The sequence below is a fragment of the Vulpes vulpes genome, chromosome 1 (assembly GCF_048418805.1).
Source record: "Vulpes vulpes isolate BD-2025 chromosome 1, VulVul3, whole genome shotgun sequence".
Classification (NCBI taxonomy): domain Eukaryota; kingdom Metazoa; phylum Chordata; class Mammalia; order Carnivora; family Canidae; genus Vulpes; species Vulpes vulpes.
The window spans coordinates 122,787,488-122,928,397 of record NC_132780.1 but is presented as its reverse complement, the minus strand read 5'-3'; the positions used below and the strand labels follow the sequence as shown (position 1 = coordinate 122,928,397).

Genomic DNA, 140,910 nt, shown 5'->3' with positions numbered 1-140,910 from the left:
AATGTTAGTAAGGTTTAAGCAAAGATAGCTCCCAGCTTCTGAATGGAGCGGCCTGCTGAGGGTAATCCCTATAAAAGGGAAGAAGACTTAAGTTAGGTGAATTTGTGGATCTCTTGATGCATTAAGAAAGGACAGCAAATCCACTGAACTATAGTTGCAGTTGATGGAGTGGGTTTTCCATTCTAATTTTATTTTATTTATTTTTTTCTAATTTTAAAAATGTAGTCAAAATTTGACTCCTGCTTAAAATTCCTCAGTGGCTTCTGAAGGATAAGTACCGAGTTCTTAGAACTGTTTTTGAAATCCTTTGTGCTCTGGCTCCTGCTTACCTCCAACCTCACTCTGCAATGTACTCTATTCCCCACTAGTAGGAAACCATTCAGGTTTCCAGAAAAGACCCAGTGTTACCTCTGAACTTCAGCACATGTACTCTTCCCTGCTACCCTTGCTTCATGTCTCAGCTATCGTTTCCTTTAGCGAGCTTTTCCTGACTTCTCAAATACAAATTAGATGTCCTTACGTGTCCGCATGATAAACACCTCTCATGATCTTTATCATCCTGTTCAATTGGTGGTTTACCTCTAACCCACTAGGTTTTGAGGGCTGGCACTGTGGAGTCCTCAGTGCTTAGGATAGTTAAGCCTGAGATACTGCTAGTTTTCTACCCCATATCTGTTTTCCTCTTCCTGAACAATAGAATCCTGATTTTGTCTACAGTAGCATTGTGCCCAGCTTCCCTTGCAGCCCCAGATAGCAGTGAGGTAGTTTTTGACAATGAGATATAAACAGGAGACTTGGTGCATTTTGGGGAAACTTTCCTGATACAGGTATTGTCCTTCTTTCTCCCTGGAGTGTGGTTAGGATTGCTAGAACAAGAGTGAGAACTATTTGCTCACATGGTGGTGAACACGAAGATAAAAGCCACATGTTGATGGCTGAACAGAAAGAAGGAGACTGGATCCTTGATGGCATTGTGATTTGCCATACCAGCCCTGCGCTGTGTCCCCAAACTTGTTATTAAGTGAGGGCAGGGATTTTTAATTTATTCATTCAAGGATGTAATAGGAGTGGTTCATTTATTTGGGTAAACCTCTATGTCTAGGATTCTGTTACGTGGAGCTAAATGCAGCCCATAAGTGGTATGTTTAATGAACGAACAGTATACTAATAGCTCATTTGTTCATTGCTTACTACAAATTAGTTACCATTCTAAGTATTTTACATGATTGCTATATTTGGGAGATGAAGTTTGGGAGATTCTAATAGGCAAATGCTAGAAAAGACTAGGCCCTAAACCAGGTCAGAAGTGTATGAAAGAATCCGGGGGAAATTCATCCTCTTTCTCTAAAAGGAATGACTTGGCATTAAGAGCTAGTTCAACTAGGATCAGTTCATTACTTGGCTCCTAGGGACTTGGGTCAGATCTCATTCCAATATTGCAGCAAACAGGGTCCTGGGATTGAGCCCCACTACAGGCTCCCTGCTTAGTGGAGGAGTCTGCTTGTCCCTTTCCTCCGCCTGCCCCCACTCCTGCTCTTTTACTATCTCTGGAATACAATCATTAAAAAAATATATTGCAACAAATACAGAGGATTTTTTGTGTGTGTGTGTTTTTTTTTCTCAGTTGTTAAACCTGCATTAAATCCTCCTCCCCCCGCCCCCATCAACCTTGCCCCACTTCTCTAAGGATATAATATTCCTGTCTATCCGTCCAACCATCCACTCACCCATCCATCCCTCCATCCATATGTTCGTCATGTGGATCAGATACCAGCCACACCACAGCCCTTCCTAGGAAAGACTCTGGCCCAGAGCTCCTACTGAAAGAGCACCCCTTAGTAGCCCATATTACACTATGCTGGTTCAACCAGGGTTGGGCAACTGACCAGGAACTGCTAGATGTTGGTCCGTGTTTTAGGACATGTCCTGGGCCAAGAAGATGATCTAGATAATCTAATTCTTCAAGGCTTTGAACTGAGCAATACTGAGGAAATGATGTAGTTAGCAGTGGAAGGGGAAGCTTGAAGGGAAGTAAGTGGTGTTGAGGTGCAGTAGGGGCCATGGTGGTCCATTGTTCTGAGAAAGCAGGAGCCATGAGGACACACACCATGAGCAGAGAAAATACACAGAAGAAAAGTCAGTTGGAGCTGGCACAAAAGTGGACAGTGACAGAGATGCAGACCACACAGCTCCTTGGGGCATAGCTGAGCCCATTAATACAGCTCTAGAGTAAGAACCCACATCCATAGTTCCTCAGGTTCTTAGAGCCTTGGATTCTGATTCTTGGGTCTCCAGCTGCGAGACCCAGTTCTGTATGGGTCGGTCCCCCTTCACAAGGCTGGTTGTTTGACATTTCCTAGATTTCTAAGCAGATGCATCTTTATGATAAATCCGCATTACATAAAATAAACTCTCTTGAACCAAAGGAGTCCATCAAGCATGTTCCCACTGAGTCAGGTGACCAAGTGATATCTCCCTGTTTAAACTATCCATTGACATTAGGACATTTTTTCCTCATTCAGTACTTCCTCATATTGTCATTTAAAGTACTATGTATGTGCTTGGATAGTTCCTCGGGAGAAACTCCCCACTGGGTCTGAACCAAATTCTAGCAAGGGAAGACTCAGAAGCCTCCAGGGTCCAGGATGAGTCTTTAGTTCTTTCCTAAAATAAGAAACCAGGCAGAAAATGATAGATTTGCTCCCTCCGGTAAGTGAAGAAACTGGTTTCCCAAGCCAGAACAGAGAAGGCATTGCCTACAACCCTGACCAGAATCATTACCTCTGAGTCGTCACTCGGCCCAATACAGGTCGTTTAAAAACAGTCTGTGGCAGAGAATTTGGGAGGGCCTGACAGCTGGGGTTGAGTCTTTCACCCTTGTAAGACAAGTACATTCTCTCAGTTTCTCTCTTGGGAATTAGACAAAACCATTTTTGCAGTAGAGTACAAATTCTTGCTCCCGGGTTCCATTTCAGATTTGATGGGGCAGAAATGCAGTTAAGTCACTCCCTTTAAAAAATATCTTTCACATTAAAATCGTTTTTAAAAACAATAGTTTAATGTTTCAACATAGTGTAAATCTTCAGTAACAGTGTAATTTTTCAACAACTTTTAGTAAATGAAAAATTACCTTCACACTTTATTTTACCCAGACTAAACAGATTTGGGTCACATTTTCTGACATCTATTTTTTTGTTTTCATCATCTTGTTTTGGCTGGTCTCAGCCTGTCAATAACCAATGTGGCTGGACCAGCATTTGGGGTTCTTACAATGATTTCAAGACACCCTGCAGCCCTTCAGCAATTACTATCAGGAAACTTCCGCGGGGTGGGAGGGACATTATTACTGTCAGGGTTTACCCTACATATCTATTCTGTTTTTAATGTACTATCAAAATTTTTGTGATAAATTTTAAGCTTTGAAATATATTTCCAATTCTATTGGGGCAAATATTAAACCTTTTTCTTTTTTCCTTTATATCACCCTATTGCTCGACCCTGGCTGACATTAGAATCATCTGGACTTTATTTCAGATTCTTATTCAATTAGTCTGCATGGGGCCCGACTTGGGACTTTTATTTTAAAGATTTTATTCATTTATTTGAGAGAGAGTGAAAGAGAGGCTGACAGAGAGAGAGAGAGAGAGAGAACATAAGCAGAGGGAGGGGCAGAGAGAGGGAGAAGCAGACTCCCCACTAAGCAGGGAGCCAGACTCTGGGCTCCATTCCAAGAGTTCCATTCTGGGACTTTGGGATCATAGCCTGAACCAAAGGCAGACACTTAACCAACCAAACCACCCAGATGCCCCCCCGACTTGGTACTTTTAAAAATTTTATAAATTAAATGATTCTAATATGCAGGGACGATTGAGAATCACTGCACACATTACTTGGTCTTCTTTACTATTTATTCCTGTTTGTTACCATGTTCTTGCTAACATGAAGTCTACTTAACCAGTGACAGGTTATGTTGATCCATTTATTCAAGGCTTTTATTTCTGACAGTGAAGTGCTGTAATTGTCTTTGCGTATGTTCTATATGCCCCTTATTAGATTAGTTTTTTAAATCTGTGGTGTACTCAGACTTCTATACCAAAATCAGGATAATGTATAAATAAATCTAATCAATATGATTAAAGTTTTGTATATGCTTGACCAGCTGCTTTGAGTTTATAGCTATAGATGTTCGTGTGTCCATGTTTGCATTGTTCAGAAAAGGATTCTTATTAGGCCAAAGGGATCATTTCTGGTATTCTCTGTTACCTAAGAGCCCTATGGCATTAATACTAGTTCATTGATTGAACTTAATATCTATGTGCTAGGAGCTGAAGGCAGATGAACAGGACAGTTTCTTTATTATGAAGGATCTAGCAGTGGTTTCTCTCAGTTTCTCTCTTGGGGGTTAGACAAAACAATTTTTGCAATAGAGTACAAATTCTTGCTCCCAGATTCCATTTCAAACTTGATTGGGGGAAATGCAATAAGTCACTCCCTTTAAAAAAATTATCTTTCACGTTAAAATTTTTTTAAGAAGAATAGTTTAATTTTTCAGCATATATATATATATATATATATATATATATATATATATATATATATATATATTTCAAGCACTCCCTTACGTCCTACGGAGGACAGAATACATAAGCAAATGAATTCTGAGTGTAGGGATTAAGAGCATTGGTCCTGGAGGCAAATAGCCTGGGATTATATCTTCACTTTATTAACTAGCCATGAGGCTCTGGGCAGTAACTTAACCTCTCTACACTCAGTCTTCCGTAGAGAGAGGATAATAACAATATTTATCTCATGAGGTTGTTATGGGAATTAATGAGTTATATGTGTAAAGTCTTTAGAACACTATGTGGTATATAATAAGCACTTAATATATACTATTATTTGGGAACAGAGGGACGGATAAATGGCACTAGTAACATGATGAACAGAGTGCAGAACAGAGGGAGACATTATTTTGGGCATCTTTAAAACAAATTTCCTCTTTTCCCTTCTCTCCTTTCTCCTTCCTCTTTCTTGTACTTCTTCCTTACTTCTTCCTAACAATTCAGTCCAAAATCCATTAGGTAGGTCCAAGGAAGGAATACTATGAACAATTATATGCCAATAAATTAGATAATATAGATGAATAAATTTTTAGAAAGACAATACCAAAACCAACTCAAGAGGAAAGAGTCAATCTAAATACACCTATAACAAGTGAAGAGATTAAATCAGTAATCAAAAACTTCCTATAAAGAAAAGCCCAGGCCCAGATAGCTCCACTACTGAATTCTACCAAACATTTAAAAAAGAATTAATACCAATTCTACAAAAAACTCTTCCAAAAAGTAGAAGAGAGAAAACTTTTCAACTCATTCTTTGAGACCAGTATCACGTAAATACCAAAACCAAGACATCACAAGAAAACTATAGATCAATATCTCTCATGAGTATAGATACAAAAGTCTTCAACAAAATGCTAGCAAATCTAGCACATGAAAAAAAATTATACACCATGACCACATGAGATTAATTCTAGGAATGTGAAATTGGCTTAACATTCAAAAATCAATTAATGTTAAACTCTATAGTGAAAGAATAAAAGGCAAAACCACATGAACATCTTAAAAGATGCAGAAAAAAAAGCATTTGACAAAATATAATAGCTTTTCATAACTAAAAAAGAAAAACTAAAAGAAAATGTCATCAGCTTGATAAAGGACATCTACAAAAATCCCACAGCTAACATCATACTAGTGAATGACTGGATGCTTTCCCTCTAAGATCAGGAACAAGACAACAATATACACTCTCACCACTTCTACTTAACTTTATATCAGAGGTTCTAGACAGTAATTAAGGACAAAATAAAAGATATTCAGACTGGAAAGGAAGAAGTAAAACCATCTTTCTTTGCAGATGATATTATCTTGTTGTAAAGGAAAATCCTAAGAAATCCTACCAATAAACAATTTCAGCAAGATTGAAGAATACAAGACCAATATACTAAAATTGATTGCATTTCTAGACATGCAATTAATAAGCCAAAATAAAATTAAGGAAACAATTTCATTTACAATAGCATCCATAAGAATAAAATACTTAGAAATAAGTTTAACAAATAAGTGCAAAACTCATGCTCTGAAAACTATAAAACATTATCAAAAGAAATTACAGAAAATGTAAATATTTGAGGAAACATCCCATATTCATGGATTGGAAGATTTAATATTGTTAAAACGGCATTACTCCACAAATTGACCTACAGATTCAACATAATCCCTATTAGAATCCTAGCTGACTTCTTTGTAGAAATTTATTAGCTGATTCTACAATTCATACAGACTTTCAAAGGGTCCAGAAGAACCAAAAACATTCTTAAAAAAGAAGAAAGTTGGAGGATTCACACTTGCTGACTTCAAAACTTACTACAAAGCAACAGTCATCAAGAAAAGTGTGGTATTGGCATAAAGAAAGACATGTAGACTGATAGAATAGAATTGAGGATCCAGAAAATGAATTTATGTGCCTGTGATGTTTCTACAAGGATGCCAAGACCATTCAATATAGAAATGAATAGACTTTTCAACAAATGGTGGTGGAACAACTAGATAGCCACTTACAAAAGAATCAAGTTGGATCCTTACCTCATACTACTTATAAAAATTAACTAAGAAAAATTAACTCATTAATTAAAAATTAACTCAAAAGGAATCAAACACCTAAGGGTAAATATTAAAACTATACAATCCTTAGAAGAAAACAGAGGAGTAAATCATGTGCTTGGATTTGGTAAAGGATCCTTAGATCTGACACCAAAAGCACAATAACTTAAAAGGAAAAAAACATAATTTGCATTTCATTAAAATTAAAAACTTTGACACTTAAAGGACAGTATCAAAAAGTAAAAAAGAGCCACAGAATGGGAGAAAATATTTACAAAGCATATCTCTGAAAAGACTATATCCAGAATATGCAAAGAAATCTTACAACTCAAAAAAAAGAAAGAAAGAAAGAAAGAAATCTTACAACTCAATAATAAAGACAAATAGCCTGATTAAAAAATGGGCAAAGGATCTGAATAGACATTTCTCCAAGGAAGATATGCAAATAGATAATAAGATCATGAAGAGATACTTGACATCATTTGTCATCAGGGAAACGCACATCAGAACCATAACACGATACCACTTCATACCATTATGATGCCTAGACTCAAAAGGGCAGATAATAGCAAGTGTTGTAGGATGTGAATAAATCCAAACTCTCCTACACTGCTGGTGGGAATGTAAAATGATGCAGCTACTTTGGAAAACAGGCCGTAAGTTCCTTGAACAATTAAAAATATAGAGTTGCCATATGAAATAGCAAGTTAGTCTTAGGTATACACCCAAGAGACATGAAAACATATGTATGGACAAAACAAAGTGTGCAAATGTTTGTACATTGTCCATAATAGCCAAAAGGTAAAAGCAACTCAAATATCCATCAACTGATAAGTGGATGAACAAAATGTAGTATATCCATAAAAGTGAATATTATTTGACCACAAAATAAATAAAACATTGGCACATGGTACAACATAGATGAATCTCCAAAACATTTTATTAAGTGGAAGAAGCCAGTTACAGAAACCCACTTGTGATTTAAAACTTATGAAATGTCTAGAATAGGCAGGTCTATAGAAACAGACAGTAAATAAACTAGGGGTGAAGTTGAGGAGGATGGGGGGATGATAGCTAAAAGGTATGGGGTTTCTTTTTGAAGTGATGAAAATGTTCTAAAATTGTCTCTGTGATGGTTGCACACATTTTTAAATCTACTAAAAACTTTTTAATCGTATACTTTAATTGGATGAATTATATGGTATATAAATTATATCTTTTTTAATTTTAATTTTTATTTATGATAGTCACAGAATGAGAGAGAGAGAGAGAGAGAGGCAGAGACACAGGCAGAGGGAGAAGCAGGTTCCATGCACCGGGAGCCCGATGTGGGATTCCATCCCAGGTCTCCAGGATCACACCCTGGGCCAAAGGCAGGCGTTAAACCGCTGCGCCACCCAGGGATCCCTAAATTATATCTTAATAGAGGTTTTAGAAAAGAGAAAAACAGCAATTAAATGGAACACTTGGTTTTGGACTGGAACTTTTAGCAATAAAGGACATTTTGGGGATGACTGGGGAAACTGAATGTTGTCTGGGGATTAGATGTTAGCATATGTATCAGTGTTTCTTGATTTTGATAGTTGCATTTCAGTTATTCGGGAGAAAATGCTTGTTAGTAGGAAATGCAGACAAAAGTATTGATGGGTGATGGGGCATCACTGTAGGTAACTCATTCTCAAATGTCTGGAAAAAAGTATTTTTGCAACTTATTTGTGAGATTATTTTAAAACATAAATATATAATATATATGTATATATATTTCATAAAATAACTGATTTAATTTTAAAATCTGAGGCTAGGGATGGAATATTGTGCCCTGTGATTGCTAAGATTCTTAACCTGCCTATGGTGGGAATGGTGGTGGTGGTGGTGGTGGTGGTGGTGGTGGTGGTGGTAGTGGTCTTATTCTTCAGCAAGTTGCATTGGGCCTAACTAAGTTCTATAAGATTTCCAGCTGACATTGATTTGTATGGAATTTCTACTCTAAAGCAATAACATTGACTTTGAGAAAGAAAAGGTAAATACTATTTAACACAAAAGAGAAATAGTTGAAGAAATCAATTTATTTGAAAAGGAATGCTTTCTTGTTGTTACATTTATTAGCAGGGAACATTAATCAATAGCCAGTAGAAAATGTCAGACCACTTTTGGAACGTGCTGCTAAAAGCCTGTGAGCTCATCATCCTTGCTTTTGTCAGTCTGGTAACCAGTAAGTGTCAAAGTTGGATTTTGTCCAGGAAGGCCTTTGAATATTTTTAGGTGAATATAACTATTATCACCTACCCGCACCTAAAAGAGAAAAAAAAGAAAAAAACTAAAAAGAGATTCATTCAAATGCAACTTTGCCATGTAAAACTTTCTCAGACTTAAAGACTCACTGAAATAAGGTTTTCAAGAACAGTATTTCTTAGACTCTTGATTTTCATAAATCTATCACCTTATTTTATGATAAAGGGTAGGCTAAAGGCATGACAAGAGGCATAAGCCCTTTTTTTTTTCTTTTCTTTCTTTTCTTTTCTTTTCTTTTTTTTCTTTTTTTTCTTTTCTTTTCTTTTCTTTTCTTTTCTTTTCTTTTCTTTTCTTTTCTTTTCTTTTCTTCTTTTTTCTTATTATTTCCCACTTTGGGTACAAATGAAGGTGCATTTCATTTTCAAAGATGCACAATGCAAGAGAACAAAGGACAGTTTCTTTGTTGATTCTGTTTTCTGACTTCCAAATTGGAACACTTTATTTGCTACATGGTTTGAGAAGGGAGGAGGAAAATCAGAATTGTCCTAGAAAATTTGGGATGTTTGTTCCCATATCCCTATTAGAACCTACATTATAAATGCCCACTGATAGGACTGAGCAGGGACCAGAGGATGGACAGTCTAGTGTCCCTATAAAGTGAAGGGTTCTTGCTGGGAAGTCATTGGTATGAAAATTGAAATGGTAGTGTGGGCATGAATCTAGGACCTAGATAATCATGATAAGAATTTAAACTTTCATTTTTGGTTGGTACAATAAAAGTTTTGTCGTAGAATAATATTTGTTTACATTCTGATGTCCCTTCCTAGTTAACAAATACCATTTATCAAATGTTTACTACGATTTGTAGGCTATGATGAACATTTTATATACTTCTTACTATGGGCCTGAACAAAGGTAGAACCATGACAGTTTTACAGATGCAGAAAGCATCTGTGTAATTAGTAGAGATTAAGTAAATTTCCATAAGTCTCTCAGCTAATAGGTGACAGAATCAAAACCCACATCTAGACTCCAATATCAATGTTATTTTCACTCTATGGTGTAACCATTTTTTTTTCATGTAGGCTCCACACCCAGCATGGAGCCCAACGTGAGGCCTGAACTTATAACCTAAGATCAAGACCCAGGCTGAGATCAAGAGTTAGATGCTCCACCAACTGAGCCACTCAGATTCCCCTACTGTGTAAACTTTTAAAAGCATTTATTCTGTACTTAGAACAGGACATCAGCCTTTGCATACATTATTAGAAGCAGCACAGCCAGTAGTTCAGCATCAGATCACCTGGCTTCAAATCCTGCCTCTGCTCTTACAACTGTATGATATTTGTTAGTTGCTCCATCTCCCTGGGGCTCCATTTTCTCATCAGTAACACGAGGGAAATCATCACACTTAGCTCATAGATTTGTTGAGTGGATTCAAAGAGATAATACATGCCCAGCCCTAGGAACAGAGCCTGCCTGGCACGTTGAAAGTGCTCAGTAAATTTCTAGCTCATTTATTCCACACAACATCTGGCAAAGTAGGTTCTTATCTGCTTTGCACAGATAAGGGCCTTGAGGCTCAGAGAAGATGAAGGGCTGTGATCACACAGGCACTGACTAGTGACACAAATTGAACAGGGGATCAAACCCAGAACTACCTGACACCACAGGCTGCAGCCCTTCCATTCCACCACCTGCCTCTTGATAGATACTTGAGAAAGAGCACAGAAGGTCTCATCACCAGAAAGACCTTACATGTAGAGAACGGTTCAGAGCAGAGATCAACAGCTAGATGGCAGGAAGTAATGAGGGGACTGGAGTCCGCAGTTGTAATCCAGTATGAGAAAGTTAACCAGGCAAGTGGTCCTAAGGAATGAAATTTTCAAGTTTCTTGATGAGCTTTTTAGGAAATACGTGAGCTGGTTAATTTGTGAAATTTATGAACTTGGTCTAATTGTAAATTATTAAAACAATGATTCCAATTTTGATGCAATGTTTCTTGTCTTTGAACAAAATCATTTTTAAGTGGAAAACATTCTTTTTTAGCTGTGAAGAAAGCAGATTGAGAAAGGAGGAAACGATCGTGCCATTGCTTTCTGAGGATAAGGCGGGATCTCATTCATGTGCTCCACTTAATTTGTTGATGTAGCTATGAATTAAATTCTAAATTATCTTAAATGTTCCACTATTTTAAACTATACCTTCAGTGTCACAAATTGAATCCACTTACTTGAATTGCAAAAATTGTTTACATTGTGTTAATCAAAATGCTTATGTAAAAGACAAAAGTGGTTTCAACTATTTTCCCACCTTAAATGTATTTAAGTCATTCCTAAAATCCATCTAGTTTAGACACTTAGAATCATAAAGCTTTGAGTGGAGCATCTGGCTCAGCTCCAAGCCTGTGGGCAACTGAGATCTTCTCTCACTTTACACAAAAAGCGCTATGGCCACAAACTAAGCATGCTTGGAACTGTTATGAAATCTCTTTCTATACGATTTTTGACAAACGTAATTTGTAAATTGTAATTGTCATTTGGAAGGAGTCAACATAAGAGAGCTTTCTAAATTCATAGGAAACAGATGGTATAAATATACCATCATCTACCAAATTTGAGAGTCTACTATCACTCTCAATTTCATGCTAGGTAAGCACCTTCATTTAGGACAACTGGAAGGGACAAAAATGGTAGGGGCGACAGGAAGCATCACACCAAGTGAAAAATCCCATATCTTTCAGTGCCAAGGTGAACTCATCAAGGATGTTGAACTCTAACCTTAATGTAGTAATTTATTCCAGCCACCACTTGAGTTTTATACTCTACGGCTTCAAATTCTTGGTAAGTCTCATTTGTTTTTTCTTCAAGCTGAGGTTTAACCTTAAGAAGAGAAAAAGAGGAAACACGTTACCAAAGCTGTATGGGACTCCATTTGTGTGATTTACAAGTCCGGGAACCTTGTGTTTCTAAAGGTCCTTGAACATGGTAACGAGAGGTATTTTTGGTATTTCAAGGAAAAGAAACCATCTATCTTCAAAAAAATTACATGGGCTAATTAAAATGTTAAATTTTTCTGCTTTAGGCTGCATTTACATCAACTCAGCATGGTAATTTGGCAATATGGTAATGTTTTCACTAGTAAAGCTCTGATAATAAGTTTTAATAAAAATGGGAGGGAGAGCAATAATTACTACTTTGCTTCCACATTTTTTATTTGGAAATAATTTCAGACCCAAAGTTGCAAAAATAATATAGGGTACCTCAAGACCTTTGATTCAATCACATCTGCAATTTCCTTTGCCATGGGGGATAACACGTTTACAGGATTCAGAGATTGGGTTGTTGGCCACCAGTCTGTCTACCACAGAGGGATTATAAGCTTTGGTGCCAGCTTACCCGAACCAAGCATGACAAGGGACTGGAGAGTCTCAAATGCAGTCTATGAACTTTTACTAAATCTGCTGGTTTTCAGTATCAGTCCTTCATCCCTCCCTCGGCTGAGCCTGATATGCTAGTGTCCACTATGTTCTCTCTGACTCACTTTGTTAAGATAAGAGTACAGCTTGGAAGATAGCGAAAGGGAAGGATCTGGGGGCGGCCTCGTTGCTCCTCATACAGATCTGCCCTCGGTTCTCCTGGTGTTAGCCCTATGCCTCACTCTCATCTTCATATGTTTCTGGCATTGCTAGTGCTTGAGCCACTTCGAAATTCTGCACCATGAATCCATTTGCTGCTGGCTCATCTTTCCCTTCTGTGGCTGGGCTCCGTCTAGGTGGCCCAGTCATTTTCCATCATTCATTGGTTTTTCTGTCTTCCAAGGTTTGGTCAGTATCTCTGAGGTGGTGTTTGCCTATCTCCTGTTCTCTTCCTATTTGTGGTTTTGCGGCCTTTCTCTTCTAACCTTTTTCTGTCATCTAAAAGAAAGTAGATGTGTATGTTCGATATATCTTGTTTATTGGGAAATTGCCTCCCTTCCCTTAACTAAAGCATTTTTACGTGTTTCAGGTGGGCCTCTCGTGCATCTGGGTTCTCCCAAGGCCATTCAGTCCTTTCCATCAGTGGACAGATATACTGAATCCTTTTCTATTGGTGCTTTGGTTGGTGTACCAGAGCTGGTTTTCAAAGATGTAAACATTTTTCAACTCTTTGAGTTCTCAGACCATTTTAGAGGATGTAGCACCTCATGGACCACTATCCATTTCTCCTGTGACCTTCAGAATGGATGAGAAGAGTGTGATATTGCTTTCTTGAGGTGGAAAATGAAGATGGAAAGTGAGATGGAAAATGGAGCTTCAAAGTGGAGAAAGGAAGGAGACAAATCATGAGGGGGAAAAAACCCAAATGGAAAGAGGTAGGGTGCAGGAGAGAGGAGGAAAAGGTAGACAGAAGTGCAGAGAGAAATCGAGTAAGGAGAGTAGCCTTACTGTCCTATTGCTTCCCCTGTCTAATCCCTCTGAGCCAACACTGGGTACCAGTTAAGTTAGGAGCTGAGTTGGAAAGGGTTAATCTCCAAACCCAAAATTGTCTATTCAAATCTCATTTCACAAATGAGGGACCTGAGGCTGTGAGGAGAACATGACTGCTGAAGGCTGAAAAATTATTAATTACAGTAACCTAAGATTTTCAATCCCTTGTCTGATAGTGTAAGTATCTGATTTATCCGTTGCAATGACCTGTATTCCTTCTGGTTTCCAGTCTTTTGGTGATGGTGGTTTGGTTTTGTTTTTTACCAAATATCAGAAACTTTTATTTCTAACTGTCCTAAAAAATAGATCAAAATTTGTAACCTTTCTCCTGCATCTGTGCAGGCCACAAGTCCAGAATTTTCCATAAGAGAGCTGATTTCCAATGTTTTGGTTTGTTTTGGTAAGTGCACTGGCACTTGTTAGACTGTGTGCCATGATTTCAGGTTTACTGTACTTATTACCCCTCGCCTTGTTCTCTTTTCCCAGTGAAACAGTTTGGTGTTCTTCTAGTGTTGGGTGCTATGAATCTGGGGTGATGAGGTCTAAGCTGAGGGGCAAGAAGGAGGCATAATAGGAAGGAAATGGTCAGTGGATTTTCAGAAGGTAGCTTGGTGTTGAACACCCCTACCCCTGCCCAGGGATGGGTGCTGGGAGGATGGAGGCCAGCTGGGAGTGGTGGTCTGGGACCTGGTGGTACACAGACAGACCTTGAGCTGAACACAGTTGGCATTCACCTTCCTCAGTCTGTCATGCATGGTAGTGGCTGAGACGCTGGAAGAAACAGTGTGGGTTTGTCACTTGGGCCCCAGCCGGAGAAAGGATGCTACCAGAGAGGAGCAACTGGCACAATTACCCTAAAGCTGTTCAAGATATTTTTATTGTTGCAGAGCATGAATCTTGGTGAGTTGTTAGTTCTCTGGGATCTGAAGATTTGGGCCATGCTGCACCCAACACCTAGGCACTTTCCCCGTCTATAATCATTCTGCAGAAACACTGGGCTATGCGTAATTTAGAGAAGAATGGGTAGAAAGGTGATAGTGGCAACATGAGTTCAGCATACTTTGGGATGTTTTACAAAGTAAGGAAGGAGAGTTTGCATATAGCATGAAAGTAGAGTAGAGTTGATAAGTGACTTACAGACATTTGTCATCTATGTTTTGAAGGAAGGAGCATGTATGGGGCAAGGTACCTGGTATGCAAGAAATGATGGCACCCCACATAAGAGAGGAAGGGCAAGAGTCTTAGACTGGAGGGAAGAATGAGATCCAGCAGGGCATAAGGAAATTGGGAGTGTTCTTGTACCAGATGACTGCAGTCTTTTAAGAGAAGGACCTGAGATACTGGCTGGAGGGGCCATGGGGATGCGAGGGACTGAGAAACCAAGGAGAGAGGAGGTCCAGGTCCACTTCTCTGGGGTTTCTAGAAAAGGGCCAATAGGATGTGACTGAAAGGATGTTCTGGTAGCCCAAGGCTCCTGTTGGGGTTGTTTGCTGGCATGAATTCATAGATTTCTATTGAGTGAGTTTCTGTGGTTCTACAACTTCCTTAAGCAAAGTTCTCTGAACCTGGAGCAGAAGCTGAAGAGGAAGTGGTGACAGTGGGAGTGATCTCTAATTGAGGATTGCAATGCAAGAATTGCATGGGGTCAACAGCAATCAGGGGTGGAAGAGTTCATGAAGCCACCCATCATGGGTCCCGGCTGGATGAGTGCTCAAGTGGACCTAGGCATATTCTGATGATGAAGACAGGAGCATAAGTGCCTGAAAGATTGTGATGCAGCTGGATGGCAGGTTCTCTGGGTGTGGCGCAGTGGAGATGTGACTGATGAAGAGGCTGTGGTTGGACAGGAGAACACAAATGGGTGGGTGAGTGACAGCTGTGACATGCTAAGCTCCAAGGTGTGGTGTCCTTGATGGTATGCAGAGGAAGTGTTTGTATAGTGTTATGGTCTGTGTGTTTGCCAGGAATGGCATTCAGCAATTAGGTTTGACTTAGGTGTGTGTGTGTGTGTGTGTGTGTGTGTGTGCGTGTATACCTGCACATGCATAATAATAGACCTTACTCTAAAAATAATTATTGAAATAACAGTTCTTTCCTGCACATAAACATAGTCAGAATTCTCGTTCCAATTCTCAGGCCAAGTATAGCTCTTTATTTCCTTGAGCGTATCTCTTATCTTCTATTTTGTAAATGTCTCTGAAGGCAAGAATCATCTTGGTGTCCCTTCTGTCCCTACAGCAATTCACACAGTACTCTGTACATAATGTTTTCTGAATGAAGAAAGCAGGACTGTTTTTCTTCATGACACTTTACATTCCCACAAAAGAAAGAGGATAGAAGAGGATAGTAGGGACCCTCAACTAATACAGAGAATCCTGGGAAAGGAGAGTTTTTTCCATGTGTACTTGGGACCTAAGTACCATTTACATCCTTTAGTGATACATGATACACAATTATCCTTCAGTGTCTATTATCTTCAGGATGGGGATACTCCTTTTTTTCTTCCTTCAGAAATATTCAAGTCTTCTCAACCCCAAGCTCTTTGATTGATTTTCTTCTCTTTCTGACCTCATCCAACATCCCTTTCTTTTTGACATCAAATTCCTTAAACCTGCAGTTCTTATTTTATCTTTGTTACTTTCCCCTCTCTATGAGATGGTCTCCCCTTCCTTTCCTTCTCTCCCAAATGGAGTTTTTCCTTCAGTTGGCATTCCACTAAGAAGCTCTCTATTAAGGACAGGGAAAGCTGATAAACTTCATGTCCTCTAAGAATACCTGCATTTTATTTATTTATTTATTTATTTATTTATTTATTTTTAATACCTGCATTTTAACAGGTGATTTTAAAAAGTTTGAATACATAAAAAAATCAAAGAGATAAAATTACAAGGTGAATGACAGGTAGTGGTGGTCTTCCTTAGGACCACCTCAGATCATACTAAATGTATAACTACCAACACCTACTTATTTGCCTGGCTCTGACTGGGCACCTAACTAATTCTATAATCTTGGAGGTATTGATTATATTTCTTCACCTAAAGGTGGTTTTGGTAATACCTGCCTCTTGGGGTTGTTTGTGGGGAGATAAACTTTATCATTGATAGGTAAGTGCTTCCTAAACTGATCATTCCTCTGCCTTCTAATACGTAATTGGGAATTGTTCCCTAAGGTTTTCCTGTGAGAGTGGTGCCAAATGATAACTGGGAACTTAATACCCCAGGAGCTGAATTACTACACAGTAATTATTCACCTGAAAGTTAGGAGCTTTGATGGGCAATCTCTAATGTCCTTCCTGGTTACAGACCTACGATTTAAAAAATGTTCCTAACTGGAGATTGTTTTATTATTATGTTCCAGTTATCCTGACTTCTCTAAATGGACTGTAAATCCCTTGAGGGCAGGGGCCATGTCTTAAAGTCCTTATGCATCTTCTACAACATTTAGCACAATGCTGGACACCTTAGAGATATTCAAGAAATGATTTGCTGATATTCATTTCTCAAATTGATTTAAATCTGAGGCTTACTGCTTGCACAGATTAAGGCAACTTGCCATACCATGTATTCCCTCAACCCTCATGCTTTTCTATGTTCCTGCCACTGTACAGTGGAAAGGCAGAAGGTCAAAAATCTGAAGATAGTCTAGCTTCTTAACTAGGCAGATATTAATCTCTTTGAATCTCAGTTTGAAATCTTATGTGAGAAATGGACATGATGATTTCCTTCCCTGCTCCAGGGGTTATGAAGATCAAGGGAGAGGTCGCATGGAAGACAGGGCTTTTGAAACTTCAAAGCACCTTTCCCCAGTGATGGAGCTATTGTTTTTGTTTTTTTAAAAGATTTTATTTATTTATTCATGAGAGAGAGAGAGAGAGGCAGAAACACAGGCAGAGGGAGAAGCAGGCTCCATGCAGGGAGCCTGACATGGGACTCGATCCTGGGTCTCCAGGATCACACCCCAGGCCGAAGGCGGTGCTCAACCGCAGGGCCACCGGGTCTGCCCTGTAGCTATTGTTAATACCAAGCTCTCATTCTACCTCCTTGGCAGGGCTGGGGCCTGAGGTAAGCAGGAAGAAACACATTTTCAAATTAGTTTCATAATTTAAGATGTGGCTCACAGATGGATGTTTTTTTTAAACAATGCAAGGCCTTCTTATAGCTTCTTATTAAAAGAAAAATTATTCTTCTAACGAAGATAGGCTTTTTAAAAGTCATTAAAATTTTATGCATGCTCTCTATAAATGAAATCTCAGTTATTTCCCCATTTCCCTTACAACTCTGGTCCCTAGAGAGTCTCAGGGGGAGTTTCCAGGGTCACGGGGGAAGCAAAGATTTGAAGCAAATACCTGTGATGCCTCACCTATGCATGTTTCTTTCTTGTTTTCAAGTCATTGTTATGCACATCACCTTATGTAGTTCTTACAGCACTGAGATCAGCAGAGCAAGAAGGTGATCTTCATCTCATAAGTAGAATTGAGATTTTTTTTGCAGTGCTCTGCTTTTATTTATTTATTTATTTATTTATAAAAGATTTATCTATTTATTTTAGAGAGAGAGAGCAAGGGGAAGGACTTTAAAAGGAGAGGGAGAGACTCTTAAGCAGACTGTGTGCTGAGCTCAGAGCCTGACGTGACCTGAGCTGAAACCAAGAGTCAGAGGCTCAACCAACTGCACCACCAAGCACCCTCTGTGCTCTGCTTTTAGAAAGCCCATCTCCCATAGGCCTCTAGAATATCATGTATCTCCAGTCCTGTAGGCCACGAGGTTATGGACAGCAGCATAAACATCTCCTGGGAGCTGGTTAGAAATGCAGGCTCTCAGGCCCACCGTACCATATCTGCATTTGAACAAGGCCCTCAGGTAATTTATGTGTACATTGACGTTTGAGAAAACTGACCTGATACAGGAACTCAAATAAAGGTATTAATGACTCAATATTACCCATTAAAGAAAGAAAAGCTACAAAGTATATGTTTTTTTAAAAGAACTCTTTTTTTTTTTAATTTTTTTTTTATTTATGATAGTCACAGAGAGAGAGAGAGAGAGGCAGAGACATAGGCAGAGGGAGAAGCAGGCTCCATGCACCGGGAGCCTGATGTGGGATTCGATCCCGGGTCTCCAGGATCGCGCCCTGGGCCAAAGGCAAGCGCCAAACCACTGTGCCACCCAGGGATCCCTAAAAGAACTCTTGAAAGGGAAAGATTTATTCCCAAAGAATGTAGAATTCCAGGCATCCAATCTCTGGGGAGCACTCCAGAGCCCTAACATAGAGATCCTATCTCTTTCACTTACACAAGAAGTTGATCTTGTTGGCCAGAGTCATAGAATGAAGTTTCACAGGGAAAAAACAAGGAACGATACAAGAAAATAGGGGAACAATTTAAAAACCTAAAATAGTAACTTATATATATTTTCTTTTCATAAAATATGCAGTATAATAAAATTTTATCATATAGATGATAGCTAGTGAAACAACACTTAGAAAAATATATCAACTTACTAAAAACATTGAGTTCTGTTTTCACCATAATCAATTTTGGAATCACCATAGACTATGCCACTTCTCTTTCCTACTAGCTTAATCATCTTCTAAATATGAAGAGACTGAAATATTTTCTATTAGGCAAATTGGCAGGAAGTGTGTAAGAGGATTGTCTTCGCAATATTGTTCTTCCTTTAACCCATTTAAAAAAAATGTCCCTGCAGAGCCTGTGAAGTCTAGTTCGTCAAATTGTTAACAACTTCAGACTTTAATTACATGTTGGCTCCATTTGGTAAGATTAGAAGCTTCAACAGAAACTGAATTAGTAATCCTAGAATCATACATTGTAAGCCTATAAAGATGAGCCAATATAAATTTTTTTATTAATGGGGAAACTGAGGCTCAGAGAAGGGATGTTACTTGCTCAAGATCACTCTCATAGGATTATTAGAGGTTTCATCTGAAAAAGTTTTTAGTTGTAGGGAAGGCTGAACAAAACCACACATTTCCCAGTGTTCTGGTTTTCAAGTTGACCCACACGCTTAAGACGGCCCACCTAGGAACCAAGATATTGGATCAATCCTTTTCATGAGAGACATCAACTCACCTCATTAGCAATCTCCTGGACTTCTGGAGTGGCAGGTTTGGCTTCGGTTAAGCCTCCAGGCATCATTTTGGCTAATTGCTTCTTTGCTAGGCAGGATGCTGGAACTGAAGTGATCCAGTAAGCGTGGAGACTCTGGTTTTTAAAGAGGGTGTTGTTGCTCAAACAAGCTCCGCCTCCAGAAAGTTTTCTTTTTCACAAAGAGCAAAAAGGCACAAGGAAAATGAATATGTCTTGAAGCAAGCCATGGTGCTTCCTCAACAGAATATGCCATTAGGGGTTTGGGAGAATGAGGGTTGGATACAAATGGGTGTATCCAGGGAGCAACGTCGTCGCGGGGAGTCAGACTTCTCTGCATTCTCTTTGACAATGGTTTCATCCTGTTGCATCTGAGGAATGAAATCTGGAGCCACAACCAGAGTTTCCCAATGCTTTAAAACCTCCAATACAAAATTTTAGACTTTAAAGGTATATTTATTAATAACAACAAGGCCGATTGTTTAGAGTTTACTTGACTTTATAAAGAAAGTAAAAGGGTCTTTCTGGAGAACTCTGGTTGGATATTTGTATTTTCCTTTTTCTTTTTCCTTCCTTCCTTCCTTCCTTCCTTCCTTCCTTCCTTCCTTCCTTCTTCTTTTACATTTCTAGAACTGCAGAAAAATGCAAAGAATAAAACAAGAAGCACCTATATTTCTATCACCCAGATGTAAAACTTTTAACGTTTTATCTTACCTACTTCCCTTTTTTCTTTTTCTTTTCGTAGTTGTTTTTTAAGAAATATAATGTTACTAGCCTCTCATTCCCACTTCCCCCTAACTTTGCCCTCCACAGAGGTAAAATTCACTGTGGGTTTGGAATCCTTTTAGCCCACTTTATATATTTACTTAATGTGTTTTTAAAAATTTACTTACGTTGTATGCTAAACACATACTCTCTATATACTTTTTTCTGCTCAACATATTTTTGAGTTGAAACACAGATCAATCAAACTGATTTCCTTTAAAGTTATAGGATAACTTTAAAGGAAGATAAATCTATCATCTATTCTATCCGCTATATGCTATTCCACATTTTATATACTCATTCCCCTATTGATAAAGATTTGAATTATTTCTAGTTTTTTTACCCTTATCAATAATATTGCATTTTTTTCCTTTTGTACATGTGTGATGGCTTCTGCAGGGAAATTATCTAAAAGCAAAGTTGCTGTTTTATGTGAATATTTATCTGCCTTATTTTATTCAATTTTTGGAGTATATGACACACGATAAAAATGTTCAAAAGGAACGAAAGAGCTTATTTATTTATTTTTAAGAGTATATAATATAAGGAATTCTTCACCCACTCAATTCCATAGCCACCCTTTTATCCTCTAGAGACTACTGTCATGAACTTCTGTATCTTTTAGAGATATTCTTTACATGTACAAATATATAAATACTTAACTACACACATACATATGTGTGTATATACTTTTCTCCTATAAATGGTACAAATGGTATCCTACCACATAACCTATTATATACTTTGCTTTATCCCCAACAATATATTTTGGAAACTGTTTTATATTATTATATTCTACATTAATACTTTCATATTATAATTAATTAATATGTAATATATTTTATAAATTAGAAAGGTACTTTATTCTTGATAAAGTTTGGCAGATGCTTGACAAATATTTGGAGGTAGTAGGTGTCTTACTGGATAATCTAAGGAGTGCTATGCAGATGGATGTCCATGGAATGCCCTCATGCATGTACTGAGAAAAATAGCAACTGTGAATGACATAGTGCTCACTTAGGAGGCCACAATCATCTTAGCACTTAGCTCTGGCACAGATAATCCTTGACATCTTCTTGTGACCTTTCTAAGTCAGGTCCTCTCATATCCAGGCCTTCAACTTTTTTTCAAGGCCGCAGTCCATTTCTGCCTCTCTGTTTACCAACTAGTTCAGGTGATACTTATCTAATCTCCCCAGTGGTTAGGCATAGGGTAAGCAGCATATCTTCTGTTCTCTTTTTAGAGTCTATGCCTGTTACTCTCGGATATTCCCTGTTGATTCTCAAAAATTTATTTTAGAAGCAAAAAATGACCTAAAGCAAATACTACTTTTGTTTTTGAATTTCTACTGTAATATTCTAGCTTTTCTCAAGGTAGTATGGAAGAGTCACATACAAGGATGTGCAGAAAAGAAAAGCAGAACAATGAATATAAAAAAAAAGAACAATGAATGTTAACTAATTAACTAGTTAACTAATGTTAACTAGTTAATTAAATGCACATTTTTAAATACCTTTAAGATTGCTCTATTGGATATTGTTTTTGGTATCAATTGTTCTGGCTATCTTAATGGAACTGGACATTCTTGTATGTTTTATATGATGAGCTCATCTTCCACAGGAATGATCTTTATGGGAGGTTTCCCTTGTGGGAAGCTGGGTTGTGGGCTTTCCTATGAGGTGGTACTCTACTGGGCTACACAGGTTACACAGGCTCCAAAGTAGGTCTTATTTTGTTGTTGGCTTAGGACTCTTGAATCATGAAAATACTGAGAATTGTAGCTTATCTACAGCTTTTGACACAGACTCTGGGCTCTGGACTTCCCTAGCTATGTTTCCACCCATGACTGCATAAATGTTCACTCACTTACTATATATACACCCCATCATTTCCACTCCTAGGTATTTACCCAAGAGAAGTGAAAACATGTGTCCACAAAAAGACTTGTGTACAAATGTTCATAGCTGCATTATTCATAACAGCCCCAAACTGAAAGTGACCCAGATGTCAATCAACTGGTAAATAGATTAAACAATTGCATATCCATACTATAGAGTACTACTCAACAATAAAAAAGAACAAAATAGTAATATATTTAATAATATAGGTAATATAGGTTAAAAATAGCTCAAAGTGAAAAGAGGTCAAGTAGAAGAAGTCAAACACAAAAGACTATGTACTATATCATTCCATTTATATGAAACCCTAGAAAAGGCAAAATTATAGCGACAAAAACAGATCAGAGGTTGCTCTGGCTGGGGTAGGAGAAAGGAACTACTGCAAAGGGGCACAGGAAATGTTTCAGGAGACGGAACTATTCTGTATCTAGATTGTGGTCGTGGTTATGCAATGATATACAATTGCCAAAATTCATGAAATTGTACACTTAAAATTGGTAGACTTTATTGTATGTAAGTACATCCAAAAAAAAGCTGAGGTAAAGAAGCACTACCTTTTAAACACCTTGTTTATGTATCTCTTGGTCTTGCTTTTTTTTTTTTTTAAGATTTTATTTATTTGTTTATGAGAGACACACAGAGAGAGGCATAGGCAGAGGGAGAAGCAGGACTAGATCCCCAGACCCTGGGATCGCGCCCTGAGCTGAAGGCAGATGCTCAACCACTGAGCCACCCAGGTGTCCCTTTTGGTCTTGCTTTTATACTGCTTCCTCTATTATTTTCCATTAGAGTCTCAGCTACCACTGCATCAGCATGTTTCCTTAAAAATGGTTGTAAAGACCCATTTGAAGTGTGTGCCCAAAAGGAGGGCAAAGTTACTACTCCTCATTATCTTCATGGTGAGGGGGAAAGTAAGAGGTAAGGTTGATTGAAGATAGGTCATGGAAAACAGGTGAAAAATTTTATTCTTTTAGCAGAGCCCAAAGCATCCAGTACCATCAACACTCATGTAACTAGAAATCTCTCACTGCTCTACTCCAACTCCAAATGCAGGGCAAATGGCTACTTTCTCAAACTCAGTTTTGTCAATCTTTCCTCCCCAGAGCTACTGCAGTGGTTTTCAAATTGCCCTCAAGGGACTCTCAAGGTTTCTCAGAGCTCCCCCGGGGCCTAGAGGCCAGGGTGAGAGGAAATGGGGAGGGGCAAAGAGCAGTTAGCTACCCATAAAGGCTTTGCCTCTGCTCTTTGCTTCAACCAGAGTAGTGTGGCTAAGCATAGAGAAGAGGGAGTTGTGTATCTCCCACAATTCCTTTCAGAAGGAGTGCTCTATTCTCATGAAAGATTTTCCTTGTCCAGGCCTTTTGGGGAGAAAGCTGTGACTCTGTGGTCTGGGTGTTGGCTGGCATCTTGACTTGAGAAAAAGCAGTTTTTATTCTGCATTTAGAAAGAAGGGGAGACAGTTATGATGAGACCACTCTGTATGACTTTGAACCTCAAATCTGCAAAAAGTTGACTAAACTTGCAAAATGCTTGGCAGAAATGGATGTGTGTGTGTTTGTGGGGTGTGTGTGTGTGTGTGTGTGTGTGTATGAGGGAGCTCACTGTCAGAATTTCATCCCTGGATTGCTGTGTAGCAAAATTGAGTGGACAGCAGGGAATCAAGAGGATGAACCCTTAAGGCTCAGCCAAACTCCTGGGGAGGCATAGAGTTTCCTCCTCTCCAAACTGGATCTTTTTGACTGGGGAGTTCCTAGATCCCATCTGGGTTGCGTATATTTGGGGTTCCATGTGGGATTCTTTTTTTCCCTTTTTAAAAGTGAAGCATAATTTATGTGTAGCAAAATGTAAACATTTCCAGGGGATAGCTCAATAATATGTGCTTATATTTTTATAGTTGTATACAATTCCACAATGTTAGAAAATATTTTCGTCATCCCAGAAAGTTCCTTTATATCCCTTCCCAGTCACCACAGTCTGCTCAACCAGTAGCTTTCCAGTTTTTAAATTTTGTATAAATGGACTCATACAGTAGATTTTTTAAATTGAAATTTAATTTAGTTAACATGTATTATTAATTTTGGGGTAGAATTTAGTGATTCATCAGTTGCATATAACACCCAGTGCTCATTCCATCAAGTGCCCTCCTTGATGCCCATCACTCAGTCACCCCATTCTCCTTTCCACTTCCCCTCCAAGAACCCTCAGTTTGTTTCCTATGATTCAGAGTCTCTTGAGGTTTACCTCCCTGTTTTTATCTTATTTCATTTTTCCTTCCCTTCCCCTATGTTTATTTTTTTTTCTTCTTCAATTCCACATGTGAGTGAAATTTCAAATTGTAGGTATTCTTTTGTGTTTGGCTTCTTTTGCTCACCAAAATGTCTTTGACATTCACTTATGTTGCTTTTATCAAATAGCTTGCTCCTTTATTTCTGTATGGTATTCCACTGTATGAATATGCCATGTTTGTTCATTCTTCTGATGGGCTTTTGGGTTGTTTCTATTTTTGGCTATTTTGAATAAATCTTCCATAAACAAGTCATTTTTCTTGGATATATATCTGGGAGTGGAAATCCTGGGATATAAAAAAAGTATATGTTTAACTTTATTAGAAATTGCCAAATAATTTCCAGTATGGTTGTACCATTTTAAACTCTATCAACAATTCATGAGAGTCCTGGTTTCTCCGTTCACTTCAAAATTTGGTATTGTTATGTTGTCTTTTTAATTTTAGCCATTCCTGTGAATATATAGTGTATCTTGCTGTGATTTTAATTTGCATCTCCCTGATGAGTAATAATTTTTAGCAACTTTTCATGTGCTTATCAATCATTTGGATATTTTCTTATGTTTAAAGTTTTTATTTTAATTCCAATCAGTTAACATACAGTTTATATTAATTTCATGTGTACAATATAGTGACTCAAGAGTTCCATACATCACCCAGTGCTCATCACAAGTGCACTCTTAATACCTATCACCTATTTAAATCACCCCCACCTCCCTTCTTGTTAACCATTAGTTTGTTCTCCATAATTAAGAGTCTGTTTCTTGATGTATCTCTCCCTTTTTTCACTTTGCCCATTTGTTTTATTTCTTAATTCCACATATGAGTGAAATCATATGGTATTTGTCTTTCTCTGACTGACTTATTTTGCTTAGCATAATACTCTCTAGCTCCATCCATGTTGCAAATGGAAAAGTTTCATTCCTTTTTATGGCTGAATAATATTTCATTTTTATCCACATCTTAATTATCCACTCATCAGTCAGTGTACACTGGGCTGCATCCATATCTTTGCTATTGTAAATAATGCTGCAATAAACATAGGTGTGCATGTATCCCTTTAAATTAGTGTTTTTGTATTCTTTGGATAAATACCCAGTAGTATATTACTAGATTATAGGATAGTTTTTTTTTTTTTTTTTTTTAGCTTTTTGAGAAACTTCCATACTGTTTTCCAGAGTAGCTACAACAGTGTGCATTCCCACCAACAGTGCGTGAGGGTTCCTTTTTCTCCACATCCTTACCAACACCTGTTGTTCCCTTTGTTGTTAATTTTAGCCATTCTGACAAGTGTGATAGTCCCAATAGTTTATTTTTGTATGGAGATGTATCTAGAGAAAAGTTGGTATGCTGATGTCAAAGAGGTTTTTGTCTGTCCTTGTTGCAAATAAGTTTACTATGTAAATTTGGGCCTGTGCACTTATTGTTAAATGTCTTTTCCCCATCAGGGCTTGGTAAGCCAAAAGAAAGGGGAAAGACAGCAAACATTAGGTATCTGGCCAAGGAAGTCTAGATCCAAAGAATAAGACGTGTGAAAGGAAATAGCTTTCCTTCCAAATATGGTTGTTAGCTTTGTCCTTCTCTTGCCCTTAGGAATAATGTTCCTACTATGTAGGTCTGCTGTTGGTAAAGGGATTAAATGCCATGCTTGTAACCAGTTACATGGACTTAGGAAGTGCGATAGCCAAAATTGTGAGGCTCTCAGATTTCCACCCCTCCCCCAACCCCCTTAGGTATTATTGTACTCACCTATTTTCCCTGTCTTATCTATTAAAACTTACTCTTTCAATAGAATCTGCAAATCTTTTACAAAAAAGTATAGATGATTAACAAAAATCATCCATGAATACTGATATTTTGGCTGATGTAAGTGCTTTGAGATGAAGAAATATGATAGCGAAGCTTCATGCATGAGATGAACAAACACATTTTGGGAAGTAGAATGTTCATAGTGTCTATCGATCACTTCAGTTTGGTGATCACCTACCTTGTTTACACGTTAAAGCTAATGCTTCCTTGCTTCAAAAAGTTGTTCTGACTTTTTTAGACACCAATTGTCTCTTCTACCTCCATCCTTTCCAGGGACCCATCTCTATCCATTCCAATAGTCTAAAGTTGGCAAAAGCTGCTCACAAGGAAGGAGGTGGCTTTTTATTATGGAAAAAACAATGCTGGATTAAATAATTTTTGAGAATAGTTGAAAACTTAAAAAAAAAAAAAGTATCTAATTGTCCCCAGGTGTTTATATTTACTTAAATTTTCTCTGGATTATAAGCTCTATTTAAATATACAATTTAGTGATTGGCTAGTGTCTGAATTAAATCTTCTTTAATGGTTCTTTCAGCTTTGTTGAGGTATGACTGAAAAAATTGTAATATATTTAAAGCGTACATTGCAATTATTTGATATACATATACATAGTGAGAGAATTCTCACAGTTAATCAATACATCCACCTATCCGTCACCTCACATAGTTACCTTTGTGTGTGTGTCAACACTGACGTTATACTCCCTTAGCGAATCTCAATCATACAGTACAGAATTATCAACTATAGTCACCATGTTTTTCATTAGATCATCAGAGCTTACTCATACTGTAACTGAAAATTTATACCCTTTTACCACCTTTCTCTATTTTCTCCAACCCCAACCTCTGGAAACCATCATTAAAAAAAAAAAAAAGATTTATTTATTTATTTTAGAAAGAAGAGAATGGGAGAGAGGAAGAGGAGGGTAGAGGGCAGAGGGAGAGAGAAAGAGAGAATCTCAAGGAGACTCTCCACTGAGCGTGGAGCCAAACTCAAGGTCTGATCCCACAAGCGATAAGATCATGACCTAAGCCAAAATCAAGAGCTGTATACTTAGCCACCTGAGCCACCCAGGTGCCCCATTAGGCAACCATCATTTTTACTCTGTTTTTATGAGTTAGATTTTTTTTTTTTTTAGATTCCACATACAAATGATACAGTATTTGTCTTTCTCTGTCTGGATTATTTCATTTAACACCATACCCTCCAGATTCATCCATCCACGTGCTGGGTTTCCTCCTTTTTAAAGGCAGAATAAGATTCCTGTGTGTGTGTTTGTGCATTCACATTTTTTTGTCCATTCATTTGTCAACAGACACTTAGATTATGTCCATACTTTGGCTATTGTGAATATTACTTGCAATCAACATGAGAATATAGATATCTTTGAGATAGTGATTTGTTTTCTTTGGGTATATATCTAGAAGCTGGATTGCAGAATGATACGGTAGTTCTATTTTTAATTTCTTGAGGAACCTCCTACTGTTTTCCATAGTGGCTGCATCAGTTTACCTTCCTACCGACAGGAAGTTGGTAGAGGGTTCCTTTTCTTCACATCCTAGCCAGCATTTGTTATCTCTTATCTTTTTTCCCTCAGCTTTATTGAGATGTCATTGACAAATAATACTGTGTAAGTTTAAGGTCTGATGATTTGACATATGTACATAGTTCAAAATGAGTATCTCAATAAGGTTAATACAACCATCACTTCACATAGTAACTTCTTTTTTGTGGTGAAACTTTAAACATTTACTCTCTTAGCAACTGTCAAGTATACAATACAATATTATTAACTGTAGTCACTGTGCTGTAATTACATTCCCAGACCTTATTACTCTTATAACTGGAAGTTTTTACTTATTAACTACTTTGACCCATTTCTCTCATGATTCGTGATCTTGAATACCTTTTCAAGTACCTGCTGGCTATTTGTATGCCTTCTTTGGAAAAATGTTTATTCAGGTTATTTGCTGTTTTTAAAATGGGTTATTTGTTTTTTTGTTATTGAGTTGTTATGAGTTTCTTGTATATTTTGGACATTAGCTCCTTATTGGATGTGTGGTGTGCAAATATTTTCTCTAATTCCATAGTCTGCCTTCTTAATAATGGTTTCCCTTTCTGCACAGAAGCTTTTTAGTCTGATGCAGTCTTACTTGTTTATTTTTGCTTTTTTTACCTTTGATTTTGGTGTGAAATCCAAAAAATTAATCACTAAGACCAATGTCAAGGAATTTACCCCCTAAGTTTTCTTCTAGAAGTTTTACAGTTTCAGGTCTTATGTTCAAGTCTTTAACCCATTTTGGGTTGACTTTTATACATGATGTGAGATAGGGGTCCAATTTCATTCTTTTGCATGTGGTTCTCCAGTTTTTCCATCACCATTTATTGAAGAGACTATTCTTTTCCCATTGTGCATTTGTACTCCTTTGTCATAAATTAGTTGACCATGTACATCTGAAACTAATATTATACTGTATGTTAAATAACTAGAATTTAAATAAAAACTTAAAAAAATATTAACTATATATGTTTGAGTTTATTTCTGAGCTCTCTATTCTGTTCCATTGATCTGTGTGTCTGTTTTTATTCCAGTACATTACTGTTTTGATTGTTAGCCTTGCAATATAGTCTTTAATTAGGAAGTAGGATGCCTCCAGCTTCGTTCAAGATTGCTTTGGCAGTTAGGGGTCTTTTGTGGTTCCATATGAATTTTAGGATTAAAAAAAAACTGTGAGAAATGCCATTGGAATACTGATAGGGATTGCATTGAATCTGTAGATTACTTTGGGTAGTATGGGCATTTTAACAATATTAATTCTTCCAGTCTATGAAAACAGAGTATCTTTCCATTTGTGTCTTCCTCAATTTCTCTCATCAATGTTTTATAGTTTTTAGTGTGTAGATCTTTCACTTCCTTGGTTAAATCAATACCTAAGTATTTTATTCTGTATTGTTAATGGAATTGTTTTCTTAATTTCTCTTTCTGAGAGTTCATTGGTAGTGTATAGAAATGCAATTGATTTTTGTATATGATGTTAAGTCCTGCAACTTTTCTGTATTTATTTATTAATTGTAATACATTTTTGTTGGGATCTTTATTCTTTTTTTAAGATTTTATTTATTTATCTGAAAGAGAGAGAGAAAGAGAGAGCACAGTGATGAGTAGAGGGAGAGGGAGAAGCAGGCTCCCCACTGACCAGGGAGCCCAATGCAGGGCCCAGTCCAAGGACCCTGGGATCTTGACCTGAACCCAAGGAAGATGCTTAGCCAACTGAGCCATCCAGATACCCTAGAGTTTTCCCTATATATCATATTATCTACAAACAGATAATTTTACTTCTTCCATTACAATTTGGATGCTTTTTTTTTTCCTCCCCTAACTGCTTTGGCTAGGATTTCCAGGACTATATTGAATAAAAGTGGTAAGAGGGGACACCCTTGTCTTATTCCTGATCTTAGTGGAAAAGCTTTCAGCTTTTCACTATTAAGTATGATGTTAAATGATTATCATTAATAGAGCTGAATCTTATTCTTTTAAAAGCAGAAGGTACATATGAAAGCATTTAAAAAGATTTTATTTATTTATTTAAGAGGAAAAGTGAGAGAGATCATGAGCAGGAGGGAAGGGCAGAGGGAGAAGCAGACTGCCTGCTGAGCAGGAAGCCCGATGTAGGATTTGATCCCAGGACCTGAGCTGAAGGCAGACATTTAACCACTGAGCTACTCAGGGGCCCTATGAAAGCATTTCTTAATCAATCACATCATAGTTAGTTATTGGGTTCATGGCATTCTAGCTTCTTGGAGTTTCCTGCATGTCCCTGACTTCTCTGCCCATGGAAAATTTTTGAAACTGCAAGAAAAATCTTTCTGCTGCAAAATGTAACAAAAATTCTAGCCAGACAAGGCAAGAAAAAAAAATTCTGCCCACAGAGGGCCCTTGCTCTCCATTGGTGGTAGTTGCCAGTAATGAGCAGGGAGTGAGGCCCCCCAAGAGTTCCCCTGTAGAGAGTGAGATGGAGTCATTAAGGTCATGCAGGGGCCTGTGTCAAGCAATGACTCAAGCAGCTAAGGGCACTGCAGCTACACCATATAGCAGAGTCCAGCATCAGCTAATGACACTCAGAACTGATAACCAGCAGAAATGGAGGAGATCTGCAAAGGCCCAAGATTGATTAAATCCTTTTTTTTTTTTAAGATTTTTATCTGTTTATTCATGAGAGACAGAGAGAGAGAGAGAGAGAGAGAGAGAGAGGCAGAGACCCAGGCAGAGAGAGAAGCAGGCTCCATGCAGAGACCCGGAGGGGGGACTTGATCCTGGGTCCCCAGGATCACGCCCTGGGCTGAAGGCAGGCGCTAAATCGCGGAGCCACCCAGGGATCCCCTGATTAAATTCTTTTAAAAAGAGAGGATTTTTGCAAATCAGACTCCTTAGACACTGACCCTTCCGTGTCAGAGCTCTTTAGAAAGGGAGCTGCCACTGAACGCTCCGCCTGCTTAATCTCGAAAAAGAACAGAGTTTTTCCATTACTTGAACATAATAAGCAGCAAGTGCCCAGAGCTGATCCATACCGGACTGAGGCTTTCTGTCACCTGCATGTTCACAGACTGACTTCGCCATTGGGTTGTTAACTTCCTACCCGCTGTTCTATCTTGTTGGTTGTGTGACTGGTCTTATGCTTTGCTTTGTGGGACACATAAAAAGCCAAGTTAAACGTGGTGAAATCTCATTGAGTTTAGAATCCTGAACCTGCTTTATCACTATGTTAACTTTGCTTTGTGACTAAATAAAGCTGATATCGTGGAAAGGCATCATGTGTGTGCCTTCATAGTGTGTTCATGACGTTCCCAAAAGGTGTTCTGAACTTAGTGAATTAAAGGTGAGTACGTTGCAGTGGATTAAGGATGAAGAAGCACTAGGGGTAGGGTAGGGATGGGGATATTAGGTGGTTTTTAACCCATATTTGCTTTATGGTCCTTGACTTGGCTAACTTCAGAAAGGCTTATACAGGTGTGCTGAGACTGAAGGTGGGACTAACATACTTAAAGCCAACAAGTCTGGTGCCATGCTGGCCCCAGGGTACCCCTCTTTGTGCCAGGACACCAGGTGAGGTAGGGAACATAGTTTGGAGGGTTGTAGAAACAACAATTTATTCTTGTCATCCTTCAAGAATAAATCTTTCAGGAACCCACAGTTTTTCTCAATTCAAAAATGAGTGTAACATCAATCATTGTCCTTCTCCTTCTCCACAGGATAAAGGAACTGGTGATCTCAACAATCCCAGTGGCTTTTGGGTACTCGCAAAACAATGCCAAAAAGCTTGTATGACCTCAGGGATCATTCAAACTTTTGCTCAGTAGCCTGGTCTATGAGTTGGGTTGCACGTTTGCCCTTTGAGTGGAGAGGGAAGTAAATTGTAGGGGTCTACCCACCTTGGATACTCATCAAATGAACTGGCAATACTGGAATTGGCTCAGTCAATTTTTATGACTAATAATAAATGCCAGGGTGGAGTAACATTAAGCAATCAATGTTTCTGCACCTCTCCCTAGGGAGAAAATTCTGCCCCTGCCCAAACACACTGGGATCACAGGCATCTGACTTTGCGTCAGTTTACACCATGGAAAAAAATTGACACATGCATAACATGGGGCCATGTTCTCAAAGGATTCTTGGGAAATGTTAATTTATGAGTTTGGCTTTGTGCATTGTGTTGCTGGATTCAACTTAGGAGTACTTCCCAACTATGGTCTGAATCCCCTGGCATACTTCCTGAGTGAGCCCCTTCCCACATTTATTAAATTAACATTCTATGGTGGTGAGCCCTAGAATCTGCATTTTAAAGAAGCTCCCTAGATGATTCTTGTGTGTACTGAATTTAGAGGCCTAGCAACTTATAATGTTGGTGTCCTAAGTTTATAGATGCGTAAGGGAGGTGGAACGTTAGATATCTGGAAAAGCAGTTCATTGCTAGATGGCAGCCAGTTTTGCAAAGAGAAAACAAATGAAAACAGCCCAAGGGAAAAATTAAAGCAAATGTTGGTAACATGTAATATTCATATCAAATTACCTGCATAGGTTTTGAGTTCATGTTGTAGAATATCCAGTGGGGGACATGTCATGCGCCAGTACTCAGAAGTGTTTGTCTTAGCCCAGTGACCATGCCCCCAGTTGTAGCTGAGGATTCTGTGACTGGGTAGGTGGAGCTCTTTAATCAGAAGGGGAGAGATGAGAGTTACCACACAACCACATCATTGATTAAAAACGAAACTAATCAATAGTTCTCCACCACCTGTGCAGTCCCTTTGCCTTCTGTGTCATTTCCATTTGTCTTTTGTGCCCTATAGGTAACCAGTGTGTGGCTGGACCAGCCCTGTGGTTCTTTTTCTTTTTCTTTTTTTCAGCCATTGGTTGTCATTATGATGCAAGACACCCTCAGCAACGACTATCAGGAAACTTGAAGGGGGAGGGATATACTGTTTACATGTTCTGGAAATTATATGACACATGGGGGGCCACACAGCAGTCACAGGTAGAGAAGTAGAGACGGAGCATGAGAGAGTGCAAGCACGCACCTGGGGTTCTGCTGTTATTAAGGTCGAGGGTGAGGTTTTGCAGGGTCATCCTTTATTGGTGAATTCAAGTCATAAGAGCAGGAATTTAAAGTGTGGTAAGAGAAGAAATAAACAGCTCAAATGCTCAGTTGTTGAAACCAACCAAGATCTCTATAACAGAGGAGCCCTGCTGGCAGAGAAGGGTGGGAGGAGTGGCCTGAGTCTTTACCTAGTCCTGCGCTGGCCAGGAGTTTATTCAAGATCGCCATCTTTGAAATGGATGCTTTGAAGTGGATGCCCCAGCAATCAAAGCTTCTGTTAGGTAATTGCATTACAAAAAAGAAAAACCTCCTTTCGAGACTTACACTACACCATTTTAACCTTTCTGGTGCTCCTGTTCCCTTGCACAGAGCCAGCCACCCTGGGTAAAAAGGGAAGGCGGTGGTAAACTTTAAAACTTTTATGTTACATTGACTGATATTTGGAAATACTATATTCTTATAGAGGGACCTTATAAAGACTGTACTAGAATATAAGCAATACCAACCTTATAAGTAAGTAAATGAGGTCTTGGCATAATACTTCTGAGATCCTATAAAATCTGTGCCCATTGCACAGAAACCCTGGGGTGATATGGCTAGGAACCACTCAAATATACTGGCAGTTATGATTTCACAATGTCTCTCAAATTCACTCTTCCTTGCTGTTCCGCGGGTGCCACTCCATCAAAGCTTTCATCACATCTTTACCAGATTATTGCTACAGTTCCTGGCTGGATCTCACCCTTCTAGCTCCTCTGGGAAACCAAACTCTTTCTCATACATTTAAAAAAAAAAAAAATGTTGCTCCATCACTCGGGAACTTCCCATGGTTTATCCAGTCAATCACTTTGCCAATAGGTTGTAACTCCTTTGGGTGTCCGTCTGGGGCTTATTGTGTCTCTCTAATGATAAAACAAAATTTCACAGATGCCAGAATGGTAAGGGTAACTTTTTTTTTCTTTCCTCTCTTTCCTTTTCTTTCTACAGATAAGATGGGTTTATATTTTCCAGATAAGTTGAACAATATTTTCTGTATTTTCATACAGAAAATAGCTGTGCTCCAGAGAGACAAGCAGCTTATTGGCAAGAAAAGCAGGGCACCCCTGCCAGAGAAGGCCAGGGCCTTGGCAATCTCAGTTATGGGCAGCGACTTCAAACAAGCCAGAGGCCTGACCAGAATTGAGAAACCTGTGTAACAACCAAAGTGGGATATCCAGAACACTAGATTCATTGGATCTCCTTTAAACATTCTTCCATAAACATTTCTCAGGGATGAGCAGCCTTGATGATCAGCTGGGCTTCCGGTTCTCTGCACTGCTGGTCTAGATGTTTTGACAATTTGCTCAGTCACTCATCTAATCTGTTCTTATAAATGAGTTGTTCGGCAATCTGTATGCCTGGTCTGAATTTAGGCTTAAGGCCTAGTAGTTTGATCTAAGCTGGTACGGAGAGGATGGTAGGTTACACAATTCCAGGGTTTTATTCGTACTATATTCTAAAATGGAGCTCAAGTCTGTGGAATGTTTTTACTAAGGCTATTTTCTTATTTTTCAGCAAAAATGTACATGAAGGGCAAGAAGGCTTTTAGGAGACGGATTTAAATTCATCCAAGTTTTCAAAGGAAGGCTCACTGGAGATAGAAAACGTAGTGGTTAATACAATGGGCTTTGGAGTCGGGGATAGCTGGGTTCAAGAATCTGATTCTGTAACCTTGGGCATGTGACTTCGCCTTTTTGAGCACCAGTTGCATTGTCTCTGAAATATAAATACTGATCACTATCTTACGGGGCTGTGAGGGCTAAACAGAAAATGTATGTAGAACATACATACATACTGGCGTCTGGGATATGTATAGTGTCCCATAAATGGAGGCAGTCATATTTTCATTTCCAGATATCCTAGCAACCATGCTTACATTTTGCATCCTCAGCTGCATCTTGAAGGATCTAGAAATGTAAAGAGAGATGAAGAAAATAAAAACAAATTGGAAGAATGCATTTGGGTTTTTGGATTAATTTTCAATATTTGAGTTTGGTGAGGTTAAAAAGTCTCATAATTATAACCAAACCAGGCTGAGTACCTAAGTATTTTTCTCCTTCTTCTTCTTCTTCTTTCTTCTTCTTCTTCTTCTTCTTTTCTTCTTCTTCTTCTTCTTCTTCTTCTTCTTCTTCTTCTTCTTCTTCTTCTTCTTTCTTCTTCCTTCTCCTTCTTTCCTCTTTCTTTTAATAGACCTTTTTCCTCCTCCTCCTCCTCCTCCTCCTCCTCCTCCTCCTCCTCCTCCTCCTCCTCCTCCTCCTCCTTCTTCTTCTTCTTCTTCTTCTTCTTCTTCTTCTTCTTCTTCTTCTTCTTCTTCTTCTTCTTCTTCTTCTTTTTCCTGCTATAAATTGTGGTCCTTAGCGGAGCTATTGGGTGAGTAATGCTGGATGGTCTCTTGGTTGCAGGGTCCGCTTCTGATGACCCCCTTCATCTTCTGGTTCTTCTTCTGTGTCCCATACCTTGGTCCTCCCATTTCCTAACTTGGAAAGATGGGTGTCACCCTCCACTCTTTGCTCATTCTCAGCCTTCTCTCCAAGTAATCACCATATCCTATCAGTACAATGGACTCCATCTACTTCTTTCCATTTGGATTACATCACCCCCATTTGAGCCATGATTATGTCTCTCCTGAATAACTGCAATAGCTTCCCTGGCCTCCTCCCTTTGACCTTGCTTCATCCTGACACTACAGCCAAATATATCTTCTAAAAAGAAAATCTGATAATATTGTTTCCTTAGTTAAAATTTTCAATAGCATTCTATTGTTCTTAGGATACATTGTCACTCTTTAACATGGCTTATAAGACTTTTCTGATTTAGTTCTTACTAAATTCCCCTAGACACCCTTCTCTTTGCCTCTTTGCTTATGCTGGAAATTCTTCTCTGTGCTTCCATTTGCCTGTCTGACTCCTTTATATCTATCTGGCCTGTTATGTCTGTCCCCCCTTCCCATTCATATGTTGAAACCCCCAATATCTCAGAATGTGACTGTATTTGAAGATTGGGCCTTTCAAGATGTGATTAAGTTAAAATGAGGTCACTAGGGTGGGCCCTAATCCAATATGACTACTATCCTTATAAGAAGGGGAAATTAGGACACAAACATACAGATAAGACTATGAAAAGACAAAGGGAGAAGATGACCATAAAAGAGCCAAGGAGGAAGGCCTTAGTAGAAATCAGCCCTGCTGACAGCTTGATCTCAAATTTTAGCCTCTGAAATTGTGAGAAAACAAATTTCTGTTGGTTAAGTCATACAGTCTGTGGTACTTTGTTTTGACAGCCCTAGCAAACTAATACAAGGCCTCAGCTGAAGTGTTAATTCCCATCCCATTCCCCCCCCACCCATCTAGGACATCTGGGTTTCTCTGTTGCCTACTCCTGTGGCACTTTGTAATTTCTTTATTAGAGTTTTTACTACAGGGTTTTAGAATGGCCTGTTTTGCCTTTTTTATTATTTATTTTGCTTTTATGTTTTTGATCTGTACTGTCTAAACCATAAGCTTCATAGGTAGGGACTATGTCTATTTTGTTCAAGATTTTATCCCCAGTGCCTCACATAATGTCTTACACATTCTGGGCATTCAATAAATTGTTGAATGAAGGGATGAATGAATTGAGGATGATTAAAATCCTGGAGGTTAAAAAATTTTAATCAAAGGTCACCTAGATATGCAGGATGTAATTTTGAGTGTTGGAGTTGGTTAAAAGAATGTTAACTAGATTACAGTTCTCAGTGCAAAGATAGAAACCACCCCCTTTCCACCATTCTAGTTACAAAGCAATGCAAAAACCAGAGGACAGCAGAAGATGACATTGCTGAATGAAGCAAACCACTTTATTTTAACTCCAAATGGAACTAAAGATAACTGATTCAGATATAAGAAGAAAAATAAAGTGGCTGTAGGTTGAAATCAGACCCAGATTCAGTGCTGGCAAGTGGGTTCTTACCCTTCACATTCATAATTCTTCACTGGGCATCCTTGAGTCACGTTCCAATCCTCCTTCTAACTACCATTGCTCTTCCTCATTTAACCTGCAAGCCTACTGAGTAGGTGGGGCTGTCAGACAGCCAGAGCAGAGCCTGGAGACAAAGGGTGGAGTCAGGTATTATGAAGTCCGGGACAAGTAGTCAGACCAGAATTCTACCCAACCTGTTCTTAATGACTCACTTAACCTGTGAACCAGGATATTGGAAACCTGTATGACATATTCGACTACTTCCTGGTTTTGCAGTCAACTGTGGGGAGACAGTACACTTGCAGTACAATCTCCTCTTTGAATCAGCAATTAGTGTACATGATTTACATGATTTGCAAAATGCTTTTACGAAGCATATTAATATCTGAGAATTAAAAAAAAATCAAGTAGTATATTTTCTATGAGATAGCCAAGAAATTTAATTATTGTAAAACATTTCTTTGGTGAGCAAGAAAACCTAACCGGGGCTGAGAATATCTCAGCAAATATTTTTCTTTCTTATTCTTGTTGTTGAAGATCTTTGCTTTTGTTTATTTTTTTTTTTTTAAGATTTTATTTATTTATTCATGAGAGACACAGAGAGAAAGAGAGAGAGGAGCAGAGACACAGGCAGAAAGAGAAACAGGCTCCCTGGTGGGGAGCCCGATGTGGGATTTGATCCTGGGGATCACCCCTGAGCCGAAGGAGGCAGATGCTCAACCGCTGAACCACTTAGGCTTCCCATTTATTTATTTTTTTTAAAAAGATTTTATTTATTTGAGAGAGAGAGAGAGAGAGAGCTCACGAAGTGGGGGAGGAGCAGAGGGAGAGGGACAAGCAGACTCTGTGCTGAGTGCAGAGCCCTATGTGGGGCTTGATCCCACAACCCTGAGACTATGACCTGAGCTGAAATCAAGAGCTGCATGGTTTACCAGATGAGAAACCCAGGTGCTCCTACTCTTATTTTTTATTTATTTAATTATTTATTTATTTATTTATTTATTATTTATTTTGCTCTTATTTATTTTAAAAAATTCTTTTGTTGAAGTATAACATATAGGTGGTCCACAAATCATAAGCTCAATAAATGTTTTTGGTTTTTCAAATAACATTATCTCTCTGATCATGAAAACAATGTATGCACATTGTAGAGATATTTTATAATATTGAATATATTGTTAATATATTGTTATTATTAATTGTTAATACACTTAACAATCCCACTTACAATACCACCACACAGGGATCCTTTTTAACATTCTGTCTGGTAAGGAACTTTCCAGCCTTTTTCTATAGACTCTATTCAAATCTGTACTTTAAAACATTGTAATTGCATAGTTTATACTGGGTTTATTATTTTTATTGTGAATATTTCCCAATATCATCACATATTCCTCTACAATTTGACACTTAATGGCTGTATAGAATTTTATCCTGTGATCCTACTCTATTTAAATGATTCTGTATTATTGAACATTTAGGTTGTTTCCATTGTTTTGCTAATATAAATAATGCTGCATAAACATTGTTTTATAAAAAATCCTGCCCACATATATGATAAGTCAATAAATGATTAGAGGATGTTACTACTCCCAATTTCCTTAGTGAAGGTGATCAGATGCCCTGATTTTGTGGGTCTGGTTTACTTTATGTTTTCAAGTCCTAGGATCATTGGTGTTATGGAAACAGGGCCACAGCAGAGAAATATTCAATTGACGAAAGTGGAGTTAGAAGTAAAAGTGAATTTAGCAACTTATTTTAATAGGGAGGCTAATCACAGATACAAAATTGTTTAAGAAAGATATCTGAGAACCCATATAAATACTGAAAAATCAGTGTGTCCAGATAATATTTCAGGTCCTTACCAATATTTTTTACTTTTCTTATACTTTCTGCTGCCCATTCAAGCTAGTGGTCACCCTGTGCTCAACCATCTCTCAAAGGAGGGATGATACATGTTAGAAAGCAGAAGGTTAAAAGGCTGTCTCCTGTTTCTAAGGGGTCAAATTCTAGAATACAGGGTAGGTAGACAAGATGTCTGTCTGAAATGATAATGAGACTTGAAAATGTTATTCTGGCTAAGAGGAAGGGAAGTGATGAATGAACAGAGATCTCTGGGGACTTGGAAAAAAGGTGGATAGTAGCAAAACTTTAACGAGGCAGCCCTGCATGGATTCCTGTGCCTGGGTGTGAGGCAGGAGCAGAGGGGTACTGACTGGCATGGTAGGCATCTCCACTATAAACTGGATACACTTGAGATTTGGAACCAGTTTGTGACTCCTATTCCCTATCTTTGGCACCATATAAAGTTCTGAAACAGTAGAACAGTAGCATACCCCACAGCGAGTGAGGGAAAATAATTAAGTCAAAGAAATTAGGGCTGTTTTCTGTGAAATGAGAGCTCAAAACAGGAGCAGAAATTTAGAAAATCAAGTTAAATTTCTTTAATAAGCGAGCTTATCGTTTGAGATTTATACCCACTATAATTTCTCTATTTTCTGTAGAAATTAGCACAATTTTCAAAAATCCTAACAAGAGCATTAATGGGAAACAGCGTCATTCTCAGTTGCATTGCTTCAAATGCAGGTATATATTTTTATGAGGCATAAAGCTTTATGGTGCAAAGTTGTAGAATATATATAATTCATGCAAATTCTGATAGTATCTTGGAGTTATTTTTAAAATATCTGAAATTCCTTCACACTGTTTGAAAGGAATGAAATAGTGATTTGGGCATTTTAGGAACTGATTTATAGTATTTAGAAACTTTAGATTTTGCTTGAGAACTTTAAAAGTTTACTTCAGTTCTTTATATTACCTTTCAGTCCTGATTAATGATATCACATGTTTTACAATTCAGTAAAGTCAAAGAGAGGCTTATCACAATCTCTAATGCTCTGGCTTAATCTAAGAGTTAAGGTTGTAGTATTTAGAGCCTGGGCTCCATTCTCTCCAGTTATTCTTCAAAAATCACATTTCTCGTAATTGGATTTGTGGTAAGGATTGGACAGAGAACACTGCAGGTTGTATTATCTGGTAAATTCTCAGTGGGCAGCTTCACTTTCAAGCCTTTTCACCCAATTCGATTGGCCAACTAACTCTCAGAGGACTTTATTCAAACATAAGTGAATTAATGCTTCCTAAGGAGGAGATTTGGAAGTGAGACAGCAATAGAGATAGATATGAAAGGCTGAGAGGCAGACAAATAATGAATGGATAACTGCTTTTCTAAGGAGGTCTGAGTTAGAGTCCTAGCTCTTCCTTGGTATCTAGGTGACTTGGGGTAAGTGGGTTAAGGTTCTAGGCCCCGATTCTTCATGTGCCCCAACGGTGCTAATCTCTAGTGACTTGGCCGAGTGGACAGGCTCACATGAGAGGGCCTGCCGCAAGGGCCCTGGCTCTCGGGGGGCACTCAGTGCTCCGCCCCAGGGGAACTTCCTCTTTTCTGCTGAGGCTCCTTAACAGCAGCACATATATATGGAGATGGGCCATTTTACAGTCCCTGTCTCTTCCCAGAAGAAATGTATTGTTTTTTTGTTGTTATTTTTCATTTTTTTAAGTTGCAGAAAGATCAACTTTATTGAGGCTCCCCAGTCCTAGTTCCCTTCCTTCTGCATAGTCTCGGTTTCTCTGAGATGCCCAGTCCTCTGGGCAGTGATGAGACCCACTTTGCAGCCAGTGGGGGCATCTTTGAGGATGATGTCAAGTTTGCCGATGTGCTGAAGGGATGCCCCACGGGGCTCATGGCCACACCCTGCATGCGTGGCCAGCAATCCCTCTTATCCACATACTTGTGGTAGGCACAGTGGCCTTCAGGATGGGCTTGTAAGTGCAGCCACTTCTGGCCACTCCACCGACCACAGCTCTGTTGGCTGAGGTGATGACCTTCTTGGAGCCCAAGGGCAGCTTCACTTGGGTCTCCTTGGTCTCGGGTTGTGGGAGGTGACAATGACATCATTTGTGGAGGCTCTGGCCAGCTTGCCTCTGTCGCAGCCTTCTCCTCCAGGCAACACACCCGATGGTGCCTCATAATCTCAGGAATGGTGCCCGCTGGGAGTACATGGCTGATGCTGAGCTGGGCCTTCTTGCCGCAGGACAAGAACCAGCTAACGTGGATGCTTCAGCCATGAAGGATAGTTCTGTTTCTCACAGGGTGGGGATCCCAGAGGACCCCCCCAAGCCCGAAGGGTCCTCCATCCTATGGCATGGACGACATCTTCCTGATACCCTTGAGGTAACTGTGCAGCTCAGAGAAGTAGGTGCGCAGGCGCAGAGTGCCTTTGGTGCTCCACGTCTGTGCCACATGGGCCAGCGCCTCTGGTTCTCCCCAGCCACAGGGTGCTTGGCAGGGCCCTCAGGGTTACTGGCAGCTGCCCAGGGACCACTGCTGTCCCTGAGGGGAAGTTTTAAGGGTGCTTCTAGCCATGTATGGACTTAAAAAAAAAGATTTTATTTATTTATTTGGCAGAGGCAGAGAGCACAGGCAAGGCGAGCAGAAGGGAGAGGGAGAAGCAGGCTCCCTATGGAGCCGGATGTGGGGCTCCATCCCTGGACCTTGGGATCATGACCTGATTGGAAGTAGATGCTTAACCTACTGAGCCACCCAGGCACCCCACCATGTATGGATTTAAAAGCAGGTAGCTTCTCGCTCTCCTCTATACAGTTTGAAGGTATAGTTCTTGAAAGGATTTTGTTTATTTGATAGAGGGGGAGAGAGAGAGAGAGAGAGAGAGAGCATTCACTCCCCAGGGGGGAGGGGGGAGGGGCAGAGGGAGGGGGAGAAGCAGACTAAGCCTGGAGCCCAAGGTGGCTGATCCCAGGACCCTGAGATCATGACCTGATCTGAAGTAAGACGCTTGAGCACCCCCAATTCGAAGATGTTTTGCACGGACTAATCATACTGAGGGTTCCCTAAGTTCTGTTCTTGGAGCTATTGTGGTAACCAGTTGTATGGCTCTCCAGTTGATCCCGTCTGGTCTCATGGTGTTAGGTGGACAGGAGACAAGGACAAATACAGGAATTCTTATTCCCTCTCCTACTTCGGATTCTGACTAGGTGGAAGGAAGGGCTGGGGATCCCTGGGGGGCTCAGCGGTTCAGCGCCTGCCCTCAACCCAAGGCATGATCCTGGAGACCTGGGATCGAGTCCTGTGTTGGGCTCCCTGCATGGAGCCTGCTTCTCCCTCTGCCTCTCTCTCTCTCTCTCTCTCTCTCTCTCTCTCATGAATAAATAAATAAATAATCTTAAAAAAAAAAAAAAGAAAGGACTGAGGAAGTCAAGTGGAGATCTTACCTGAACCTGGCAGTTTGCTGAGGTGGTGAGTTTAGTCCCCATTATTTAGAGTTCATGGAAAACTGATGTTCTTTACCAGCAGAAAGGAAAAGTGAGGTTTTCGGAGGGCTTTCCAGCTTGGAATTTCCAAGTCTGAGCATCTGTAAGGCAGGGATCTTCAGATGTGTCAAGACAAGTCTGGGAATCTCTTTGTGGTAAGAGGAGGAGGAGGACACGTAAAGTTTGAAAACTCATGTTTGTATGTTTGGAACATAAAACATTGCTATTTTAAATAATTCAGACTTCATAAGAGAGGTAGTCTTTTTAAAATTCTTATTTAAGGGGTATGTGAGTGAATAAAGCTTGAGAAACTGCTTTCAGCTGTAAAAGAAGGTGCCAGAAAGCATAAATAAAGTTTAACCCCAGAGTCAGCTAAATAGGGAATCGATAGCAGTTTAATTAACAGAGACATAGCCAGACCTGAGGGATAGACCATCCAGCCCAGGGGCTGCCTAACTATAGCCCCGGGGGCCAAGTCCAGGCTGGCGGCTGAGATTTTTTAATGACCTATTAGCTAATAATGGTTTTTACATTCTTAGATGGCTGAAAATAAAAGAATAATATTTCATGACATGTGGAAATTATGGGAAATTAAAATTTCAGCATCCATAGCATTTTATTGGAACAGAGCAATGCTCATCTGTCTGTGTATCCTCCTTTGCTGTCCTTACGCTGCAGAGACAGTGTTGAGTAGTTGTGACCGTGTGTATCCCCAAGAAGCTTAAAGTTTATTATCTGACACTTCACAGAAAATAGTTGCTGACCCTCTTGGTCCAGCTCAGGGTTCGGGGAAAGAAATTCAGGCTCTGTAGGGGTAACGGGCTTGCTCAAGCTCAGATGATTAAACAGTAGTAGGTTCTTAATATTACTGATATTTCTCTTCAGCATGTCTTTTTAGTTATCATTATTATGTCAGCACTTGTCTCAATCTTTTCTACCTCCAGAGATCTTTCCTAACAGATTTCTTTTCTTTTCTTTTCTTTTTTTTCTTTTCTTTCTTTTCTTCTTTCTTTTTTCCTTTTCTTCTTTCTTTTCCTTTCCTTTCCTTTTTCTTCTTTCTTTCTTTCTTTCTTTCTTTCTTTCTTTCTTTCTTCTTTCTGATTTTATTTATTTACAAGAGAGAAAGAGAGAGAGAGAGTGAGAACAAGCAGGGGGAGCGGCAGGCAGAGGGAGAGGGAGAAACAGGCTTCCTGCTTATCAGGGAGCCCCAACATGGGGCTGGATCCCAGGACCCCTGGATCCCAGGACCCCGGGATGTTGACCCCTTCAGCTTCCTGAGCTGAAGGCAGACACGTAACTGGCTGAGTCGCCCGGGTGCCTCCTAACAGAATTTTCTAGAGCATATCCACAACTATATTTTTGACAAAGGCAGGATATGTTATGCTTTGCTTCTAATATCCTTTTAAAGGATAGTCAGCATTTTTGACCTGCCTGAAATGTCTATAAATTAGTTTCCAAATCAACTGGAAGGGTATTTATACCTTTTAAGGACTTTGTAGGCAATTAGAAGTCTATTGCCACCAAGTGGCCAATGGTATGTTGATTATGCTCGTCAAGCTGCTCGATCATAGAATTATCCTAGTGTCACAGGGTCTCACGGTTGGACCTGAAATTCCAGCCATTTAACAATGGATTGTTACGGAGATCATGATGCCGTCTAGTTGATTGTTAGAAATAAAAACATATATTTTTTTAAAGTAAGGATACATACCTACTTAGTCACTTTTAAAGCCAGATGTAAAGACATGCAAAACTACAAATGCACTTCGGTGCTCTCCTCGGTCCTCAGTTGTTACCAATCATAGATAAAACTGGCCCTGTTAGACCAATGACACCTCTCTAACTCATTCTGTTATTTTCAATTAAGTGGCCCTCAAAGATGTCTTAAAACAGTCTGATATTTAAAGTAACTCTTGTGGCTTGCAAGGATTTATTCCTCTTTTAAAAGAGAAGTTGGTGGCCTCTGTGACTCGGCGGACAGCCCAACAGAACGGGAGCCTGCTCACCTTCACAGCCTTTTCCTTTAGCACATGATGGTGAATTGTGTATTCATATTTTCTGCCCATTTTTATATTAAGTTTTTGGTCTTTGTTTCCTTTGATTTCTAAAAATAATTTATATATAAAGTATATTGCCCATTATCTGTGATGTATGTTGCAAATATCTTTCTTGCAGTGAGTGATTTGTCATTTGACTTTACTTTTGAGGTTCTCTTACATGATGTGACAGTTTTTAATTGTTTTGTAGTCAACTTCGTCAGTGTTTTCTTTTACTGAATTTGGATTTTGAGTCATAAAAAGCCTTTTCCCACATTCAAGTTTTAAAGGAATTTACCACTGATTTCATCTAGTATTTATTTGATCTTCTTATTTCTTACATTTAGAACATCTAATCCATTTGGAGTTATTTTTGTGTATGGTTTGAGGTATGGATCCAATTTTATTTTTTTCAAAATGGTTATCAAGTTGTCCTCACACCCTATAGATGCCCCAGTGATTCTTTTTTTTTAAAGATTTTATTTATTCACAAGAGACACAGAGAGAGAGGCAGAGACATAGGCAGAGGGAGGGGAAGCAGGAGCCTGATGTGGGACTCGATCCTCAGACTCTGGGATCGTACCCTGAGCCAAAGGCAGACGCTCAACCACTGAGCCACCCAGGCACCCCCACCCCCAGCCCAGTGATTTTTGATACTATGTTGATCACATTCGAAATTTCCATATGTATGAAGGTTTAATTCGGGACTTTGTGTTCTATTTATAGATCTGCCTATTTATGTGCTAGTACCAGACTAATTATAAGAAAAGAAAAGAAAAGAGAAAAGAAAGAAAAAAGAAAAGAGAAAGGAAAAGAAAGAAAAGAAAAGAAAAGAAAAGAAAAGAAAAAAAGAAAAGAAAAGAAAAAAAGAAAAGAAAAGAAAAGAAAAGAAAAGAAAAGAAAGAAAAGAAAAGAAAAGAAACGAAAAGAAAAGAAAAGAAAGAAACAGTCTGGTACATTTTTGTGAGTAGTTCTTTCACAACTTTATTTTTTTAGATATGGACATTGGTCTAAGCTTTTTATCTCTACTGGAGTCAATTGTTTTTTTGGAGTCAGTTTTGATAGACTGTATTTTAGAAAATTATCCATTTCATCCAGCTTTTCAAATGTATTTGCATAGTGAGGTTCAAAATATTAGCTTATGATTTAAAAAATATTTTATGTTTTAATGGTTATTATCCTTTTGGTACTTATTATTTTTATGATTTTAAAATTTTTTTCAGAGAACCAGAACTTTGATTTATTAGTTTTGCAATGTTTTTGTTCTTTAACTCATTAATTTTGGCTTTTAGATTTATTAGTTCCTTCCTTATCCTTTCTTTTGTTTACTGTTTTTATTTTTCTAGCTTTTTGAGTTGTGAATTTAACTCATTTATTTTCATTCTTAATTTTAATTGCTGTAAATGTTTATGAATTTTATGAACTACGAATTTTCCTCAGATCACAAAAGTGGATCCCATAGATTCTAATATGTAGTGTTTCTGTCTCATTATTTTTTTGCAAACTAAGTAATTTTAGGGAAAACTATTAATATTTTTCTTTTCCTCCAAAAGGTATTTAATGGAAAGTTTCTTTTCTTTTTCCAAACATATGGTATTATATTAATTTCAGGTATACAATATAATTCTGTGCATTACTTAGTGCTTATCAAGATAAATGTACTCTTAATGTCCTCCTTTATCTATTTCATTCTTCTCGCCACCCACCTTCCCTCTGGCCACCACCAGTTTGTCTTCTGTATTTAAGAGTTTTTTGTTTGTATCCTTTTTCTTTGACCATTTGTTTCTTAAATTCCACAATGAGTGAAATCATATGGTATTTGTCTTTCAGGAGTTATTTCACTTGGCTTTTTACTCTCTAGCTCCATCCATGTTGTTGCAAATGGCAACACCACCATTCTTTCTTATGGCTGAGGATATATATAACACACCATCTTTATCTATTCATCTATGAATGGACACTTGGGTTGCTTACATATCTTGGCTATTGTACATAATTCTTCAGTAAATGTAGGGGTGCATATCTTTTCAAATTAGTGTTTTCATTTTCTTTGGGTAGATATCCAGTAGTGGAATTATTGGATTATATGGTAATTCTATTTTTAATTTTTTGAGGAAACTCCGTACTGTTTTCACAGTGGCAGTACCAGTTTGCATTCCTACCAACAGTGCACAAAGTTTTCTTTTTTTTTTTTTTCAAAGTTTTCTTTTTCTCCACCTCTTCACCAATATTTCTTATTTCTTGTGTTTCTGATTTTAGCTACTCTCACAGGTATAAGATATCTCACTGTGATTTTGATTTGCATTTCCCTGATGATAAGTGATGCTGAGCACCTTTTCATGTGGCTGTTGGCCATCTGTATGTCTTCTTTGGGGAAGTGTTTATTTATGTTCTCTTCTTTATCAGATTTAACATTTGCAAGTATCTTCTCCCATTTTGTTTTCTTACGGTTACTTTGCTGTGCAAAAGCTTTTTATTTTGTGTAGTTCCAATAGTTTAATTTTGCTTTTGTTTCCTTTGCCCAATAAGACATAATTAGAAAAAGGTTTCTATGGCCAATGTCAAAGAAATGACTGCCTGTGTTTTCTTCTGAACATTTTATGGCTTCAGGTCTTGCATATAGGTATTTAATTCATTTTTAGTGTATTTTTGTGTATGGTATAAGAAAGTAGTCCAGTTACATTCTTTTGCATGTAGCTATTCAGTTTTCCCAGCACCATTTGTTGAAGAGACCATCTTTTCCCTATCGTATAGCCTTGCCCCATTTGTCATAGATATATTGACCATGGTGTGAGTTTATTTCTGGGCTCTCTGTTCTGTTTTATTGATTGTCCTATTGATCTGTTGTTGTGCCAGTACCATGATGTTTTGGTTATTACAGCTCTGTAGTACATCTTGAGATCTGGGATTGTGATACATTCAGGATTGTTCTTCTTTCTCAAGATTGCTTTGGCTGTCTTGGGTCTTTTGTGGTTCCATACAAATTTTATTATTTTTTGTTCTAGTTCTGTTAAAAATTGTCGCATTAAATCTGTAGACTGCTTTGGGTAGTATGGACATTTAAACAATATTGGTTCTTCCGATTAGTGAGCATAGTCTATCTTTCCATTTGTTTGTGTCCATCTTCATTTTCCTTCATCAGTGTTTTATGATTTTCAGAGCGCAGGTCTTTCACTTCCTTGGTTAAGTTTATTCCTAAGTATTTTATTATTTTCGGTACAATTGTAAATGGGTTTGTTTCTTAATTTCTTTTTCTGCTATGTTTAACAGAAGGCTTCTTAACCTCAAGGTGGAATTGCCTTTTTGGTTTTGGTTTTGGCATTAATGTCTAGTTTTATTACATTGTGATTATCTTAAATCTCTTTTTAAATAGTACGCATCTGTTTTTCCACTGATTTATTGAAGAAACTAGATCATTTATCTCATGTTGTTACGTATCTTGGATTTGGCTGCTTGCTTCCTCATATTGTCATTTAACCTTTTTTTTTTATATTCCATGTTTTCTGTAAATTGCTAGTTACACCTCAGGCTTGATTAGATTTAGGTATAATGTTTTATGCAGTAATATTCATGGGGATGCTACATACTTCCCATTGTGCTAGATCATGAAACATGTAATGTTGTTTCACTTCAGTGATACAGATAATTATTCACTGGGTTTAGGTGAGTAAGCCTGATCCTCCATTGTAAACTTGACTGTCAGCCTTTCGTGTAATAGTTTTAGTATCCACTGATGTTGTACACTTGACCTATTATTTTATTAGATGTAGCAAAACAATGATTTTCCTTTTCACTCCTTTTGTTATTTTTGGTTGTTGTGGTTCTGTTTATTTTTTGATAGCTTTATTAAGGTATAATTGATGGATAATAAAATATGTATATTTTAAGCATACAGTTTAATTAGTTTGACATATTTATACACTTACACTATTATATAATGCATTATTAAATATTATATATTAATAACTAAATTTTTCTATAAAGAAGAATTTTTCATCATCAATTATTAGCTTACCCTAAAATTCAGTTAGTTCATATAGGGAAAGTCAAGCTAACTGTTGATTCTTTCACTTAATTTATCAGTTAACAGATAATAATTTGATGCTGTGGAAACTTCCTGTAGTAAAGGTTTTTTTTTTCCAACACTTTCTTGGAAGTGGTGGATTGGAAGGGTATTATTATGAAGCATGCATTTTTATATATTTGAAATGTTTCAGTCAATTATAGTCACTGTCTTTTTATTGCTACTTATGTTGGCTATTATATCTTTAAAATAGAATTTCAATAGTCTTTGATAACTTCTTTGCTTTTTTTGACACAAAAATGTCATAGATTCATCTTGTATATTTTCTGCCACAAACCTGGCATCAGCCATTTTTCTAAGGATTCTTAGAAAGGATCAAGTTAGTGGGGATTGGTAATTAGAGCTATGAGCCTTTATGTTTTCATTATTAATCCTTCTAAAATGATATATTGGTTCATTACTGACATACTTTAATGATATACATTATTGAATTAATACCTCTTATATTGTTTAAGCTAACGGTGTTTAGGTTTGCTTTTTAAATATCAGAGCTAAGTAATAATCTATGGGTATTTAAAGTAACATTGTTATATCTTGCCTGTTATCTTTACTCATGCAGTCAGATTTTTAAAAAATTATTTATTTATTTATTTATTTATTTATTTATTTATTTATTGTCAACGGGGGTGGGGGGAGGAGTAGAAGGAGAGGGAGAGAGAGAATCCCAAGCAGGCTGCATGTTGAGTGTGGAGCCTGACAAGGGGCTTGATTTCAAGACCCTGAGATCATGACCTGAGCCAAAATCTAGAGTCAGATGCTTTACTGACTGAGTCACCTAGGGTGCCCCTTTAGTCAGATTTTACTTTCCACAAAAACTACTTAGAAAGGGCACTGGTACCAACAAGTTGGGAGACCAGGGAACTCAGGCTCACTCTACAGAGGGTAAGAACTTGAGTGAACTACCATCTCTCTGTTGTAAATTTTGGACTCCTCTCTACTTAGGCAGGGGTAAAGACAGTGACCTATCTTTGAGGACAGCTGATAGCTGTATATGCTATTGGTATGTAGTACCCATGTATTGGACATTGACAATCAGTCTAGCCAGATAAGTAAAGACAGCCAAGAGAGGTGATAAGAGTGGCCAGATAAGTTAGAGATACTTGCTCCTTTTTACCTTTCAGCCCAAGAAGAGGGAGAGGGGTAGGAGTGAAAGAATAGACCATAGCCATTTCTCATTCTGAGTCTCTCAAGCCAAAACTGGCCTGTTGATGGGATGAGGAGAAGGTGTCATCATCAAATTGGATCTGAAATTCAAATTTTACTAATACTAGCATATTTAATAAATAAAAGTATCTGGAAAGACATAGATTTTGCCCAAAATGTTGTTAAGGGATGGGAAAAAAAGATTCAGTAAAGCCTGGTCAAAGACAGTGAGGGATGGGAGAAAAGTTAAACTATTTGAGTACGTAGCCCATTGTGTTCAGAATGTGCAATAAACCAGGTGTATTTTGTAACCATAATGGGAAAGGTACATTTTTTGTGCATCAATATAAGAAACCGAGATTCTGGAATAGAAAATTTAGAAGGATTTTCTGTACTTTAGAGATTGATAATCTCCCCTACTCACTCATTTCAGGCTTTTCCTGTAATTCAGTTATTATCCACTAGGTGGCAGAAGATATCTTGGTTATGTTATCCACAAGTTCAAATTCTAATTTTATGCTCAGCTTTCATTGTAGATTTTAGCTGTATGTTTTTCAAATAAAAACTAGCAACATTATTTAAGTATTTTAATAGAAGCTTTAAGTATACTTTAATACAAATAGGAAATATTGATCAGGGATGCCTGGCGGGGCTCAGCGGTTGAGCGTCTGCCTTCAGCGGCCGCATGATTCCAGGGTCTTGGGATCGAATCCCACGTCAAGCTCCCGGCATGGAGCCTGCTTCTCCCTCTACCTGTGTCTCTGCCTCTCTCTGTGTCTCTCATGAATAAATAAATAAAATCTTTTTTTAAAAAAAGGAAATGTTGGTCAGTCAAAAAAAAAAAAGTCTAAAAGGCAAACTACATAGAGGTCTTTTTCATTATATTGCTAGCTAATTCTGTTCTTATCTTTAGACTGACTAGAATATTTTTTAATTCCCTCTGATGTCGTTTTAGAGTAATATGTCAATGGGAAATGGCTGGCACAGTTCTGAGATGTCAGTTAAATTGGATAACACAAATTTATTGCAGTTTCCCTCTGCTACTGGTTCTAGGATGTTGGGGTTTAGGGAATAATTTTTGTGTCTGTCTTTTTTTTTTTTTACTTGTCCATAAGTTTCCATTTCTTATTTTCAGAGTTTCATTTTTATCCCTTCTATTGGCAAAACCAAGAAATGAAAATCTCTGACCTGCTGAGACCAAAAATCCCCATTCCACCAGGTTACTTTCTTCAATCAGAGGGCAGTAATTTTCCACTGATTCACAGAATGACATCACTTTTTTCCCATCAGCTTTCTAACTGGAAACTCATTTAAACTACTTTACATATGATAGTACTTATCTTGCCATATCCTAGCCACAACTCTGAGTTCATACAAATGATTTTAGAAAGTTCTGTACACAAAGGGCATTTTAAACCAAAATGTAAAATTTCTGAGCAATAGTTCAACAAATATGTATAATTGGTTCTAGAAAATAAATTCCCCGCTTTTTATTACAAAGTTTCTAAACATTAAAAAAATAGTGCAATAAATACCCCTACACCAGTACTCAAATAATTAGTATTCTCCACATATTTAAATATATATATTTTTGGTGAAACACTTTAAAATTGCAGATACTGTGACTATTTATCCCTGAAGAGTAGAGGCATGTCCCCTAAAACGAGGACATTCTCTTACATAACTGTATTATTATTCCTAATAAAAAATTTTAAAAATATTTAATTTATTTATTTGAGAGAGATCTAGAGAGGGAGACAGAGCACAGAGGAAGAGGGAGAAGCAGACTCCCCACCGAGCAGGGAGCCTGATGCGGGGCTCCATCCCAGGACCCTGGGATCATAACCTGAGCCAAAGGCAGATGCTTAACCTTCTGAACCACCCAGGTGCCCCACCCCTAAGAAAATTAATACTTCCTTAATTTTATCTTATAACCAGTCTATATTTACATTACCCCAACTTTCCTCGTTTAAATTTAACACATTACTTTTGGTTACTATTCAGAATATTATAATCTAGAAAGGTTAAAAAAATTTTTTAAATAATGGTACTTTTTTTTCAAAGACTTTATTTATTTATTCATGAGAGAAAGAGAGAGGCAGAGACACAGGAAGAGGGAGAAGCAGGCTCCATGCAGGGAGCCTGATGTGGGACTCGATCCTGGGACCCCAGGATCACGCCCTGAGCCAAAGGCAGACACTTAACCACTGAGCCACCCAGACATCCCATGGTACTGACTTTTTGAAGAGAACAGTACGGTTGTCTTATAGAATGTCCAATATTTTGGATTTGTCTGACTTCTCCTTATAGTGTCACTTGACTCTAAGAGTATATAGTCAAATTAATTTGATGACAATCAATTCCTTATTATCATGTGAAAGTTTTCAGAAGTTGCGGTGGTTTGAAGCCACAAAATGTTTTTACTCCCTCTTTTATAGTTCTGGAAGACTTGCAACCAGAGAGTGCCAGAGCAGGAAAGCCCACCCCAACCGACACATTAGGAAGGGTATAATAGATTTCTATTGCTGCTGTTACAAGTTGCCACAAATATGGTGGCTTAAAAGGGTGCAGATTTGTTATAGTTCTGGAGATCAGAAGTCCAAATGGGTCTTGGTTAAATTTTTTTTACAAATCCTCCTTTTTGGGAGGGAGGCTGAGAAACAATAATTTATTGTATGGGGAGCCCCCAGAAGCCTTCTCCCCAGGAACCTTTGGGGACTCCAAAGGGGCATGGGGGCTCCAGGAGCTTCCTGAGAGGACCGTGTGTTGGGGTGGGGAGGCGACACATTCAGTCCCAGGCACACTGAACATCCGCTCAGGAAGGGAGGTGCCAGACAAACCCCCTTCCAAGGAGGGGGGTGCAGGAAGGCACAGCGGCAGCGAAGTTGTTGGCAGGGCTGTATTCCTTTCTGAAGACTAAGGGAAACTTTGTTCCTTTTTCCAGCTTCTCTAGGCGATGCCTTGGCTTATGGTCGCTTCCTTCATCTTCAAAGTCAGCAGTGTAACATCTTTAGGTCTCTCTCTGACCCTGACCATGACTTTCCTGCTTCCCTCCTCCACTTATAAAAACTACTGTGATTACACTGGGCCCACCTGAACGTAATCTAGGATATTCTTCCTATTTCAGCTAATCAGAATCTTAGTTCCATAATAGCCTAATTCGTTCTTGCCATGTACATAACATATTCAGAGGTTCCAGGGTGTAGGTTGAAAACATTGTTTGGGACCACTCTGCTGCCTATGATAGGAGGTGACCCAACAAGGATTTATAAGTTACTCTCAAGAATCTTTTCAATACCCTGCAAACTTATTTGTTTATTTTGCACTGGAATTCAGTAAAAGGTGGCCCTTTGATGAACTCTGGTATAACTGAAGTCAGATAGTTTCATTTGCTAGTTTTATTTTGATAACGAAGTAAGTGTTTTCCTTGACTATAATTGAAGCATCTAAATGGTTCCAATCTTCGACTCAACCTCTTAAATTCTAGGTTTCTTCTCCTGTCACTTCCAGTTATGGTGAACAAATCCATAAACGTAGGTGGGTCACGCATACCTCCTTCTGGGTTATCTGTTCAAGTCAGAACTGAAGTGGGTCATGCTATTGACATCCAGGCTCATGTTGCGTTAATACTTGACCAAAAGGTGAAGTTCTGGTGTGTGGTATAGGGCCACTTAGCATCCACAGGGCCTTCTGGGTGCTGACCTCTTGTTATGATACTTTTTATAACTGCTAATACAATAGAAATTTTGTTTCTGGCTCAAATATTTTTCTCAGACTTAAGAAAAACGAGACTAATTGATGCCTTATTAATGCAATAAAATCTGTCCCACTAATGTTGATGGGGTTTTTCTGAAATGGCAAATAAAAATTGTTGGATATCATTGGTCAGGTAGGGAAATCTAGGGAAAGGAAAATGGTAAGATTTTTAGTTAGTAGAGTGCAATGTTTTAAGGTGAATTAGGTGGATTTTGGGGGCAGGAAGGCAAAATAAGAAGGAAGAAACTATAGAATCTTGGGTAGACAACAGTTTGTCGAGCTAAGAAAATATCTGGAGTTGAACCAGAGGCTTCAATTTAAGTTAAAATCTCTACTCTTGGGTGCCCTGATTATGAGGGCTACTCTGCAAGTTAATGATATTTATAATGGGAAAATCTACAACCTCCACCTTGAGAAATATCTGGAAGAAGTTTGGGAGGGGCTTGTGCAGTAAACCAAGGAAGTGATTTTGAGGACGTGGTCTTGGATTCCAAATAACAGTGATTATATAAACCTGTGAGCTCAAGAACATCTCGGGAACCTCAGCTATGTTGAAAGTCCCATGAAAGTGGTTGTGTCAGGGGGAGTAAACTAGTGTTTTTGTGTATCCACATTGTGTTATTTGCCCTGCCCAGTGGCCACTGCTACTTGGGTGGGAACCTCAGGGCGATGGGAACTTGGAGCTTATTCTTCAGCGTGTTCTTAGACCCTGACTAAGCGGGCCACCTGCATGAGCAAACAGAGAAAGTAGAGATACTGCAGAATGTGCATCACCCACATTAAGGAACCTGCTGGAAATAGGACCCCAGCAATGGAGGGGGTCTCAAAGGAACACATGGAAATACTCATGAGCAAGAGTAATCTGTAAGCACCTGCTGGTACCAGTCAGTATGGGGACTTTCAGGCCCAGTTTCCTTTTCCTTTCCCTCTGTGCCCCATCTGTGAGGAGTTGAGCCAGATGTGTAGGGAGGAGAGGGCATAACACCTGTGTGATAAATAGAGAAATGGCTGACCATAGCCCCTTTCCTGACTAAGGGCTCCTCTCTTCGGCAGGAGGCCTGAGCTGAGGGAAAGGGAGGGGGACTTAATTAAACCAAGAGTTTGTAACAAGAAACCAGACATTTGAATTACTGATTAGGAACTCGTATCACTTAACAGTTACCAGAAAAATCGTACTTAAGTTTTTACTTAGGGAAAAGAGAACTAACCCCATGGAACAGATTTAGGTGGAAGGGAAACAAAAATAAAGTTCCTTTAGGATTATATCCCATGAGTTTGCTTTTTTAATATGATTATTGCAGTTGTGAAAGTTTAGGACATAGATGTCTGGTGCCTTAGTTAGCAGGCTAGGGGAGAGGGGAAAGGTCAAAAGAGATCGGGGGACACTAATAATACTCTATTTGTTTTATATTTTGGTTAAAGTTTACTTACCACACCTGTATAACAAAGGAAGTGTGTTTTAAAATTATTCAAATTATTCTTTGAATGTTTTACCTTCCACCTTATTTTTAAAGTTTTTTTCTTTTCTTTTCTTTTTAAAGATTTATTTATTTGTCTTTAGAGAGAGAGGACACAAGCAGGAGGTGCAGGAGAAAGAATCCCCAGCAGACTCCTTGAGGGGCTCCATCCCAGGCTCCACTCAGGGCTCAACCCCACAACCCTGAGATCATGACCTGAACCAAAATCAAGAGTCTGATGCTTAACTGACCTAGCCAGGCAGGCGCCCCCAACCTTCTACCTCATTTAAGGTCACTTAATATTGGCCAGGGTATAGGGAAATGGATTAACACTCTCCATATCTTATCCAGTCAAGAATTCTGATGGATTTAGCTCAAGAGCCCATAAATGATTTCCTCTAACCTAACCTACTGTCCACTATAGTCTTGGCTTTATTAGCCCTTACATCGTGGCTAAAATACCACAGGGAAGGCTGTTTCTTTGTCTGTTCCTCCTTCCCTCTCTTCCACCCTCCCTTATTTCAACGATATTTTATAACATTGCAAAAGAAAGAAGCAAACACAATGTTTTCCTTTCCTGTATTTTCTCTTCTTCCTTTTCAATGAAACTTCATTTGTATTATTCTGTGCAGTATTCTGTGTCCTGCTCTCCCCCTTAATGTTACTTCTAAACTTGATGACATGTCTTGATATAGTGCACACGCTTGTCATAGCTGTTGTTCATGGGCCCTCCTGCAATGGGATTATAGTATAATTTCCTTAGCCATGGCCTGGATGTGGGGCATCTGGATTCTTTCCTGTTTGTACCACAGAACATCAGCAGTGTGTGAGTGCTCTCTTGGGTGCAGGCTCCGGGCATGTGGCTCAGGTGGGTTCTCATGTAGCTCGAACATGTTGCTGCTAATTCACTGTTTCCTGCTGGATTATTTCCTTGGGAGTGTATACATAAAAGAGAAATTACTGGCACAGAGGCTGAGAAGGATCTCTTAAAAGGCTTTTAAACTTTTTGCCAAAGGACAATCCAGAAAATGAACCAGCCTGAAGTTAGTGTATCTAAGAGAGGACCTCAGAAGATCCAGGGGATTGGCCAACCTCCAAGAAGGCCTTGCTGATATGCTTTAAGGAATTACTTTTTGAACTTTGTTGCAAAGGTCTGAATTTTATTTGAATATTTTTGCCTTTTACTAAAATTTTGGCTGCTTGGCAGACTTTCAGGTTCTCTTTGTTTGAGTGTTTGATGGACTGACTTCTTTTATGACAACTTGGGGCCAGTCAAATCACCGATATTCTATTGTGTGATTTTTTTTTTAGCTGATCAATTCTTTCTTATTTTCTTGGCTGATTTTTAAACATTTTCTATTATGGAAAATTTTAAAAACTACAAAAATGGAGTAGAAATATGGAGCCCCACGTACTCATTATCTGCTTCACCAACCATTAACTTTCTGTTGCTCTTTCTTTTCTTATCTCCCTATATACTTATTCCCCCCCACCCCCGCATTGTGATATTTTATTTTATTTATTTATTTTTAAAGATTTATTTATTTGTTTTGGAGAGACAGAGCACGCACGAGTATGGGGGGCAGGTGGGCAGAGGAGGACGGGAAGAGAAAGAGTTTTGAGCAGACTTTGTGCTGAGTGCCGAGCCCTGTGCAGGGGCTTGATCTAATGACCCCTGAGATCACAACCTGAGCCGAATCCAAGAGTCAGATGCTTAACGGACTGTACCACCCCAGCGCCCCAACACATTGTGACATTTTAAAGCAAATCCCAGACATCATATGATTTCACTCATAAATACTTCACTCTGCATCACATCTTATTAAATGATCACAGTGCATATGGCAAAGCCAATAGAATAAAATGTTGACAGTCAGTGAATTTGGGTAGAAGGTATATATGTAGTCTTTGTATGACTTATTTTTACAAATTTTCTGTTTGAAATTATTTCTAAATAAAAAGTAAAAAAACAAAAATGAAAACACCCCATCCAACCAAACAAAAAATATGACCATAAGACATAACCATTATCACATCTGATAATCCAAGAACAGTTTTTTTCTTGTTTTACTATAAACCATGCCCTTGGAAAGAAATTACGGGGAAAACTCAGATAAATATTAAACAGAAAATAAAATCACTCACAATTCTAACACCCAGACACAATCACTATGTAATGATCATGTATTTTTCTCCAGGCCGTTGAACAGACACAGATACACACAAAATATGCCTGTCATTCAAAAAATCAAGTAGTACTAATGGGCTTATAATCAAGCACATAATTCCCATCATCCCATCCCCTCCAGTTTCACTGCCTGAAGTCCCAGCTCCTGTGTGCTCTCTCTTATCTCTAGCAGGCTCTAATGGCAGCTCTGTTTTCAGGATGGTACTTTCTTATCTATCACAGCTGTTAAGATGAAAGGGAATCTTACTTTTCTTACCTTTTGTCAGGAGAGTGTGTTTTTCATTCTGTGTTTGATCTTTAAAATGTTTTGATTGTGGGCATTGTGTACTGCAGATTGGCTTGTCCATCATCCACTGTGACCTCTTTTTTTTTCTTTAAGATTTTATTTATTTATTCATGAGAGACACAGATTGAGAGAGAGAGGCAGAGACACAGGCAGAGGGAGAAGCAGGCTCCCTGCAGGGAGCCAGATGCGGGACTCATCTGGGGAATCCAGGATCACGCCCTGGGCCGAAGGCAGGCGCCAAACCTCTGAGCCACCCAGGGATCCCTATACGGTGATTCCCGCCCCCCACCCCCCAGATGTCTTTCTACCACGTCTCCCTATACCATAGAGGCTGAACAGCAAAAGCCACATTACCACACTCCCTTGCACGCAGCCAGTGGGAGGCCTGGAAGGTTGATGTGAATGGGGCCAAGCACAGTGGCAGAAGGGTTTGGTTCCTCCAGTTACAGTGAAGAGTCTTGTGTTCAGTTGCCTGTGCCATGGGTGTAAATGGAAGGCAGGGGAAGTAGTGAAGTTTTTGCCAGAAGAACCCCAGGGAGGGATTGGATATTTCTCCTGGCTGCCTTGTTCCTGATTGTAGCATCCTGGCTTGGGTTATCATATATTTATATGCATCTCAACACCCTATAACAAATCTGTTGTTGTTTAAACCAGCTGGAATGAATTTTTTGGTCTTCAAATAGGAAACTGGATAGAATTATTGAATTCTATGATACTTCTTGAGATTCTAAAAGCAAAACCTCCAAACTTTTAGTCATCTGTGGTTTTATTTATTTATTTTTTAATTATTTTATTTATTCATAGGCAGGCACTAAACTGCTGAGCCACCCAGGCTGCCCTAATCTGCGGTTTTAATGATTTTCTATATCTTCCCCATACTCTCGAAGGAGGATACTTTTACATCAGTTATTTTATTTGCCAAATAACTAATTATGGCAGGTAATATGTATCCTCTACATCAGAAACGGAGACAAATGAGTTTGGACACTAACTACCTCACCTAAGGACATATAGTTTATCTATTATTCATGACTAACAATAAAAAATAGACCCTAAGATTCCTGGAACCAATTATAGCTCTAGCAAAACTTTAAAGCAGTGGCAACTGACCTAACTGGGTGATTCCCAACTAATATAGTTTGCTTGTCTGTTTAAAACTTCACTCATGGCAATTGAAAATTCTTTTCTTAATTTTTCTGATATAATTTTGTGCTTAATGTACAAAATTTGGGAACTATAGATAATTCTAAGGAGGTAAAAATGATTAGTCCACCACCAAGCAGCAATGTCTATTATTGGAATGTTTTCACAGGTCAGATAGAAATAAAACATTTAAAGAAAATTGGGAGGTTTTGAGCAATAACCACATCTTTGGGTTGATGTGAAAAAGAACAACACATTCTTCCAAAAACATTGCCTGACACTTTAGTCAGGGATCAAGTCCTGTACTGACCCTGAGGGTTATTCTTGGGCTTTGATCTCTTACCTATTTCCATTACACCCACAAACATTTGCACTTCAAGTGCTGGGAACTCTGTCCTGGGGTTGTTTTATGGTTCTAGCCTCCTGCTCTAGCTAGTTATTCACATAGCTAGTGCCCCAATTTCAGAGGAAACAGCTGATGATAATTTCTATGGCTTCCCCACCCACTTCCTCTAAGCCAGCTTTTGACATAAACAGGTAGGCCTACCTCTACTCCAAACTCCCCCCATTCTTGTGCATGATTCAGGGAGGGGACAGATGTGGTGGTCATTTCAAGCAGAGGAGGTGGTGGTCCTCCTTGTTGACTTGATGCTCGGGTCACAGTTGTCCTGCTAGTCCCTAAATACACCTTCATGCTGGTTCTGCACAGTCTCTTGCCCCCACTTGGCTTCTTCTAGTAGGTCTCTACTTCTTATACACTCGCTGAGCAGCTCCCCTCAGGCTAAAACTCTTCTCCCTGTCTTTGGAACGCACCTTTGTTCCCATGACTCATCCTCCCCTATACTTGTTGTATCCCTGACCCCTACCTCACTCCTTGCATGACAGCAAAGTTCTCATTCAACTGCTAGAATTTCCCCATGATCCAGGACAGGAAAGCCAGGGTTTCCTGGACACCGATGATCTCATTACAACAACTTTCTTCCACCTACCCCAATTCCACCACCTTCAAGATACACCTTTGTCTCCAGTGGACACCTGAAGTGACCATCCAGGCTCAGAGCAGGGGTTAATCAGCACCCCTCCCTAACGTTCTGTTGCTCTGCTAGCCCAGATGTGTTCAAATGCAGGAGATAGAGGAAAACTGGCTCCGTGCAGGGCTAGCCCACAGCTTTTATGACTTTAGCCAGGCCCGAAGGAGAAATTACACTGCCGATAAGTGGACCTTTAAGGAGAAAAATGGAGGGAACCCTGATTTCCCCAGAATTGAAACTAATGCAGTTAGACAACCTTTAGTGATCACAGGGACTTTCAGAATGAGAATGTTACATGCTTTTCGTTACCTGTAAAGTTCTAATGTAAATTCTTAAAATTTTCTGGCAAACTTTTTCATTTGAGTGAAAATCCTTCATAACTATATAATTCATTTTTATTTTCAAAAGAAAGATAAACAGTTTCCCATTGCCATTGGACTCTAAAAATCTTAAAAATAAAAACCTCCTGTCTTACACAAGAAAGAAAATAAACCCTCATTTGTTGAAGCTAGTGTTTTTTGTTTTTTTTGTTTTTTGGATTTCTGCTACTAACAGACAATAGATTGAGAGCAAATGGCTGTTATCTAAAACTGAAACCCAGAAAGACTAAGAACACAAAGTTTATACTTCCCCAAATAGATTTGAAGGAATAGATTTTGGTCAGAACTTTCTTTTGGGAGGAGAGAGAGAGAGCTGGTTGGTGGCGAGAGCAGTAGAGTAAGACCAGATGGATCTCTGAGAAAGGGGCTGGCCTGTCCCTGAGCTGAAAAATCTCAGCAAAGGGAGATAGTTAAAATGTATTAGTTTCCCATTTTTTCTGTAACAGTACCATAAACTCAGTGGCTTAAAACAACATAAATTTATTAGAGTTCTGGAGACCAACGCTCCAAAAAAGCTCTCGGTGGGCTAAAATCAAAGTTTTGATAGAGCTGGTTCCTTTTGGAAGTTCTGGGGAGAATTGGTTTTCTCGCCTCTTCTGGCTTCTAGAAGCTGCCTGTGTCTCTTGGCTCCTGGTTCCCTTCCATGTGCAAAAGCAGCAATGATCTGTGGAGCCTTTCTCACATCACAATATTCTGACACTGATTCTCTGCCTTCTTCCTCTTCCACTTTCCAGGAGCTGGTGATTACCTTAGGCCCAACTGGATAGTTCAAAATAATCCTCCCTGTCAACATCAGCTAATTAGCAACCTTAATCCCATCCGCAACCTTAATTCACTCTTGCCACATAATTTATCATCATAGGTTCTGGAGATTAGGATGCGGGCATCTTTGGGGGACTGTTACTCAGCCCTCAACAAATGCCTTTGCAGATTGGGAGACTCGTGCTCTGTTTTCCCTCTGGCGCCTGTGAAACCTAGTGTCCGCGAACTCTCCACACCAGCATGGGGAGGCAGCAATGAGGTGGAGGCCAGGAGGGAGGGAGGAGCCTGTTCCAGCAATTTCCAGGCCCCAGTGGTCCTCCACTCATGAGAAAGCTGGCAGGCCTGGGAAGAGCCTAGGAGTTGGGACAAAGCAATGCAGCTGTGAAAATCACTGTGGATCCCATGACTGGAGACCATGTGGGGATGCGGCCTCAGAGGATGCCAGTGTGGAGGCATAAAAGCTACTGAGGGCCGGATAAGGATGTTCTCAGAGACGTCAGTAGGGGTTGTTGATATTTGAGGGACATCACCTCCCTTTTCACTAAAAGTCCTCATGGAAGAGGGGGAGGGAAGAAACCTCTGAGCTGACCCCCAGAAATCCGAATCAGTTCAGAAAACTCTGAAGTTACTGGGAAAAGCCCAATTTAATGAAGATGAATTTTCTGTCACTAGGCTGAATGGGAATTTGAGATAGAAACTAGGTTGTTACAGAAAAATAAGGTTCGTGTATTACACCCCTGATTTTGTCTGAGAGTTGTGCCTGCAACATGTAGATGAGGGCAATGATGTTGAGCCCACCGTTCTGACAAGAATATTGGGAAATACCACTCTATTTGTAAGCACTTGGCGAAATGGGGCTTAGTGTAAATGTTGCATGTTTTCCTTGAGGAGCCTCCTCTGGATCAGCAACTGGGTGAGCTGCATGTTGAAGGACGAGCGTGTGACATGTTCCACAGCAAAGTAACTGTCTTGCTACGTGGCTATTTTGACACATAAAAGCCAAGCGGTCAAACTTTTCAACTTCCTTTTCTTTTTCTTTCTTTTTTTTTGTTTTAAGGTGAAGTAAAATGTTAAATATAATCCTTCATTCAGCTCTGAGCCTTGCTCAGAGGCATGACCGGGGCAGGAGCAGCAGGCAGGGCCCGAGGCCGGTACCCTTCGTGGCTTGAGGAGCGGAGGCCTTACCAGCGACTTCCTGTGTGAGGCCTCCTCTGTGTCTCGCAGTAACGTACCCACGTGGTGTCCTTGAATGCCTCTTCGTCCAGATTAACAACCATCACATCAACAAATTGCTTTAAAAAAAAAATCACGGAAAGGGAGGCAGCTCTTTGGAAGAAAGTGGTCAGAGGAAGAAGTCATCAAGAGCTGGAAAGTTGAGGCCTCCCACAGATTTAATTGCTATATTTTGACTTTGCTTAAGAGCAGCATTTAGAGTGACATGAGAAATTATTGCCAGACTGGTGACATTCTTTCCTTGGTGCTGGATCCATAGAAGCAGAGCATGGGGACTCCGGGGGTCTGATAGACTTTTTGGCTTTGTCACCAAGAGCCAGCCTTACTAGGACTGACCTCTTGAACCGGGTCCCAGAGTTCTTGGGGTTATTATGAAGAAAGTTTTTGTCATCAGGGGGCTTATCGTTAAAATCTGAATGGCAAACACGGAAGCTTTGTTTTATATTCTAAGCAAGTGAAAAACCATGGCAATATCAGTAATAATATTAACTAATATTTATTGTTTTCTATGTGCTAGGCACCACGCTAAAGTACTCTACATACATCGTCTTGTTTAATTCACATAAGCGCTCTGAGGGGAAAGAGTGATTATTACCTCTTAGAGACAAACAAGCTGGGGCTTAGCAATCAATGTTAAGGTGCCCGGCCTGTGGTCACCCACCTTGTTAGAGACTGGCTGGGACCCAGGTCTCCCTGGCTCCAGAACCTGAATGCTCAGAAGTACGCCATTCAACCACTTTAACCTCCATGGGCCGACTCCCACCGCTGGAGGGACTACAGGTGTGGCATTCGGTGAGGGCAGTGGGGCGATGCCAGGCTGGGGTCCTGTGGGGGCTCTCTTAGAATCATATTTTCCTACCCCAGCGATGGGTAGGGGCTAACCACTGGGAGCTTATTCTCCACAGGGTCAGGTGGGGATCTGGCTTCAGAAGAACCTGGGGGCAGGGACGGGGGGCAACTTCCGGATCTCTGGAACTCACCTGGGCTTGGCTCATGGAGGTGAGGGTGGTGGGGTGGGCAAGGGCGGGCAAGGAGCTCAATAATACTGCCTTATATTAACCAGACTGTGACATTTTTTCCGTTTATGTTGTCCATGAACTATTAGAACAGAAGCACTTCCTTTAGATAAAACTACATACGGCAATATTAATTACAGATACAGCTCATTGGATTCATGCAGTCCCTTCCCAACAATTTGAGGTGATTCTTGTGATCCTGGAATCTAAACATGGCATCATTATTACATTCTTGACCAATTGTGTTGGTACAGGAGGGATGCTAACCTTCTAGATGTCACATGATAGCAGCAGCAAGTAGGAGACCAAGTATCTTGTGGTTTTCATAAATAGGAGGGGACATGTTCGCCTTACGGCTTCGAACGTTTGAAGTTCTTCCCATTGTCAAGGTGCTGGGCAGCACTGCGGACGTTCTGTCTCTCAGACTCTTAAATCTAGTGGTGGCCAGTCTGATGTTTTGTCACTCGGCACACTCTGGTCTCTGGGCCAGGCTGTCGGCAATGTTCAGAGCAGTCATTTCGGTGTTACGAAAAGGAGGAGGGAATGGGTGGGTGGCGTACAGCCGTGGTTTCACCTCTGGGCTGGTGGGCGGGATGGAACAGAGGAAGAGCACAGGGAAGGGACACGAATGGAAAATCTGATTATGGTGATCTCAATACTCTGATGTATCCAACCGCAAAGTCACATGGCTCTTCTTCTTCTTCCTCTTCTTTTCTTTCTTTCTTTTTCTTTCTTTCTTTCTTTCTTTCTTTCTTTCTTTCTTTCTTTCTTTCTTTCTTTCTTTCTTCTTTCTTTCTTTCTTCTTTCTTTCTTTCTTCCTTCTTTCTTTTTCTTTCTTCTTTTTCTTTCTTCTTTTTCTTCTACTTTTTCTTTTTTCTTTCTTCTCTTCTTTTTCTTTTTTCTTTTCTTTCCTTCTAATCTTCTTCTTCTTCTTCTTCTTCTTCTTCTTCTTCTTCTTCTTCTTCTCTTCTTCTTTTCTTCTTCTTTCTTTTTTCTTTCTCCTTTTCTTCTTTTTCTTCTACTTTTTCTTTCTTCTTTTTCTTTTTTCTTTCTTCTTTTTCTCTTTTCCTTCTTCTTCTTCTTCTCTTCTCCTTTTCTTCTTCTTCTTCTTTCTTTTTCTTTTCTTTCTTCTTTTTCTTCTACTTCTTTTTCTTTCTTCTTCTTTTTCTTTTTTCTTTTCTTTCTTTCTTTCCTTCTTCTTCTTTTCTTCTCCTTTTCTTCTTCTTCTTCTTCTTTTTCTTCTTTTCTTTCTTCTTTTTCTTCTACTTTTCTTTTTTCTTTCTTCTCTTCTTTTTCTTTTTTCTTTTCTTTTCTTCTTCTTCTTCTTCTTCTTCTTCTTCTTCTTCTTCTTCTTCTTTTTTCTTTCTTCTTCTTCTTCTTCTTCTTCTTCTTCTTCTTCTTCTTCTTCCTTCTCTTTTAAATTTTAAAGGGAACTTTAGTCAATTCATTGTTATTTAAAACAGTGCAACCAAGAGTGAGGTGTTTGGTGTGTCTACTTGCCCCCTTCCTCAGAAGAAGGGAGTCTGGGGCAATTCCTCATCCCTGTCAGAGAACATGACCCCAGGAAACCACTCCGGATCCTCCCTGGACTGGCCACCTGCTTCCCTTTTACGAATGCAGTATGTTTTCCGTGACCGTGCTGCCTCCGCCGCTGATGACAAAGCTTTGTGAGCTGGACACCACCAGGGCTGGGGACAGCTCTTCGGGGTCTCGCATCTCCGGGCGGCGGTCCGCACCCGCGGGCCCCTGCAGGCCCGGCTCCTGGGCCGGCAGCTCCGCGTCTGCGTCTCCGCCCTGCGGCGGCAGTAAGGCCTGGGGTCTGGCCGGGGGCTCGGGGCTCCGCTGGGCCTCCAGGGAGTGCTGGAGCGTGGAATTCCGGGGGGCCGCGGCGCTCTTCTGCGGCTCGTCGAAGCTCAGCGAGAAGGTGACGGTGCCGCTGCCGAAGATGACCTTCTGCTTGCACCGGGGCTGCGGCTGCGGCGGCAAGGTCAAGGGCTGCGGCGGCTGCTGCTCCCGCTGGGTCAGGGCCAGCGGCTGCTGCTGCTTCTGCCTCTCGGGCTGCGGGAAGGGGTCTTCACTGTTGCTCTTGCTGCTGATGGAGGAGGAGGGCGTGGAGCCCGTGGAGCCCCCCAGGCTGCCGGACCGCTTGCGGGAAACGTTGCTGCGGCGCAGCGTGGCCCGGGCCGCGACCTTGAAAGCGTGAGCCGCCGTGCTGCAGCGCACCTCCTCGATGGTGTTGCGGGACGGCTTGAAGAGGATGATGTAGACCTTGTTGAAGAAGATGCAGGCCAGCAGGCCAAAGCTGGCGGCCAGGATGGCGATCACTTCCACGGCAGAGACAAACTTGCCGTAGGTGCTGGCGTAGGCTGGAATGAAGGAGATCCAGACGATGAAGAAGATGAGCATGCTGAAGGTGATGAACTTGGCCTCGTTGAAGTTCTCCGGCAGCTTCCGGGACTTGAAGGCAAAGAAGAAGCAGATGGCAGCCAGCAGGCAGGTGTAGCCTATCAGGAAGCCCAGGGCCATCAGGGAGCCCTCGTGGCATGTGATGAAGATGATCTCGTCCTCCAGCTCATGGTTGCGGTAGCTGGAGGGAGGCGCCGTGTACAGCCAGATCACACAGATGACAATCTGCATGAAGGTGCAGAGGAAGACCAGCAGGAACTGCAGGTTGAGCCCCCACCACTTGCGGTGGAAGCTTGTGGGGATCTTGGCCTCAAACACCAGGAGGACACGGTTGGTTTTCACCAGGATGCATGATATGCAGAGCACGAAGCTGATGCCAAAGGCCGGCTGGCGCAGGCGGCAGGTCCAGTCCTGGGGCTCGCCAATGAAGAACAGGGAGCTGGAGAAGCAGCACAGCAAGGAGAAGAGGAGGAGGTAAGAGAGCTCTCGGTTGGTGGCCTTGACGATGGGCGTGTTACGGAACTTGATGAAGACCCCCAGCACAAAAGCTGTCAGGAAAATGCCCAGCACAGCAAAGAGGGTGAGTGCAATCCCAAAGGGCTCTGTCCAGGACAGAAACTCAATCTCTTTGGCAATGCACGAAGTGTGGTTTTCATTGGACCAGAAGTCATCGGGGCACTTGTCACAGGCACTTGCATCTGTAAATTATTCCAGGGAACAGTTAGTCACTGTGGGGCACAGACTCTAATTTGTGTGTGTGAATATGGTGGCAACGGTATACAGGTTATTGGATGCAGCCACTTTAAACTGTCTTTGTTGATGAAATAATTTGTGATTTTTACATTATAAACACATTGAATTCTGAGTTATGTTTAATAATATATTTATTTAATTCCATGTATTTTTAATGGTTCTGTTATTTTTTTTCCTTTGCAAATGGTTGGGGTGATGCTACGTGTTTCCTTTGACACGACTTGCTGATGGTTTATAGCAGAGGATGATCAATCGTGCTGGACAGGTGGCTGCCTACACAGCAGGGTTCTAGCATAGCTCATCAACTTTCCATAGTGATTCACACTCAGCCTGACTCATTTTGGATGTAGGGATGGCCTTTGTGGACATGTCAGAGCAGACTTCCTCTTAGATCAAGGTGCACTATCCCACACAAATGACCTCTGCCTTCCTTACTTCCCCATCCATGGCTTTCCAGTGAGGGAGGCTGCAGACTCATTGGGTCAATAGACATGTATCGAGTCTCTGCTATGTCCCAAAGAGCATGCAGTTTTGGGGAGCAAAAGGAGCATGGGCTTTTAGTCAGATATTTGGATGGCTAGCCTGGCTTGGCCATTTACTAGCTGTGTGACTTTGGTCAGCTCCTTGACCTCTCTGAGCCTCAGTTTCAATCATCTGTGTAATGGAAGCCAATAATCCCATTGTGGTGAGAATGAAGTGAGATACTAGCAATAGTAACAATTATAGTTAATATTTACAGAGTGCCTCCAGTACGTCAGGTAAGGTTTTTATTTAACATTCATCTAGAACTTACCATGTGCTATACCAATATTAAGTCATTTAATTCCCCAAACTCTATAAAATAGGTTTATTATTCCCACTTTATAGGTGAAGAAACTGAGGCACAGGAAAAGCATAAGTAAGACAGTAAATACGATGCTAGGCACCCAGCAGACCTATGAACTCTGCAGTCTAGCAGACAGAACTTGGTCTGTTCAGGGCTACTTGGTCTGTTCAGGAAAGGAATACAATATTGGAGAATGGTATCAAAATAAAAGAAAGATGTCGAAGCTTTTATAGTATTACAAGACATCTAGTATTTCTTTTCTGTCTCCCTCAGTGCCCTGCCCAGTGTGACTCTCAGACATACCTGGTTAAATGAGAAATTGTGCAAGGTACCTTCTCAGCCTAGCCCTTCCAGGGACTTTGCTGGCCCCAGAGCCCCTAAAGTGGACAAGCCTTGCATGGTGTCCATGAGGGCATGTTTCCTTACCTGTTTCGTCACTGTACTCCCCGTCAGGGCACTCCACACACTCAAAGCAGCAGGTAGGCTCCCCCTCAATGATTCCTTTCCTGGTACCTGCCAGGCAGTCTCGGCTGCAGTTGGAAAATGGCATCTAGAGAACCGAGAGCAGAAAATGAGGGGCTGCAGCTACGGGATCAGTTTTACAGCAACTCTGACACCAAGTACAGGGCAGGAGTTTGTGCTCAAGGACCAGCACAACAGACTTTCAGGCCATTCCAGAGAGAGAAAGCTCCAGAGATCCTTGTTCCTGTTATCTATGAAAGGGAGAGCAAGTGCCCACACATGTGCATGCACACACACACACACACACACATTCACAGGATTCTGGGAATATTCATTGTTGCAACCAAAATCTTCCTTAAATAATCCCCCATTCCGTTCCCTCCAAGTCCCAGAATGGGATGCCTATTTATCTGTTTACTTTTCAGAGAAACAGAGATTTAAGACAAACTAAAAGATATAGGGGCATGGACCTACACACAGAAGGACAATTACAAGGGCAGATGCTGAGATGAGGAGAAATATGTTTGAAAACGAGACTTTGAGCTTTGCAGTGAATTGCAATTCCTGCTTTAGGCTTTATAGGGTGACTTCTGAGATCCCCGCAGCCATTCAGCAAGGTAGGCAGGGCAGGCATTGAAGGGTCAAAAGCAAATGGATCAGAAAGATAGGTCAGACAATTACTACTCAAAAGAAATCTGCAATAGCTACATTAATTTCAGATAACAGAGATTTTTAATTAATTAATTAATTAATTAATTTCCTCAGTGGACTTCAGGTGCTTGGAAGTTGATTATTTGTAATCCTTGTTTTTTCCCCATCATTGTCTATGTTTCAATCACTTTTACTCACTGGTAGTGATTACCACCCAAAACAAAAGCTGGGACAAGAACAATAACTTATACCTAACCGTACGCTTTCCCCACCCCTTGCTTCCTCCCCGACCACGTATTCATGCCTGAGATGACCACTGTTCTGTGTTTACCACAAGCAGATAACATTAAGCTTTCAAGCAACAGATGAATCTAATGTTATCTGAATTCTATCAGAGGTTTAAAAGAAGAAGAAAAAAAGGAACACCCTCCAACTCATTCTTATAAGGCCAGCGTAACCCTGGTTCCAAAACCAGACAAGAACAGTATGAAAAAAAAAAAAGTACAGGCCCATCTCACCACTCTAAGTCGTCTTCAGAAGGAAGCCTGAGTTGAGGATCTGTGTACAAGTGGTTTTATAAAGAAAGTTCTCTCAAGGGAACCAAGAGGAGATCGGAGCAAGTCAGATCCAGAAGAGAAGACGGCAAGGGTGTGGTGTGATCTGGAGCAAAGACCCTCTGAGAATAGCTTCTGCTTGATCCCACAGGAGAACTCTGGCCTGTAATTTATTCCTCAGAGCTATCCTGACCTGAAGGAAAGGGAGCCAGGGCTTTCATACTTCCACATCCCTCATTGTTAAGGGTCATCTTAGGGAAATGCAGATTCCTAGGTTCTAGGAATCTAGCCTAGGAATCTAGGCTTCAGGAGCCTTCTAGGTAGTCTCCTGAAAAAGAGCCATGGGTTCTCGTTATTGGAAGCAAAACCGTGCAGAAGTCTTGGAGGTGTATACAAAGTATAAGGAATCTGAAAGGACCTGGAAAGAGTATAACTATTTTTTACTACTTGCAAAAAGATGAAAAAATACTAAAACAATTAACAAACAAACTCAAAGGACATAAGAAACAATATATACCATGATCAGGTTGGGTTTATTCCAGGAACAAGTTTAGCATTAGAAAATCTATTTTATTTTTATTTTTATTTATTTATTTTTTTAATTTTACTTTTTTTTTTTATGATAGTCACACAGAGAGAGAGAAAGAGGCAGAGACACAGGCAGAGGAAGAAGCAGGCTCCATGCACCAGGAGCCCGACGTGGGATTCGATCCCAGGTCTCCAGGATCGCGCCCTGGGCCAAAGGCAGGCGCCAAACTGCTGCGCCACCCAGGGATCCCTAGAAAATCTATTTTAAAAAATCTATAAAATGTCCCCGACTGCATTAATACATTAATACAGAAAAATATCATCAGTGAAGAAAAAGCACTTGATGAAATTCAGTATAAACTCATGATTAAAAACTTAACCGAAAAAGGAGTTAGGAAGAAATATCTTTAACTTGTAAAGGATAATATAAAACATTCGTAGGTAAACATCATTCTATATAAGAAAATATTAAAGGCATTTCCTTTAAAACAAGAATGCTCATTATCACCACTATTATCAAACATTGTGGAATTCAGAGCTAGTAGAATGAGACAAAAAATAAGGGCATAAATATTGGAAAGAACTCAATAAAACTGTTGTTCTTTGCAGATAATATGACTGTCCACATAGAAAACTAAAGAAACAGCAACCACATTCTTAGGAATAATTCGGGAGCTGTCCCAAGTTAAAATGCCACAGGCCTTTCTTACCCGAATTTCATTAGTTTTTCTCAAAAAGACATTTCACTTTTTGTTTGCTTTTGGTTGATTGCCACCAGATCCCTAAGTGGTTATTTTTTTGACAGGTTTGTCCAATTGGCTGCTTCACCATTTCAGAAGCTCTACTTCTGTCTCATTCCTTATGATTATGTCAGATAACATGGAAGGGCTCATGCTCTTTCCAAACTGTCTCTTTAATAAGACTCTTCTCCCCACCTACCTGCTTGATTTGGAGCCATCTTACAAAGTTAAATACATGGACAACAACAAAATAATTTCTTTGCTATACCAGGAAAGAAAGAACTGGTTTGACAAGGAGTTTTTTTTTTTTTTTTTTAAACTTGAATAGAAGATGATTAGCATTATCTTCTAATGAAAGAGGGATAGAAATGGCAGTATTGCACCTGTTGATTTCTAAGTTTCTTGGGACCCTGGGGAGGGAAAGAAAGGAAAAGAAATAGTGAAGGACAGTACACACTAGCACTCCCAACCACAGAACACAATACTCTCACAGATTTTATATTTCTCAAGTTACCAAACCATTTGATCTTCTAGGAAATTGTCCTTTTGAATTATAGGTCTGCTCTGAGCTGTTTGGATGACAGGGAACTACCTCTGTATGAATTGTCCGGGCCCTGCCTTGAATGATGTTTATGTTTGCTTAAATATTTTGTTCTGGTTGGGGGAATTTTTAGTGAAGGAAATTGTTAGCCATTTAGCTAGAGTCAGATTTGCAAAGAATAAAACGTTTTTCAATATAGTAAGGGGGATGGGGCTCACATTCTGAGGCTTCTCTTCTGTACCCTAAACACTGATGGATTTCCCAGAGAACCTTGGCAGTGCAGAGTTAGTGAGTTGAGGGAAGTGGACTCATCATTTCTCAAGTCCAGTGGTGAAGCCCAAAGCCCTCCCAAAGCTCAGCACAACTTCCTGCCCATGGTGGAGGCATCTGTTGTTCTGACGGACAGCACATACCTCCCTGGAGAACCCACTCCACAGGATTTTCTCCTCATTGATGAAGAGTCTTTCTCCTTTCTTGGCATAGACATTGTAATATCCGACTTCCTTAAACACTATGGAGCCATCCTCTGGAGAGAGGTGCCAGTTGATGATGGAATAGTTCCCCATCAGGTCACCACATTCATCGAAAGTCACTTGCTCCCCCATATTGTTGGTAAAGTTTAGGTGCCGTAGGTGCTTCAAGACCTAAAGAGGAACAGAGACTCTGAGTATAAGCCACAGGGCTGCCATGTATGGTTAAATATGTTGTGTACTGCACAAGGACAGTAAACTATCTTATTCTAATGGAGTGGAAGGAACATAACTTTTAGGAAGAGGTACCTTTTTCTAGCTTACACTAAGGTGCTTGCATGTGTTAGCAGCAGCCCTGGTAAGCCATGGGCTTTACTTAGTATTCAGATGGCAACTGGGGTAAGAAACACTTTCTTGAAGTCAGGAGAGTAAAATGGGTACATCTCATCATGGCCCCTGGACAAATCAAGTCTTCTGCAGGTATACCATCAACTGGTGGTGCCCCAAGAGGGGCAGGGTTTATAAGCTAGAGCCGTTTGTGGTGTTTTCTGAGATGGGTTTTGGGGAAGGAGTGGAGGCATGAAGTGCTCTTATGATCTGCACCGTCTTTATGCTACTGCCTCTGTGGAAGTGTCTTGTTGCCAAAGATCACAGCGGAGGTGGGTGGAAGGAAGAAAGAAGCCTGTGGGTGGAGCCCTCACCATCACTATTGTAATAGTCTGGCCAGTCCCTTAATTTTTACAGGGTTTGTATGCCACATACCTCTTGTACAAAAAAGAAATGATAATAATGATTAAACCTTATTAGTCATTTTACTACATTTTAGGAACAAATGCTAAATACTTTATATTTATTATCTAATCCTCACAACAAATAGTACTATCATTCCCATTTTATTGATGGGGAAGATGAGGCATACATGTGGAAGTATCTTGTTTAGGGTCACACAGTTAGCAAGTGGTGCACAGCCTGCGCTCTTAACGGCTATGCTCTGCTGCAGCATCATTAGGCTCCTGGCTTTGCTTCCTGTGTGCCCCCGATGTGGGTCAGGAGGAGGCCCTGGACACTCAGCCAGGGACGTGCCAGGGATCACTGAGCCACCAAGAGCGATTAAGACACAGTCCAGCCTATGAACGTAGGGATGCTTGTTTCCTACTTATAAGGATACTTATTTGCCAGTCATAAGCTAGGAAGTTCTTGAGCTATGACTGAAACATGAGCTTTTCCTACTGTATTATCCTGCCTCCAATATAAATAGTTCAGAGTGTCCATCGCAAGTATATGTCAGTAATATTTCCTCATTAAATATATTTTTGAAAAAGCATCATTCTTATTTGAAGAATAATTTTAAACGCACTGGGTGTTATGCTGTATGTTGGCAAATTGAACTCCGATAAAAAATATACAAAACACACACACACAAATAAATAAAAGCATATATAGCAATAAAGCTAGAGAAATTAGCATAAATCTACTTTCCTTTTATTCAGGTTTAGTTCCTATGCCAGGTATCAAGCTCCCTTTCTCCTTTTTTCTGTCTATAGGTTCTCTGCAGTGAAACTCTCTAGGCAGCAGTGGGTGGATAGGGAAGGGAACAGGGACAATCATTTTAAAATTAAATGGTTATCTTCTACATTGGTCAGATGGACAGAAAAGGGACTCGAAGATCACCATTGGCTATAATCCTCTTGCACTGCTATTGGCATGGGATGGAGATTTCTACCATAATCTTAATTTGAATGAAGAAGGAGATAATCAAAAAACCATTTTCTTAAAGTTTCCATTAAAGAACTAAAGTAAATACAAGGTGAGATTTGTATGCTGTTAGAATCAATCAACAAGTAAGTATTTATAGACTGTTCACTATGTGTTATGAATTAGGCTGCAGTAGTATAAGGCATAATATTATAGTCCTCATGGAGTTTAAAAATAAGTTAGAGAGATAAGGACTAAGACATAAATATTGGATGAAATAGCAAGCTATGTGAGATAAAATATACTTAAAGGCTAATTTATGGGGTATCAGCTATAAATACAGCTAAATTTCAGAGAGATTGAAATTAAAAATGGCTGAAAATGTCAATGTAGCCTTGAAGGATGGTAGAAATTTGGATTGGCAAAGGACAGAAGTAAGGATGATGTTAAAAACAGTGGGAATAGCATGGACAAAGACCAAGTTAGGAATAAACATGAAGTGTTATGGGGCTTTAAAGGAAACAGCTTTAAAAATTTATGTATGTGCCAGAGAACAAGGAGGAATAAAGTAGGTAGGTAAAGAGGAGCAAAGGCAAAGAGGCTAGATTTCATATTAAAAGGCACCAGATTAGATAATAATGGCTTTGATGAGAATGTAGAGAAATCAGAATCCTTCATATACTGTTGGTGGGGATGTAAAATGGTACAGACACTTAGGATAACAGTCTTACACTTCGTCAAAAAGTTAAACATAGAGTTACCACTTGATCCAGCAATTCTAGTCTTATGTGTTATCCCAAGAAAAAATATATGTCCACACAAAAACTTGAACATGAGTGTTCATTTAGCATTATTCATGATAATCAAAAAGTGGAAACAAGCTAAATGTCCATCAATTGGATAATGGATAAATAAAATGTTATATCCATATAACTGAATACTCTACAGCCATAAAAAGGAGTGAGCTACTAATACATGCTACAGCATGGAAGAAACTGAAAACGTGCTAGGTGGAAGAAATCAGTCACACAGAACACATATTTTATGATTCCATTTATATGAAATGTTCAGGAATATCCAAATATATGGAGACAGAAAGTAGATTTGTGGTTATTTAGTAATGGGGGGATGTAGAGGTAAGGAACTAAAGGGTTTGAAATTTCCTTTTGATGAGGTGAAATGTTCTAAATTGATTTGGTTATGGTTGCACAACCCTGCAAATATATTAAAAACCACTTTCATAGGTGAACTGTCTGGTATGTGAATTATAGCTCAATAAAGCTGTTACGAAAAGGAGGTATGGAAAGGGATTTCAAATATCCAAATATGACTCCATTGGTGGAGCTGATATTTATTTATTTATTTATTTATTTATTTATTTATTTATTTATTTATTTATTTTTTGGAGCTGATATTTAGCAGCAGGTAGAGATCTTGACAGAAAGGTAACTTTGAACATACTTGGTGTTAAGAATTTACTAATGAAACATAGCAATTCTAGCTTCAAATGGGATAGGGAGATAGGATAGGCAGAAGGTGAGAGCAGTACAAAGATCTTATCCAGAAAAGGGAGCACCCAGAATCTTTGTGGCTAGAAATTCTATACCCAGGATTTATTGGACAAATTTTCTCTAAAGAAGATTTATCCCTTTCTGTATTTTCAATGATTTGTAGAGAGCCTGAATTTTAATGGATACTCCAACTATGTTGAATGTTTGGTTAATATGTGGGGATTAAACTAATATTGGTGCATTTGCCAGGTAATGTCAAACTGTGATGAGGTTTTCACCAGTCTGAGGATAAATAAGAAAAATAAGGTCAATATGGTTTCTGTATTAGATAAAAGAGCAAGTAGGTAGAAAAATCAAAAAAAGATATAAAAGACTTGAATGATACTTTATCAATATACTTGACCTAATTGATATTTATAGAAAACACAACCCGATAGCAGTAGAATACATTCCTTTCAAGGGCACGTAGAATATCTATGAAGATAACCACATTTTAAATCATAAACACATTTTCATAAATTTAAAAATATTAAAAATAAAAGCAAAGTATGTTTTTTGACTCCAGAAGATTTAAATTAAAAATGAATAACAGAAAGATATTTGGAAAATCTGCAGATACTTGAAAACCAGTAACACACTTCTAAATAACCTACAGATTAAAAAATTAATGAAAATGAAAGTTAGAATGTGTTTTGTATAAATGAAAATGAAAACATAGCATATAAAAATTTAGGTAATACAGTGAAAGCAATATTTAGAGGGAAATTTGTAATACTAAAATTACTAAACTGAAAGAGAAGAAAGGTCTCAAATCAATGACCCCACTTTCCAAGTTAAGAAATTAGAATTTGAAAAAAAAAAAGAAATTAGATTTTGGAGAGCAAATTAAATTCAAATAAAGCAGGATAAAGGAAATAATAAAGATCAGAGCAAAAATCAATGAAATAGACAACAGAAAAATAGAGAGAAAATCACTAAAACAGCAGCTGGTTCTTTGGGAAGATCAATTAAATCAGTGGGTCTCTACCCAGATTGATTAGAAAAAAAGGAGAAGATACATATTTCCAAAAAAAGGAATGAGAAAAGTGACATCACTAAAGATCTTGCAGACATTAAAAGGAGAGTCTGAGAATATTGTAAATAATTTAGTAAACAATATTCTAAACAAATTTATGCCAATAAATTTGACAACTTAGACACAGTCTTTGAAAGACACAAAATGTGAAAGCTGTCTTCAAAGGTAACTGGAAATAGCCCTGTCAGTTTTTTTTTTTTTTAAGAGAGAGAGCAAATCTGCATGTCTATGTGGAGAGCTCTTGGGGGCGGGGAGGTCAGAGAGAGAGAGAGAGAGAGAGAAAGAGAGAGAAAGTGAGCTCAAGCAGGCTCCACACTCAGTATGAGACTGGCACAGGGCTTGATCTCACGACCCTGAGATCATGACCTGAGCCAAAATCAAGAGTTGGTTGCTTAACTGTCGGAGCCACCCAGGTACCCCAGCCCTGTGAGTATTAAAGAAGCTGAATTTAGAGTTAAGAATTTTTTCCACCAAGAAAACTGGCCCAAGCTGGCTGCACTGATAAATTCTGCCATATATTTAAGGAAGAAGGAATACCAATTCCACACAAACTCTTTTAGAACATTGAAAAGGAGGTAATACTTGCAACTCATTCTTTGAAGCCAGTATTACTCATATACCAAAACCAGACAAAGATATTACTAGAAAAGAAAACTATTAATCGATATCGCTCATGAACACAGAAGCAAAATTTCTTAACCAAATGTTAGCTATCTACAAAAAGGAAAATACACTGTGACCAAGTAGAGTTTATCATAGGAATGCAAGGTTGGTTTAACATTCAACTAAATTAACATACCACCAAAGGGAAACCATATGATCATCTCAATAAATACAGAAAAAGTAGTTGATAACATCCAATCTCCATTCCTGATAAAAACTCTCCATAATCTAGGAGTCAAAAGGAACTTTCTGAATCCTGCAAATGGCATCTGTGAAAAACCTACAGTTAAATGGTGAGAGACTGAATGTTTTTCCCCTAAGATCAGGATCAAGACAAGAATGTCCATTCTTAGAGCACCTGGGTGGCTCAGTTGGTTAAGTATCTGACTCTAGATTTCAGCTCAGGTCATGATCTTGGGTTGTGAGATTGAGTGTCAAATTGGGCTCCTGGCTCAGTGGGGAGTCTATTCGTCCCTCTCTCCCTCTCCCACTGCCCCTCCCCCCTTCTTTTGTGCTTTCTCTCAAATAAATAAAATCTTTTAAAAAATAAAAAAAAAAAAAGAATGTCCATTCTCACTGTGGCTATTCACTGTAGCTACAGAACGGAGGTTCTAGCCAGTAGGGCTGAATTCAGCTGATTCAGACTGAAGAAATAAAGTTCTAAGTTCTGTGCACAAAAACAAATAAACAAGCAAACAAACAAGAGAACTTTCAGATAAGATGAAAAGACTTAGGATTCACTTTTTGAAAAGGTTCTTTGAAGACCATAAAAATTAAGGGTTTTCTATAGTCAGTTGTAACTTAAACCTATCTTTAAAAGCAAAATACTTAAAATTATACTACAGGATTAAGGGCCAACATAAAATCTCCCTTTGAGATAAAACTGTAACTTAAATTCCTATGTTCTGAATTAAAAAGAAAAACATTCCAGATTTAAACAGGTAAACAAAAAATGGCACACAAGTGGACAGGGAAATATTAGAATTTGCTTTAAAATGTGCTAAAAGATGTTACTTAAGAGCAGTAGGGAAGTCATATTAGACAAATATAGTTTTCAGAGAATAAAATTGTTAACCTCTTCATAAAGGAAAAAAAGCCTTATTTTTTTTCTGGGGGGAATAAGTCCTTTGTGGTCTTTTTAGAAAGCTGCAGCTAGTTATGTTTTGCACATCATGTTTTTGGTTACCAGCATACATTTATTTCTGAGTAAACATTCAAAACATGGAAAAAATGGATTATAAAACTTCTGCCACACTTTCTGTGGAAAAAGAAAGTTGGAATCACCATAATGTAGTAATGTTGGTATAATAGCTAGGAGTGTTCTGAAGAAAAGGGTAATTTCCCCCAAACAACTGTTGCATATATGATTGACCACGGAATATGCCAGAAGATGAAGGGCACAGCCAATACCTGAGATACGGGACTGACAGTCCCTTAGTAGAGAGAAAACCAGAATTATTCGATTGGTTGAAATAAATTAATTCAAACTAATTGCGGAAGGGACCAGCCCCTTTCCCTTTTTAAAAATAAATAAATGCCAAAATAGATTTTTTAAAAAAAGTTTCCTTTCTCCTTTTAGGGATATCAATCAGTATAAATTAGGCTAAAAATTTGTTCCTGATAAGATTCTTAGGAAGCCTGTGTCAATTAAAAATGAGAATAAAATTTAATGATTTCTGTATCTTCCTGTCTCAGTAATCCTATTTATATTCTTTTCTTTCATACTCTTAAAATTCCGAAAATACTGAAGTGGTATTTCCCCCATCATTTATCACATTGGTAATGAAGAGGTAAGTTTCAGCCCAAATTTATGAAGTCAGAATTATTGTAGTTGTTTTTTTTTTTTTTTTTTTGCATGAGCATTTTCTGCTTTTTTCAGACCACTCACCTCCTCTTTTATCTGTGCCTATGTCTCTGTACTGTTTTGTTGTTATCCACTTAACCCCTGTCTTCCCTCAGGATTTACCATTGTCTCATTCTCTTTCTTTATTTGTTCATTCAACAAGTACTTATTAAGCACCCAGTGTGGGCCAAACAGGCACTTTTTTAGTGACAAGAGATACAATTATATTCAAGATGGACAGAGAGATGTTTGGTATACTCGAATTTGGTCAGTCGTGTCTACTCTTACTTCTTTGCACACCATACTTTGTGTCTGTACACGAATCAGTTTCAGGACAGTTGGTTCCTCTGGTGATCACTCAGACTTAAGGCAACAGACCGCTGTCTTCACTATGAAACCACTGGCTGACCCGACAGCCACTTAAGAGCTAGAAAGCATGTGCCCAGAGGGACAACGGATATGCAGCCTTTTTTTTTTTTTTTTTTTTTGACAGTAATCTTGGTATTATCAAGGCAACAGACTCCCTGGGGCAGATGTGGGCTTTCTTTCTTACTGGCTAGACATGTGACTTTGGCAAATCATTTTGGCTTCTTTGGGTCTTTGGGTCTTACTTTCCTTACCTACAAAAGAAAAATACTCACGACTAATATTTTACTGAACACTTATTATGGATAGGAAGTATCCTAAGCACTTTATACATTTTAATAATGTCATCTTTATAAAATGAACTTACACATTTCATGATCTCCATTTTTCAGGTGAGGAAAGTGAGACAGAGGCACATTAAGTTACCATCCAAGGTCATATTGGATTTTAGATCTAGTTAGTTTGACTGTAGCAGCAATTGGGTTTTAGATCTAGTTAGTTTGACTTGTAGGGCCCGAACTGTCAACCATTATACTATATATTATCGACTCAGATGTAGGAGTCAGACTAGATAGTCTATCTATTACATTGTCTATTGCTAGTTGCAACAGGTTAGTGTAAAAATTAGGTTGAGAAGATGGGTTTATTTTTAGAATGGGATTGTGGAGACATGTCTAATGCTTGTGGCAACACAAGGGGCCTTAATTGGAAAAGTGGTTTATCCTGAACAACATCTGTCTCCATGCATGGCCTAAACTTTCCCACTCCAGGGACTTTTCATTGTTTTACATTTTAATCAACTATATTGAAGTATAGTTTACATAGGATAAAATATGCCTATATTAAGAGTATATTTCTGAGTTTTGGCAAATATGCCTGTATAACCACAACTATCAAAAGATTCCCAGATGTCCCTTCTAAGTTAGTCCCCACCTCGACTTGGAGCCCTAGGCCACTCTGGATCTCTTTTCTTTCTATTTTTAGAGAAAAGATATCATGTAAGTATAATAATAGAGGAGTATGACTTTTTTTTTTTTTTTTGTCTGCTCAGCATGATGTTTTGGGGATTTACCTATGTTACTGGGTATTTGCCTTTGCATTTGACATTTTCTCCAAGGCATAAACCCTTTCCAAAAATCCTCCTGCCCATCCTTCAAGGACAGATGATATCTTTTGTTTTTGTCCTTACTTCAAATCTTAACCTGCATAGTATTGCAAGGTTTCATCCTTACAGCAGGTGTATAAATAAGATCATGAGTCCTGAATTTTCCTAGTCAAAATTTGTACCTTGTCCATTAATAATCATATCTCTAAGTTATAGATAGCTTTAATGTTTCTTTCGGCATGTTGACTTTCAAGTTTTGCATTTGAATACCTAATTTTCTACATTAATACCTTGCATAACAGGGAAGTTTGAGTTGGAAACTATTTCATCCATAAAAGCAATGATAGGGAATCTTTAAATTGATAATCATTGACCACCAAAGAACAACATACATTACAAAATAATTTAGGTATTTCCTCCAGAGAGAAAACTCTTTAAAAAAAATTTTTTTTAAATTTATTTATTCATGAAAGACACACAGAGAGAGAAAGAGGCAGAGACACAGGCAGAGGGAAAAGCAGGCTCCATGCAGGGAGCCCAACATGGGACTCGAGTCTGGGACTCCAGGATCACACCCTGGGCCGAAGGCAGGTGCCAAACCACTGAGCAACCCAGGGATCCCTGAGAAAACTCTTCTTTTGAAATTTTAAAAGAAGGGTCTAAAAGTTCCATTAAAAATTATAAAATTTTTACTTCAGATTACAATCCAGTATAATATACTTCTAAATTGTTTTACTCGGGGAGAAATATGAGGAAAGTAAGAATAAGTGAAAGTGAAGAAGAGGGAAAACAGCTAATGGAAAGACTTAAACATAGAAGATAATATACGGACAAAGAAACCGACAGGCTCATAAAGTTTTCTTTTCATAAAGAGAACACTGAGAAAAAACATAGTAAGAGAGCGACAAGTACTTACAAATGCACAACTGAGATGGTCACATACTATCTTTTATGTGGTAATATTTCCATCTTGTGGCCTTTTAGGGTATTTCCTCCAAAGGATTTTAAAGTCAAACTGTTGCTCATTTTAAGGATAAGTGGGAACCACCTCTCAGCCCATACTCTAATGGTTAATTGAAATAAACCAAAGACCAGAGACTAGAACCCGCCCCCCCACACTGTTGTCTAGGATCTCCAGATCTTACACATGGCATCACAGCCCAGAGGGAAAATGGGATGGGATGTACAAAGCACCTCATCTACACAGGGGTGAATGAGGGATGGTTTACACACATAAGGAGACTATTGTTTCTTGCCCACTTCCTGTACTAAGAGTGTTGGGAAGATCCAGGACCAATTCCTTTCTTTAACCTCAGCAATATTTTCTTATCTACCTTCCATCTCTTTTGGTTTTCACCCTAATTCCCCCCCTCTCCAAATCCCAATAGTACTGGCAATTCCTGGAAAGATCAATTCCATTTGACTACAGTTATCACCATGGTTCTGTCGTGATGCATACCTATGTTTTGACTAGTGAGTGGTTGGTGTACTGTGGGGGAAAGTAGGAAGCATGCCTTATGCACAATCATCCTGAGAAAAGGAAGAAGGTGGTTCTGTACTTACTTGTTCACATGATGTTCCATACAAATCTGATTGTTGCATGTAACACAGGCTTATATAATCAGAGCCTAGTGTACCTGGGCCAGAGTGATTGGTCCAAGGATGGGTTGTTGTTGGGTTGAACACTTCTCTGCAAGGACTCCAGTTGTCAGGTCAAATCAGCTAGATTTCTATTCTTTCTTTCATTTATTCTACACATACTCACGTGTCAGATGTTCTGAACACAGTGCTGAACAGTACAGTGGAGAAATCAGAGTGAGGAGAGAGTTGAGGAGCAGTGGAGAAGGACTTGGGGTCTCCAGGGTGGTCAGAAGGGAATTGTGTGTTGCGTGCTCATAAAGTATCTGTTAGTGATACTTTAAGGCATATGAATGGATTGACACATTTTAGGGGGAGCAAAAGTCAACAAAAGAAAAAAACTTGTGATTGACCCAATTTAACCAGAAGCTTAATTAATAAAAATCTATTTCAGCCAACTGAAGAGTTATGGAAGCTTAAGTTGGGTATTAAATGGCAAAAATGAGGAAGAAAGAGTGGTCATAAAAATGTGTGCGGGAGTATGACTTGAAAAGAGCTCTAGGAGAAAGTGGGTTTTGAGAAAGTTAAAACTTCATGGCGGACAGTGGATACAGGAGACAAAAAATGATGGCCCTTCAGGTGTGGGATATGATCTAAACAAAAATGCCAAAACCTCCCAGATGCTTTGTGGAGAGGTGCCAGGCAGGTTGGCTCATAAGAGAATTGAGAGAAGGTGGGGGTCAAATTCCAGGCTGAGATACTTGGATTAGATTATATATACTTTATGGGTGATAAGGTTCCATGTAGGTCTTCATAATGAGAATGAATAATTGTCTGTCCAGTTCCTGAGAGAGACATGGCCAATATCTTAAATTCCAGAATGCCCACCAAACTGCCTGGGTTCCTGAGGCTTAAAGGAGACTTGCAAGTACATGGGGCATTTTGGCCAATGACCACATGTTATTCCTCCCTAGAGCTTCAGCCCTATTTTCCTATCTGTCTCCTCTCCTGGATGAATTGTGCCAGACTGTGTGTGAGCCAGGAGGGCACATCTTAACCTATACTAGGGTCAGCTGACGTGTCTGTGTGGTGGATGTTCGTTTCAGCTGCTTTGCTTCTTTCTTTTTTTTCGCTCCTTTTGGTAATGGCATCCTGATTTCCCTTTAGGGATCCACTCCCTCTCTTACTCTTAGTCTATATAGTTGGAAAAGATTCCACTCCTAGCTTCAAGGATGGATATGTAATCCTGGACTGGTCAATCAATGTGATTTCTGGGACTTTTATAAAAGATTCTGGGAGGTAAGAGCCTAACAGTAAAGATTTTATGAGCCTGAAGCTACTGTAGAGGCTAAAAACTGCAACCCCTCAGGGATAAGGAACAGAGATGGAGATGAAAGCATTTACTTGTATGGAATACTTCTATGACTTTCAGCATTATGAGCTACTAATAACACAAGTTTCTTCTGTTTAAGCCAATTTGATTTGGGTTTTCTACTGTATGGAACTAAAAGTCCCAGTCTTAACTACAGCCTCCTTCTTGCAGCTTTTTTCCCATATGCCAAGCTTTGGTCTTGACCATCTGGATCTTACTTCCTTGTTTGGAGAGGAGCTACTGAAGAACAAAATTGTCAAATTACACACTGGAAACCTCTTTCCCCTTCAACCTCACCCTGGTCCTATAGGCTTTTCAAGAGCTGGAGTCTTCCTTTCGGGGGACGTGGAAGGGAAAGGAGGAAAGACAACAGTATTTACTGAAAGATTGTCCTTTTATTCCTCCTTTTAAAAACGCCATTCCTTATCACCATGGCTCCTGAAGTCTTTTTTGTTTTTAATTGTCATTAGAACTCCTCTTTTTTTTATTTTTGCCAGGGTGTAGGAAGGGGGTGGTACATTGCAAGTAAGGAAACTTTAAGTATCTCATGGAGGTGAGAAACTTTAGTCAGCAGTGACACCTGAGTGAGATTTTTCCCACACAAAGGGCTAAGAAGTACTTGTGGCACTGGCACATTTTGCCACCCTAGACAGTCACTCTCGATCCCATGGGAGTCTCTAAAATGACTAACAACATAGACTGTACATTCTTTGTTTCTTGCTATCCTTTCCCAAGGGTCTGTGGTAGCTGGCTTCTACATACACAGTTGTTGTAGTTATCATTTTTAATCGAAATGATTGCTTAGAGGCATTCTGAAATACTACCGTAACAATCATCTATTTAGAGCTTGAAAATTTATAAATTGCTCTCACGTGTGTCATCACATTCCATCTTCAAAAGAATCTTGGGTTGAAAGTAGGCTAGATATTAGGTCCATTTTATAGATGAAGAGACTGACTTCAAGCAGTAGCTTGCCAAGGATGATGTAGCTAGTAAATGCAAGAGCTGAAGCTGGAGGCTGGGTCATTCAACTCATACTCAGGAACGTCCCCATCCCCTCCCCCTAACGATCATGCACTCCTGATAGGTCAGTCTGGAACTGAGGAAAATAAAAAAGAGTGTAGAACAAGGTTTCGTTGAAAAAATCAAGGTACTATGCAAGACATGAACAGTTATGTAGGATTTAAGTCAGGTCAGACTTTTATCTTCAGAAGTTCTATGAAATGAAGATTATGATGTCTCTCTTACATGTAATTCATTCAAAAATACAAAACAAGACTACTATAAAATGAGTGTAGGAACTCCACCTTCATCTAATTATTTTCTATGATAAATACTTCAGTGTTTCTTTTTGAAATATCCAATATCAAATCTTTTTAAGAAGAATTTTTTTCCTGTGCCCTTGATTTGCTTGTGAGCTAAGATTAGTTGGCTTATTGGGTGAATAATAATATGGTAAAAGTAGTGGCTAAACACAATAACTCTAGTTGTATGCCCCTCAGTGTATGGAATATAGTGGGTGCTCAAAAATATTTGTTATAAGGGAACAATATCTGTAATTTAAACATTGTAAAAATACTCCACACAGTATTAAATCTGTTCCAGGATATTTAAAAACCTTTTGGGGTTATACTCTAGGTATTCTGAACCACTGGATTAAAGAACAGTTGAGCCAAGGGTTTAAAGAGATAATCAAATTAAATGACTATCAATTTATCAAATATCTGAGTCAGATGCTCAGATATTTGAAAAGGCAATCTGAATCCAAAGCTACATATAGCAACACCATTTAGCTATTGCCTTTTTGAGATAACCACTTTATCTGTCTTGTTCAGATCCACCCAACTCTGCCTTAATACACAGTGAACTGCCATCTAAGTGAAGGATGTACCTGCCAAGCCTCAACCTTCTTAATATCAGCACAGGAACCGTTGGTGAAGAGCCCTCTCCCAGGTAAGCATGTATATATATCTTGCAGGGCATGAGCAATGGAATAGACTGCTAAGTAGACATTGTAGGATATCCGTAAGTGTGTATAATCCATATAAGGGGTCTCCACACTGCTGATGTTCTCATCCCCTGTACAAAGAGGTCGGAAGGCAGTGGAGCTGTTGCTTATCCTGCCACCACCTTCTTCGTGACCTCTCAGGAAAGTGTCCATGGATAAAGGCCCTTTAGCACCTTCTTGGAGGTGGCAGTTAAATGTTTCTTCCCAAAACTCCTTGGCAAAACCGTTGTGGACAGACTTTCTGGGATGGACTTTCTGCAGGAATTCCCGGAAACCTGGGATCTGCCCAGCCTTCAAAGCAAATCCAATGGTACCTCCAACCACATGGAAGTACTCGGGCATGGCAATCAAGGAAGAGCTGGCCCAGGCCTCACTGGCCAGCCAGATCCTTCCTGTGATATTTCGCCGGACGATCTCCTTGATGAGGGGTTCAAGGTCTGGGCCACTGGAGAAAACAACAATGACTTTGGCTGTGGAATTCTGGATCACCTCTACCACTTGCTGAATCTCTTCCTCATCAGAGTACTGGGAGATGAGTTCACTGAAGTCGATGCAGATGTCCCTCTCCTCTGCTTCCTCTCGGAACTTCTCAATCCCTGGCCGGCCGTAGTCATCATCAGCTGCAATAGTGCCCACCCAGTTCCAGCGGAAATACTCAATAATGTCTGCCATGGCAGTGGCCTGGTGTTCATCATTGGGGATGGTACGGAGGAAGGACTTGAACTGATTCTTATTGCTGAGGAGTCTGCTGGAGGAGGCATAGCTGACCTGGAAAGAACACAGGATGAATGAGTGAGTGAGATTCCAGTGAGTGAGGCTGTGTGGACGTGGTTTTTGAGCATTCATTAATTTAATTTATCAAAACATGCTGTTCACTGCAGATGGGATGAAAGGGTGAAGACAGCCAGAACCTGTTCCTCTCCAGTGTGAGCACTCAACATCTGCCAGTCTTTGAGGGAATGTTCTAGTTCTCAGTGGGTGATTCACAATACAACCTTCAGAAATGGGTCTGGCTGTAAAGTCAACCCAACAATAGTAGAATCTACTTGTTCTTTCAAGGAGAGCCTTCTACACTGTTCCATAGTTGGTTGCAACTTCCCCTGTGCTGCCTCATTGGTTATATCTATGGACACATCTATTTCCCGTTAGGTTCATGTTCTAGCCTAAATGTTTTAGCTTCCCCTATACTATGACGAACACTTTGTCCATGACTCACTTCTGGAAGGAATCAGGTTCCCTATGGGTTATAAACCAAAGGTTCTTCAGAGAAGCCCGAAGGGTCCTCTTTCCTATTTTGCCTAGTTTCTCTCTTTCAGTCTCCATTTATTCCCTCTCTTGGTAATGAAACAGTGTTTAATATCTCTTGTTTTCCAGTTTTCTAGACAGATTTTAAAGGAAACACAGTTGAAAAAATTGGGGGGGGGGATGTCTTTTTAATATTTCTCACCAGTTAAAACAATTAGTTTTCTATGTTCAGCATTTTAAAATGAATTTTCCAATGTATTCCTTCTTATCAATGAATAGTTTCTACATCAAAAACATGAAAGACATTGGCGTATGAAAGATCAGGGCCAGGGCACCAGGGTGGCTCAGTCAGTTGAGTGCCTGATTCTGGATTTTGGTTCAGGTCATGATATCAGGGTTGTGAGATCAAGCCCTGCATTTGGCTCTGTGCTGGGCATGGTGCCTGCTTCAGATTTCTCTCTCCCCCTTCCTCTCCCTCTGCCCTTCCCTTTCTAGCACCTCTAGGCCAACTTTGCTAAAGAGCATGATTTTTCTGATAAAAGCTTTGATTTTGAAAGTTACAATATGAAATCGACTTTTTCTTTTATCAGAATAAGCCCCTTGCTGTTATGAGAGTTCATGAGGTGTAGGTAGTTAGATTAAGTAATTTGTTGAGATGTTATTGTTTTAACAGAGCTCTACTTGCAGACCCAGACAACAGGCTTCTGAATCATATTTTTGCAAATGAAAAACCTACTTGGGCATTTTGTAAATTCATCCATTACTGCTTACTTCTTTGGAAAAATGGGCTGAAAAGCATTTTAAAAGGATTAAAGTTACACACATATATATATCTACTATGGATATGTTTCTCTTAAAATGCATTTATAATAGTTGCCCAGTTAAAAAAAAAAAACAACTAGAAACATGGGGATAAATGCTACCTCATTATCTGTCCTCCCAACCAACAAACAAAACAGAACAAAACAAAAAACCCTTAAAAATACACAAAACTTTTGTTATTGTAAGAGGGGAGAATTTTATGAATGATTCAGAAAACTTCTAACCATAACTGTCCTGCTGGGCTGCTTATTCCGTCCACTTGATGGCATGAGTGGCATAAGAAATACCCCTGGGCCTTGCCCCTACCCTGCACAGCAGTGGCTGCCAACTCTGCTGCATATTAGGATTACCTTGGGAGCTTTCAAAACTGCCACCCAGACTGCATCTCGTATCAATGAAAACAGGATCTCCGTTTCACTCATACGGGGAATATAAAAAATAATGAAAGGGGAAGGAGGGTAACTGAGTGGAAAAATTAGAGAGGAAGACAAACCATGAGAGACTCCTAACTCTGGGAAACAAAGGGTTGTGGTAGGGGAGGTGGGAGAGGGTTAGGGGGTGGGGGTGGGGGGTGGGGATGGGGTGACTAAGGAGGGCACTAGATGAGATGAGCACTGGGTGTTATACTATATGTTGGCAAATCGAACTTAAATAAAAACAAATGAAAAACAAAACAAAACACCAGGATCTCCGGGGTAAGAGACCCAAACATCCGTATTTTTAAAGCTCCCCGTGTGATTCCAACTTGCAGTCACAGCAGAGAACCACTGCTGTAGATACACTCAACAATGTTTTGACTGAGAATTATTATAGCTTTCACAACACTTTTATAATTCGAATTTAGCTTAACCTTGTCTTTCATCCAAACCACAAAGAATCAAAACCTTTACTTTTGGTTCTTTATTTACTTGGTGGCAATTATATCTTGTGCCTCTTGGCTCCAACAACTTACTTTAACAGTGTATTTAAAAAAAATACTGTACAATATGCCAAATTCATAAGATGCATATTTGCATACTGCCCAACACATTTACTGATAGGGGCATTGTTAGATCATTTTGCATAAAAGTTATAGAGCCAGGGCTTCCCCATGGGAAATACCTTTAATTCCCTGAAGTAAGGATTCGGGAAATGATGACAAGACTTTTTTAGTTGCCACATGCATATAAAAGGATAACGTCTACCACCAAGGAAATGGAGACTCCCAACATATAAATGTGAATTTCTCAAAGGTACTCCTACAAATTTGAAACATTAGACACTGAAAAAGATAAATTCAATTGTGATGCATAATTTAAAAATTGATATAAAGGATGTTCAAAATTGAGCCGATTCTCCCCTCAATGGACATTTAGGTTGTTTCCAATTTTTCACTATTATAAAAATGATGTCATATATCTATGAATATTAACATGACAAAAGCTTTACTTCATAGGGGAAAAATATGCAACTTTGAACAAATGTTCATCAAAACATTTGTTTCAGTGAACCGTTTACTAGTATTTGAGACATCTCCTCACCTGGGTTGAATTCCTGCAGGATGGACACTATTGATTCATATATGCTCTATAAATATTTGTTGAATGAAACAGAATTTTTTCCATTTCTAGAACATGCAAGACAATGATTAAGTTCCTGTTCTGTGAGAAAGTATACTCCGCTTCCCCCTGAGCTAAACTTTCAACCAGAAGATAGAGAGGCAGACTTTTAAGGGAATAGGACTAAGGACAGATATTTTGAGTTGAAAGGTGGGGTTTACATCATATGGTTTCATTCCTTTTAGTAAAGTCAGAAGAATGGCCATTTATTAAATAAAGGAAGGGAGTGGAAAGTAAATGACTGAACACTTTGATAAAAAAGACAAAGTTCTATACACAGTATATTTAAAAGAATTTTGGGAGAGTTGTGAAGGTTTAGTTGACATGGTTGATGCTGGGGTCTCAGAAATCCCAAATGGTCATGATACAGTGCCCTGACTAATTTAAAGGTCTTTTATGCTAATGTAAAGCCAGAGGTGGGAAAACAGCAAGCTGTAGGGACACTGGGCATGGCAGTCCTTTGAGTCCTGATTCCTGTTTACACTGCTGCCCCATCTAAGAAGACCTGTGTACCTGGGGGATGTAGAAGAGGCCCAGCAGGTTTGCCACAGCCGTGGAGATGCCCGAGCCAGTTGCTCCCACCACAGCGATAGTAGAGGGGATATGCTCTGAGCAGTTGCAGAACTCGTCAAGGTTCAGAGAATCAATTTTATTCTGTGCCACAAAACTCAGAGTGGCCTCCAAGGCTTTAGAAACGGTGTTGCAAGTGTCAAATATTCTGTATCCCAGTGTCATGTTGGGAAGAAGGGCTGGGCTGCTGTTTATTTCCTCGATGGCAAATATCATTGCTTGTAACCAACGAAACCCGCGGAAATTGTACCTGGAAGAAAGAAGAAATGGAAGGAAATGGGAAGCTTTCTGATCAATCGCTTGAGGATGGGGACTGAGCAAGGCTGGGTTTGAATCATGGCTCTGTTACTCTTTGGTTTCACGGTGTGTTCTTTGAGACTCAGACAATGGGGACAATGGTCAAGCATTGTAACATGGGGACAATGCTTACCTTATATGGTGGCTGTGAACCTGAGATAATTATGCAAAATTCTCAGCCTGGTGCCTTACATAGAAGGAGCAATGATAGCACAAAGGTTGTTATTAGAATAGAATGAATAATTTGTATCTGCTCCATCCAGCAAAGAGTTTGAAGTTGCTGATATGAAGTATTAAAAAATAATACAGAGATTTGTAAAAAAGGATTAGGGAAAATATAAAGAAGATTAGGATTTTTAATAGGTGGGAGCCTAAAAGTAACTTCAGATTTGCAGAGTCACAAATTTAGATTATGACATTACTAGAGGTCAAAGGGGAAAGGGAAATGATAGATCTCATCTTTGTAAACTAACGAATATTTGTAGGAAGGCTGTTTTTGGTGGTTATTTTGGGGTGGTGGAGTGATGGGTTTTATAAATGGGCTTTTGGTTTATTTATATAATGTTATAAAAAATGAGCGTGCATTGCTTTTCAAAGAACATTATTTTAAATAAATATCAAGCAGATTAAACAAAGAGAAGTAGGGTTAGTGACTTAGTTTTCACTCTCCCAGGATCTGGCTCAGAGCGAGGACTAGGTAAGTGTGTTGAATCAGTGTGTCAGTCCCCAAAGGGGGAAATGTAATAACTCCACAGGCTTTTTCTTTATGTGGTAGGTTACTTGAACTCAATGACAGGAGGTAAGAAATACAATTTGCTATACTCCACTCTATTGTGTAGGTTTTTAACTTTTAATGTGTTTTCTCTTAGTCATTTTCTTTATCCATCACTTTTTTGTTTAGCTATTTGTTTTAACCCTGAAAAGTTACGAGAGGTTATAGAATATTTCTTTACATAAAATACTTATACTGATTTTACTATCTTTCTTTAACATAACTTAAAAATATAGTATTTCGGGGCTTCTTACTTGATCTTAGGAATATACGTAGCACATGTGCAATTCTGTTCAGTAGGGCACCTGTCCACATGGGATGTATGAGGGGATATAATTAGCCTAACTGAAATTCTGTACTTAGTTTTCTGTATTCATGAGAAAAATGTAAAAATGTTATCTAATTTTCCAAATTCGAACATGAACAGAAATCGTTTTGTTGGAGCAATTAGTTTTCATTTTCATTTTTCAGCAATCAAGAAGAGCAGAAAAAGTGCTGGATCCCTTTCGAATGTTGCAAGTCTTAGAGAGAAAGTGGTATTTTCTCTTAGAAGTTGGGTAAAGACTTGGGGTACAGTCATGGTCTCTGATATCTTTGTGAAGGGAGGTGATACATAGTCCATTCTACTCTGCAGAAGTCAGATCTTGTTTGATGGAATTGTGCCTAATTCTAGATGCCATATTCTATGAGAGTCGTGATAAATTAGGGAGCATTAGATGAAGGGCGATGAGAATGGTGAAGTGTCTGGAAATCATGTCATGAAGTAATTGTTCAGAAAACCAAGACTCAGGCCTGGAAAATAAGTGATTCAATGGGACATGTTAGCTGTCTTCCAATGGCTGAAGAGAGAGTTCAGTGAGAGACTTAGATTAATTCTGTGTTTTCTCCTTTGGTGTTAGGTGTATTCTGTTTTGGGTAGGAGGATTTTGGCCTTTTATAAGAAGGACCTCCAAAATATTGTGGGTTGCTTTTTGAAGATGCATGGGTTATGCCAACCACTGAGGTTTCTTTCAACCCTAAAATCCTTTTTTTGAAAAAAATGAGAGTGAGGCAACCAACACTCAGGCATTACTGACCATCAGAGCACTTAAGGTAAATGGGAGATTTTACTACTCAGATTTGTAAGACCTAAAACAAATTTCCTTCTAGGTACTTAGTCTTTCATTAGGCAACACTGCTGCCAGGTGAACAATGATGATTCAGTTACCATGTGACCAGACACATACTCCCAATAGGCCATGGATTCTTCTACTCAGTATCTTTGACATTTTACTTTTTGAAAAATTTCTTTTAAAAAGGGGAGTAGAATAATTTCAGCATGACTACCAATCACCATTTTTGAAAAGAGAAAACCAACTTTTTTTTTTGAGAGAGAGAGAGAACCAACTTTGAATAAATAAATGACTTTGGGTCTGGTAGAGTTTTTCTACAACCACCAGAAGACAAGAAGCCCTATGACTTGGGTCCTTTCCTTACCTGATACATTCCACAGACTCCGGCCTTGACTTTAGATCTTGATCTTTGGCTGCTACTCCAAAATGAATAGGAAAGAGCCCCCCAAGGATAATGTCCCCTTTCTTCTGGGCTCGTTGGTCAGGCCCATAGGCAGAAGTGCACCAGGTAATTGCCAAGAGGATCAAAGAGCAGCTGTGAAATGCCATAGTGATGCCTTCTCTCTTAGGGGGAGAGACAAGAGTGCTGGTGGTTTGGGGGCCGCTGGAACTTTCCCCCTTGGTGCAGTTCACTTCCTATAGTGGAGGCACATGTCTACAGAGTGATTAATAACAGAATGGAAGCTGTGATGTTTGAATATCCATTTTTGCCTTTGCCATCGTAGACTAGTAAGGTGGGTGGTCCTTGAGTCTTTAGAAGCCACATTGTGTAAAGAGTGTCTGTGATGCTTTCTAAAAGAAAAGAGAGACAAAATGAATGAATTCAGCTAAGCCTAAGTCCCATCTTGTTATGATGACTGCATGCAACTGACATGGCTTAGAATTTCCATTTAGAGAGGCTGAGGGGTAGCAAGAGGGGAAGCCATGACTTAGAGTCTCATTTTTATAGCACTTCATGTAAGATACAGAAAACTTTACTTGCCCATATTGGAGAAGGACTGTGTTCAGTTGTGAGGCCACATTTTAAAGAGGTCATTGGTAAGCTAAGGCCTCTACTGATGCTGTTGTTGGATTTTAATCCATTCATTCTTCTGTGTGAATATTGCACAGAATTTTCTTAGTAGAAGCAGTTTCTTGCATTATTATAATATAAATGACATTTTATTCAGCACCTATGTTCTTACAGAAATACAGAATGAGTCATATTTAAGTTTAAATCTGGCTTTAAATCAATAAAAAATGTCAAAAAGGCCAACTAATCTATATTCGTCCCTTTTTTGTACCTTCTTATCACAGAGCTCTGGCTTCAGTTTATAATATGACACTCCATATTATAAATCAAAGGTCAGATTATGTTTAAAAGTTTCAACAGCTGGATCTAAGGAAAAGTCCTTCTGCTTTAGCATAATTATCTTAGTGGGAAATCTTTGTTCTTCTCACTCTACACCCTCTCACCCATTCTCTGGGTCAAGGTCAAATGTTGGGTAACTATACAGCTTCTCCTAAGGTTGAGGGCCAGCAATAAACTGTCAACTGGCCATCTCTACCTGGATGTCCCACACGTGCTTCCAACTTGACAGGCTCTAAACTCACCTTCCTGCTAAACTTGTTGCTACTTCCTTGTTTTTTAATGTCAGCAAATGAAGTTCCATTTACAAAGACACAAAATAAGGAGTCATCCTAGACTCCTCTCTCTCTTCCTATCATTGCCTTTCATATTCAAACAACCACCAAGTCCGGTAGACTCTGCTTCCTAAATTTCTAGAATCCATCTTCTCCTTTCCTTTTCTGAGGCCATCTTAAGTCTGCCAGCATTTCATATCTGGATTTCTGCAACTATTGCCTAATAGGCATTCCTGTCTTCAGTTTTATCCCTTTGCAATCTATCTTTGCAAATCTTAGGATGCCATGAAACACCTGGTTTGGAGCACAGGCTCTGACATTAAACCTGGCTTTGAATCATAGTCTCACTGTTTTCTAACATATGACTTAGGTAAAGTCATTTTTCTGTGATCTCAATAAAATAATGCATGGAGAGATCTTAACATAGTGTAACTAGTAAACTCCCAGAAAATGCTAGCCACAATCCAACTTTACTCTTGGTGGTCTTCTCTTTGAACTTCACACTCCAGTTATACCAAAATTCCACCAGTTCCTCAAGTACACCAGGCCTTTGTAAAATCCCAGACCACACACATGCTTTTCTCCCTCCTTGGCCCCTCTGGCCCAAACTTTGCTTGAAACACATCTACTTATCTTTCAGTTTTTAGATGCTCATGACTGTGGGTATAGCTTGGCAAACTGGGGCCTCTGTGTGAATGGAGAAAAGAACTCCTATGGGCCAGACACAACCCTGCACTAAGGCATCCAGCTTGGTAGTGAGGCACAGTTTGGATTTCCACCCATACTAATCCCTCATTGTGCAGTGAGTAACTTGTAGGACTCTTCAAGGAGGCCTTCCCTGGACCCTCAGACTAGGCAGGTCCACCTATTATAATCTTTTACATCTTGGATCTTGGAGTTCTCCTCTTCGGAGATATTTCATACTTAATTATGATTATATGCATAAATGTCTGATTCCAGAGCCCAAACCCTTAATCATTATTACATGCTGTTTCTTGCCCTATAGGGACCCCACCTTCTCCAACAACCATTCTAGCAGAGGATACTGGGATCCACGTGGAAGGAGTACCCCCACAGACACTCAACAGTCATGGAATTGTCTCTAATAATGTCTGACCATTCATGACCTCAGGTCTGAACATCCATGATCCATCCAGAACTACCCTGGAGTAGTTCTCTGACTCTAGTTCTGCATTTAGATTTTTGGCTTCATTTCTTGGATCTTGGTCGTGCATTCATTCATACATTTAATAAGTACATGTATTAAGGACTGGAAATATAAAGGTAACAAACACATGCATGTTCCCTGCATATTATTGAACCAGGCATTTAGCATTTGTCGTGTCAGGTCCTTTATACATCCAGTGTTTTTTTAATTTCACAACTGCAGTACCAACTCCACTTTCCAGGTGGGGGAATAGATTCTCCATATATTCAGCTTACTCAAGTGAGAAATTCTGGCACTTGAATTAAGAATGCCTCAAGAACTCAGAATTTTAAGAAGTCCCGAGTAGGGTACTGAATTAGGAGAGGGAACATTATGACTGGTTAAGGTAGGTCACTAAGGCCTGTTAAATTTTTCCTGTCAAAGATTAACTACTTGGAGAAGTTTATTAACTTCATTAGTCCATTCAAGAGAAAATTCATGGCAAGAAGTAATAGATCAAGGAGAGATTTCAGGTCAATTTGCAGCAGTTAACTCCACCAGTCTAATGCAGTCTCCAAACCACCCTTTTTAGCCCAATTACGAGGGCCTAATTTGCTTTAAAGCTGAATCATTCTCGATCCTCTCTCTCTCTTTCCTCCAATATCCAATCACTTTGTCCTGCTGAATCTACCATCTCTCTCCACCCTGCCTTCTCCTTTTGATTGCTGTTGCCACCTCCTTACCCAGACTCCCACTGCCTCCCTATTTCCTTATTGCAAAAACTTTCTTTTCCTTCTACCTCACTCATGCTGTCATTGATAAGGACAATCAGGGCAGTACCAAGTGTGATCATAGCACAGTGGATTAACAATTGGAGTTCATCAATGTGACCTCAGCTTGCAGTAATGAGAATACAAAAGTTCTTGAATAATCACTAACACTTCAGTTGCAGTATCTGCAGTAGAGACATCTGATCGTATCCTTCATGTCTGTATTCCTTGTATGCCACACTAAAATCATTTTTAGCTGGGCATGTGGTTATCCAAAATAAAAGCCTCCACCCCAACTTCCTTTATAGTCATGTGTGGTCAATGGGATGTAAGCTGAAGTGCCTGTGACAGCCTCCAAGAAACTGCTTAAGAGTTAGTGTTTATCCTTTGTCCCTTCATCCCTCTACCTTCATTCTGCTGCATGGAGGTATATGTGGCAGGTGGAGCCCATCTTGAACCCTGCACCATATCTTAGGGAATGATGGTACCATGACCTGATGATTTCATGGAGCAGAACCTCCGTATCAGACTGTTTCTGGGCTCTTACACGACAGATAAAAAAGCTTCTAGCAGTTTAAGTCATTATTATATTTCGTCTTACTGTAGCTATATCAAGTATCTATCCAAAAGTCACAAGTAAACTCCTTTGTTTTCCTTACTATAAGTTCATTTCATTTAAATCATATATAATCATGTTTGTCCTCCTGCAAAAAAGTATTGTAAACACAAGCTAAAGCTAGTATTTGTTCTTTATCTCAATGGCAGATATATTTGGAAGAAGAAATGACCCGTGTACCAGCTGGTTTTATGTTTAGAAAGCCCTTGAAATCATGAGGAGTGTTTTAGTACTAACAGATGACCGATCACTGAGTTCCTTCCTAATCCAAGAGATGTGGGATGGCAGGTCAGGGCAGACTGGTCTATGGCTCCATGGGTTCATTAATTTGCAAATTCATCTGCAATCATTTGTTCATCCAAAAACATTCATTGAGCTCCCCATATGTGTTAGACACTAGGGAGTGCAAGGCACCCAGGAGAGATAGTTGAGATTGCTGCCTCCAAGATGCTCATGGTTTAAAAGGAGACAAAGATATGTATTCTAAGTAGAATGATACAAGTGCTAGAAGGAGGCATGAAGTAGGTGTTGAAAGAATACAGGAGGAAATACTGCCAGGAGAATTAATTCAAAGTGGGGACCACATGATGTGATGAGCACTGGGTGTTATACTATATGCTGGCAAAATGAATTTAAATAAAAGAAAAACAAGCAATATATTCGTACCTAAAACAGGAAGGAAAAAAAATAATTATGTCTGTATAAAAACCCCCCAACAAAGTGGGGACCAGAAGCTTCCTGAGGGTATGGCTTGTCTCTTCTCATCACTGTAGTTTGGCACCCAGCACAATGCCTAGAACTTAGTATGTGCTCCACAAGTATCTGCTGAATGAATGGATGAAGCATGACCAGTAAAAACCAGGGGCTGGTTGAGCAACTGTAGGACAAAACAGAAAAGGGGTCATCCCACAAGACCAAAGGTTCCTGAGGGGAGGGTCTTCATCCTGATTAGAGCTGCATTCCCAGCACTGAACATGGAACCTGGTACTGAAAGGCGCTCAATATCTGCTGAACTTGCATTTGTCCAAAATGTTCCAGAGTCAAGGGTGAATTAACAGAGGATAGAAGGGCGAGATTAGAAGGCAACATTGCCACATTTCAATTTCCATCAAAGTAAAAATCACCCTGGCTCTTGCCCCTTGGCTTTAACATTTCCAGAAATTGTGTAACTCTAGAGAAGAATGATTTTACCAACATTTCAACTAGAGAAAACTGAAGCATAAATCTTCTGAACATAGGACCACTCAGTTAAAAAACAAAAACAGAAAAAACAAAGACCCACCAAAAACCAAAAACCAAACCACTCAGTAAATACGAGGCATGGCAAGCTCAAAAACTGCAATTTCTTGATCCGTAGGCTGCAGAAATAAAAATTCTAGGTTGCCTAGAAAAAAGGCGGTTATGAAACCAAAATTGATTTCCAGTAGAAATCATCTATCTACATAGAGTGAGTACATTGATTTGTCTGTGATTTATTATACTATAATCTTTGTCCTCTTTTGTCATACTGATCATAAAGACAACTAACAATAAGGCCTGAAGCCACCGTTGCAGAAAGGTGAAATGTGTATATTTTAATGAGGGTGAACTAGGGAAAAACCTGAGAAAGTTCAACCAATAATCACAAAATCCGTGTACCTGGCTCTGGTTACAGCTTTCTTTACCTCTTGCTGAGGACACATCCACATGTGGGTTTTTATGCACACCTGGTGTGCATTTGCTCAAGAATTAAGGACATCTTATCTGCCATCATTAATGTGACCAGCCCCAGTTCTGTGTCAGACTTCATTCCTTCTGTATTAAAGCAAGGGACATCTTGTTTAAAAATGAGGGCTCTCTTTCAGCACTGGGGGAACACAAACTGCAGAGTCACACTCAGCTGCCTCCCTCCAGCCCTGCCTGCTGTTCCCCCCGCCAGCTGCACAGTTTTTACCCTCCATCTCCCTGACAACAGGTGTGACTTTTGGAGAGTCCATGCCTCATTTAGCCCTGGTAATGGCTTAATTGAGTCGGAAAAATGCAAGGACAGGAGCGTGATAAAAACCAGCTGAGCTGGGTTCCTGTTAGGCATTGGAAAAAGCTATCAAGGAAGGGAGGAGAAAAGATGAACGAGAGTGGGGAGGAGCAGCAGGGGGAGTCAAGCAAAATGGGGAGAAAGAGCCAACACAAGGCAAATAAAGGAGGTAAGTAGGAGAGGAAATGAACATTCATTCCTGTTTACTATGAGCTCCTTGACAACATGGCCTGGTTTGTCCCGTGGCCTCGTTCTTGGCCCAGAACCCAGGGGGGGCTCCATAAATGATTACGTGAATGAACATATACATGGGCTCCCCACATCACAATAAACCATCTTAGGAGTTTGTGAAGCTACCTCAAGAAGGAAAAAAAAGAAGAAAGAAGTAGAATGAGGATTGAGGGAAGGTGAAAATTTCAGGGTTGAAAAATGATAAGAAATGCTCATTCTCTGCCATAGAATCTTTTTTCTTTTATTTAAAGATTTTATTTAGGGAGAGAGGCAGAGACAAAGGCAGAGGGAGAAGCAGGCTCCCCACGGGGGAGCTCCATATGGGACTCAATGGATCCCAGGACCAGGGATCACACCCTGAGTCCAAGGCAGACGCTCAACCGCTGAGCTGCCCAGGCACCCCTCTCTGCCACAGAACCTTATGGGTTGAAATGTAGGCTGGCTTTGGGCCTCGACATTGCCTGGCTTCCACAGGATGGAGCAAGTTCCTGGGGACACAGGCCACGAATTAAGAAATTTCTTGTCCTGAAATGATTCCCTTCATGCCTTATGTAAGCTCTGCTGATGGATGTGTGGACACCTATGGACTTTTTTTTTTTTTTTAAGGTTTTATTTATTTATTCATCAGAGACACAGGCAGAGGGAGAAGCAGGCTCCACGCAGGAAGCCCGATGTGGGACTCGATCCCGGGACCCTGGGATCATGCCCTGAGCCAAAGGCAGACGCTCAACTGCTGAGCCACCCAGGCGTCCCGACACCTATGGACTTAATGAAATGGTTCAGGTGAAAAGCAAAGAGATGCAGCTCCTGTTTTTACAAAGAAAAATGCCAGAGCTTCAAGGGCTACATGAAAAATTAATTCTGTAGAATAATGTCTTGGTATTGCCTTTCCATACTGTAAGGAGCCCCAATTAGCCAGGGTGGTGTTTTTCAGTCTGGGGTCCCAAGATGTGCTACTACAGTCTCCTCGGGTAAAATAAGTTTGGGAATTGATGTACATTTGCCTCCCAAAGTCTCTAAGAAGTCCTGCAGTAATGGTCACTAAAACCCACTCATCCCCAAATTTATTTCCACGTGGGACTCTTGCTAACAATGCTGTGAAACACAAGCTTGGGAGGGTTAACCTCGTGGAAAGCATAAAGTCCTTCACCGAAGCCTCCCCAAAAGTCTCTCTGGATGCATTTTTGAATGGGGAGGTATGTCCGTCCCCCACTGGGCATGGTTTCTTGTAATCCCAGGAATGAAATCCCAAAGGGTAGGATTGGAAAGAAGGAAGGACTGAGGAGGTGGGGGTAGCTGATGCTGACGCAGACTGCATTCATTCTCTGATCCTGGGCATCTATGTTCTGCTCCCCTCTCCTGCAGGATGTTTGCGCGGGACTCAGAAAGCTTGTACACCAAAGCCTTCCTCCCTGCCACTTGCAGCAACTCTGGCCTAGAGTCGTGTTCCCCTGGAAGGACCTTTGGAACGTGCAGTGGTGTACTGGTAACCTGGCTCTCTCTGGAGGCAAAAATAAAATAGAGAAAGAGGAAAGGGAAAAAAAATGAAAGAAAAAATGGCCTGCTTTGTAGTGTTTGCCAAATATTCCCACTATGGCAGATTTCAAGCTACCAACTTGCAAAAATCCTTGCTATTGAACCCTTGGCTCTCACGGGCTGGTTAGAAGCAGTCTGTTGCGACACACTGCTGGGACACTCTGTTGGGACACGCTGCTGGGACACAGCTCTAAGCAAATGGAAATGCTGGTCTTTGGAAAAACTGGCCCCAATTGTTTTAGGGACATTGTGAATTTCTCTTTCCTCTGTTTCCTTCTCTGCTCTGACTGGTAGGAAGCTGAAACCAAATTTGAGGCCCAGCTCTAGATAATATAGAAACCAAAGTGCATTTGTGTGTTCTAACATTACTCAGTGTATCTCTTTTTTTTCCCTATGCTTATTTCTCCCCCGTTTCGTCATCCTATTAAATCTTTCATTTTTATAAGCAATGCTAGGGATAGAAACACAAAATCCAACATCTCTCTGGGGTTTTGCTGTGGGGAGTAAGAAGTGTCCCCAGATAAAACTCCCTCTGCAGTTAGGAGGAAGGGGCCTGGGAAAGCCATTCTTGCCTCAGTAACTGAATGGGTAGATTTAAATGGATTGTTTTAGGAGACCAGGTCATTAATCTAAAATATAGAATTGTAGAGGTAGAAGGCACCTGAGAAGCAGAACTAGTTCACACTGAAACCTTTTGACACATCAATGTTTGGATCATGGTGGCCATTTTTATCAGGTGTGTAGGCCCTGGAATTCCGAAGTCACAGAAACAAACTGTGAGATTCAGCAATGAAAGGGAAGGGAAATCATTTTCTTCCCCCTCCCACCCCTCACCCCCCCGATTTGTCAGTGTGTCTTAGTAGGAGCATTTTAGGTTTATAGGAGACTAAACTTACTTTCATTTTCAGCATAAAACCTATTATGGGAATTCCTGGAGTTTTAACCGGCCCTTAGGTGCACAGAGTTGGATTAATCAGAATCCTTGGTTGGTGATACATCTTCACCATTGGTCGCTGCCTGCCCTATTTTTACTTAAGTTATTTATCTTTTATTTATTAAAATTTTTTCCCTTCATGTATCTTTCCCATTATCCTATCAAAGTTTTGCACTTTTTCTCTTCAAATTTTACGAGTTCTTTATATATTATGTATATTAGCCCTTAAGCTGTGATATATGCTACAAATATCTTCATCTAATTTGGTGGTTCTTTGATTTTATTTTACCATGCAACTTTAAAAAAAATTTTTATGTAGTCAGATTTATGAATTATTTCCCTTATTGCCCCTGAATTTTGAGTTAATGTTAGAAAACTTTTCCCTACACTGAGTTTATGAGGAACTCACTGGATTTCTTTCCATTCTATTAACTTATTTCCTTTTTTTTTTTTTTTACTTTTAGTTTCCTGGTCAGTGTAAACAGTTTTTGTGTATGGTATGAGATATGGATCTGATTTTACTTTGTTTTCAAGTGGCTGCCTAGTTGTGCCAGCAACATTTATCAAAAAGCTTATCTTAAAATAATGAATTAAATAGCCCATCTTTGCTTCTGTGGTTTAGGATGCCACCTTTATCTATTCTATTCTTGTCTGTACAGCTATTTTTATGGCAGTGGTATTTTTATGGCAGTGGCAGTAGCACCCTGTTTTTGTGTTTTGTATTTTTTTTTTTAAGTAGGCTTCATGCTGGGCTACAACATGGGGCTTGAACTCACGACCCTGAGATCAAGACTGAAGCTGAGATCAAGATTTGGACTCTTAACCAACCAAGCCATGTAAGTGCCTCAGTAGCACCCTGTTTTAATTATGGGGACTTCTAGTATAGTTTAGTACCTGGTAGGACTAGTCTACTTTTAGAGTTTTTATTTCTTTGTGTGTTCCAGGCTATTCCTACATAATTGTTTTCCCTTATAACTTTGGCATCAACTTGTCCAGCTCCATAAAACAAGCTTGTAGATATTTTTATTGGGATTGTGTTATATTGATATCTTTATGGTGTTGTCTTATTCAAGTACTTCAAGGATGCCTTTCCTTTTGTTTCGAGTCTAATTTCATGTCTTAGAAGAGTGTTTTCTCTCATTGGTTTTGTATGTTGTTAAGTTTTTTTCCTAAGTATTTAATTACCTTTGTTGCTATTATTGAGGCTTTCTTTACCATTATGTCCTCTAGCTGATTATTATTTGTGTTTATGAAAGCTATTGATTTTTGTATGCTAATTATATATGCTGATGTTTTACTGAGTTCTTTTATTATTTAAATTACTTCCATTGTTCGTTGATTCTCTTGCATTGTCTGAAGATATTTTTACTTTTTTATTGAGATAGATTGACATCTAACATCATATTAGTTTCAGATGCACAACAAAATGGTTGATATTTGTATGTATTGTGAAATGATCACAATAAGTTTAGATCCATCACCATACATGGTTATAAATTTGTTTTCTTGTGATGAGAACTTGGAAAATCAACTCTTTTAACAACTTTCAAATATACGATACATATTATTAACTATAGAGTCCCCATGTTGTACATTACATCTGATGACTTATTTTGTAACTAGAAGTTTGTACCTTTTGACCACCTTCACTTTCTTTATTTTGAAGTTATTTTTAATAACGAAAAAGCATCCTAGAGAACATTAGTAGTACCCTACCTGTAGGTTCCACTCTTGCATTCTGTGCTCCTAACTCACCCACCAAAGAAACCATCATCCTGAACCATATGTTCATCATTTCTTTGTTTTCCTCTCCACCCCCTCCAAACCCTGCTTTAAAATTTTTTCTTAAATCATAATAAAGACTGGGAAGATTCACATCAAAATGTTGAGTGATTTGTTCTCAGTGATAGAATATAGATTTCTTCCCTGTTTTGTTTTTTGGTTTTGAAACTTAAAAAAAAATGTATGATTTTTTAAATCAGTAAAGATGTGACCATAAAATGTTGTTTAAAAGGATGGCCCTGTAAATAGACATAAACTGGACATAAACATTAAACATGAAGGAAAAACATTGCAAAATGATTTTACTATCTAGTCATACTATATATACTTTTTTTTTTTAAAGATTTATTTATTCATGAGAGAGACAGAGAGTCAGAGACACAGGCAGCGGGAGAAGCAGGCTCTCTGCAGTCCCTGATGTGGGACTTGATCCTGGGACTCCAGGATCACGCCCTGGGCCAAAGCAGGCTCTAAACCGCTGAGCCACCTAGGGATCCCCAAAAAAGTTTTTCAAATGGTTGTAACCAGTTTATCTTCCCATCAGCAGTATATGAGAATTTCCACTGAATTTCTTGTTTTCCTTTTACATGGTTATGTTGTATTTACCTGTATTCCTAAGAAGCATTAAAAAATTTTTAAGTTGTTTTAAACATTATAAAGGGGCATCATGCTACATGTAATCTTCTGAGACTTACTTTTTTCACTTAATATTATATTAATAAGATTTATCTATATTATTATGTTACTATAGTTCATTATTTTGACTGCCGTATAATAGCCCACTGTGTGACTACATCACAATTTATTCATGCATCTTCCTACTGATGGGTAGTCGGGCTGTTTCAATGCTATGGCAATGGCAATTCTTTCCTTCAGGTTTGCTCCAGGTCTGTGCAGGCATCACAAAAAAGTTCTATGAAATGCCTGACTGTTCTTAGTTTCTTGCAAAATCCAAGGCCAAAAATGATATACCTCCACCATCCTATTTTAAAGAATATTTTTCTTTAAAGTTAACCAAAATCACATATATTTTAAAAATCAGGGCCATTTCCTTTTGCTTCCTTTTTCACTGCAGCAAAAGACCAGAGGCAGTAAACTCTTAATTCATTTAAAGGTACAATAGAATTGCCTTCCTTTTTTTCCAGGCTTAACAACCCAAATTTCTTCCAAACCTTTCTGCTTAAGGGCAATTTCATATTTTTCTAGAGATAAATGTTAATATCCCGTGAACTTTTTCTAACTTCTTCACGTCATTTTTTAGAGTACGCTAACAAAAATGGGACCGTGCTTGAGACCGACCTGAGGTTGAGAGGCATTGTGTCCTGGTGCCTTTGTGACAGATCTCAGGGCATATTTGTTGCCTTTTGTCCACACACTGTAATTTGGCTGACTCACATCAACATTCTGGTCATCTAGGTTCTCCTTATTTTTCTAATATAACACTTGCTTTCACAGTCCTTTCAAAACCTGCATTTCTATTTCTTAAAAAAAACTCCAGATATATCACATTGCATTTGTTCAAACTGAATTTTATTTCGAAGAACTATCACCCCCTGTTAAATTCATTTTGAATTTTGTTCCCATGTTTGAAGGACCATGTCCCTCTGGCAAGAAATGTACTTGTTGGCCTCTCCAACTTTGTACTTGTTGGAGAACCATGAATTATCATTTACAAAATAAGTCCCGAAAGAGGCTACGTTCAGTTGCCCCTATGAGAAGACTCTCCACTGGGCACCTGCAGCCATTCTGGAGGAAGACTGTCTCAAAGTATGGTAAACCTTCCCCAAATAAAGCCATGTTGGTTTCCATGAGCCTGACTTTGAAGCTGGATTATCCAACATACCTTTACACATGGTGGAAACCCATCCAACTGATTTCTTGCAATATGGTAAATCTCAAGCAGAAATGTAATGCTATTGAATAGTTTTATATCTGTCAGGCACTGGGCTGGGTGTAGAGCAGTGGGTCTCAAAGTCAAGTTCCTGGTCTATCACCAAGAGCAACATCAACACCTGGGAACTTGTTAGAAATATAAATTCCTGCATCCCACCCTGACCTGCTGAGTTAGATACTCTAGGGGTGGCTGGAGTCCAGCAATCTGGTTTTAACAAGCCCTGTATCTAACGTATCCTCAAGTTTGGGAATTGCTGCTAGACTATCTTAACAATCCTTTTTTATCTGCATTGGCAAAGGCTAGTAGTCTATTCTTAACTCTGAAAAATCTAGTTCCTAAGAGTAATTTCTTTTTTTTTTCCTAAGAATAATTTCAAGATGAACTTTTTCCCCCAACACTATAGCTTTTCCCCACCACCCCGCCAAGCATAACCTCGCAGAGCAAAAATGCATTGGAGCACATACACAATGGTTTCCTGTCAATATCAATTTATTCTTTTCATTTCTCTGAAATTTTTCTCATGCAATAATCTTTAACCTCTTACGACAGCAGTGTTCCAGGAAACATAGTTCAGAAATCATTGCTCTGTAGCTGGGGTAACTTTCTGAATCTGTAAAAAGTGTGCATGATTTGTGAACTAGAGAAAAATGGCCATTAACCACAGATAGGCCACTTCTCGCCTTCTTCCCAGCTGGGGGATTCACCTATCTGGTTATCGTTCTCTTCTGTCTTTGGCAGGATCTTGGGAGCTCTACTTTTAAAATTAAATCTTTCATTACTAAGTTCCTCTTTCAAATTTGCCAAATGGATATATATTCCTCAGGACCAGTAGATTAGCTCCAGATAGGAAGGCCCAGGATTCTGTATATATGTGACCATTAGAAGTCACTTTCACAAACCCCCTCTGTCCACTACCCCTTTTTCTCTTCTCTCTCTGGCAGCCCTTCTGGGGGCTCAGGAAGGCCTCCCCTTCAGGAGCTGGAGTGGTCCTGAACATTCTGCAATCTGTGGATCCAGTGTGCTCTCAGTGTCTCTCTGCCTGCTTCTGAGCATGTGAGAGGCTCCCAAAGACCTGGTTTGGGTAAGAGGAGGCCACAGAGGCCTTACAAAGAGCTCTTTCCACTTTGATTCCTCCTTTCCTCTTTTGAAATGAAATACTATTTTATTTTGATTTTCTTCTCCCTTCTTCCCCCCCCCCCCCTTTTTTTTGGCTTTCTTTTATCTTGCAGAAGTTTCCAAACTGGTTTTTAAGACTTCTCCCAACCTCTCTGATGAGAAATGAGCTTCTTAAAAAGTAATGGTAAAGGTTATTATTCCTCTTTCTATTTAGCTAGACCTATGTGCCGATTATATTAGACGAGGGGTCAAACTATGGACAGATTTGGCTGACTTATTTTTGTAAAAATTTTATTGAAGTACAGGCATGCGTATTCACTTGCGCATTATCTAAGGTTGGTTTTGTGCTACAAGGGCACGTTTGAGTAGTTAACAACAGACGTTGGTCCACAAAACCTACCTTTACACAGAAAGTTTGTTGATCCCTGAATTAAACTGAACGCGGAGAAAACTCTATCTTTGCTATGACTGTATATGCTGACAGCTTCAGAAATAGTTATGTGCCTGGTGTGCACAGTGGTTCCTCCAAGTTAAAAGGAGATGATTCCATTAGCCTTTTCAGTTAGAGCAATGAGTCCAACAGGCTGTTTTGTGGCCAGAGAAATAGGTCACTTCTCCTTGGTTGCCATCTGACTCAGGAGGCATCAGGGGGCTTGCTTGCCATTTTCTCACATGAAGAAAGTGGAGTGGGTTGTGTGGGGACTCCCCCCCCCACCACCAAGTGCAAAAAACTATAGCTAAAGATGGGAAGTCCAAGTTAAGAAGCTGAATCACCAGCAACAATTTTTTTTACCCCCTCTGATACTGCCAAATGAGTCAATTCCCTGGGAACCAGCTACCTTCCTGTGAAGATGACCTTAAGGGAAAATATGATTGGTGTGGTTTAGTTGGGAAACAGAAATACCACTAACTCCCATGTAGCCCATGCGTGATCTGGGGGGGGATGAAGGCCTGAAAGGAGAAAGCCCAGCACTTCAAGTAAGGGAAGAAAATACTGCTCGGGAGACCGCTTTAATTCTGCTCCTTATCGCTGATGGATGCAGATTCCCTTGTGAAGTTGTCCTCTTGCATTTCTCTCATTTTCTTCTCCTCCACTTTATAGCACCACTTTCTAACACCCTGAGGCTCAGAGTAGGTCTCCTGATAAGAGATTAGAGAACATCAGAAGAGGAGGGACTTCTGTCAATGCCCTCCAGCCAAGCACCACCAGAACAGAGAGAAAGGAGCCACCGAGGTGCAGAATGTGAGAGGCACTGCTCGTTATGGCTGGCCCTTGTCCTGGTCCTTTGGGAGGACCAGCCCTGTGGTTGCACAAGTTTGGTTTGTTACCTGTTGCAGAGAAGTAGAATTGTGGGTCATTCCGGAGAAGGTGGTAGAAAGAACTACAGGGCTGAGGCTTGTGTGAGGGGATTTTAGGGAGGGTTTAAGGAAGCAGGGCTTTGGATACTGCCCGGAAGCCAGAGTCATTCTGTGATCGGGCATCTTAGTGACCCTTGTCTAAAGGGAAAGAGGACTAGAGTGAGGTGGAAGCTGTAATTGGTAAAGACGCCATACTCATCTGAGCCAGGATAGGGTGATGTTTGCTTGTTTTTGTGGTTTGGATAATGTTATTATTATTTTTAAATCTGTGCTTAGGCATGATTGTGGAGTGCTCTTATTTCTGTCCTTGTGGGATGGTGATATTCTATGAAATTGCATGTGTTCAACAGGAAAATATCGAGGCCCCACTGATAGTACTACCCAGCTCCCAGGTATTAGGAGCTATTTTTCTCTTTCTCACTGACCAGTTATTCCCACTGACACACTCTTTTTTTCACTTTCCTTAGAGTCAAAAATCACAGGATAGCAGAGCCAGAAAGGACTATAGAAACCATCTAGTTCAAACCTTGCATGTTTAAGTTAAGGCGACGGAAGGCCAGCGATACTGCTGCCTTGCCAACATCACACAGCCAGGTATTACTGTGTCACACACACAGCATCGCGTAGCTGGTTCTGGGACCCTTGTGTCTTGACCCCAGGAGCCTTACACACGCTGGCCCCACCTCCATCAGCAGCCTCATTGTAGGTGTAGGGAGGGCCTATACCACTCTCCCTCCTCCTGGGCTCCAGTCTGCCAGGCCCTTCACTTCCTCCAATGCGCCAGGTTCTTTGTTGTTTCAGGCCCTCCCCACAAGCTGTTTCCTCTACTTAGAATGCTCTTCCAGCCCTCTGACCTGCACATCTTGCTTAATTCATTCCTACTCATCCTTCAGGTTGGCTCAAATCCTGTCATCTCTCAAGGAAGCCCCTCGTGACTCTCCAGGCCTCACTCTTCCCTACTGCTCTTTGCCCCCTCCTAGCATTTCCCTGGAGTCCCTCCGAATCTCCAGGCAGTCAGGGATCTGGTCTTTCATTCCCATATGCTCTGGACATAGTAGATGCTCAATAATGAATGGACACTTTACCCCAAGCCTGGAGGACATTCTAACCACTAGAATTCTTTTTATAGTACAATTTAAAAAAAAAAAAAAAAAAAAGGACTCTAAAAATCTTTTCCTGGTGCCTCTATATAAACTTAGAGTCTGGTTGCAAGTAAAGAATACAACAGGCTAAAGCAAAAATGCTGAGGTGTTGCAAGTAGGTGGAGGATGAATTTGATGATCCCATCCCATGTCGTCCTTCCTGTGATCACTATCTGGACATGCGGGTGTGCTGGAAAGGCCAGCATGCAGCCAGGAGCCCTTCACGTCCCTGAACCAGACTCTGAAGCTGCTATTGCATCATTCTTTAAAATGTTGGAAGACTGTGTAGAGTAGGCTGTTTGCCATGAAAAAGGCTATAAAGATGAGATAGTTCGGACAGCTTAGGAAATGGCTCTCTGAAGTGTTGATGAAAACTAGGGCTGCTGGGCCCAGAAAAATGCACACCTGTACGTAATTCTGTGTGTTTCAGGTATTTCGTATAATCACAAAACGAGGTTGTGTGATTTGAGGTTTTTCCCTCTGTGAGAGGTACTTCTGTTACCTCTGTGGAGAGGCAGAGCAAGGATGGAAGCCAAATGTCCTCATTCCTCATCTACTATCCTTTCCCTTCACATCAAAATGTTCATTCCAGCGTGAGAGACAGCAGGGCATCAGGAGTTGAAGGCACAGGCTCTGACTGAACGTGACAGGTGCAAATCTCTGCTTTGACAATTACTGGTTGGTGGTGACACGGGGCAAGTTGTATCCTTTCTGAGCTTTTGTTTCCTCATCTATAACAGGGTTAATGATGGTGGGGTCGCTGTAAGGATCACGTTCAAATAACCTTGTAAGAATTTACCGTAGAGCCCGGCACACAGGATACGCTAAATGTTAGTTCTCAACCTGACGATAGCAATGCCCTTCACGTCTCCCCTCTTCCTTGGATTGCACAGGAAGCTCACTCCGCTGCTTCTCTCCGGTCCCAGAATACACCTGTGTAGCTCGACCACAGCCCGGCTGCCTTCAAAGGGCAGGTGCCCGATGAGGAGCCAGGACTGGGGCGGCAAGCCAGGCCAGCCACCAACAGCTGGGTCAGAGATGCATTAGCATCCTGTGCACGGGGCGGATGCCGGCTGCGTGACACTCCTACAGTGGAGCCGGATCAGCACGTTTCCTGGTGTCCCCCAGGGTGACCCAGGCCAGAGGATGACACTGAGCGAGCTGCCTGAAGTCGGGGCTGATGGCAAGCGGAGCAGGCGAGCACGGTCGGCTGCAGATTCCGCGGGGACAGGCGGGTTTCAGGTTTCCGCGGTGCGGGTCTCCGATCTTTCGTGCGTGGGTCTCATAGGTCAACGCAACAAGTTGGGAGCACGTGTGTGAAGGAACCAGGAGGAAGGCCTCAGGCTGCAAAAGCCTGGTGGAGACCCCGGTTCTGGTCAGGCCCCCTGGGGAGCAGCCGCCGGCGGGAAGGCTCGGCCTCTCCTCTGCAGGAGGCTGGAGGCTCGGGGGCCCGGGTGGGCCGTCCTTTAGGGCGGGGCCTCGGCGGGGGCGGGGCCTCGGCGGTGGGCGGGGCCTCGGCGGTGGGCGGGGCTTCGACCTGGTCCCCAGCCCCCGGCTCAGCGACCGCCCGGGGGCGCGGGGAGGGGGGCGGAGAGGCCCGGGGCGCGGACCGCGGCCGCTTTCTCCGCCGTCAGCAGCCCCGCGGGTCGCTCCGCGCAGCTCCGCCGTCGTTGCGCCCGCATCGGCCCGGGGCCGGCGGTGCTGGAGCAGAAAGATCGCGGATCGATTTGCAGCCAGCGCGGCCGCGGCGTCAGCAGCCGGGAGCGCCCGTCGTGACCCGCGGGGCGTGGGGCTGGCGAGAGGCCCCGCGGCGGGAGGGGCCCGGCCCGTGCGATCGGCCGCCCGGGGCGCCAGGGCCGTAGCCCCCGCACGAGTGACCGGTAACTTGGGACCAGGGACCCACTCTGCGCGACATGAGCACATCCTCGGAGCCCAGTAAAACCCAGGCGAGCATCTCCAAGTTTAGGCCAAATTTCCCATTTACAAACGGGGAAACTGAGGCTTGGGGAGGGGAAGCCGCTCGCCCAGGGCACAGGGCCGGACTCCAGCAGCGCTCCCCCCGGTAGAAGGCCAATGTGCGTCCTCTCACTTCATAGAGCTCATCCGTGCAAGGAATGGAAGGAAGGCTCCTCATTTTTCGTTTTCAGTGTGCAAACCTTTTACAAAAGAAAGTGAAGGGAAGAGCCATCGCACCGGAACATTACAATATCGTGTCCGAACGATACAGAATTCTGAATGTGTGAAGGATAGCTGAGGTCTTTTAGCTCAGTCCCTTTTATTTTTATTTTTTTCACTCCCTCATTCTAGTTATCAACTGCTTAGTGGAGGCACCTGTGAGCCCTGTCCGCTGCCACAGTTTTTTTTTTTTTTTAAGATTTTATTTATTGATTCATGAGAGACAGAGAGAAAGGCAGAGACATAGGCAGAGGGAGGAGCAGGCTCCCTCCAACCGCGGGGGGCCCCGATGTGGGACTCGAACCCAGGACCCCGAGATCACGACCTGAGCTAAAGGCAGATGTTCAACCACTGAGCCACCCAGGCACCCTACAGTTGTTATTAAATATACACTCACCTTAACAGAAATGCAAAAAAAACCCATAAGCACACTCCAGGAGGAAAGTAGGACATTTTGCTTCTAGTATGTGTCCTGATTTTGAGGTTGGGGTGGAGCTGGGAGACAGAAATATAGAGGCTGGCAAAAAATGTTTAGCAGACTTAAAGCGTGGATTTTAAATTTAAATTTATACAATAAACATTCGGCATAGATTACCTTCACAGCATCGTGGGGTTATTAAATTCTAACAATACTTTCAGAAAAAGGTGAATTTTTCAATCTTGTAGGCACTTTATTGCACGTAGGCAAGGCTGTATAAATCAAGTGTGGTAACCCAAGGAATCTGAGAGATCATTTATAATAAAATGCTAAATATGTGATTGAGAATTCCGGGGTAAGATAAGTCAGTGGGTATCTGAGGGATGTACCGGAGAGGAGAGGAGGAAGGCATTGAGGGATGGAACGTGTAGATGGGGGGGGGGGGAGGATACCTGCTGGGAGTAGAGTGGGTGAAGGCACACGAGCAGGTGACACAGTGGGAGTTCTGATCCCCTCTTAGTATCCCCTCTCAACAGGGAGGCCATGGGTGCACATCCAGTTCACCCTGGCTACGGCAAGTATAGCAGGGACAGCCTGTATCTCACAGGTTGTTGTTCTAACAGACATAGAAGTGTCTGGTCCATCGATTCCCAAGGAACAGACGCATACAGCTCCTGCCCTGCTGTCCTGAGCCTCTTCCTCTCTTCTAAGTGCCCAGTCCTTCAGTCCTTCCTGTGTTCAGGGTCTCAATTCCAGCCAGAGACAGATGAGGCTGCGGCAGTAGCACACAGGAGGTGCGATCTCGATCTGAAAAGCCCAGGTTCTTTCCTTTTCTCTGCACCTGGCAACACTGTTTATTTCTAATAGCAAACATGGAACTCCAAATCTAACAAGTGGGGACTGGCAGGCCAAGATGGTACAATCTCAGAAGACTGTGCAGTCCTTAAAACCAGGCAGCAAAACCACCTAAAGACATAGGACAGTACTCATCAGATGCTGTTAAGTAAATTAAAAAACGAATTTACAGAACAGCATGTCCAGTGAAACCAGCTGGTTTAAAAAATATGAGTAGACCTAGAAAGGAAAGATGGAGCATTATTAACATCTTCGTGAGCTAGACAGGGAAGGGATTCCTAGTGTTAGGCCCATAATGCTGAAAACAAACGCACAAACAGCGACCAACCACAGCAACAACAAGAGCATCTGGATGGAAGGGGGTTAAGTGATTTGCCCACGATCACAGCTGGGAACTGCCAAGCCTCAGCTGGAAACAGATTTCAGATTCCTGATCCAGTGTTCTTCCACTGGACCAGTCTAGTCCACGCCTTCCTCAGACTGCTGGGGTCCCTCATAGGTGTGTACAGTTCAGGGGGAACGTGGTCCTTTGAGGCAGCCACACTGCCCTGGCCGGAGAGTCATGTAGATGCTGATAGAAGAACAGTTTTCATTTTTGTTTATTTAAGAAATGATACAGTAATGTGCTCAGCAGACGTCCTCTCGGCTTCCTGACTCTCCTGGGCAAGTGGTGTGGGCAAGCTGCCAGGCACTCTACGCACACACCCTGGGCACGTGGGCTACTAGAGCTGCTGGGGGATTTGGGAATTACTTAGCAGATGGGAAAATCAAGGCTCAAGACAATGTGAATTGTCTTTCCCCCCAGCGGGGCATGGGTCCTTCCAAGGGTCTCCATTACTTCACTCTGTAGAATCTGTTCTGGAATAGTGATGCTGTCTTTAGAGGCCATCTCAGAGAAAGCCCAACCCCTCTTAGGTCCTGGAAGGAAGAGGCCAGCCCCGTTCTCCCTTTCTGGTAGGACTCTCAGTTCATGTGCCTGTGGCAGGAAGGGGCGGGGGGTCGAATAGCTGTGGATTCAGGTGTTTGTGTGGAAAATGTGTTAGCCTCGTGGTTGTAAGAGGAAGTGGGAGGTGGTGGGAGTTAAATGACAAAGAAGACAGAGGTGAGTCAAAGGTGTTTTATATTTGCCAGGTTGTTCATTACGATTCATGGAGTTCAGGGTTCAGTTCTCAAGGTGGCTTAATAAAAACTGCAGAAATAGAGCCTCTTCCATGCCCCCTGGGTTCGTTCTTCATATTTATTGAATGAAAAGTTAATGTATTCAGAGATCCCTCTGAACCCCTGTTAGATCCCAATTCTTCTCCATGTGGACCCTCTAGGTGAAAATTTGCTATGGGTAGAAATGCCCTAAAACTGGGGTAGGGAGAGGCTGGGGCTGGAATACGAGAGACTTTAGGCCCAAGATGGCAGCTGGAAGTGAGCCTTAATAATTCGCAAAAGAAGAAAATGAGGTGAAAAAAAAATGCTAGCCTTACAGTACAATTTCTGAAAGTGTTCTTGATCAAATATATAAGGAAACACTGTGTGAGATAAAAGTAAAAAGTCTGTTGACTGTAGGACTTATCAGTGCCTTTAAAAGTCCAGTGTGCTGATGGGGGCACTTGATGGGATGAGCACTGCGTGTTATTCTATATGTTGGCAAAATGAACACCAATAAAAAATAAATTTATAAAAAAATAAATAAATAAAAGTCCAATGTGCATTGTAGAATCTCCAAGAAAAGGACACAGTAAATAAAGTTGAAAAGCAAGACAAATATAATTTCATTCTGTTAATTTTTTTATTCTTATTTTTTCTCTTCTGATCTCAAGCTCATGGCGCTGTAAATCCTTGGTGTTTTAGAATCTATTTATTTGTATTTAACCATGTTCATTAGGGATACCAATGGATGACTAACAGGGATGCCACTCTGTATTTCTCTAGAAATTTTCAGTCTGTGTCACACTGAATTCCCAGTGGTTGGAAATAATCAGTACTATGTGACACTTCACTGGACCTGGCTTCTTGTCATGAATTGCCAACCGTTCTACATGTTGCTGGGTAGCGTTAGCATTGGCTGGGGATTGAGACTGGAAGCAGGGCAGGGGACTGGTTGGATGCAAACAAGCTCTGGGAAGAGACACACAGCTGCTCCCTGTGCTTGATACCAGAAGGGGCCACCCTTCTATTGTCCTGTCTGCCTTGGATCCAGGTATCTCTTCTATTTCTCTCTTTAATAAAAAGGTTTTTATTAAGGCATCACTTCCATATAATAAAGTTCACAAGTCGTAGAGCTACAGCTTGATGAGTTTCTACAAATGTACAGCATCCATATAAACAGCATCCGGATCAAGACATAGAACAACACTTCCAACACACCAGAAGACTCCCTCATGCCTTCTCCCATTACACCCCCAAGTTCTATTGGACTTCCATCGCTCTAGATTAGTTTTGCTTATTCTTTAACTTCATAGCAAGCATGGAGATGCCTGTTGCCCTGCAGGTTAATGCACCTCGACGTAGCCATTACCCATGCCCATTACCCATTCCCCGGCCACCACACATACTCACCGTGGTTGATACGACGTGTGTCTATACATAGGTACGTGCAGACATAGCAGTTACGGCAGCACCGAGCTGAAACTTGCCACAGAATTCTGAGTATCTTGCCTTATGTGCACAATGTTGCTGAGATGGCAGCGAAACAGAGAATGGGATCGGGAAGGCAAATATGTTCCTAGTGAGGCTCCCAAAAGGCCTCACACTCTAGGTCAAACTAAGTCTATGAGGCAGGAAGTCCTCTTGTCAAAATCACAAGAAGCTCAACAACATCAAGACCATAGTACTTGATAATCTACAACAGAGCTCACGTGTCTGAATCATACACTAATGTCTCATCAACCTGGTGTCATAGATGGTACCTCTTCATCCCTCTAATCTTAAACGGGTGGCTTTGCCACTCCAACCTTCATGGGTGGTCCCGCCCTGACCCAAGTGTTGAACCAGTTTTCACTTCTGGCTCCGGGAAGGCATGAGACCTAGCTCAACAGACTCCCCCTCCCCTTTGGGCTGTGGTGACTTTGGTGATCTTAGCCTTGGTGAACCCTGAGCCGGGTTACTGTGGTGCCAGCTTTGGTCTCTGATCCCTGATCCAGCCTGGGTCTCCCTGGTGCCAACAGCCTGCTCTTCTGGAGCTTGAACAAATGCAGCCCCACCCTTGCCCGGACTCAGGAGATGAACTGTAGATCCTGTTTCTGTAAGTAGGTTACACCATCCTGACAACCTCTGCAGCTGAATCAAGCCACCGCTGCTTTAGGGGCCATTTGGATCTTAAGTGAATCTAGTTGGGTTTATCTACAAAATGCATCTGTCCGCCTCATATCTGTCTACTTCTTAGTTCACACCCCTAGTCCAAGCCATCATTTTTTATCACCTGAATGACGGGCTCCCATCTGATCTCTCTGCTTTTGCTCTTGCCTAAAATAATCCAATTTTCCCCATTTTTCACGTAGCAGTTAATCTTTTAAACACTGACAATGGGGACACCTGGGCAGCTCAGCGGTTGCAGATCTAGGGCGTGATCCTGGGGTCCTGGGACCGAGTCCTGCATCGGGCTCCCTCCATGGAGCCTGCTTCTCCCTCTGCCTCTGTCTCTGCCTCTCCCTCTGTGTCTCTCATGAATAAATAAATACAATCTTAATAAAAAAACTGACAATGATCTGCTTCTGTAGCCCCATTTTGTATGACTCCCCTTTATTATTATTATTTTTTTAAAAATTTATTTATTTATTCATGAGAGGCAGAGGGAGAAGCAGGCTCCATGCAGGGAACCTGATGCGGGACTTGATCCCAGATCCCGGGATCATGCCCTGAGCCAAAGGCAGATGCTCAACTGCTGAGCCACCCAGGCGTCCCTTGTTCATTATTTTTAATCACCCTAGTCTCTTGCCTGTTCCTGGAACACAGTGAGCTCGTTGGCCTCACTGTTCCCTCTACCTGGAATGCTTTCCTCCTGGCTGTCTCCTCATCCTTCAGGTCTGACCTTAAATGTCACTTCCATTGGAAGGTCTTTCCTGACTACCCTATCAAAAGTTGCCCTCACCCCAGCTGTCTGATATCCCTGTGTGTTTTTTCATCATAGCGCTCGTATCTGTAATCACACACTCTGCAACATGTAGTTGTAATTTGCAAACGCAAAGGTGATTGTTTATCTGTTTGCTTGTTATCAACTCTCTAGCACCGAATCTAGATTGTAAACCCTTCGAGGCGAGGACCTGTCCGTCTTGTCCACAAGTGCATCCTCAGTACTTAGCAGTGTCTGAAATTTGGTAGGAGCCCAATAAATATTTATGATGAATGAACGAGTAGATTATTCATACCCCTTCCTTTCCTACCTTCTATATCCAGTTCATCATGAGATCCTATAGGTTTTGCCACTTAAATTACTCTTAAGTATTTTCACTTCTTTCCTAGCTCCACCACTACCACCGTAGGTCAAGCTACAATTAATCCTCATGTGACCTGCTGTGATGGCTTCTCCCATTGCATCCCTGCTTCAGCTGGGCTCCCCTCCAATCCATTCTTCTCCTTGCAGTGGGAGTGACCTTTATATACAGAAATCTAGTCATTTCATGTTCTTGCCTGAATTACTTCAGTGGCTTCCTTTGCTGTGAAGGTCAACAGCACAATCCTTATAGTGATCTGCAAGACCCTGCTCGGTTTAGCCCTTTCCAGTCCCCAACCTCATTTGCTGCTGTACAACCTATTATTCTCACTACTGCAGATGTGACCATGCCCTGTTCCTTCCTGCCTTAATGCCTTTGCATCTGTTCCTTCACTGGGAATCTGTTCCTCCCCATTCTTTGCTACATTAGTCCTGTTCATTATTTTGATCTAAGCTCACATGTCATTTACTGAAGAAAACTCCCTGAATCCTTCTTGTCCACTCCCCCTTCATCCACACAAGATAGGGTCCACTCAGCTACCTGACCTCATAGAATTATACTTTCCCATCATTGCACCTTATATATAGTAAATACTCAATAAACACATGTTGAATGGATAAAAGATAAATTAAAAAACAATTCAAAATGGTGAAATTAAATCTATATATGAGTAACACTAGCTCATTATTGATGAGGTCCTCTTTCATGTGCCATAGGTTGCCAATAGCATGTACACTGACATCTTTATAACTTCTAGAGTGTATGAATTTCAATCTTTGTGTTAATAATAGCACCAAGAATACTAGCTAACATTTACTGAGTACTTTTTATGTGCCAGACTCTACTGGCTACGTAAATAGTGCCGAGAATTTAGTCCCCCCAACCACCTATTAGGATGGTACAGTTATTATTCCCTTTTTTGTAGATAAAATAACTATAATCTTTCTTGCCCTTTTTAATGCATCATGGCAACTCCTAACTGTTCTCAGATTCCCTTGTTCTGTGAAAGATAATGCCAAAAACACAGGTAAAAGATAAATTGACCAGATCCTTTAAAAATTCCAAAACAGACACCCCCGATTGAGATCATTTACCACCCCTTTCCCCCCAGGCTACTGAAAGCTAGAAATGCCAGAGGTGGTGATTCAAACAATGTTCCACCAGTTCTTTTCTGATTTCCCTTGCCCATGCTCAGGGGTTGGAAAAATCAAATAAAATGATCATGAGGTCAAGGGCAAGGCAGCCTTGAAGGGATAAACCTGCAGCCCAGGGAAACTAAAAGGGGAGAGAACAGTTCTATGCACTTATGCTTCGATTATGTGGCCGCCCATGGAGGCTGTGTCTGTAGGAGGTGTGCCCATCAAGAAACAAGATTAATTTGACAAATATACTTAAATAATAGTGCCTTACATTTGCGTAGGGCTTGATGGTTTACAAAAGTGCTTTCATGTCCATGACCGAATTAGATTCTCATAACTGCTCATGGAAAGTGGACATTACGAACATCCCATTAAAGATGAGCAAACAGAGAGGCTCCTCAAGGGTAAGGACCTGACTGAGGCCCACAGTGTTCAAGGGACACAGCCCTGGAGCAGTTCCAGATGTTATGTTTCCCAAAGTCTCTGCCACCCCATGTACACGTCCTTCAGAGACAGCCCCTCGGAGGGTAGCTCTTGTTGGAGTTCAGAGCACTTCTGACATGGGTGCCTCTCCTAGAGCCAGTTTCTGAGCTGTCCAAGAAAACCAATTACACCTGACTTGGCACCAAAATCTTGTCACTCAGCTTAATCATTACCTTGTTCACCAGAGTTAGCTGGCTCCTGGTAACTTTGACCTATTTCCAAAGATCAAATCCTTCCTCAAAGATGGAAACTTTGTCAAAACTGATGATATTCAAAAGAATGGGATATAGGGAGAACTTCCTGGAGTAATATCACTAAATATTAATGATGGACTTTTAGGTGTTTAAAAAGCCTTTTAATTTTTGTCCTTTTCTGCATTACTTGAAATCTCTATAATAAGCCATGTTTTGCTTTAATGAGAGACATCAGAAAGAGAGTTCTTAAATAAAAATGTTGGAAGGAAATATGGCACAATATTAACAGCTAATTCCGACTTGTAGATAGATGATTGTCATTTGTGTGCATGTGTGTTTTCTGGCATCCATCTCCCCAAAAATCTTTTGGGCAACAGAAGCATCATTTGATAAGTGGAAAGCCCTTCAAAGAGCTTTACTTAAGAGGAGATGAGCTTTACTTAAACGAGCTGTGCACATTTAGCTGTGCACATTACCAGTGTGTTGATTTAAAATAAATTAGTAAATCATTTTATGCTTCATTCACAGCCCAACTGTCCAATTGTGTCTTTGGTTCACTCCTGGAGGCAGGGGGCTACAATCATAGAATGGTTCAACTTTCTCATATGTGTGGGCAAAGACTCTCTGTCCGCCTGTTATTCAGAATGGTGAGGCAGCCATATTTGTGAGAATTGCAAAGGCAAGGATAAACTTACTTCCTCCTTTCCTTCTACCCTCCCCCTTAGTGGTCCAGAAAACTCTGGTTTATGTTCTTTCAGCGGCAAAGATTAGTTTCTTGGTGATGCATTCCACACTCCTGAGGTTAATAAATGACTCTGAAGAAAAGCAAGTCATTTATCATGGGCTTTTGTGTGACCCCTAGACCAGTCATTGAAAAAATACTGCATTATAGGTGCTTTCAAACAAGGAATTGGCCTTACTGCCCTGTTGCCATGTGCCCAGTTAGGGAACATAGTCTTTTCTTTGATGCTTTCATTCCAAGGACTCCTTAGCAGCCAAGAGAGATTTTATTTGGCTAAATTCTCACCATTAGAGTCTAGACTGTAAAGTGTTCCTGTATAATCCAAGTACAGAGTGAATGACAACTGAATGTACCTGAATAGTAGTACATCTTTCTCTGTTGGGCCAGAGTTGGGACTCAGATGTGTTCAGCATGTGTCATTCAATGATCCTCAGGCTCCCAGCCCAATCTCACCCCTCCCACCTAGTCCACTATCTCTCTGGGGTTTTTAAACATTCTGATCTAAGAGAAAGTAAAGTTGCGTCTGCATCCTCTTGTCTGAATCATACAGTTGGAGAACTTGATTCTCTTCCATCTCTAAAACTGCTTGTTTATATCCCCTTTTAAGATATTACAAAGCTATTGTAGCATATTTTTAGAGAGGTTCTGAAGACAGCTTTTTTTAGAAGCCAGCACAAATCAAAGACTTTAATGAGCAAAATGGATATTCTCCATTAAAGGCTCTCTCTTTTTTTTTTTAAAGACTCTTTAAAGGCTCTTCAAGTGGATGCTGTAGGTAGAAAAAAATGAGAGCAGAGTCATAAAGTAGAATCAACAAACCTAAAAGAGTAAATGAAAGGATCTGGCAAATGAAAGATCAGAGGGACAAAGGGATAAGGAAATAGTATATGACAACAACAAAAATGCAAGTAATTTCAAAAGTCACCTTGGAGTTTTCTAGAAGAGAGGTCAAGTGTTGAGGAGCCAAGTGTGGGTAGACAGTTCCTTGACATAGGCCCAGGGCAACAGGCAGAATTTGGGCAAGAGAACGAGTGCATGGAAGAAATGAGAAAGATATCTTCAAGTCCACTTGCTTGCGTCTCTTAGAAACCACAGCCAAAATAGGCAGGGACCAGCTGTGCGAGTCATCTTAAATTATCTTTGACCTCTCTTTGCTATGGTTGTCGAATTGGCAGATAAAAAAATGAGTGTTGAGTAATTTAGATGGGTGTTTTTGATATTGGCTTAGCAACTACACTCAAATAGTAAGAAAAAAGATGGAAGGGGTCTATAATGCCTATAGGCAATACATGAGTCACAAGGTCAGGTGACCACTAAAGCAGTGGGTTGTTAACAAGGACCAGGAGGACAAAGAACCCCATCGTACTCAGCCTTGGCCTAGACTTCCCATGTCACACGGTGTCCAGGTACGTATATTTTAATCTTAGAGAAGGGGATCCAGACAAGCTAGCTTAAGTCCAGAGAACGTAAACAGGACAATGAAAGCTTGAAAATGAAGTCATGGGGCATCTGGTTGGCTCAGCTGGTTAAGCATCTGACTCCTGGTTTTGGCTCAGGTCATGATTTCAGGGTCATGAGATGGAGCCCCATGTTGCAGGGTTGTACTCAGCAGGGAGTCTGCTTGTCCCTCTTCCTCTGCTCCCCCTGCCCCTACATCGTGCTCTCTTCCTCTCAAATAAACTTAACAAATAAAATCTTTAAAAAAAGAAAAGAAAAGAAAAGAAAGAAAGAAAGAAAGAAAGAAAGAAAGAAAGAAAGAAAGAAAAGAAAAGAAAAAAAATGAAGCCGTGAGGAAGAAACAATTGTGGAACTAACCCTGATAGTTTGTTGGGAGAAAAGAACTCTTAGGATATGATTAGAGTCCTCAGGATGCTGAAAGAGGTCTTAGGTTGCTTTTTCTTGGTGGGTACCAAGAACAGGACTGGACAGACAGGCAGAAATTCCAGGGAGACAGATTTTTGGGTGATGTAAGAAAGAATTTTCTAACTATCAAAACTGTAATGAGGTACAAACCTAGTAGGTTTTCAATAGCATAAGAAAAGTTTCCTATTACAACAGTTAGGATGAGGCAACAATGGAAATATATGCCTCCCAAAGTGAGGGTATAAAAGTGTTCAGGAAGAGGCTGGAGGAACAAGGATGAGGGAAGCAGAGGGGACATCTGACTGTGGGTGAGTGTGGACAGAGGATCTTCATGTCCCACTAGAAGAATCTACACTTTTAATAATTATCTTGAATTTATACCGCACCTTTCCTTCTTGGAACTTAAAGTCTTTTACTTCTAGCCTCACAAGAGGAGTGAATCCCAGAACATTGAAGCAACTTGCTTAAAAATTGTTTGTAGCTAATTGGGGAGCAAAATCCCTCACAGGGATATAATTCTCAATGGTTTCTATGCACTTATACACATGAAACTACTTGAGTTTACCTAGAGGCAACATACTACATATATCCAAGGCAAGCTTTCCAGATTTTATAGGGCAAATATGGAGATACTGATTTATATGTTTTCACACATAAATAAACTGAATTAAACAATCCTAAAGACAAATATGTAAAATAAAGTAAATGAATGCAATTACCGAGGTTGACTTTTGGTTAGTCACTCCTGGCCAGCAGGTGAGGACCACCTCTGTGGTTCCTTCCAGCTATGAGGTGTTGTACACTAATCATCAAAGCCAGAGACAGCTTTAAGACATGATGGCCCAGAGAGGCAGCTAACCCTTGACAGGAAGTTGGCTGGCAGCCGGTATAGAAGGGGAATGGAGAACTTATACCTTTCCTGTCTTTTATCACTTGCTTATTCATACTGTAGAGTAAAAATCCAGGATCAAAAGCCTGGTATGATTCCAGCCCTATGTGCAGGGTTAGTCTTTGGCTCTCCCTGGCATCTCTGGTACTGCTTTCCCTCCAGTAGGGCAATGAATCCAACTTCCTCCAACTCTCCTTGTCCCACTCCTGCCACCTCATTGTCTCTGAACCCAAGTAAAAGCATCTATGGCAGGGACTTCAGTTCCTGAGGTGATGAACATGACTTTAAGGCTTGTCTGTTTGCAGTACCTTCCCTTTTCATATCTACTTTAAGAATAAATCCAGTTTATGTGTTTAATAGGAAACTTGCATTAAGTCTGTTACCTCCTGGGGCTTGGGTTTCTGATTTATCCAGCATTTAGTATCTTACTTGGCAGAGGCCCATCTCTTTATAGAACAGATCTTAGCAAGGAATTGTTGCTTAAATGGCCATCTTGTCACTGCCCCTCCCAAAAGCTATGCAGGTCTTACTGTCATCCTTCCCTTCTATGTCCTTTGTTGGGTGCAAACTGAATAAAGAGCCCCACTTGATTTATTTGCTTATTTGTGGTCTCCTTCATACTTTCTCAGGAATTCTTTTCATTGTTCTGTCCCAAATCTCCCATTTCCTCCTCTGTTTCCCTCTTCTTTCATTGCTCCCGTGTTTGGAGTGGCCATCTATCATCCTCTAGTCATGGAGTCCAGGTGGTAATCGTGGTTGCAGTGTCCCTCCTTCCTTCTCAGGCATTTTAATAATTTTATTTCCTTGTCTTTTTATTGTTACTGTTGGGATGTTTTAAAGAGATGGTATTAGGACAGTGTTTTGTTTTTGTTTTTACATAGGCTCCACGCCCAGCATGGGCTTGAACTCACAACCCTGAGATGAAGGTATGTGCTGAGACAGAGACCAAGAAATGAGCTGAGATTGAGAGCTGGATGCTTAACCAACTGAGCCACTCAGGGGCCCCTAGGACAGTATTTTTCTGAGTGTGGTTCTATGACTTGCAGCATCAGCATCACCTGAGAACTTCTTAGAAATGCAAATTCTGAGGCCCACCCCATGCCTGCTGAGTCAAAAGCTCTGAGGTAGGGCCCACCAATGTGTGATTCTGATACCCACCCACTGTATTAGGAAGTGGTTTGGCTGGGACCCAGAACTACTCAAATCCTGCCCTCAAAGTATCAGAGGAAAATTGTGCAGAGAATATTAGCTGGGGCTTTGGCCCCAAACCCCAATGTCAAATTCTAGTGGCCACATAGAAAATCCTTTTCCTGTACTACATTAGCCTAAATAATCTAGATCTAAGGCATAGGATTTTGTCTCTTGCTCCAGGGCTAAACTTGAGCTCTTCCCAATCAAGTATGAGAAAAGTGTGCCCCAATATACAAGGCTTCTCCATGCTAGAGGTGCCAAACACTTTATGTAATGATGAAAATGTTAAAAGCCCTCCTTTCAAAATCAGGAACGAGCCAAGGATGCCCGATCATCAACACTTCTCAGAGGTTTTAGACAATTTAGTAATACAATAGGAAGGTATCAAAAGTGTAAGGTTTAGAAAAATAAAATTGTCATTAATTATAGATAACATGACAGTCTTAGAATCTACATACATATAACTAGAATTCATAAGAGAATTTAGCAAAGTTGCCAGTTATATAGTAGATAAAAGCCAATTGCATTTCTATTAATCATCAATAACAGAAATATATACTTTGTAAATAAATACTATTTTTTTAAAGATTCTATTTATTTATTCATGAAAGACACACAGAGAGAGAGGCAGAGACACAGGCAGAGGGAGAAGCAGGTTCCATGCAGGGAGCCCGATGTGGGACTCGATTCTGGGACTCCAGGATCACGCCCTGGGCTGAAAGCAGGCGCTAAACCTGGGCAGCCACCCAGGCATCCCAACAAATACTATTTATAATAGAAAATAGTAAGTTTCTCAAGAACATAAAGAACTAAAGATGTACAAGAACTTTTTGGAGAAAATTTCACACTATTTAAAGATACTGAAGAAAATCTAAATAAATTGAGATCTCTACTGTGTTCATGGAAGACTCAATATTGTTACCATGTGAATTCTCCCCAAATTGATCTATAATTCACTACAATTCTAATAAAAATCTCAACAGATTTGTGTGTTGCATCCACACACCTTGACAAATTGCGTCTATAATTTGTATGGATGAACAAAGGCCTAGAATATTCAGTAATCCCGAAAATAAGAAAGTGGGAGAGGGGCTCACCCTACCAGCTGCCAAAAAAATATTATGCTGGAATAACTGAAATAGTTGATAATGGCAGAGAAGATAATTAGTATAAAACAGAGAATACAGAAAGAGAATCATGCATACACAGAACCTTGATAATTGAGATTGTTTTATATCAGTGGGAGAAAGAGTGGACTATACCTAAACGACATTGAGACAACTGGTTAACCATGTGGGAAAAGTGAATTTGGACGTGTAATCAATTCTACACAAAAATTGACTGCAAATGGCTTCAAGACTTAAATGTAATAGGCAAAGGACTTGGGGAAGCAGAGCCTCACACTCCCACCCCTACTCCTACCCGCACCTGTACCCCCACTTCATCTGCCACTACAAAACCCCACTCACTCTGAGTTCCCAGGTAGGGAGATGAACTGTTGACTCTCAAGAGTTACCTTGAACTTGTGGAATCTTTTAAGGAACAAAAGCAAATCCCGCCACCATGTTGCAGCTCAATACAATGTGAATTCACTTTTTTCTTTAAATAAATGTGTTCTCTGCCATTTTAAGACAGGATTTCCATTAACAAGGTATTCCATTTTCCATTAAAAAAAGGTTTGTGGTTCACACAGACACAGACACACACACACACACACACACACACACACACACAATTAGAAGAAAATGCAGAATGGCTTATAACCCCAAGTATGGAAAGGTTTCTTAAATAAGTTTAAGATGTTTAAGATACAAGAAAAGATGACAAATTCAACTACATTAAACTAAGAGCTATTCATAAAAAAGATCCTATAAAGTGAAAATACAGGCTGCAAACAGGAAGAGGATAGTTGCAGCAACGTAACTGAAAAAGAAGTGGCATTCAGAATATACAGCATTCCTATTGAAGGAGAAATAGAAGCACCCTGATGGGAAAAGTCATGGGCAAAAGACATGAAAAGGCATTTTAGAGGGAAAAAATATATGAATAGACAAGGAAAGAAATACGCATCAGTAATCAAATTACAATTTGGTAACAACTGTTGGCAAGGATATAGATAAATGAGAACTGTCATATACTGATCGTGGAAGTTTAAATTGGTAAAATCACTTTGGAAATCTATTTCACACTGTCTAGTAAACATGGAGATGTGCATACCCTAAACCTAGCACCTAGCGATTTGACCCCTAGGTAGAATGCCCTAGAGACTCTTGCGTGTCTGCCAAGGAGTCACGTACAACACTGTTTATAACAACATTTAAAAAGTAACAGCAGACAACTGCAAATACCAAATGCTGATCGACAGGATAGATAAACTTTGGCACACTCATAGAATGAAATTCTACACAGCAGTGAAAGTGGATGAACCATGGCTCTAGTCATTAACATGGATTACTCTCACAAATGCAGTATTTTTAGAAATGCACACTGAAGTATGCAAACAGTATGATTCTATTTGAACAAAATTCAAAACAATGCAAATTAAACAATATGGTTTAGGGATACAGGTGTCTCTGGTATAATGTAATGTATGTATTAAAAAAATACTCATTCTGTAAAACCATGCATTTACAGTAACAGAGATTATGGACTATTTTCCTATAGGAAAAATAGAAAACATTCTAGATAACTTTGAAAACAGAATATTAATAAAACCAATAAAAATACTAATAAAACATTAGGATGATTATAAGACATATGCATTCTTAATAAATAAATATGTCTAGAAATATTAGAATTGATCTTATAGAAAAGACGAAGATAGCTTTTAAAAAAGATTTTAATTATTTATTTGAGAGAGAAGAGCTGTAGCACAAGCAGTGGGAGAGGCAGAGGGAGAGAGAAAGGGAGAAGCAGGCTCTCCACTGAGCAGGGAGCCCAAAGTGGCGCTCCATCCCAGGACCAGGAGATCATGCCCTGAACCAAAGGCAGACACTTAACCAACTGAGCCACCCTGGCACCCCAGAAAATAGCTTCTTAGAAGAAGGCTGAAGGAAGGTTGAGGAAGCTGCCTTAGCACAAAGATCCTAAGCCCGAAAGTCAGGAAGAACTGTATAATAAGCACTTCCTAGATAGGTACAAGCCCTTCCCAGAGTATGAGGATAAAATGAGCCAAGAGAAGAACTTGGGGTGAATAGGTTTTGTGAACAGAGAAATTCACAGCTTGCTGCATTCCACCTTGTGAGTGTCCTCTACAGTTAGCTACTGCTCCTTAGTAGTACAGAATATTTATGTGTGAGAAAAATATTGTTAAATGATGTGACTTTTGTGTATATTGACACAATTCCCTTATTTACTCATTGCATATGAACCAGTGTGGATTAAAGTAACACAAGTTGTAGCATAATCATCTTGAACATATACATATTTCATAAAACTATAAGGTAAAGGAATGTGAAATACAAATTTGGGGATAGTCACCTCTTTGGAGGAAGGAACAGGATGGGCTTGATTGGAGGCAAAGAGGGGTTCCAAAGAATTAATTTTCTTAAGCTGATTATGGGTACATAGATATCTATTTTATTATTATTCTTTAACCATACATGTATATTATATTATCTCTAGTATGAATGACATATTTTGTAATAAGTCAAGCCATGTTTGATATTTGCATTGTAAAATGTTAGGAAAATATAAAAGGAAGAATCAAATATTGAAGTTAGTTATGTCATCTACTAAGAAAAGAAACTAAATTTTTTTTTGGTTTAAAAACAGTATTTCCTGGGCAGCCCCGGTGGCGCAGCGGTTTAGCGCCGCCTGCAGCCCGGGGTTTGATCCTGGGGACCCTGGATCGAGTCCCACATCAGGCTCCCTGCATGGAGCTTGTTTCTCCCTCTGTCTGTGCGTCTGCCTCTCTCTCTCTGTGTGTGTGTCTCAATAAATAAATAAAATCATTAAAAAAAAAACAAAAAAACCAGTATTTCCTAACTGTAAAATATATAAGTAATGTAGGAAAGTATAAAGAAGACATCAAAATAAACAGAAAACTAAAAATCACCCAAAAAAGCCATCACCAGAGACCTCCTTTTGGTGACTATATATTTACACATACATGTATAATTTTACAAAAATGGGATTTCACCCAGTATTTTTTCATTTGACAAATCTAGTTGTTTCCATTAATACATAACAATCATATTTAATCATTTCATAGTGATTAATGGTATAACTGAGTCAAAATTTACATAACCAATCATCTCCTGCTGGGCTTTTAAGTTATTTATTTATTTATTTATTTATTTATTTATTTATATTACAAACAACATTTCAATTAACCTATCTTCAAATACTTCTTTAACACTTGTCCAATTATCTCCTTAGGACTCATTCTTAGAGGTGGAAATACTGTGTCATGAGCTTTTTTTCTTTGTTTTTTTGGTCAAGGGTAATTTGGTCTTTTCAAAGATTACTTGCTTTTTTTAAAACCAATATATACCTTTTTTTTTAAATAGAGGGAAGGCTAATTGATGTTTTGTTTTAGTATTTTATTTTCTAAAATTAAACTATTCCTTCTACAATTGATTATGCTCTGAAGAAAAAGGCATGAGTCAGAAAGCTCCACATCCCCTTCAGGAACCCAAGTGGTGGAACTTGCTTTAAAAATATCTGAAAAAACACTTCAGAGAAGGTCCACATCAAAGGCTGAAATGATAAGGGCAAGGATTATCAGCCGAATGGAGAGTATAAATAGATGAGAGACAGACAGGTGGACTCTCTAGAAGCAGAAGTGGGGACTGCAAAGGGGTCAATGAAGGAAGCCAGCAGAGAGATGATCAAAGTGATGAGAGCAGAAATAAAGAATGGGAGGTGCTTTCCAAAGACACCTGAAAGAAGGGGAGGCAATGTGATGAGTAGAGAAGTGTGGTGGATGTACGTGAGTCATCGGCATGAAGCAGTCCGGATATAACCTGGTCAGGAAACCAAAGTGCACTGAGGCAAAGGAAAAAAATGAAGGAAAACCTGCATTAAGAAAAAAAAAAAGTTATTAAAGAAGCTGGGAAGATGGAACTCAAGTATCTGTAATAAAGGTTGTTTGTGGAGGAAATTATAAAAAGAGCACTGGTAAATATGAACAGCGGTCAAAGACCTTGTCAAAAAAAGTGAAATTTTCTTCACAGTGTGAGTGAAGGTAAGGAAAGGTGGCTGACTGCTGTTCTAGAGGAAAAATAATGGTTGCCAGTGTTCACAGAACCAGATAGCAGAAGGAGGAGGAGAGGCTGTTTAGTTAGGTGAGACCAGGAAAAGGATTTGGATCAAACAAGCTCTAAGTATGCTTCCTCAACCACAATGTACAAAATACCACACATGAGCTTGGTGTCATGCCAACATTTCCAACACACATGATCAGCTTTCCAGTTGAGCCCAGCAGATGGGTGGGCAAAAAGAACATCCAAGAAGTCTTTAGCATAAAAGCATCCACAGAGGAAATGACCAAGATGGAGTTCCAAAGACTTCAAACAACACACAGACATTTTTCCAATTAAAGAAGAAAAATAAGTTTTAAAAAACTTCAATGTCAATTTAAGAAGTACACAAAATGATAAAAGAAGAAAATAAATATTAGTCTTAATTCCACCCCATTAATCTGAGAGCTTCATTTTTTAAATATAAATTACATATCTGTGTCTCTAGCTCTGTATCATTTCCCTTTGAATCTATTTTGTTGTATCTGATTTTACAAAACTGGATGTGACCTGAAATCCTATAGTAGTTATTATATCATGAACACATTTCTATGCCACCGAATATTCTTTTTCCAAATAATTTATAATGGTTACCTCTATGTATAATACTTAATTTCCTTCTGTTGGATGTGGAACCTATTTCAAATTTTTCATGTTATGAATATTGCCTCCCTAAACTTCCTTAGGGTTAAATCTTTGCACATATTAATGATTCTTTCCTTAGCATAAATCCAGGCATTGGAATTGTTAGATTAAAGGGTAGGAACATTTTAAAAGCTTATAATATGTTTTGCCAAATTGCCTTCCGATAAGAGTGTTTTCATTTATACTGTCATGGCAGTACATGAGAGAGCGTTTGGTAAAATCATCACATTTTTTGGAGAATAGAACAAGTCTCCCAGAAACTAAATTTTGACTCTGGGCTTTGGAATAATGTGACCCAGGCTTGACTGTAGGCTGCTCCATTTACTGGCCATGAGACGTCAGGCAAATCACTTAAACTCACTAAACCTCAGTGTCTCCGTTGTATTGGGGTAATACCTAATTAAAATTTCTGATAGGATTAAACTAAGCCAGGTATATAAAAATGCTTAGCACAGCATCTACTACATGATAAACACTAAAGAAACAGTAAATGGTATTCCTTAGAATTTTTTTTCTTAGGATTTCATATTGAAAGCTACCAAGAATAGCACATGGAAGGAGGCACCAAAGAGAAGGAATTCAGGTACAGGAGATACTAAAAAAAAGCATCAGGGCCCCCACAAAACTGGCACATAAATGTGAGTAAGAAAAAAACCTTCTGAACAAGAAAACTAATGGAATCTAAAATCGTGTCCTAGTGGTGTATGTTAGCAGCATAGCTGCATGAGGCTGTAATACAAACAAAGCTAGCACTTTCCTACTAATGGACGGGGAGGAAATGAAAGCACCATGGGAAGTTTCACCCTTTTGCTACGAGGCCCAGCTGCTCTGCAGACCGCTTACAAGGAGATAATGACAAGTTTGGGGAAGATTGCAAAAGGAAGATTTTTAAGCCTGAGATGTGTAAGCCATCATAGTGAGTTCATAACACCACTCAAGCAATAGCAGGAACAGGGACCTCAAAAAGAAGGAGGAAGGCAGAATGGAAGGAGGGAGGGAAGGGGGGGAGAAGGGAATAAGCAAAGTGTACAGACCAAATGAATGGGTCCCATCGTACTGGCCCTAATAGATTTCATGACGCGGGAAAGTAGCTCCACAGAGGTACAGACTGGGAGTGGGCAGTTGAGAACTCCTCACATACTTGAAGGAAGACATTCAATGAGGGGTGCAGAGTGAAACTGGGACGTAAAATAATGGAAAAGGAATTTGAGTTAATATGGAAGGGGAGGAAGGGTATCTGGAACATCTCAAGGAGAACCAAGGGTTGCAGGGTATTGCTAGTGCTTCTCTGCCAAATACAGGGTCTCAGAGGAAAGTTCCTTCTCATGATCCTGCAGAACTCAGGGCAAACACTAGCAAACCACCCACAGCTGTCATGCAGGGGAGGTGATAAGAAGGGTTACTGTTCGACTGTTTTTCCACTTCTTGTTGATGTGGCTTGATTTCACCAAAATAGGAAGGGACAAGATAGAGATAGGGGGAATCCTTAGGACAGGAGAAGAGTAGGGACGGGGGTGTGGGTAAGGGAAGCAACCAGTCCCCAGGGTAAGGGAAGGGTAAGGGTAAGGGAATGGCTATTCCAAAGGGAGACCCAGAGATGCATGAGATGGGCCCTGCTTTCACAGGCTTCAAATTCAGTTAGGAAGATGAAATCCCTTGATGTGAAATTGTAAACACGTATGATAAATGGCCAGGTAAGAACGGAAGATGTGGTGGGGTGTTGGCTGTGGGCGGGTGTAGCTGAGGAAGCTTCCTGGCATAGGCCTGAATGGGATCTGGATAATGATAAGGAGAGAGGGGGTTCTAGATTGGGGACTTGGCAGGATCTAGGCAGCTGAAGCAGGAATGAGAAGTCATGTTGGCTGGAGACATGAACCACCATGGACAGGACAGTAAAATGGGAAGAGCTTGGGCTTTGGGACCAAGAGGACTTGATCCTCCCACTTGCTAGGAGTCCTAGGACCTCAATTTTCTCATTTCTAAAATGAGGATTGTTGAAAGGATGAAACAAATAATATGAACAAAGCACTAACACAGTTACTGGAGCATCATAAGTGCTTAGAGAGTGATAGAAAATTTTATATTACTACTTCTGGAAATAAAATCATAGCATGGGAAGGAGAGGATAAGAGAATGATGACATAAAAAACAAGTTGAAGATTTCCAGAAATGAAAATGTTCATATCAGAAAGGTACAATGTAAGGGATGATAAAAATTAAAGAGGGAATGGATCTAAGCAGGGCTACCTAAGGGTGTGGTCCATGGATCAGTATCCCCAGCATCACCCTGGGAGCTGGTAAGATTTACAGACATTTGGTTCTACTCCAGAACGACTTAATCAGAATTTCTGGGGGTGGAGCTCAGCAATCTACATGTTAAGAATATCCCCAACCTTAAAGTTTGAAAAAAAGTTTCCCCCCTCCTGGGCTGGAGGAATTGGAAAAATTTTCTTGGCCAAGAAATTGGCTCAAAGTAGATACACCTGCATCCAGTTAGCTTTGGCCTCCAAGTTAATCTTTTCACAAGTGCATGAAGGTTATTAATTTAAAAAGAGAACCTTAGAGATTCTGCATGGAGAGTAAAACGATAGAAAAGGATTAAGATTGATGATAGTCACAGAATATGTGTATAGTAAGTGGGATAAGGTTATGTCAGTTCAATTATGTTTTGTTGGTAATAAAGTCATAAAAAATCATTAGATTTTTAGGGCTTTGAGGATTTTGGAATTGTGAATGATTCATTTAAGCCACAAAATAAGCCTATGTGGTAGGTACTCTTGTCATTCCCTTTGTGTAGATGAGAAAAGTAAGGATTGGGGAGGTTTTCAAGATTACATGCTAATATGTGGCAGTCAGGATTCGAACCCAGGTGATGAGACTCCAGAATCCATGCTTTTAGCTGCTAGATTATGTTGCTCCCCCTACCCTCACCATAATTGATATAACCACTCCCTTACTATTGGACACACGGGTTGTTTCTAGCATTTCATTTTCACACAGTGTTTCTAGCAAACACTGTGAAGAACATCCTCAGGCATAAGACTCTAACCATATTACTGATAATTTCTTTAGGCTAGAGTCCCAGAAACTGAAAACCTTGGTCAAGGGCCACAAACAATTTTAAGACAGTTGGTTTCCAGATAACGTGTTATGAGGGTAGCCATTTCGTTCTACTCTACCCACATTATCTTTAAAGTCTTAGTATTCTTAATAAACAAACTAGTAAAAAATAAAAAATAAAAAATAAACTAGTATACCATTTTTAAAAATTCTTATTTCTTTTTTTAAAATTTTTTTAAAAATTTATTTATTTATGATAGTCACACACACAGAGAGAGAGAGGCAGAGACACAGGCAGAGGGAGAAGCAGGCTCCATGTACCAGGAGCCCGACGTGGGATTCGATCCCGGGTCTCCAGGATCACGCCCTGGGCCAAAGGCAGGCGCCAAACCACTGCGCCACCCAGCTGCCCCTTGCCCACTTTTTGGAAACCACATTTTTAACGTTCTTCCTAATAAATTCTATGTGCTCTTTAGATACTGAAACTTTTAACCTTTTGGCATATTTGGTACAATTTATTTTAGTTTATTTTCCTTTTAATTTAGTTATGACTTTTATACATCGTATTTTAAATGTTTATGTAATAAAATCTATCAATATTTTCCTTCATGATTCTCTGCTACTTTCACCCTTAAAAAGAATTTCCTCATTCCCCTAAAAAATCCTCTGCATTCCCCCCAAAAAGAAACTTTCCAAACTTCAAGTTTAACTTGAAGTTGCAATTTGATGGAGTATATTTACAGTAAGGAGTTCATTTCTTCAGAAAGCCAAAAGAGCTACGTGTGTTCACTTTTGCTATTAGATATCCTTCGGGTTCCATGAAACCTGCATCAGATCGAGAGACAGCCAGATAGTGGCAAGAGTCGAGGGCTACACATAAATGCACTCAGGAGCATAAATTAACTCTCTCATCTCTAGTCCTGTTTTCACGGTTTTCTCATTTGTATTATGGAGATGATGATACCCATCTTGCTCATCTCCCTTATTTATCTCTCCTGAGATGTTCTGAGGATCATATGAGTTGATATGAGGAAAGTGCTTTTATCACCACTGCTATAGCTGTCTACATATGGGGATTCATTCATTCATTCAGCTACTCCAATGTACTAGGCACCCAGCTGGACTCTGGGGTTTCAACACTGAATACAACTTTCTGTCTGTGTTGGATGGGGTCGAACAATGTGTGCCAGCTTTTTAAAGTCTTTTAACAACCAACGAGTGGGCAAAATGAGGTGGGTGAAGTGGGTGAAAGGGGTCAAAAGGAACACACTTCCAGTTATAAAATAAGTCATGGGGATGTAATGAATAGCATGGTGACTGTAGTGTGTATTTAGAAGTTGCTAAGAGAGTAGATCTTAGTTCTCATCACAAGAAAAAAAAAATGTAACTCTTTATGGTGCTGGATGTTAACTAGACTTATTGTGATCATTTTGCAATAGATACAAATATCAAGTCATTATGTTATATACCTGAAACCAATAAAATGTATGTCAATTATAACTTAATAAAAAACCCGATGAAGTATGTAATATTAATAATCCCAGTTTATAGATAAGCAAACTGGAGCACAGAGAGGTTAAATAACTCACCCGAGGTCACACAACTAGGAAACTGTAGAGCTGGGACACAGGCCTGGGCAGTGTAACTCCAAAGCCCAGACTTTTAACCACGAGGCTGTGCTGCCCCTCAAAAGATGAGGGTGAAAACCAGATAATTGTAGGGTGAAATTTTGTTTAAAATATTTTTGGTTTTAAGAAGACAGAAAGAGAAGGCCATGGCCTCCTCACTACCTTTATCTCTTGATCTCTCCATTGATAAACAGCACAAAAGGGCCCCCTTGGGTAGGGTCTTGGGGTGTAGGAAGGAGGAGCTAGGATCCTGACCTGAAGGAGCGCATGATCTGATGGACTAGGGGTCTGAAGCTGTGGCAGACAGCCTTGGTCTGATGGTTCTGCTCTCACTGGCTCTCTCTGAACAGGTGGCACATCCCCTCCTCTCTCTACCCACCCTCTTCCACAAGGACTACCAGACTGGAGATCTGGGTATGAAGGCTGGCCTGTCTGAGTGTGCGGTGCTAACTTAATGCCTGACATGCAGCTGGAGCCCAACCAATGCTTGTTGGACTAAAAGTAAAGGCTTATGTCAAATTATAGAATCTTTAGAAGAGCTAAATGGAGGATATGATGGTATTTTTCAACCATCACCCCAAACAGCTTGTTGGGGGTGGAAGGAAATAGTAACAGTAGTTTTGATCCTGTTTCTCTCTTTCTACATGAAAAACAGCAAATAAATAAGAAACATGCTTGTTAGGAACTCCACCAACAAAAAACATGGGAGAAAGAAGTCAAATCACTTCATTTTCTTACTGTTAGTGATTTTGCTCGTATGTATGTGAAAGACTTGTTGAAAGAATAGCTAAAATTAGTTTTCTCCCTGCAGGTGTCACATTACCTTTGCCCCCATCGTACTGATAAGCGTTCCCAGAGACTGGAGGAAAACAGGTTTCCACCCCAGTTCCCAGGGAAAAAAATCAATTATAGATGAGAAACACATAAAAGCCAATTAATTCAGGTTACTTAACCTAAGAAATCTTCATTCTTCCTGTTATATCAGTGTAAGGAAAGATCTCCAACATAGGCTGAGCCAAAGGATACGGAGCAGTTAAGCAGCCACCATATGCCCGGCATTGTGTTAAGCACTCTCCATATACAGTTCATTTAAACCTCACAACCACCCTTGGAAGGAGACATTACCTCAGTTTTGCAGATATCCAAAGGAATATCCACCAGTAAAAACCGAGCTTCAGAGAGGTAAGATATCTCACCCAAAGTCACAGAGATGGAAAGTCCACTTTTATCCAAACTAGACTGTCTAGGGCAGAGGCAGACCTTAGTTCTCCTCATTTTACACTTTCCCCCCTCACTCATTGGCTCTGCCTAATTATAATGTCTGTTCATTTCTGTGGCTTCAAGTAATTACACAGTTGTTCAAGCAACTGAATCCAACATTCAGTCAGCATTTCCTAGGGTCCACATTTGGGGGAAACGGGCACAAAGTTCCCAGCACTTTTCAGCACACACTACCACACACATCTGGATTATTTTCCATCTTATGAACGGATGATGTGGTTACCAAAACTACACTGCGCTATAAAATAGGGACCACCTCAACCCTCCGCTCCTCACTAGCTTTAGTAGAGGCACCCCAGCCTGTGCATAGTGAATTGTGAGAGGGAATTTGAGAAAAAAGGAGAAAAAAATTTAATCAGACGAGTGTCAGGTAAGAGTAAAAACAAAACAACCAGGCATGAGTGAGTGTTGTACGTGCCATTTCATGACAGTGGCAAATGGATGAAGTCTAATGGTCACTCACCTTGAACTCAAAGGCTCCCAGAGATAAGAGAGAGACAGAGAAAGAGATAATGGCTTTTGTTTGTTATGGATCAACTAAGCCTTCCTGCTACTATTTAATGTTGTAACACAAAAGTTGTCTTCTCCATTACAAAGACAGTTTTTTTTTTTTTTTTTTCGGGATCCCATCATTAAGTCCTCTGGACAGTAGCACTTCCTAGACACCAGATCCCTAGGCCTTGCTTGATACCTGGCTTCCTTTCGTTTATCCTAAAATGACTTAGATGACAGAACCCAAAAATGACAGACCAGAGTCCCATTCCCCACAAGTAATGAGTGAGTTTTGTGGCGTGTACCTTGCAGACACCTCAAGCTTTGGTTCCTTTTCTCCATGGCCACTGCCACGGCCATCAGGGTTCAGGATATCATTGCCATCTGAAGGGTTGTAGTTTCTGTAAGTGGTTTCTCAGTTCCAAACTTACCGCCCTTTAACTCAGCATCCATATGCAGCCAGAATGACTATGGTCTGGTAAAAAATGCTCATTAAGTCACTCTACTTAAAACCTTATAGTGGCTTCCTTTGCATTAGGATAAATTATGAAAAAAAAAAGTCACTAAGAAGTAGATGCATAATCTGTGCTGCGTACTACACGACTTAACCTCAGTTCTTGCAGGAACCCAATAAGGGAGGTACAACCACCAAGGCCCCACAGCTAGAAAGTGGCAGAGCCATGACTCAAACTTGGATCTGTATGCCTTCACAGTGCATATTTTAAAACCATCAAGCTATCCATGTGATGGCATGCAGATTCTTTGTGATCTGGCCTGCTTACCATGCCGGCCTCACGTCTTCATGAGCTTCTTTTCCCTGCTTGTGCTTCAGCTCTTTGAGCTGCTTTGTGTGTCCTGGACCTTGACATGCTGTTTCACACGTTTGTTTTGTACACAAATCCCTTCTTCTACAATGCCCTCTTCCCTTCATTTGTCTTGTGGAATGTCTCATCTTTCAAGATTCATCTCAAGTGTTAACTCCTCCATGAATCTTTCCTCAACCCTTCCTCTCCTTGGTAGAATTGACCACTCTGCTCTCTGTGTATCTCTGTACCCTAACTAAGCTGTTATTAAGGCAACCACAACACTTTTCTATCCTTATATGGATAAGTATGAGTCCCTCCCTCTTAGACTTCTATGAATTTCTTAAATGCTGGGACCATGTCTTACTAATCCATTTTATCCATAGTATCTAGCACAGTGCTGGGCATATAGAAATATTGTTGAACGAATGGAAATATTTGTTTGCACATGAAGTATGTTGTTTGGACAGAACATCTCATGCCAATACATTGTGAGATTTATATTACTTTTACTTAGAGCATCAATTTGTAATTTTTTTCCTTCCTAAAGGACTGAATGTGAAATTCCGAAGAGGTACATGCAGCTTTAGAGTAACTAAATGTTTTGACATTCTACCAACTAGAGCAGTGGGTAGGAGTGGCGAGAAGATATTGTAGTCTACCTGCCACACTTCTTTTCACCTGAGAAAGTCCTGGGAAAGTGATAACAATGAGTCGTCACTGTACAAGCCAAATTTGGTATGGTAGTTACATACGTATCTACCTTAGCAATGGGAACGTGGATGATTCATATTTGAGCCACAATGCACATATTGTATTATGCACAGTAAAATGAACTGACAAGAATGAAATTAAAAATTTAATTTAAAAGCAAGAATAACAGCAATGAAAAACCATGACCAACTCAAGACAACACAGATACTGTCATAGCAAGTATCGCAATCAATCCTTTCCCCAAATTCCAGAAATGTCAATTCTACATGTGTATACGTGCCGTATGGCAAACACTACATGGCAGCCGGACTTCTTGATTACTAGCAGCCAAATGCAATCTCTGGCTGATACATTCTGGTCCTATCTCAAAACCATCTATATCTTCAATATTTCCACCTACTCTTGAATCTCAGCTCAAGGAAAACCTCCTTGAGAAAGCCTTCCTTTGTCTGGCAGTACAGTCTGTATACACCCTCGAAGAACTTTCTTTCCTCTAGGGAGCTTATTTTAGTTTGTAATTAAATATTCAATACTTACATTTTTTTTTTTTTTTTTACTAATAGTTGCCTCCCTAAAGCATCTATGAGCTCCAGAAGATTAGAGATCTTCCTTGTCTTATTCACCATTTTCCCCCCTGTGACTAACACATAGCCAGGCACTCTACAAACATGCATGCATGGATGAATGAATGAATGAACGAATGATTCCTTCACTTCTTACTCATTGCCATGTTTTCTTAAGAATTAAACCTGATTCCTTATGAGACTCAAGCTGGTACTCAATTTATTCCTCCTCATTATTTCCCCACCCTCCCACAAGGATCAGTCTTTATTTTCTAACCTACTCCCCTCCTAACCTCCATTCAAAAAGACTTCTTACAAGTGGCAGCTTCTAACCAACCTGAACTTTCTGACATGTGTGGGATCCAGGTCTAGGTCACGCACCATGAAAAAAAAGAACAAAATAAAAGAAATGTAGTGACTTAGAGTACCTATTCATTAATTAATTCATTTATTTTTAAAGATTTATTTATTTATTTTAGAGAGAGAGGGTGGGGGTTGCAGGGGGAGAGAGAGAGGGAGAGAGAATCTTAAGCAGACTCTGCACTGCACACAGAGCCCAACAAGGGGCTCTATCCCACCACCCTGAGATCACGACTTGAGTTGAAACCAAGAGTCGGATGCTTAACCAACTGTGCCACCCAGGCGCCCCCTACTAGGTTATTTTAAACATTCTACATAACTCCTATAAAACCTATTAGCTCATAACAAATAATTTAAAAACACTTCTATTTTATCATATAGATAAAAATGAGGTTTCTTGCTGATTTTTCTTCCCCATTTCTCAATATATTTTGGCCTGGAATAGTAAAAGCCTTGGAACTGAAATGACTGTGCTGATTGTTAGCAAGAAGTTAAGCCACATGTGTGATCTTTTAGCATAATTACCTGGAGATTATTCCTAAATGACAGGGCCTTGTGTTCCAGGATTCTTCTCCACTCAAGAATCTTGGCCTGTTCCTCCCTTTCTACTTCTCTTCCTCTCTAACCTTCTTTCTTCTACATCCCCCTCCCCTGTTGTCTGCCACAAAGCTACGTCCCTGAGCCCCTTCACAACTATAGATCATCCATCTTTTGAGGTTCTTACAGAGGAAGCATCCTTTGCCTGTCACTCTGCAGGTCCTGGGTGGAGAAGGGAGAGGCAATGAAAAGGTGTAATTGGCCAAGTTCTAGTTTCAGGAATAGGAATTAGTGAGGTGTTAGGAACCACTTTTGGGAAATACCCTTCATTAATTCTCCTCAGTTCCAGACTCTACTTAAATGACACTTGGAGAGTCTAGTTTAAGGGAAAGAACATAGCATAGCACTCAGCATAGACTCTTCCCTAATGCTGGGAGGGTTCAGGAAAGTTAAATGAAGTGTCCTCTCTGTCGTGGGCTCCCTATCCCAAGGGCCACCCCAGGGAAAGACTTTGAAGACAGGCGGGTGGCGCCAGTGGGGAACACTGGAGACTATGGGATGTGGGCAGTGGCAGTGATGTCACTTTCTTCTGGTACTTTCATTAGGCAGGAGGTGGGATAAAGAATCAAAAGGAGGGCAGCCTGGGTGGCTCAGCGGTTCCAGCATCTGCCTTCAGCCCAGGGCGTGATCCTGGAATCTCGGGATCAAGTCCCATGTCAGGCTCCTTGTAGGGAGCCTGCTTCTCCCTCTGCCTCTGTTTGTGTGTGTGTGTGTGTGTGTGTGTGTGTGTCTATCATGAATAAATAAATACAATTTAAAAAAAAAGAATCAAAAGGAGGGGACAGAGCAAGAGTAAGAAAGGACGTGAGCAAAAAAAGATATACATAGACAAATACTAGTACAGACATTGTAGAGGATAAACTTTTGCATTATTTGATTTAAAAAACCATAGGCACGTGTTACCTGTTGAAATGACGTTTTTAAAAATAATGAAAGACCCCACCGGTCTGGAGCCCCGAGCTCCTCCCAGGCCTGCCGCCCAGCCGGGTGCCGCCGCCGCGGTGACCTCGAGGCGCCTGCGGGCCGGGAGCCGGGAGCCGGGAGCCGGGAGCCGGGAGCCGGGAGCCCGGAGCTCGGGGCTGGCCGCGGGGCCTCGGTCGCACGTGCGGCGGACTCACTAGAAAGCACGGCGGGGAGGGAGCCCGCGGCCCGGTTCGCCCCCGCGGGCCCGCCCCCCCCACCCCCCACCCCCGTGGCAGGTGCTGCGCCCGCCGCCCCCGCCGCGACCTCGGTCCTACCTGCCCCCCTGCCCGGCTCCCGGGCCCGCCGCGGAGGTGCACGAGGCTGCGCTGCCCGCCCAGCTCGCGACGCCGGCGGGGCCCCAAGGTCGCGGCGTCGGGGAGGCGCGGCGGTCGGTCCGGCAGCCCCCGCAGCCCCTCGGAGCTCCGCCCCCGCCCGCCCCCCGCCCGCCGCCCGCCCTGCGGCCTCGGAGCCCCCGGCCAGGTGGAGCCGCGCGCCTCCCCGCGATGCGGCAGGTGCCCCGGGGCCGCGGGGGGTCCCCGGACCCCGGACCCCGCTCGTGCAGCCGGGGAGCGCCCCCGCATCCTCCTCCCTGGGACAGGAGAGCGCTCCTAGGACAACTCCACCAACCTGCTCTGTGCCCGAGTGCGAAACTTTTTTTGGGGGGGTAAAAAACCCTACAAGAAATCCAAAAGCCCATGCCCAAGCTCTTACTCATTCTGCAAGACCAAGTCCAGCGCTGCCGGCGCCCGGAGACCTTCTGGGGCTGGGGACCGGCTCCCTGCGGGCGTCTGTCCGTGTCCCCGCGCCCGCGGCTCGCGAGCTCCCGCCGGAGGCAGGCACCTGCCGCGCTCGTTTCCTGTACCCACCACCCTGCCCTCGTGGACGCGGGACCAGGCCTTGCTCATTCCAGTCCCCAGCCCCTGGCAGGGCGCCCGCCACCTAGCAGGCACTCGAATATATATATATATATATATATATTTTTTTTTTTTTGAATAAGGGGAAAATTAATTTTGTTTTGCAGAAAACCGGGTTTTTGTTTTTTTTGTTTGTTTGTTTTTTTGTCCTCAAGCAACACGTACTCCTTTGGGTGGACAGGTTGCTAATCTCTATGAAGAACCACAAAAATGATCCTTTTGATGCAGTAATTTCATTCTTGGGGATATTTCCAGGACAAAATATTCATGTGCAGATGTTCGTAGCAAAATAAATAATAATAATAATAATATTAATATAATAATTAATAATATAATAATAATTATTATTTACGTAAAATAATGCTAATAAAGAAAAAATGCTAAAAGCAAACAAAGCCAAACTGTCAATGGGAAATTGGTTAAATACATTATGGGAGGATAACTTAATGAGATATTACACAATTGTCAAAATGAAAGACATCGAGGCAGGAGTGCCTGACAATGTTTTTAGAACAAGAGGGAGTGTTTACCCTTAAAATTAAAAAAAAAAAAAGGAAAATATGAAGTAATGCGAGCAAGTGTTTGCAAAGTAACATTAAGCCAAAGGAGTAAAAAGTTGCATAGTTACCAAGCCTAACAACTTCCAGTAAAAATGCAGATCTGTAAAATGGAAATAACACTTACCTTGAGAGATTCTTAGAGTCTTAAACGTAATTAAATATTTCGGAAAAGCGCCTGATAACGTCGTGGATACTCAGCAAAAAGTTTCCATTTTCTTGCTTCACAGGAGCACAGACTCACATCTGCAGACTCTCGGATACATCCTCATCATAGCCCAGCTCTGCTCACGGATTTACTTCCCCTCAAATGCAGCATAAGGGGAGCTGAACAAATGTTCAAGCGCCAGGATAAAGCGAAGAAAAGAATCTGGTTAATAAGAATAGATGCCAGTCCTCCCGCAGACGCGAATGCCCAGCAATAGAGGCTCCCAGCGGGGGATTTGGCTCGGTGGCAGTACTTGCCAAAATGCCTTAAAGATTGAGCACAACCCAGTCAGCGCCCAAGACTGAATTAATCCCCCACCCCCCACCCCGAACTGAATGACACTGCAGCCCGAGGCTGAATTAATACTCTTCAATGATCAACTTGTACCTGGGCATAATGTTCTAATGTCTTTAATTAAGAAAGTGTCACTCTGAAGAGCTATTATTACATTTTAAGATGAAGAAACTGAAGCTTACAGCAGTTAGGTGACAGAAGCAGGACCTGGAATCTGATTAGTTTGACCACAGCCGAGGTGTTTGACCACTTTGCCGGGGAGTCTAAGTGTGTACACCTCCCACCGGAGGTGCAGTAGATGGTCTTGAGTGGTATATGGTTGATGACTTGGTTAGGAAACAGTGGATCACAGGGTGAGAACTGGAAAGTTCTCTTAATTCTATGGATTATGTTTAGGAAGAACTATCATTTTGTGATTCTTTGTCTTTACACCCCTCTAACACTTGCTAATCTGTTTTTTAACAAAGAGAAAGCTTGCCTCGGGCTCAGTCAGCGCCTTTGCTAGGCAACAGTTCCTAAGTAGAATTTAATATCATCACTTTCTCTTCCTTCTGATATTATTCTTTACTCTGTTAATTTCTAACTGATACAGGTTTTCCACTTAGAAGGTCTGTAGTTTTCATTTAAGGTAAATCTATATACATAAGAAAATTGGGTAACTTCAAGGAAAGATATTAAAGAATGAGTAAGACCACTGACATTTGGACATGGTAGAAATGGCAAAATAAGGTGGTACACAAAGGCCTGGCATTTGGGAAATACTGCCTCACACGCCGTTATGACCAGTGGTTGGATGGGATGGTGGGGCAGGTTTCAGTTCAAAATGAACAGGGACTGGGACACCTGGGTGGCTCAGCAGTTGAGCGTCTGCCTTCGGCCCAGAGCGTGATCCCAGGGTCCTGGGATCGAGTCCCGCATCGGGCTCCCTGCATGGAGCCTGCTTCTCCCTCTGCCTGTGTCTCTGCCTCTCTGTGTGTGTCTCTCATGAATAAATAAATAAAATCTTTTAAAAAATGAATAGGAACCTTCTGACAATCAGAGCTGTGTGGGAAGATTTGAAAGGGCTCCCAATGGGGTGTTCACCGCATTCCCTTCCCTCTAGGGGTTGAAGAAGAGGTTTGATGCCTGCTTGTCCCTGGTGGCGGCATGCGAACTCAAACACTAGATAGGCTATATGAGCTTTGAAGTCGCCTCCAACCAGGAGAATCTGAGATTCTTGACAGCAGAGCTTCTGAGGGACCTGACCGCTGGAGTCACTGCATTTTGAGGTAAGTTACATTAACTCCCCTTGAGGACAAATCCCAAAGAAGGGTTCCAAGTGAGCTTTGAGCAACAGCACTCTTAAGGTAGTTGCTTTGAAAGAGATACATTTTGGGGGATTTGAAAATGTTTGTTTACAATTCAATTATTTGCTCTTTAATTATACTTCCTTCTGGTGTAGTGTGTATTCATAACCAACTCCAATGGCCAGGTGGACAAGGCTGCTCTTCCTTCTTTCAAATATCAGCATCTCCAAGCCTCAGGCTTGCATGGTCTCCAAAGGGACTGCCCCTGCTGTTCATTTTAACCCATTTTGGCAAATATAAAAATGCATGTGTGGTGGAAAGGTACACAGCAGTTAAAAAGTTACCTTGGTGTAGGAAATTTACTTTGCAACTGCATGGGCTAAAAATTCATGATGTACAGGTTCATGATGTGACTGCCTTAAAGCTCCAGAATATTTGGCACATGTAATAATTTAGAGGTCACTGGGGTCTATGGCCTCCAAGGGCAGATTCACCTCAGGATCTTAAATGACAGGTAAGCTAGAAGGAAAAGAGCAGTCAGATGGA

At 40.4% G+C, this 140,910-nt stretch overlaps 2 protein-coding genes, 1 long non-coding RNA gene and 1 pseudogene across 5 annotated transcripts; 1 reads left to right on the top strand and 3 right to left on the bottom strand.

Moving 5' to 3' along the window:
- Positions 1–8,708: 8,708 nt before the first annotated feature.
- On the bottom strand, positions 8,709–19,638 carry CSTA (cystatin A). The gene is made up of 3 exons (XM_025990637.2): positions 19,451–19,638; positions 11,675–11,776; positions 8,709–8,954 (listed from the first exon to the last, which is right to left on the bottom strand). Exons 1-3 carry the CDS (start codon positions 19,514–19,516, stop codon positions 8,826–8,828), a joined length of 297 nt encoding a protein of 98 aa, XP_025846422.1. The 5' UTR covers positions 19,517–19,638; the 3' UTR covers positions 8,709–8,825.
- Positions 19,639–40,406: 20,768 nt separating this feature from the next.
- LOC112913704 (large ribosomal subunit protein uL2-like) lies at positions 40,407–42,336 on the bottom strand (annotated as a pseudogene).
- Positions 42,337–44,903: 2,567 nt separating this feature from the next.
- On the top strand, positions 44,904–101,006 carry LOC140594246 (uncharacterized). Its single transcript, XR_011994983.1, has 3 exons — positions 44,904–45,140; positions 83,631–83,748; positions 97,986–101,006. It is a non-coding gene; the product is annotated as an uncharacterized lncRNA (long non-coding RNA).
- Positions 64,029–139,060, bottom strand: CASR (calcium sensing receptor). Of its 3 annotated transcripts, none has more exons than XM_025990165.2 (7): positions 138,704–139,060; positions 90,584–91,011; positions 87,982–88,288; positions 83,687–84,571; positions 70,531–70,761; positions 67,068–67,191; positions 64,029–65,760 (listed from the first exon to the last, which is right to left on the bottom strand). In XM_025990165.2, exons 2-7 carry the CDS (start codon positions 90,766–90,768, stop codon positions 64,265–64,267), a joined length of 3,228 nt encoding a protein of 1,075 aa, XP_025845950.1. In that variant the 5' UTR covers positions 90,769–91,011; positions 138,704–139,060; the 3' UTR covers positions 64,029–64,264. The 3 variants fall into 3 exon arrangements, with proteins under 3 accessions (XP_025845950.1, XP_025845951.1, XP_072580949.1); XM_025990166.2 differs by lacking the exon at positions 138,704–139,060 and adding an exon at positions 137,817–137,989; XM_072724848.1 differs by lacking the exon at positions 138,704–139,060 and adding an exon at positions 137,381–137,473.
- Between the last annotated feature and the right edge of the window lie 1,850 nt (positions 139,061–140,910).

Coding starts and splice junctions, on each gene's coding strand:
- CSTA (XM_025990637.2), bottom strand. CDS start 19,516: ATGATGCCTGGAGGCTTAACCGAAGCCAAACCTGCCACTCCAGAAGTC. Junction 11,777..19,450: donor TCCAGGAGATTGCTAATGAG/GTGAGTTGATGT, acceptor TCTCTTCTTAAG/GTTAAACCTCAGCTTGAAGA. Junction 8,955..11,674: donor GAATAAATTACTACATTAAG/GTTAGAGTTCAA, acceptor TTTCTCTTTTAG/GTGCGGGTAGGTGATAATAG.
- CASR (XM_025990165.2), bottom strand. CDS start 90,768: ATGGCATTTCACAGCTGCTCTTTGATCCTCTTGGCAATTACCTGGTGC. Junction 88,289..90,583: donor GAGTCTGTGGAATGTATCAG/GTAAGGAAAGGA, acceptor TCTTTCTTCCAG/GTACAATTTCCGCGGGTTTC. Junction 84,572..87,981: donor GCCTCTTCTACATCCCCCAG/GTACACAGGTCT, acceptor TGTTCTTTCCAG/GTCAGCTATGCCTCCTCCAG.